This window comes from Uloborus diversus, chromosome 6, assembly GCF_026930045.1.
Source record: "Uloborus diversus isolate 005 chromosome 6, Udiv.v.3.1, whole genome shotgun sequence".
Taxonomy (NCBI): domain Eukaryota; kingdom Metazoa; phylum Arthropoda; class Arachnida; order Araneae; family Uloboridae; genus Uloborus; species Uloborus diversus.
This window is the reverse complement of record NC_072736.1, coordinates 97,541,340-97,685,518: the sequence shown is the minus strand read 5'-3', so window position 1 is coordinate 97,685,518 and position 144,179 is coordinate 97,541,340. Positions and strand designations below refer to the sequence as shown.

The window sequence follows — 144,179 nt, the reverse complement described above, 5'->3', positions numbered from 1 at the left end:
CAATAATTTGCAATTTTTGTGCATTAAAACGTTGGTAGTTCATTCCATAAATTTAATGTTAGAAAAATTATTGGTTGCTACCCATTTACGTTTTGCTAATTATTCTGAATCATTGTAAAATGCTAACAACTAGCTAAGCGAGGAGAAGTTTAAGACATCTAGTATCAGTCCTCAGGGTTTTTTTTTTTTTTTCATTAAAGTTAGTTAATCGTTGGTTAAATTACCTCATTTCTGTTTTCTGCTAATTCAAAAGAATAGATTATACTTAGCTGTGAGACATCCTCTCGCTGCTGAACGTACATTATATTAGATGGTTATTTTTTGCTTTTTCATATTGCAACAAAAGCGTTTTTTCTAGTTTCCGAACAAAATTTTCAAATTCTGGTTTTGCAAAAGCAATTATAATTCACGTTTTAATTTCCATGGAAAATCGGGGCTTCTTATCGATATTTAATACCAGTTTGTGCGAGTATATTTTAGTCACTATATTGGAGGGTTTAAGTCAAAATGTTGCTTAGATTTGGAGTAAGCTAATAATTAATGGTTATTCAATTTGATTATAGTATATTGCATTGTCATCGGGTCTAAAATCACATATCAAATTTCAAGAGTCCGATCACAGAAAGTGGGTGAAAACTGAGTTGCAAGCATGTAAAGATACATAGATTACAGGTGAAACAAATAAAAGCGTTTTTAAAAAAGTTGGTTTTCTGTTATGTAGGACATAGAGCCAGAAGCGTGCCATTTGCCAACACCGGAGCCATCAGATCTTGATCGAGCGGGGAACGTGAACTTTGATGATGTTAGAAAAGAGCTGGATAAACTTTACGTACAAACATCAGGTCAGTAAGAAAAGGTTTTCGCATTTGCGGCCAAAGTCTTCCAAAATTTTTTTCTTTTTTTTTTCTGAAAGAGGATGCTTACAAACAAAGGGTTGGACCATTTTTTAAATAATTTGACAAGTTATAATACTTTTTAACAATTATTTCAATCGGTGCGCAGATTCAGTTTCTTTTTTTTTTACGCTTCTGCACATGACATCACAAGTGATGGAATGCCATTCGCTGATGCCATAAGCGCGGAGTGTAATATTTAAAGTTTACTCACATGTACTGGCAACGATATGGTTGATAGCAAATGCAGAGCGCAATATTTAATTCGCTTCTGAATTATCATAACGTAGAAACGCGGTAGACGGCAAGCATTCATTGCACCAGTGGAGTAGCGCGCCAAAGTACATCACTTGTGACGTTATAAAGACCACGCCTTACTTCCAAAGTTGGATATTTTAAAACTTAAATAAAAATCAAACGTTAGGGGAAAAAAATTCTCGTTCCTTTTTTTTTTTTGCTTATTTTATCAATTTCAGTGACTAAAAGTTGTACTTTTTACTGAAGGAAATAACCGAATTGGCGTTTGAAAAATTTGCGATTTTTTTTAATCTCAAACATTAATTGCAGCGTGTCAGAGGAAAATGACGAAAATCCTGAGTTCATCGGATGACGAGCAGAAGTCACTTTTACAAGACATGATGGATACATTTTTGCCAAAAGGTTTGCAATTTTTATCATAGCTTGTTGAATTTTTATTTTCGCAGTCTTCTCATGAATGTTTCTAAATAATGCTTTTATCGGAACTCATTCCATCATCGTAAAACGTCCCATTGTGCGTACTAAATTTTATCACAGAGAACGTTGTCACAGTCTGACCACCGATGATATAGAAAGGCAAGCATCCGGTTAAAAACCGGAAATGGCTGCATCTATGAGTTTTCAGGGGTAGTAGTTTGTTTGTGACGGATGTGCACTTTTGCCTCTTAAGTACTTAGTCGCAGTTTGCTCACGGTAAATTCAATCTATAATCCTATTTTTTTTTTTTTAAATTATTTTATTTATTGTTATTATTACTATTTTTTTTTACTTTGAGCTTACCATTTTGCTTTTACATTTCCGGAAGAAATAAAAAAGTCTTATTTTATTTTTGTTTTCAATGAAACTCTTTTTGTTTCCAATCATTTTCAATTTAGAGAATGCAATAAATTAATAAGGTCCTAGTGACATTTTAAAACGAGTGCATCAAAATCCCATCGCCATTTTCCCACCCCCTCTCTTCCCTGCACCGTGCTCTCATAATCACAAATATAGTGCATTCATGTAGAAGTGACAGCAGAGGTAAATAAAGAGGGATACTGTTTGGTGCCAACATTTGCCACTTGCATGGGTTGCTCGTTGGATTGGCGATTCTGTGAATGAACATTTGGCCTATCTAAACTGGCGCTGTTTTGTATCATCCCAGCGCCAAGCAGACAACGGTATCGCCAAGTCGTTGCTTTGTTTGCTTACATTATCACTTCTTGCTAAATACGTCCTCGAAGTTAAGTAGATATCTTTGACAAAAAATCAATGTTTAAAACATTGATGACAAGACATCACCGATTGAAATTAAAACATAAAATAGTAGTGACATAACTCGATCAAATTTCTGCAAGTTTTTGAAAAATTGATGATCTCTTTTTTTTTCCCAAATTTTAGAACCTCTATACTGACATTACTCGTAGTTACTCCTAATAAGTTTTTGATGAGAGGAATTAATGAATTTGAATTTACCTTCACTTCAATCTAAATTTAAAGCTTTTGAATCGTCAAAATGGTCAATAAGAGTACGAATTAACAAAAATTAGTTGGTTTCAAATTAAGTAATTCAGAGAGATAACTAGTTCACGAATACATTTACAATGCACTCTATTGACAGATCAATGCATAATATCAGGTAGATTTTCATGACATCTTTTATATTTTCATCTGGATAATGTGAAACTTCAAAATGCAATTTTCAATGATCAATCACTAACTAATGAGAGCACGTAGGTCATATGTTTCTAACAAGTTTCATGTCATATATTTCCAAAAATAGCAAATAATAACAATAATCCTGATGGAATAATAACAGCATCAACAAGAAATGAGTTTTAGAAAAATTTGATTGAAGAAACGTGTTTTTTGTTTCCCACAAACACATCAGTGAAATATGACAGCACCCAAAAAATTTTATTCATCTGGAATTGGAGCTCTGATAAAATAATTGGGATAAGTGAATAAACTCTGCAGAAGATTTTGAGGGAAAATAAAAATTGTTTAAAAGTTATTAGCACGGTAAATTATATTTTTATTATCTTTTGTGAGTTTTTAATGACTTACCCTCGCATGTAATGAATTTTAGAGCTTTTAATTATTTCTCTTTTTCCAGATACCATATATGTATGGTACTTACTAATGCATTTTTTTCTACAGCACTGGCGGATACTAGATTGCAAATGGACAATCTTGAACACTGCAAAAAACGGTAAATAATATTTATCTACTACACTTAAACATTATTCGTTACCACCAGCCTATAGTTATTCAAATCGGTATTTAGATACAAATACTTTGAGTTATTTCTAAACAAAACTGCCGTTACCATCCGCAGGTTTGACAATCGATTTTCAACCCTATCTTCTCTCAGCGTCGTGGCCTGATCGGTATGACTTGATGTGTGCCAGTGGAAGATCCTGCTTGAAAGCTAATGGTGACTGGTACACATCAAATCTATCCTGGTCAAAAAGTCCAAGCTTCTATCTCAACTAAATATCTCTGCGGGAACTGAATCATGAATCATTCTCCTACTCCGAATCAAAAAACAGAGCTGTCTTCAGCGCTCTATTCAACCTGTAAAAACAAGTGCTGTGGTGAATGCCGGAGAACCTGGAGTGGAATGATGACCTTGACATTTGGTGGGCATCGAAGGTTGCTAGATATTTAGTTGCCAGATCTTCGCTACTGTCAAAAATGAGTATAACTTTAGTGGTACCGTTGAATGATACACTTAAACGCGCTGCCTTTCAGCACACATAAATCGTGACAAACCCCTTAAACATTCTTAAAATACCAAGTTTATCAAAACCCTAAAAGAAATGCATGGCAGCGTCACTGATGTGCAACGAAAAGGATACTGTACAGAACATAAAATTTAATCGCCTGCAGCTTTTTTCTCAAGATGATTTATTAACAACTCTTGAAACTAAAAGCATAAGATTGTGGAATAATTCTCGACTTAGCTATACACCAAGTGATTTAAAACCTAATCGAACTTTTTTTGTGTTAGAGTAAAATAATCGTGCTAATATGTGTTAAAACTAATATTTATTCGAACTAGGATCGATGTAACTCAGTGCAACGGTTTGAAAGGTCAACCAATTTATTCATAGACTTTTTCGATTCGGTTTTGGGAATGTTCTTCATTACCTGTGTCACAGCCGCTTGAATGACTGGAACATCGCCGTAAAAAACTCCTTTCATTTCAGTTTTCAGTTTCGAAAACAGAAAATAGTAACACGATGACGGATCAGGCGTATGAAGACTGATTGAAGATACAAATCTCTTTTCTGCTCCTGAAGCTGAAACCTTCAATAAAAGGCGCTTTTTACAATGATATTCTAACCATTCCAGCAGTCGTAATGCACGTGCTGAAGAACGTTCCCAAAACAGGATTTAAAAAGTCTATGGATAAATTTTTTAATTGTCAAAAACGTTGTATTACGTTGAATGGATTATACTTTGAAGAAATATTAACTTTAAAATATATTACTACGCTTATTTTATTCTATTACTAAAAAGTTCAGTTTCTTTTAGATAGCACTGTATAGACATTCGAATAAGATGAAATAAGACTAAATAGTTGAAAAGTCAAATTGAAATTACTGTATGACTTTTATGGCAGTTTAATACACTTTTTAAGTCTGTTTTCATGTAGAGGGTCTAAAAAATTCTAAAAAAATGATGATAAAAATTTCGGGAGTTGCCAAAATTTCTGAATAATGTGAAATTTAAAAATAAACGTTGGTAAAAAAATTAATTTTTCATAGCTCGGGGGGGGGGGATGTTGCAGTATCTTACTTGCTTTGCAACGGTATTTTAAATTTATTGTTATTTTCCACTTTGAATTTCTGTGTTCTTGTGTTGAGACCTTTTTCAACTCAACCTATTTCAACGTTTCTTTTTGAGAAAAGACTAGATTACTTGTTTTCTCATAGATTTTGAAAAAATAAATTTTAAAACCTATCTGACTTGTTTCCTGACTATAAAGAAATTCTTTTAAATTTTTTGAACCTTTATATTAACCAAAGTAAAGTTACGACCAAAAGAGGTATATTATCTGGACATTTATAAAAGGTCTGAGTTTTCAGTTTCTGCCAGACTCCATTATGTTCAGGATAATTCGATAAATAACCCTTCATATTTTAATCGGATAATATATTGATAGAAATAGAAAATTTTGATTTTACCTAGTATTCTTTTCTGATGAATCGGTCACTCGGAGTTTGATGATTTAGTTAAATATCACTGACTTCTGAAATCACCGGATCTCTCTGCGTGAGATTTCTTCTTCGGCTTATAAAATACCACATTCATGTGCTACCCTTTCAGCAACATTAGCTGAACTAAAGACAAGCATTGCAGCAGCTGTAGAAGCAATCGACGCAGACATGCTCGAAAACGTTTGAGACGAAGTTAACTATAGTTTATCTATGGTTACTTGATACTTGACTTTGAACTAGCTCATTTATATTTAGTTTAAAAGAAAAGTTTTTAGATTTGACAATAATCGTTGTCGCAACGGAAACCGGCTCTTCTCCCTCTACTTTAAGAAAAGAACCGTCTAAGGTTCTGCGGATCGGAAATCCCCGAAAAAAAATCGTATTATCTGTGTGATGTAAAATAAATCTGAAATGTTGATGTTCAATATTTTTCCACTATACTCATTCCATTCTGCCTTGTCACTCTCCCATTGTAGAGAACTCATGAATACACTCTTTCTCCATCTATCTCAAGAAGATTATCTCTTTATAAGTACATGATCTCGTCCAGTGACTTATCTTCCTCCCCTTCCTCCTAGCACCCCTTCAGTGTTTTATTCTTCGTGTGTTTACACGAATATCACATACGCATTTCCCATAAAATCCCTAGTTCACTAATTTTTTTTCTAGAAAAATTCTAGACGCACACCCCCTCCCCAGTGTCTCTTTTACTAACTATCCAGAGTTCTAACGTATTTTGTAAAGATTCTCTTGTTGGTCTCAATTACTATGGTATTCCTGTTGTCTAAACATTTTAAATGTATATTTATTCAATAATTTTCTTTTCTGTAAAATTCTGTCACAATATTGTAAACGAAATGATATTTTTACTGTAACCATTTCTCTTGTAACAAATGCTTGAATGACTTAAACTGAGGCTGAACTGTCTCAAGAGCCCTACTCAACCGGTAAACCAAATCTGTGGTAGGTACGGGGATTCTGGGGTGTAATGTAATGTATACTCATTTCAAATCGTATGTTTGCTTCTGAAACACCTTGTATTTTCCATGATGCTTTTAATATAAATGTTTTTGAATACGTACCTTGCTTCATTGAACTTAAAATGTGTTTTCAGGTTCAGAAATACTCAGAAATTCTTCAGATTTCAACCGAAGTCCAACAACGAGAGCGAGTGGCCTAAGGAATTCTTTTCTTTGTGGATGCCTTTCTGTTCAGATTTCAAAGACATCTGGAAGAAAGAACAGCAGCGAAAGATACAGGAAAAGTAAATTGAGATTATTTATCATTCGCAAATAGTTTAGTTGAAAATCTTATTCATGCCCTTTGTGATGCATTGACTTTCATCAAACGTAAGTTGGTAAACTAAGATTTGTAATTTGCAATTGAAATAAACTATAGAAGGAACTGTAGACTCTGACTTATGCGGCTGAAAAACTGTGAAACCCATTTGAGGCAGCAAAAGGATGTAAGTGCACGTTTTCAAGTTTTAAGTAAAATGCGCTTAAAGATGAGCTTATAAGCAGAGTTTCATTGAAAATTTTTTTCTAAATCATGCTGATTTCAGTACCTACCAGAACAACTAGTACTATCCCTGGCCTTAAGACAGAGGAGAGGTCATTTTTGAATCGGTTGAACCACTCCTTAATTTGTTTGATACCTATCGCATCTTCTCCAAACACCCGCTGAATCTAAAGCATTGTTTCGCTTTGGCAATCACCAAGTTTTGATGCAGTACCTCAGCTCAACACGTTGAGAAAATCGGTAATCCGACGAACACGTTGTGTAGAGTCTCCCTTAGCGACCCACAGACAATGACTGATGCGCAGGAAGACTAAAATTCATGCATGCACATGAAGGTGTCTTCCTTCTCTGTGTACAGTGACACCAAGCTATCGTCTGCATTTTGCCCTGAAAAATTAAGGACCGCAGACTTTTTAGACACACCTCGTATATAGTATGATTATCTACCTACATCAAACTAGTGAAGAAATAAAGAAGGTGTTTCCATTTATCCCATTGTCTCTGGGATCAAGAGAAATACTCTGGGGTGAAAAGACACATGATTTCATTCTCTAATAAACAGGCATAAAATCAAACTTTCCATACCTAATTGCTTTCATAAAGTGTAGTTTTTTAGATACAATAAACAAAATTTTATCTCCAAGTTCGTTCAGAAGAAAGGAAATAATCTAAAGTTGAAACACTGAAACTATGTTTTCATTTGCTCCAACTAATCCTAACTCCTAATAAATCCAGTTTTCGAAAAACATAACTTAATCTTTACGTTTTGCAGTGATGCTTCTACTTTTCTTTCCAGTGATTTTTCGCATGTTACTAATTTTAATCTATTTTAGTTATTTATTTATTTATTTATTTATTTTTTTTTTTTGCAGCATCGCAAAATTAAGGAAGCGTGTTAATGACATCAGAGAAGAAAAGAAAGCGAACATTGTGGTAGCCAAAACGAAGCCAAATGGATTGGTAAGAAATTTGACCTAAAAATCAAGTAATATACAGTCGAGCCCGCTTAATGGAATAGCCAATTTGTCACGAAAGAGCATTTTAATAAGATTGGTACTGCATTATACGGGGTAAAAATAACAAATAACAACGTTTTGGTATATTGTTAACTTATTATAGGGGGGGAAAGCAAATTGTTCTTTTAATCGTTATTCCAATTAGTGGGCTCGACTGTACTACCTCATTTATGTAAGAAGAGCCTTTCAAAAAAATGTCTTGAAATATTTTTTTCTTACCTAAAGAAATATACTATACCATATTATATATGAACCATACCATACTGGGTGGTCTAAAAGAAACTTCCTCTATGTATGAAGTCCTAGGGGCCTATCCACGGCATAAATCAAGCCAAAAAATCAGAGTTTCGAAAGTTTCGAATGACAGCACCACTTTTTCCTTTGCGCAAATTGATCAGCGTTCTTATTCGCCACTTTACGCCTAGCAAATTTCATTCCACGCCATTCGCTCCATCGCCAATCGTTGGTTTTTAGTAGCTTATCAATTTGTGCCCAAAAGTGGTTGTCGTCCTTCGAAAATTTCGAAATTATCTCCTCATACATTTTTATTTTATCACCTACAAATAGACTGTCTATCATCATAGCCTATGGTCAATCTATCATTGCTATGGTAGCAACAGATTTATTTTCGTGAGTTTTAACCATTTTAAAATTGGAGTGCAGAAGTTACTGTGAATTTGTGAAGTAAAGAAATTACAGCTTTAGCAGCGCTAAATACTGTGATTTGTGTGCCTGCTTTAAACAGTTTAATTTCGTTGAACCAATGACTGGCCCAGAAAAGCACGCTAAAAATTTATTCACAATCGCATCTGTTGTGAAACAAACACTCATTAGTATTTGAAAAATGTGAATTGTTAGACCTCCGTGCAAAAAGAAAACAGTTCCACTGTTTGCCAATTTTGTGGTTTACGTGAAATTACATGGGAAAAAAAGTTGTTTCATTCCTACGCAAGAACGAGACATTTCCAAAGAAAATTAAATGATTTCTTAAAGGAAAGGAGTTATAACAGGCTACGTTTCCGGAGAAGAGCGATACCGCTCTTAAATAATACAAGGTGATTCAAAAAGTGTGTTGCGTTTCAAACGTGTATGTTTCTAAGAGTAAAGATGGTACGAAAACGACATTTTTTTACACGCTGAAGTCATTCTAGAAATGTTCTATGTGCCTTTCTTCTAACGCCCGAACGATATCATACAAGTACCTAAATTCTTGCCAAACACGTCAGCCTCAGTGCAGTCACAGAAACAGCTGCTGCAGTGATTCAACTTTTTAGTTCAAGTTGAGCAGATAAGGGGGTTTTAACTATATAGTGCCTAGAGTTTTAACACATTATCCTTCACATAGTTCTAGAGTCAAAAATTACATGGTGTTAGGTCTGTTGACCTACGGTGAGGGGGCTATCATAAGGTGCTAAATCACTTCTCGTTTGATCGCAATTTTAACTAACAATATAATTTTAAAAGGGGACACATTGGATAAGATGTGGAGACATCTAGCAGTAGCCAGTTGAAACTTGGCAACTTGCTCTTACATCGAAACTCTTACCAGAGAGCTGTAGCTAGTATATTCTCAAAATCGGTGTCTTATGAAACCCATCATTCTTTTTGAATCACTCTTTAAGTGTTCTTGAAACGATCGTGTGTTTCATCACGAGATTTGCATCGTTTTCTGATTAAAACGAAATGTTGTGTCGGTTATTGATAAAAAAGTAATATGTATTTGAAATTTGGATTATTATATGTATTTTGAGCAAGAACGGGTCAGCTCCAAATCATAACAGTTTGGCCTCCTACACATCAGGTGACTTAGCTGAATCAACTTTTGAAGAGGCGGTTATTGGGAAGTGCAACCTAAAAATCGGGGAAAAGTGAGGGAATCACCTGGTATCCTTCAAACAACAACCAACTCATTGTTGTTTGAACCACCAGGCATATGTACCACTACCATTCTCATCTCGATGAGTCGAATCAACGTTTTAGTTGATTCAACTCATTGGAACATCGCCAAGCGATTGCTCTATACGAGAGTAGAACCGAGCTGAGTCAACTCGGTTCAGTTTTAACAGCGTTGTGGAGCTGCTTGAATAAATTCGACTTCTTAGAGGAAAAGTTGATTCAACTAAATTGCTCCCTGTGGAGAATGCAAAAAGCGCCAGTCAACTAGATGCCAGGTAACTTTTTTCGGAAGGTGATTCAACTTAGTTGCCACGTGGGTAGTAGGCCTAACTTATACATAGGTACAAGGTTAGCATAAAAGAATAATAATTAAAAACTTCTACTTCACAAACCGAAAAATTCACTATAAATGTTACATAAAAATAAAGATAAACATTTCAAGTTTCTTTTCACTCACACAAATGTTCGATGTGTGAGCCTTTTGTAACGCGACACGCATCTAACATACATCCATTTAGGATTGTTTCACTGTTAATTTTTCGTAATGCTACACATATGCGATTTTCAGTAATTGCAATGCAGTAGGCAATGATGGTGTATATACACTGTCTTTGACAAAACCCCATTAAAAAAAATCACGTGGGGTTAGGTCTGGGGACCTGGCAGGTCAATGTTTAAACGGTAAATCATCATCACTTGCACGGCCAATCCAGCATTGCGGAACGTGTATGTATAAGTAATCACGTATGTTAAAAAAAAACTTGGATTTTTAATTTTTATGAATCATTTATAGTACTAAGTGTAATAGTTTATGAAATATAAAATTTTAAAACTGGGATGTTCTTCTATGCTAACCTTGTATTCTATTTTATTTAAATGTCATTGAAATTTAATTTTGTTGATCCCAATAACAACACAATACTAAATATAAAAACAAAACATTAAAAAATGAATTTTAAAAACTTTTGTGATTTCAAAAAGTTTTTAAAATGTGGAAATGCCCAACTCTTGCACCGAGGTCTCTAATTATTTTATTTTCATCAGTAAATTGGTCTATTAATTTTATCGAATATATTCATTTTCACTGATGAACATTTTTTTTTTCTACAGAAAGCGAGGCTTAGCAAGATGAGGAATAATATGATGAATGTATCTTAACACTTGGAACGTGTCACGTGATTCGTGCTGCCTTACGAACTTCTTCCAAAAGGTGCTACAGAGCGGCTCTGGCAACAAAAGACGTTCAGGCGATGTTTTATTACATCTATGTCACAAAGGTTTTAGATAGTTTGAGAAATACTTAATTGGAAGCCTAATGGCTGATTGCTTCCAATGAAGTTATCAGTTTTATTAATTGTGCCACAGTGCAGCCTTTAAATTAGTTTATTGTTGCCTGCGCTAAGCTTTTGCTTATCGCCTGAAACTAGTACGTGTATCTATCATTTGCTATGGTAACGACATAATTCCTTTCAGAAGTTTTAACCAGTTGTGGAAGCATAATGGTAATTGCTTCAGTATTTCTCAAACTATCAGGACATTTTAACAATTTCAAAATGGCACTTATGTCCTACAAAAAAGAACGTCCTTCTTAACACTGAAACGTAGTTCTAAATTTCTTTTTAAAATTTCTTTTAATTGATGTTTTACGCAATGATTTATGATATAATCAGTACTAGTAATATTTATCTTTACAAAAATTTCTTATTTGTTTTATAACTATTCTTATGAACTGATAGTTCTGAAGAACGAAATGTAAATATAGAAATTTGTGCAGCTAGATTTTAAATCAACCTATTTTAAAGATGATTATATTTCAATTTTCAGCACGAAACAAAGGTTATTTTTGTAAAATAACGATTTAAAAATGTAGTATTCCTGGAAGTTTCGATTGACAATCTATGAAAGAATTTTTAATTGACCCTGATAGTAGTCCTACGCAACTAGATTAAAAACACTACCTCCTGACATTGCAAAAAGTATTATAATTGAAGGATAAAACTTAATTTATTTTCCAAACTGTTAGTTTTTGGAAATATTCTTTAAACTAAATTACTAATTTTATTTTACAGATTAATCCATTATTTCAGTTCGTGAAAAGGAAAAGAATCTAGCCAATTTGTTTATAATTTCTAAGTTCTTATCTAATCTATAGTCTCTAAGTTCGAATCTAATTAATTTGTTTTACACTTCATGCAAATTTTACGTTTAATAGTTTTACAACATTGAATGTTTGAGTAGCAAAATGTGCTAATAACGTAGCCATTTTGTTTATAGTTTGTGAGTTACTATTTAATTAATTTGCTTTTAGTTTTATGCAAATTTTACGTTGAATGTTTTTACAACATGAATGTTTGAAAGTTGCAAAATATGCTTTACTATAATTTTGCCTTGTATAAATTGTGTTATTTTCAGAAAAATTGTCAGAATTTTTCTCAAAGAGAAACCAACAGCTAAACAAAAAAATCACAATCGAACAATTGATAGATTATAAATATAACTTACTAATGTAGTAAGAGGGATATTTGAGATTTAACAGGAAAAAAAATTGTTGCTCCAAGTGATAAAAAGGGAGTTTTTAATTAGTGCTAAAACATAGTTGTCCTTTTTATTATAAATATAAAGGATCAACTTTTATGGAAACGAATTTATGATAAGCTATTTGGAAAGATCAAATATTATAGCTTAGTTTTAAACTTTTATGGAAACAAATTTGCCATTAGCTATCTAGAAAGATCAAATATTATGTCTTAGTTTTAAATTTGTACAGAAATAAACTAGCTTTTAAGCCGTCTCAAAGATCAAAATGTTGTACTATTCTTAAATTTAATGAAAGTGATAAGAAATTTATCCTGCCAAATGTTTCCGGAATATTAATGCAAAAATGACTTCACACTTCTAAATATTCTCGAACAATTCGTTGGCTTTTTGTACATCAAGGATTTAACTCATTATGATAAAAATGCATGCAAAATAGGATTTATCAAGTAATCAAAAATAATTATTCTGATTTTACTTATGTATTAAATAACTAAAATAGCGTATATCATGATTTGTAGAAGTAAATAGTGTACAATAGATTTCTTAATATACGGGCAGTTTGAATGATTCATTAAAAAAGTAACAAGCATCAACATGTATATGTTCGTATATTTTGAAATCAAAATAATCTTATTCAAAAGCATTAATATTTGCATTGTATATGACAAACGAACAAATTTTTGACTGCATAAATATACCTGTTAAACCTTATTTAAACACCAATAAAGAATTAAACAATGAAAAATATCATTGAGTTATAACTCATTTAATATAACTCGAGTAGTAATTAAATGTAATGTTATACAAAAATATCCGGTGTGATGATTTTATTACTTTGAAATAAGATATGAAAAATGCATTTATGTCAAGATAAAATAAATCCTTATGTAGAAAACTGATTAATTGGAAAAAAGAAGACTTAAAATAAAAATACTTTTGAATGAAAATGGCGGTGGGTTGCAAAATGTAATTTTTTATTATCATGAATAATTGTTACGTATCACTGAATTTATGTGCATCCATTTTAAACGCTTTTTTGCACAAATTATCCAGCCATTTAAAACTATAAATTTTACGTTAGTTGTGTAAAAAATGAATTTGTTATTGCACGATGAAGATTGTTATGCCGGGCATTACAGATACCCTATTGTATAGAAACAAAGGTTAACTTTTAAAGATATAATCACAGTTTAAAATTGTACTATCATTTTGTAAGCGAGATTTTATATTCCGTGTATTCGACTTGTTCGAATGTTAAGAGCTTTCGAAGTAAAGCGATTTTAATCGGAAGAAAGGGCATTCTAGCTATGTCCTGATTCCATGTTGTAAAAACGAGTATGTAGACTCATTATAATAAAATTCTTTATTAAAATTTCAATGTTTTCTTTCTTTTCAGCGCTAAATTACAACAGTCACGGGTAACTGATTGACATTTTTTATAGCAAAGCAGTAAGTATTTTGCAACGTTCAATGCAAAATATACGTTATGCAAACGATTTTTTGTCCTGGATTATTGTATTTTTTAAGCTGAATTTAATGGTCTAGTTGAATTCTTCAAATTTTATTTGATTTTTAAAAAATTGTTAAAAACACGATAACTGACTGACATTTTAAAAAGTACCATGACAGTCAGTTACCATGCTTTTGATATATTTTTTTTTAATTATCCAAAATGTATTTCGAGAATTCAATAAGAACCTTAAATGCAGCTTAAAAAGTACAATAATCCAGGAGAAAATATCGTTTGCACAACGTATATTTTGCGTTGAACGTTACAAAATACTTACTGTTTTGCTCTAAAAATGTCAGTCAGTTACCCGTGGAATTGCCCATATATATTGGAAAAAATATTAAATTCTTCCTATCCCTCCCAAGCACGAATATGCCATTAAATTATTTTTTTTAATTGTGGTCTGAATTCAAGAAGTCAAAAGTTACTCTTGCTAAATTAGAAAGCAAAAAAATTCCTTTTAGTTGTGTAGTTTTAATTGAAATTATTACAAAGAGGCATCAAAGTTGATTTCCAGAAAAATGGAAATTTTTAAAATAAGTTGAAAATCAAAGACACGAATTAAAATATAAATGCCCCCAAGTGTTTACACGAAAGAGGTAGGATTTTCAGCTGTAAATCTATCTTCAAGTTTGAAAATCAGTTTACTAAAACAAAGAATTGCTGCAACGAAGTGACGTTGGTTAGTGGATATATATATCCTATATATGTGGGTATATAAGATATATATATCCACTAACCGACCACCATCATATACTAAACTACAGTGAAACCTCAATTTCACGTTTCTCAATGGACTGGGTTAAAAAAGTAAAATACGAGAAGGACAGAAAGCAAAAATCAAATAGAAAAAAACTAAAGGTAGTGAAGATGACTTTTCCAAAGGTATAATATCTGTATTTCACCTAAAGATCATTATTATACATACCATTTTAGATCATTTTAATACATTTAGTTGCGAATCCGGTCGCTTATATTGAAAATAGTCCGTAATAGTGGATTGTTATTAAGTCAATGAGTTCAAAGAAAAATGCAGTCTTCCAGGATTGAACCTTGCAAATGTTTTTTTCCCCGGTCTTTATTATCACTATTTATAAGCTCTTCAATGCAATATTGAAAGAAAGGACGGGCTGGGCGAGTTTCTTCTTGTTCATCTTCATTTAGTGGACGAAATGTCCTTAAAGCCGGCTACGGATGGAGTAGTAGCATTTCTGTTTTCATTGATTAGCTCTCTGCAATGCGGATTATCATTAAAATAGCACAGAAAACAAATTGCTTAGTTAAGAACTTTTTATATTCTTTTATTTCCCATGGAAAACGTAATGTGCGGGAAATTCGTAAGAAAGAAATTTACTTTTCGGATTAAATTAACATTATTATTAGTATACGGAAAAACTGGGACCCGATGAAAAAAATATTAAATGCTGAACAAACGTAAATTCGGTGAACGTAGAGTAGGAGTTTCACTGTATTACTGAACGTACGTAAGAACGCCTTTCTTTGAGAACATTTTTGATATTTCAGGAAAAGCCTGGACCGTAGCCTGGAGTTGGCATTAGGGGGCAATGCTCTACCTTTTGTGCTTGATAGCCTACCTTTAAAAAATTTCACGTAAGAAAAGTGAAATTCCGGGGGCAAGTGCCCAAAATCCCCTTCCCATAACATAAACAATATCTTGGGGAAAGCTTCCGGAACCCACATTTTTCCAACATCACTAAAGGTTGACTGGAAAACATAAAAAGTTTTAAAATGTTTAAATATTTTCTACATTATATATGAGGAAGTGAGAAGCAAACGGATGTTAGTGCCAAAATTAAAAATTTGGAGATAACTAGTAGGTGAACCTCTCCTTTGTTTTGGGGCAAGAGATAGTGCTAGTAGCCCAGGTAAGTGCTGCTATGCAGCATGATTTAGAAAATCTTTTCAATGAAAGTCTGTTCAGGAATGGAACATTGCGTTTTACTCAATACAGGGAATCCGGTGTAAGTTGACCACTTGCGGTGCACTACTTTAGTGGTCAACTTATAGAGGTTGATTTATATGATATAGATTAATTCTGTGCTTGAAAATAGCGGTCAACTTAGACAGGTGGTCAACTTACAAGGGTGGTCAACTTTACAGGTTTTACTGTACTTGAAAAGGTCTTACAATCCCTCTGCTTCTCACTGCTTTACATGTGATTTTCTTACAAAGTATTGTTTTTTGCTACAACGTCTGCTTATTGAAGAATTTGTTTTATTCATTACCCGGAATAGGAATATCAAGATTTTAAGTTTTACTGTACCTGATAGAAGCGATTAGATTCTGAGTTACAATTTTTAGTTTGGTGTAGTTTTTGCCCTTTTTTCATAAAAAAAAAATTCCATGAACCAGTGAAGCATTAACTTACCACATCCTTGCAAAAAATTAAATTGACAAAAAGAAAAATTCGGTGCTCATGTAATAACGCGTATAATGTTTTATTAGTTTTACTTTTTAGCAATAGATGGCAGCACTAAAAATAAATGCTGTCAATGTTAAGATGAGACGATATTAACCAGTCGCATTGGAGAATTGGAGTTTTTTTTGCGAAAGAACAGAAGATTATAAAACATGTAATGAAAACTTATTCTTGGTTTGTGTGACCATTTCGTTTTTTTTTTTTTTTATTTAATAAACTGCGATGAAGTTATAGCATATTTTCTATCAATTTCTTTCCTTTTATGGGAGAAGCTTAAAAACAAGGCAATTGCACCCCCCCCCCACACACAAATGTTAAGCAGCACCACTCATCAGAACAAAAGTCCCCCCCCCCCAATGAAAAAGAGATCAGAAATTCTCAAATTATTTCAATCCCATTTAAGTTTCAATGGCGCAATTTGCGCCATGGCATCTTAACACAAGACCTGCGCGCTTATTCAACATGGCCGCCCGTGAAGGCGGTTTGTTTACATCTCATAATAGCTCTACCGTGAATAAAAATTTAAGATTTTTTTAAATCCATTGAGAAAGTAAATGGTTTTCACATGAAGTACTCTGATACATCACTCAATTAAAATTTTATATCGTTTAAGATTTAATATCGACACAAATAGTTCTTAAATAGTAAATTAAATTAAACTGTATGCATATGATACATTAAATATTATATTACGCAACATATACAGATAAGAAAGGAAAATGAAAATTTATTTGTATGGATATGAAGAAAATACTCTAGAAATTTAAATCCTAACGTAAAAGAAAGTACGAAATAAATTTTGCTTACTGTAAATTGTAAAATGAGTTAAGATAAACGGGAAGTGCATATTTGTTATTCATAATTTAATAAAAAAATTTCCCGCGAATGATTAACAGTAGTATTGATTTTCTTTGGCATAAATGTAAACAAATGAAACAATAATATAAATTGAAATAAAAAACCTATATTTAGACATTTTTCTAACTGTTAAAAATATAGAAAAAACAGCATACATTTTTGAGAAATGAATCGCTATAATACCCAATAATAATTACAAAACATCTAAACAAATGAAACAAATCAAGCAATTGATATATTATGACAGTACTGATGTATATATTTCAGAGCAAAAAACGTATAGATTTATCATGAATTTTTACTGGGAATCTATTTATTGTGAGTTAACTTCTTTATTTTTCTTTTATCTACTTTTTCATTATTACTTCTCATTCTTTTTTTTTTTTTTTTTTGAAAGTTATTCAACTGTGGTGTTCCCATAGGGTATACTCGATACGCCATATACTCTCAAACATTTTTTAGACATATAGCGTATACCCTCAAGCTTCATAAATTTTCATATTATGACATACTATGCATTTGATCACATACACAAATTGTGCGTAATAGATTATTGGGAGTAAATCCTCAGAAAAATTGATGGGAACATCACTGTACAACAGTATTTTCTGAACCGTTTGCATTACATTTCGCAAAATCAAGCAAATGTTGTGAGACCAAAGCTTGTAATGATCATGTACCAGATTTCTAATGCATGGCTCGCCAATATTTGTTAAAAGCTTTAATTAATTTTCATTTGATACGAATTCCTCCTAAAAATTTTCCGCAACATTTTGAAATATATTTATACAAATAGAAGATGTTTTAAAAGTTAAAACAGTTGGCCCTTTTAAAGAGCCGCGGTCTAATGTATCTATTAAACAGCACTCTTCAGATAATTTATGTAAAAAGTTCCTTTAAACATTAGTTACAAAAAAAATAATCATTGCTTAAATTGAGGGCAAAAAAGCTTCGTCACCAAAATCGAAAGTAATAAAAATATATAGCATGGAAAAAACCATACATAAAAATGTGCACCTTACAGTAATAGAAGCTGCTTTAAAAGTTAAAACAGTTGGTCTTTTCAAAATGCCGCTATATAGTATCTACTAAACCGCACTCTTCCATGCTAAAAGGTTCCTTGAAACAATATTTACAAAATATAATTATTACCCAAAGTGGGGGCAAAAAACCTTCGTCACTAAAATCGAAAGTAATGAAAATGTATAGCATGAAAAACCACACATAAAAATTTGTACCTTACAGGGAAAAAATCATTAAAAAATTATTTAACAAGTATTTATTTTTTTATTATCGATTCTATTTTTAAAAAAGCATTGATAATCAGACTTACCTTCTTAAAAACATGTTTTGGTCAAAAAATGTAGCTTCCAAACATATTCAGAAATGTTAAACATTTAATACGTTAAATTTTCACTATTGAAAGCATCCCAATGGCTTCTGCAGCTTTAAGCGCAACAATACAAAGAAAGAGAAAAAGAACATCATTCCAAGTCTTCATTAAGAGACTACTGATAAAGTAAACTGAACATTCACACATACTTTTCGAGTAATTATTACTTTGCTAACTAATACCAGAGTTGTTTTGCAACTATCAGCTAGTCCACGAACGCTCTTTGAACTAAAGGGAATTTACCGCGGACCGCCTCTGGGAGGTCACGTGACATCGATTGCGCAATACAGCACGTAGGCCTGATATATAGAAGGCTGTGGCCAAAAGTAGTTTGTTGTTGCTTCATTTAAAAAAAAGTAGTTGTAGTGAACTACATTTGTAACAAATTTATTGTAGTTGTAGTTCACTACAAAAAAAGTAGTTTTTCCCACGACTGATCGCAACATTCTTTCTATTTCAAAATTTGGACTCAGTTTTTAGACTATTGAATAATAATATTAAAAAAAGCATCATTTCTATTCTCCTTTGTTGCAATCAGGCTCAAGATTAAGGCCTTAAGAATTAGGCCTTTAAGATTAAGGCCTTAAGAATTAGTTCTAAAGAATTCTCCATCCCAGGTGACAACGCCAAAAACTAAAGATTATAATTAAAAAAAATCAGCAAATAATTACATGAAACGAAAATAAATTTAAAAACATGGTTGATGAAACTTGTTAAGTAATTTAGTGACTATGAAAACGTGCACTAATTTTTCAAACTTCTTTCTGATTTTTTACACAATTTTGCATTTTGGATAATGTGAACAAATATCGTTTTGTATCTTGTATTAATGTTTATTCAATAAAAATCACAGTCAAAAAATTAAACAGGATTCATTTAAAATGAAATCGTATACCAAAGGATTACTGTCAGGCCTGCCATTTCCAATTTTCTAGGGGGTGTCAAAGAATATATACGTGATGCAAATTTATCGAGAAATCGCAAAATTCTTGCCCACTTACATCTGAATACATCATTTTTTCAAAAGCAGATAAAACACAAGAAATACAAATATTACCCTAGATGCTTAGCTTTGCCAGATTGATTCAACAGTTCTTTCATCGTTGAATTTCTCCCGCTTAATTTTATTTAGCTGCGAAGGGGTAAGATAAATTGTAGAAACATACGCAGTAACTGTAACTATAACTCTATTTCTGAAATAAAAGTAGCGCTATTTGTTTATTTAATTATTGCTCCAATGGAAGGGGGTTTAACCTCTAAAAATCTTCCATTCGGCACTGCCTTGGTAGCAATGTTAATTGCGGTTAAATTTATCAATTGACGTATATTGTTTAAAATGTTGTTTAAAAAGTTCTCATTGAGTTTCTATTTTCTTTAAGTTCGTTGTATTGTTATGCGTCACTTTTTGTAACTTAAAAAATATCATTATACATGTACATCCTCATCTGTATCTTTTGTTATTCGTGATTAATTAAAAATTGATTGATTAAAAATCATCTATGTGGACAAAAAAATTTTAAAACAACTAAAACTTCAATCCGGATAAACTGGGGCAGTAATAACGATTGCAGGATAAGCAAGGTTCTACTGTAATGCTAATAATATGGACATAACGGGGCTCTTTAAACGTTTTTTTTTTCTTAAAAAGTTAATTATAAAAATTGGATATCAGAAACTGCAATTGAAAGGCTATGTTCTTGGGGAAATTGAGTTTTCCGGAAATGCATTTCAAGCTTGACAACAGCAGAGCCGAATGACGCCGGAGACAGGCGATCGATAATGAGGGCGACGGCTTTCCGAAAATGTTCGAAAACATGCGATTCAGTACATCTATTGCAGTAGGTCACTACTTCGGTTTTCGTCTGATAAAAATCGGTTCGAAGTTTTTAATGAAAACTCAACCACCAGGAATTATTCTGAATTTTTTTATGACTAGCATGGGAATTTTAGTCATGAATGCTTTAATTAAGAGCCCTAATTCTTTACTAAAAATTAATTCGAACTGTCAACTACAGCATACGAAAAAAGTTTCGTAAATTTTGACAGATGGAACAGAAATATTTTGGGGGGGGGGGGAAGGAGGCAAACCCTTTTTTGCTTTGCTCCTCTTGTTTTTGTATAACAATGCTACGACCTGATGAAAAAAAATATCAGTTAAAGAAAACTGAAGCTATATTTTGGGTTTGTCGGTAACCCACTTTAGGCAAGACATTTTTTGGAAAATTTTCGTACATTTTTGTCCGATTTTAATGTAATAAAAATCTTATTTCAAATCAAAAAGAGTATCACAATTCCAGGGGTGCCCATCCCCTTAAGAGCAAGGGCGCACCCCCCCCCCCCTAAATATCACGAAGACACCCCCCGCCAAAAGCAAGAGCCCCCCCCCCCCCGAAAGTGAAAAATACCCCTCAAAACAACCCCTCCTAAAATTTCAATAGCGCAGTCTGCGCCATGACCCCCTCCCCCCCCTCAGGTGGGCACCCCTGTACTATTCAATCGTGCAAACATGGCAGTCGCCAACCCGGGCGAATCTAAGAAACTGCCGCAGTTTGGCAAGATGTAAAATCACCGCTTCGACATTTTTTGATCCAGCTTAGATTGGGTTTTCGGGACTGTACAATACTTGTGTTATTATGTGTAAAATGTACTATAATGGACACGTAAAATGCATTTTATATGGATATGCAAAATACGTGAATTCACTGTAGTGAACATTGTATTTTAGCTTATAGTTGGAGCAAGTTGGACCAACCTGGAAACGTAGCAATGCTGTGATTAGGATCTGCTTAGTCTTCACAACGCTGCTAGGTTAGGTTTAAACCAACTACAGTAATGAAATTTCACGTTTTGTATTGCATCTCTATTATATTCACATAAAAGATGGACCGAAAGAGTGATTGCCACTGTGTCACGTTTTGGAACTTTCTCTGTAATACTACAAAAGTAAACCACTAGTATTCACATTCGCCGTTCGCTTGGCACCAGTTTGTTCTAGTCCAAGCCAAACGCGTGTATGACAACGCCAAATAGCGCATTTCATTGTATCTAGTCTATCTTTTTCGTAAACGCAATACAGGCTATAATGGGCAAAAAACGACGGTTTTTAACACTCACATGGGCCCATTGTATTGCAAAGGTTAGAAACAATCAACAATAAAGTAACTATGGACATCCAACACTTTCAAACGTAGAATATGGTCCTTTCCAATGTATAAGTAAGTATGCTGTCTATTTTCTATGTTAGAAATAACTCAAAATGTTTTTTTTTTTTTAAATACGGCTTCAAAGCTCAAAAGTAACATTTTTCTTTACTTATTAGCAGGGCCGACGGGCCATGTCCGCCTAGTTGGAGACTAGGGCCCCGTCTCGAAATCGAATTAGTAAAAAAAAAAAATATTTTATGAGGGGATGAGACTTGCACTGGTTCTCGGTGGTCCTGCTTATTTTATACGCTTTGTTTTATTTCCTACGTTCTAAACTCGCTCTTTGCTTTAAACGTATCAGATATATCTTTGTGGTCAAAATCAAAAATTTTATTGGATGCTATTGTGATATTTTTTCAATTTGAATAAATAATTAGCATCTAAAACTACACTTCAGCACATGAAAAACGTTTATTTCTTATAAACAATAACAGACAGCAGTTACATTTGCATATATACATAAACAATAACAATGAACACAAAGAACAACATGCTTTACGACACATTATGGAAGCATTTTAAGTCGCTTTTGATTATTAAAATGCACTGCAAAAAGTTTGCACTGTGTCAACTAAACATGCAATAAATATTTGCATACAGTAGAAAATATAACTGAACACATTTTTTGTGCTACTTGTAATGCAAACAAGCAATTTTCACAAAGTTGCTCTAATTCCTTTTGTTACAAAAGAAACTTTGCATCTGAGTCTTTTGCTTTCTTGTCAGCTACTTAAGTACACTTTTGTTCGGTATTAAAATGCTAATGAGTGCAAATATTGCAAAATCAATATGAAAAACTTTTGAAACGTTTGTCAGTAGAGTATTAAATGTGACATTTTGTTCTGAAACCAATTTCCTGCATTACAGTCATTCCGGGTAACTTTGAGTTATGCCGTTTAACTTGACGCTACTTAAACTTTTTAGTATAACGGGGTAACAGCACCAGTCACAGACATGCTTAAGACATTGCTCTCTGGTTAACCCAATTTTCTAAGCCTTTTAATACATTAAGACTTTTTAAACTATTTTTCTCTCATTCAAAAGCATCTCATCTAACATTTGACTGCTTCTGGATCTTCTGAATGAGTTAATTTTATTTGTTCAATTTCGAAAAAAGTTCCAACCCACCAGTAACAGATACCGAAAAATCTGATGATACCCAGCAACCAACAGGATGAGTAATAGACGATATTCCCTTTTCCCTTAAAATGTGCGAAAGTTCTTTATTTTTAGAATTAATGCCTTATTAAATTCAAATGAACATGTAACCCCAGCCGACCTCGTGGTGGCTGTTAATAACCTTCCACTGCCTTGTAAATACCAACTGGCTCATAAAATTTATTCTGATAACACTATATGCTTGCACCGTATTCCATGGAACACAGCAAGTTTTACCCGCCTAGCAGGCTTATTATTTGAATCCAACTTTATGGCTGTCTGTTACTGGATCTTTGTCTGTTACTGGATCCTTGTCTGTTACTGGTGACCTTAGCCTATTAGACTTTAAAAAAAAGCACTAGAAGGCTCAGTGCTGCACTGAACCGGCAAGGTTATGAAATAAGTTTTCTACACTTGATTTGAAAAAAAAAGTTAAAGGTAGTGATATTTTGTATACAGCAATTTCATCACTCAATTAATCTGAAGTTAACTTTCGGAAGCAATTCTTTAAAGTGTTGAAAATGCTCTACCTGCATTGTGACATTCTATGCAATGTCACATAAACCTTGTGATATTGTTAAGAGAATGTGAGGCAAAGGGAAATAGTTAAGAGAACTTACTTTTTTCAAATCGAACAAATTAGAAATTTGCCTTGAAAACTACCGTACATAAAGAAAGAACAATATCTTTTGCGGAAAACTTACATTGAAGCAGTATTTTTTTTATTTTTGGCAGAAAATTTGCAACTTAAAAAAATGTGGACATCTTTCCCTTTTATTTCATGGGGCAAAGTGAAAAGTAAAATATTTTTCTAACAAAATAGTTTATTTCTGATAATGAAAAATATTTTTTATCAAACGGATGAGTAAATAAAATAATTAATGAAGAAGTGAATAGATTCTGAAGCAATAAACGAATAATTGAATAGAATAAAAAATCAATACACGAGATGAAATAAATGAATGAATGAAATTGAAATGAATTAGAATATAAATGAATGACTGAGTAAATAAATTGATTATTAATTAAATGAATGTAAATAAATGATTACGTAAATGATTTAACACATCATTGAATAAGGAAAAAAATTGAACTCTTTCACTTTGTCCCACATGCACTTGACTGATTGTACAAAATATTTCAAATAAAAATAAACTTATTAAATAAATAAATACTGCAGCGAATATTAGTAGGTTTCGGTTAATATTTAAACTGTTAATAACAAGAATTTTATCATTTCAAAATAACAAAAATATTTTTTTTTACTTACAGCAAAATATTACTTTATAAGAATCAATTTTTAAAAATTGTTGGGGTATTGCCATATGCGTTGATCTTTAGACAACTTTTTCCTGTCTGGTATAGCCTACATGTGGTATGACATGGTTAAAATATTATCAGATAGGTGGCGCTAAAAACAGAGTAAATATTTAACCATTTCTTTTTGCCCCGCAATTCCCTACTTAGAGCAAGTTCTTAAACATTTAGAAATTTTATTTTCCTGTTATAAAATAGCATGACTTTTAATAAAATAATCTATATTTCATCCTATTTATAACGCAGCTCGAAGTGACCCTAAACGACAGGATTGTTCTGAAACAGGAAAATGATTCATTTTATGCGGTTTCAATTATTACGAGTTTATATTTTTATAAAACTATATAGGACAACAGTTTTGAAGTGTTTCTACTGTTTAATGCCAACAAAATGCAATAAAACTATTAAAATAAGAATGGGGCAATTTAAAAGAGAGAAATTAGTCTCAAAGTTACAAAGAATGTATGTACTACGCTCTTTGTATGAGAGAATTTTAACTCAAAGTTCACGGCAAGGTTACTTAAAGATGATAAAAGACGGAAAAGCTTCAAAGTTTTTTTTTAATCAAAGTATGTCTTCTTTTCTTCGCTAAATAATCCTAACGAGTAGTGGCCGACGAATACGCATATAAACTATCAGCCGAAAAAGCCCATCACCAACCAAATTTAAGCGATTATCTAAGAGACAACTTATAGACAAACAACCCTAAGAAGATTCAAGGCAATAAGCGCAAAACTTGGTTGATAGTTCATTTTGACTGAATGGCAAATTTCTTATGTCTTCATCTCGAATCAGTATAAATCCTGCTTAAGTATTTACAAAATAGAAAGGCATTTTTGTTTAACTCAATTTTTGAAGGATCAAAGTTTTTCGTGTAAGGGATTGTTTGAAGAACGAAATGTCACAATACATTGATCTGAGTTTCAAAATCACTTTTACAAATAACTTATGTGCGTGTCTATTAGAAGTTGATGAGCAAATGTTTAAAACAGAATTGCATAGCTGCGAAAAATAACAGTTACAACCAACTGACCACCTTTTACGGAGCAATGGGGTTGGTTTCAAATGAGCAACTGAGGAGGTACTAATTAAAACCACACTGCGAAAGATAAATGTTACAACAATCTGACTACTTTTTAAGAAAGAGAAATATTGGTTTCAAATTATCTTCATGTGAGAAGATACCAATTCAAACCCGTTCATGTCCAGTTTCAATGAAAATTGAGTTAGCAGCTGATTCAAATTTTACAGGATAGTTCCTAACAACAATCTTTTATGAGTTTAAGTCAAAGAAATAAATTTCATGTTTAAATTAAGTTTGAAATTTTAATCCTAAATCAAACAAGAACATGTTCATGGGCTTGTTTCAATTAAAAAACATGTCCATTCGGTCAATAGGAGTCCCTTATTTTGGTCGCGCGACCTGGAGCTGATCTACACGGTCAATCTTTGTGCAACTTGCTGTTGACGTTATGGTAGACGTATGTTTTTAGCTTCTTAATTTGTTCAAAAACAACCATGTACATAAAGTATTTCAATCAAAGAAAAACATGCCCATTAAATCTAACCAAGTGACTACAGTTCCTAATTTAAAAATTTAACTACAGGTTCATTGCTCTTCCTATGGTTGAAAATTGTCTCTGATAAATATATATATATAAATGAGACATCAATCTATATAAATATATAAACTTATTTTTCCGTAAAATGGTATTTGGAAACGCGTTTTCATGAATTCCAAAATTTAGAATGGACATGTGTGGCAGTAAGAAGCAAAGGGATGTGAGTGGACTATTTTAAATTTCCAGAAAAAACTCTTTTGAAATTCAGATCCTAGGCAGGCTCTCATTGATTTTTTTTTTTTTTTAATTCTAAATTCTACTGTATTTCAGAACCAACCAGAGTTACTAGTACTTTCCCTTGCAACAAAGCAGAGGAGAAATACTCCTACTATTTGTACAGGTTGTCTCGAAATTTTTAATTTTGGCACTAACATCTCTTTGCTTTTCACAGCCTTATGCGTGGTTTTGATTAGTACCTCTTTATTGTAGACTTGCAAGAAATTACGAAATGATTTTCTGATACTTTTTAAAATAGACTGTTCCAATAGAAACAACTTCATAAATTATCTTAAAAAGCAAATAAAAATAAAACCGAAAATATTACATAGCATTTAAGCCAAATTGTGTTATAATATTTTCATAGAAAGGGGCAACAACGCTCTTTATAAAAATAGTTACATTGTAATGTTCAAATAAAATTTTTTTAAGTAAGTGCTTTTATCACTTAAAATACTTATATTTTGTAAATTCTTTCATGAAACGTTTTCATACAAATAACATAAACATGTTTACTAACATTCATTCAGACATTTTGGCTTAAGTACATGGCAAGAATAACTAACACATCCATTCAAACAGAAATAATTTGTGGAGAAAAACCAATTTAATAACAATAACAACACTTCCTTGATTATTTGAATGTTCCTACATCATAATGATTAATGTAATACTATAAGTTATCCCTAAGCGTTTTGCATTATAAAATTGTCTATTTTTTGCAGCACCAGACACCAATTATAGTTTTCACAGTTTTACCAGCACCGCTCATTTCTACTTCTTTATAACTACCGTTTTTTGATTTGACAAAAGGCTTACACGAAATAGCAAGCAATAAAATCAAGTTTGCTAAAATTCACTTCGGTGGAGATGATCACAAAAGTACAAAAATGACTAGATTACTTGGTGTGATTAAACCCAATTATACATTGCAGGTTTTCATATCCAATCATGGCCCCACTAGATGGCGCTGACGCGAAATTTAGTGGGGCCATGATCCAAGCTTACATCGATTTTGCCTTGTTTTAACCAATAACGAGGCATCATTGGCTAGCTCGCATTTGTGAAATAATTCCAGGTTGAAAAACATTTTTTTTTTCTATTAAAGTAGCAACCTTTAACGAAAAATTTTTGAATCGTGTCATAAGTGATATAAAGAATGTTTCCATTCAAGCATCACACAAAAAGCACAATAAAAGCTTGTAGCACAATTCTAATACAAAATGATTTGAAAAATATTTTGTCTTCCTACCTTCTTTTTTCAAAAGCCATTTGTATTGAAAGCACAAAGTTGTGCTAATTCACAAGTCAAATATTTGCTGTTTGTATGTGGTCGTCTTTAAATTCAAAACGGCACTGAATTTCTTGAATTTATTCTAAATTTTGAAAAACAAAGTATATTTTAACTGCATCACAACTAATACACCTAAACCAGGAAGTAATTTAACGTTAGTTCTTTACATCGATACAATGCATACAGTTTATCTACTTTTTATGTCAAATGAGAATAAAAAAAAATTTTGTTTATGTTTTTCACAAGATAGACACGGAATATTAAGTAGTTTTCAGTTAAATAGAAATTTTAACCATGTAAATTTGTGGAAATGTGCTTATAAATTTTATTAAAAAGTCAAATGCATTTTTCTGAAACACAACCTATAAAATGAAGAACTGTCCATTATTAAAATAATCATGATTTTGATCATACTTTAGGCAAAAGTTTGACTTGAGGTATTTGTCATATTTAGATTCAACTACAGACCAAATAGGATTGATTTAGATAGTTAAATAAGGAGAATTTTTAAATACTTGAAAATAATGAAAAGCTGCTATATCAGAGATGTACTCGTTTCTAATGATAATTATCAAAAATATAACAAATATCTAAATACTCCCTATCCAATCTTCTCTCCCTGTCTGAAATTCTGCAATTAAAAATTACAAAAATTTATATAATTTAGCAAAATCAATATAAAATTCTAGCTGAATAAAAAAATGTGAGCATTTGCGCGCTGAAAATCAAGGCAGGATTCCCTTCTTTTATAAATAACTAATACATTAGTTTGGCAACCATGCAAAATTTTAGTCGCCAAGTTGGCGCAAATTGTTTTGCGACATTGAGTTTATATCACTCATGTAGTTTGATCAAAATGCGTCAGCAACCTTTCCGGGGACCATATTTCTTCTTCATCTGCGCCAAAAGTTTATTATGTACGGCATTGTTTTTGTACATAAAAGGAGCCCTCTTCCTCTGGTCTACAGTGCTTAAAGTTTTGATTCCTGGAGCATGGACGAGGAATGCATTGTCCAGGACGTGGAAATCGTAGTCCAATAAGCAGAGTTCGAACATCTGTAAGAAAAGAGAAAAAGGTATAAGTATCAATTTATCCAGAAGAGTACAAGTCTGTTATTCATATGTTTACTGTGGTTGTTTGCAAGGGTGCTCCTCCTAAGGACGAGGGTGCACCCCCCCCCCTAAATATCATGAAGATCCCCCCCAAAAGCAAGTCCCCGCCCAAAAAAAAGTGAAAAATACCCCTCAAAACAACCCCCTTAAAAGTTTTAACGGCGCAGTTGACGCCATGACCCTTCCCCTAGGTGGGCACCGCTGGTTGTTTGGTAGGTGGTTGCATGAAGTTCAATTGGTACAAGAAAACTAATAGCAAGCTACTGCGCCAAACTGTTGTTTCTTTTTCCCCTTCTTTATGATTAATACAGAAATAGTACTTAGACATTCATCTATCCGCCACATTATACAATCAAAACATAAAAGAAGATATCAATGATAGCATAAGAGAACTTTAGAGCAAAACAAAAGTCAACCATTAAAAGAATCAGTTACGCAAAAAAATCGGCAATGTTTATAGTTCCTCATCAGAACTCTGACTTTCCATTATTAAAATTCGGAAAGGCGGGGGGGGGGAGGGGGAGATTTCACTATAATAAGAAAAACGGTTTTTAAATAAAGTCGATCACCCACTAAAAATCTCTGTCTGCATTAACTCCAAAAATGTTCATTTGAAAAAGCCTAATAGAATCAATAAAACTTCCTTCAAAATAAGAACAATATTCTCCCTTTTCGGATAAAAAAAAACGACATTAGTCACATAGAATCTTGATCATTAATGCTTTATAACACAAAAATTATTAAACGCTCTATTAAAATTTTAAAAATTAGCCAAATGACAAGGTTACGGTAATACGGTGCTTGCTTGGCGCTTGGCGAGATTGAAGATCAATTATACAGATATTTTTACATTTCAATTGAACTTTCCTGTTATTTGAGTTAATTTTTCATCCATATACTTTGCAGCTACTTTTAAGGTATTAATGTTTGAATATGATTTCACCATATGGCCAGTGATAGACCAAGCCTGGCGCTCCGCACAACTCATTTACTGAAAGAACATGTGACGAACGATAACTTTCATTAAGTGAACTTGTTAACTGGTCTCTTCATTCGTGCGATTTGGTGCCTCTAGGTTATTTTCAGTGTGGGCAGGTAACGTCGCATGCTTACGCCGATAAACCCGAAACAGTTGACACTTGTAAGTCAATTCTCAACGCGTTATTGATGATATACAGCCTAACTTACTGCTAAAAAGGCCCCTATAGTGGAGGAGCCGACGCATCCGCCATTTTGGAGCAAACTTGATCCAGTGCTTCGTAGCGTAGCATTGCTGCTGATATTTACATTTCTTTTTCTTTGTGCTAAATTGAGTCTAATGGTTGGTTGTTCGACTGTTAATTGTGTGAACAGCTGCAAAAAAGGATTTCAGATCTTCAGATTTCCAGCAGATGCAGAAAGAAAAAAGAAATGGATAAATAATAGCCCGCGAAGTGACTGGCAGCCTCGAAACGACGCCAACTGTTTCCAAAATTTCGTCAATGTTCACCTTCGCTCTCCGATTCTCTCGTTCTCTGTTTGGCGAATGATTGCCAATAAAGGTAGCTTTCCCTGTTGCACGCTTGCTCCAAAATGGCGGATGCTTTGGCCTCTCCAGTTATAGGGGTTCTAACTAACTGCTAAGAGTGTGCAAATTGGAGCTCCAGACAGGGCTACCGGAAGAGAAAATAGGCTCCTGGTCAGTTTGGTCGCCGTGCACATTCCCCCTATAAAATTTATACTACACCAGTCTGGAGCCGAGACCTCCTAAAGGCCGGACCCTTCATTCCCGACTGGGCTGGCATGGCCACTCGTTGACCCCGGAGCTCGTTGACCCTGGAGTATCAAGCTATGAACGTGCCAACCGTGGGACCTACACGCCTGAAATCATATTGAAACATTATTGCCATGAACCGATCTGTCAAATAAAGCCAATTTCATGCCATTAAAAATAGCTGTCTGCATATTTCAACTAACAGTTATCTGCCTTTGAAAAGATACTTTTTGCAAAATTATCTTCGAAATCTTGAAGTGATTCTTTATGTTTTGTAGTTTTTCCTTCCATTTTCATCTTAAAATTTTTTATTAAGATTGACAAGGAATAATAAAGTGGAAACAAAGATAAAAAGTAACTAGAAAAGCATTCTAAATCAACCTCAAAAACATTTATTTGAAAAGTGATATAACGACTAATTGTTCCACAAGTCTGTTTGATAAAAATGATTTTAATGTTATTTTTTAAACTGTTAGTCTCATTGATTAAGAAGGGAAAATGACTTGTAACATTGTTTTCTACTTGAATCCTTGCACTATCAGTCACTACCATTGTCTGCAGAATCGAATGTTGGAATCAAAGTAACTATAGTTAGAACAAATCTAACTCGGAAGCGTATGTAATGGTGGGATTAGGCTCTTCGTAGCCTTCAAAATATTGCCCCAACTGAGGAGGTACAAATCAAAACCGCACATGTGCCTTTTGGACGATTTTTGGGAATTCAGGAAAAACTTGTTTCTAAGTATTCTTTTATGGATTTATCTCTTCTTATGAATAAAAATCTCATGTCACGGTGTTAGTGTTTTAACTCCTCCGAAACGGCTCCTCCGATTTTTATGACATTTTTTATGTGTAATTGGTAGGTATGATAATAGGTCGTAAAGTATATTTCATACCGCTAGGTAAACGGGTTGTCCCTATCCAGAATTTTTTTTTTTTTTTTTGAAAACCATTGTAAAATAACATTGTTGCAATTCATTGCAATAACCATTGTTGAAAATCATTGTAAAAATCATTGTTGAAAATCATTTTAAAAACTATTGTTGAAAATCATTGTAAAAACCTTGCTTTAAATAATTAAAAACATTTTATTTGTAGAGAAACAGAATATGGCAACAATTTTTTTTAAATAATTAATAGTTTTCCGACGTTTTTGAACGATACAAAAACTTTGTCTATTTTTTATGTGTGCGAGTAGTATTGTATTGAGAAAATGAATGGTTGGTGATTTCTTGTCTTTATCGATGACCATCGTCCGCAGAGCTCCATTTCTCTTTCTGTCAAAGATCACATTCCCACAAACTTGCACTAAATTCGTTATTTTTTAATTAACAACCAAAATATTCACTAGAAAATATTTAAGTGGCCAGAACAACGTTTGCTGGGTCAGCTAGTGTATTTATTTATTTGTATGGATTCATTCAATATCAACAATATTCTTTAGAAAAGCTTTTAAATATAAGAAGACCAGCAATTATTTTTTTTAATTAGGACATGTCTTCATTTGATTGGTCCGATGGACAATTTTTTCTTTGATTAAAATCGTAATGCTTGCTTTTGAACGATTTAAGAACATTAAAACATTCACAGTCGTCCACCATAACCCAATTAGCAAGTGACACAAATCTTGACAGTGTAGATCGGCTCCAGATCACGTGAAATGAGAGATTCCTATTGATTGATACAGACCTATGGACATATTCTTGTTTGACTTAGGACTCTTAAGTTTTAAAACAGAATTTAAATCTAAAATGAATTTCTTTGACTTTAATCAACAATTCAGTGTTGTAGGAACCATCCTGTAATATTTCAATCTGGCTCAATTTTTGTTGAAACTGGACATGTGGGGTTTTGATTGGTACCTCCTCAACTACAGATTGTCATTCGCGCGTCACTCCATTGGCAGAACTACATTTTCTCCAATAGTACCAATCATTTATGATTCTCTGAATCATGAGCTACTTACGGGAAAGAAATAATTAGTAACGTTTCTGAACACTGTTCTTGATGGTTAGAAAGAAGTAAAAAGGCCTATGAATATCTAAGAACAGGAGTAAAAAAATTAAGTAATAGCAATATATCATAAAGTATAATAGGTAGTAAGAACATAACGCCTACAGAAATGCCTAAAAAAACTTCTAGTCATATAAAACTGGATAGTTGAATTAAATTCTGATACCTTGTTACTTGTTTTCTTGAATATTCAAATCATACAAATCGTGAAACGTTACCGTGTATGAGGATATGCTTTGCGGGAGAGAGGGAAAAGGAGCGAAAGACAAGACAAAAAGAAAGAGAGAGAAACAGACAAATAGAGAATGAGATCGGGAGAAACAACGACAAATAGAGAGAGAGAAATAGAGACAGACAGCCATAGAGAGGGAGAAAGAAAAACAGAGAGAGAGACAGAGAAAGAGAAGGGAGAGAAAGAGAAAGGGCGATATACACATCACACCCGAGTGTCCCCAGTTCCTACCACAGGCAACAGACACAGAGAGAGGGGACAGAAAAAGGAGACAGACGCGCACAGAGAGAGACACACACACAGAGAGAGGGAGACAGACAGAGAGAGACAGAGAGGGAGACAGACACAGAGAGAGGCAGACATACAGAGAGAGGCAGACATACAGAGAGAGGCAGACAGACAGAGAGAGGCAGACAGACAGAGAGAGGGATTCAGACACAGAGAGAGTGGGAGACATACACAGAGATAGACACAGAAACAGGAGACAGAAAGAGAGAGGGAGAGGGGAAAAAAGAGGGAGAGGTTAAAGAAAGAGAGAAGTAGATAGACAGATAAAGACAGAGAGAGGGAGTCAGACAGAGAGAGCGGGAGACATACACAGAGAGAAGGGGGGACATACACAGAGATAGAGACAGAAAGAGAGAGGGAGAAGGGAAAGAAGGAGAAAAGTAGGGAGACAAAGACAGATAGAGAGAGGGGACAGAAAGATAGAGGGAGACAGACAGAGGGAGACAGACACATAGAGAGATGGAGAAAGTGAGAGGGAGAAAAGGAAGAAAGATATTGGGAGCAAGAGTGAGAAAGTGAACCATGAAACCTACTGAAAGGTGGGATACGAATATTTATAGTGCAGCTCTGGTTAGTTGAGATGTGACCTTGACTATGTTTACCTGTGTTAGGGAAGCTTAGTGAAAAAAAGACGTGTTATTAGCTCGGCTTTTAGTAGGAATATTTTTGAAAAACTACTAAGAAAGTTTCTCAACTCAACTTAGCGCCAATTACCCCTCCCTATTTTCCGAAACAGAGGTAAACATTGTCAGAGTCGGAGCTCAACTTCTCAGAGCCTCACAATATAACTTACGTAAGATATGCAGGGTTATAAACGTTTATTGCATTAATAAATGCCTAAGACTTGACGAATGAAGCTTACTTGTGACATCTTGTCCCGCTTCCCTTCCCAGGTCAACCTCTCATCGTAGAGCGGTTCATCATTAGTTCCAATGTAAATAGGCTCCCAAGCTGTTCGTGGCACTTGACGCTTGGTAGTTTCAAACACTCCTAGTGTGTCCGCTGCATCCCCTGTTGGAACACTTTGCAGCCACTTGTCTCTTCTGAAAGATGAGAAAGTACTTGTGTTAACTTTAAAATCTTCTTCATCTTGACAGGTAGGCATCTGAAATTCGGGCTCTAATATGCTTCATGTTTTGAAGATGTAGCATTTTAGAGCCCGACTTGTTTCATCAAAAAGTTTCACCCACAAATATTCTGGAACATTTGCTATTCGTCCTAAATTATTAAAATAAATTTTGTCCAAACTAGAAAAAAAGATAAATAATTCATGATTAGCAATGGCTTATTGTTAAAAGAGAAAGGTTTTGCACCGTATGTCTACACACGTCCAAGTCTTAAATTGTATCAATTATTGTCTGTGCTATGTAACGCTAAAACCGCCCAAAGTTTCAACTAAAAAATAATAATAAATTTACGGCCTGCAACAGACTTTGGGCACAGTGAAGTCCATTATTGCGGTTCTTACTACTCTGTGATCTTTCTACATATTACAAATGATAAAAATAATGTTATCTTTTCAAGGTCATCCGCCATCTCTCCGTGGTCAAGCTTTGCCTAAGAAGAAGCTGTATCGTTATTAGAAACCATTATGGAAGCTAGATTTTCTAAAAATTTTCTAGTGAATAAATCGTTTTCCTTTTTTTTTTTTTTTTAATTCAGTGGGCGATTTGAAACATTTTAAACAAAAATCTTTCTCCAAGGGCGGCCGTTTTTAAAGGGCAAAGGGCAGTAACTTTTGTTGCATAAAAAACAATCTGTTTCAATTTCGAAGCATGTATGGTGTCTAACGTCATTTCACACAAATATACTACATTAATTTAATCCTATTCATTCAATGATTCAATCATATTTGTTAATTTCAGTCTGCATTTTGCGAATTTAAAAGATTTTTAACTTGATGCTTGGCCTAAAAAGCGCGAAACGATCTTCTTGATTGTTTTAAGTACATATTGAATAAGAATTGCGCAAGAATTGGTTCGGAGGGTTTTTTTTCTTTCCCCCCCCCCCCTTTTTTTTTTTTTGGTGTGGAGGGGGGACTTGTAAATACTATTTGGAGTGCAGAAACAGCTATTACCAGCGTTGAACCATGTCCCAGAAGCTGTTTCGTCTTTCGTCTCTACAGTTTCGTTTCGACATAATCTGTGTTTTCGCATATTGTGAATCATTCATGTGTTTGTTTAATATAAATGTGTTTCTAACGAGCTGGTTCTCTATGTTTACTTCAACGTGATCTCATGTAGTCTAGTGGTTAGACATCTTGACTCTCCCTCGGAGATTCCGGGTTCGAATCCGGACATGAGATTGAGGTTCCATGGTGTAATGGTTAGCACTCTGGACTTTGAATCCAGCGACCCGAGCTCAAATCTCGGTGGAACCTTTTTTTTTTCTCAAATTTATTTTTAAATGTATTTTATAAGGAAATAGAATAATACAGAAAATAATGCATTTTCTCTTTGCTTTGTACATTTTTGGTGGGGAGAAATATGGAAACGCTTTTCTCTGTTGTCGAGGCGCATAACTAACCAGTAAACACATGAAGTAGTTTAGCTTTCCTGTGAGTGTACCAAAAAGTACAAAAATAACTCGCATAAATTTTAAAAATAAACAAAAAAAAAAAAGATGGCAGTTACGCTTAAAAATGTATTGATACAGCTCTCTTCAGATCAGGGGAACCCCGATTGGAGGTTACGGGAGGTCACTGCACCTCCCAAACAGCCTTAATTCGGCACAGTGTGCCTAACGATGTAGCAAACTAGATGATACTACAAGAGAATTGCGTTTTTTCCTCATTGTTATCATCAGACGTAGGTATGTATGCATGATAATGTGTAATCCTGCGTTAAAATTTGAAGTTTCATTCGGTAAGTTGAGAATTCCCCCCCCCCCTCCTTAATATATAGATTTGAGGAGCCCCTGCTTGAGATGGAGGGGGGTCATTATAGGAAAGGGGGGCTCAAAGTGCAATTTTTGGGACCGAATGGGCAGTCTGAGGCAATTTTTTCTTATATATATATTCACAAAACGCAAGTTTAGGCTACATCTGGTCTTGTAAGAAAGTATCATGACCCCCCCCCCCCCCCCCCGAACGACTACCATCTTCTGGATCCGCACCTGTATTACAGGCTGTTTTATATCGCCTAAATATCTTAATTTCACGCAATATTTGAAGACACACAGAAATCCCCCAACCGTCGTTCATTTCAAGTACCATTGTCGACTGACATCTACGAGACGTCATACACCTTATATGCCATTACAGGCTGTTTTATTTCTTCGAGATAACTTTCAGTTCATGCCCCACTACAGAATCTTTGAAGCCTCTGAGATATTTATTTCAGGTGCCATTATGAACTGACATCTACGAGACGTCATTCACTTCATATGCAATTACAGGCTGTTTTATGTCTCCGAGATAACTTTCAGTTCATGTCCCACTTCAGAATCTTTGAAGCCTCAGAGACATCATTTATTACAAGTGCCATTATGAACTGACATCTGCGAGACGTCATTCACTAGCTATTTTAAGTCTCTGGGATAATCTTCAGTTCATGCCCCATTTTGAAGTCTGAGACATTATTTCAGCTATCATTCTTAACTGACATCTGCGAGACGTCATTCAGTTTTTGTGCCATTACAAACTTTTTAACGCCTCCGATAAGCCATTTTATGCAAGGGCTGATTGGGGACCGAATCATTGAAGATTTGGAATACGTATACAGAATAAGATTTTTTTGTGGGGGGAGGAGCACCGTTGTTGCAATGATACATACCTTTTTATACTTTTTTTTAAATTTAAATATTGTTTAATATTTTTAAACTACTCATTCAAAATAAAGACAAGATCTGCTTACCAGATGTTTTGAAATTATAATCTCGTGCAAGCACAAGACGCACAAATAAATTATGCGTTTCTCTCCATCGAATGTATCAAAAAAATTCTGGTATGGGTCCACGTCTATAGTTTTATCTACGTTTATCCTTATCTACGTCCGTTCGCTTTATTTACGTCTACAGACGTTCCTTTTACGTCTATTAGATAACTGATAGTTTTTAAATAGCACAAAAGAATGGGTGCGTGTACTCATGTATTAACACCAGATACAATACGTCTTGAAAGAATATCCTTTTAGAAATTTTCCTACACAAATAAAGAGTATGGTAAACATGGAGATGGAGAATTCTACTTTCAAATGTAAAGAAAAGGGATTATTTTATTAGCGTCTCTGATCTAAAATTGCATAAAAGCTCCTATCTTATATGTTATAAAAAACAAATATATACAATACAAAAGTGCCTTCGAGTGAGCAAGAACACAATTTAAATAATTACAACCATAGTCTGTCGCGAATCAATGCAAAAAAAGGGTTTTACAGAGATTCATTTTCCGAATATCGACAATTTCAACCTGCTTCAATGGATTACTCGCTAAATATCGCCAATAGCGCCGAATTGAAATCGGAACCAAAAAATCATTTCTTTGCCAAGCGTGTACCAACTTGGCGACATATTTGCTAAGGCGAACTAGGCGACCAAAGCTTAGCAATATGTCTCCAAGTGGTAGCCAAATTGTAACGTCACTAAATTTTGCATTGAAATTAATGCTATATTGCCTCAAATAACGAGTAAAAGACGACTTTTGGAACAATTGAATGCAACCAAATGAGGAGGAGCACAACTAGATGTCACTATGAGTCTACATACAAAATTACGACCTTCTACGGCATACCGGTTTTGAGTTATGCGAGATACATACTTACGTATATACTTAAATACATATATACACACATACATATGTCTAGAAAAAAAACTCATGACAATTAACTCGAGGATCGTCAAAATGGATACTTCGGGCGTTCATACGTTCTTAGGAACATATGCACAGGTGCGTATGAGACAAAAAAAACAAAAAAAAAAACAATTTAACATTTATTCGGAGACGAGGTAAAATGTACATTTAGTCTGAAATTTCGCGGAGTTTGTTTTATGCGAAAGCAATACTTTCTTTACTATGTAAAAGGAAATAAAAATGAATCGATAACTGGGGGAATCGTAAGAACATTTTTGGCGTTCTATAATATGAGGTCATCAGTTTACGCAATTGTTCATGCAGCCCTCTTATTTACACCGCTTACTTCTATGCAGCTGATATTCTTTCTTATGGATGATGACTTGAGCGTGGTCTTATGTAGTCTAGTGGTTAGATATCTTGACTTTCGTTCGAAGATTCCGGGTTCAAATCCAAGCATGGGATTAAGGTTCCATGGCGTAATGGTTAGCCCTCTGAACTTTGAATCCAGCGATCCGAGTTCAAATCTCGGTGGAACCTTCTTTTTTTTTTCATTCATAATTATTCCTACTTTTAACTAAAGAATGAAGTTGGTTAAATTTCCCGTGAAAATATTTATTCAAGTTAAACCAGCTTTAAAACCACATACAAAATGCACAGAATAGCAAATTGATTGCATATACATGTTTCGTGGTTTCATGAACCCTCTTTTCAACGCAAAGTGTAAGCTTTGGGATGAAGAGTCATCCGAGTATTCTGTTCTCAGATTAAGTTTGTTTTTGATGATAGGAAAAAAGTTTTTCTCTGAATTGACATAAATGTCTTTTTTAGCTCAACTTTAGTCAACATTAAATTTCTACATTCGTGGTTATAATAGTTGAGAGAAACAAGAAGTTCCGTCTAGAACTAAACGAGCCTACTTTCCCGAATGCCCATACTACTTTCTAGTACCTGATTAATATTCTCAAAATAGCTAAAATCGCAAATTGTTTCAAACACAATTTTTTAATATTTTAAGCTGATTTCTAGGTTTAAAATATGTCTCACTCATCTAAAATTTTAGATGCGTAAAAAAAGAATAATTAATAAACGAACAAATAAAATAGCAGCACTTTTTAAATAAAGCAGCTAATACACTTTTTTCCATTAAAAAAAATCTTTAACCGCTTTCAAAACGAAAAAATAATAATTGAAATTAATACGCTTATTAAAATAAATACATAATATCAAAAAAAAAATAGTTCCTTTTTTCCTTGTTACCAAAAATAATTTTTTTAATGAATTAATGCACTTGCCAAAATAAATAAAAAAAAATAAACTGTCAACTTAAAGAAATAATTTTCATTGTCAAAAAAAAATCGTCTGCGCATATCTTTATGTAGAAACATAAAGAACTTCAAGTTTATCCGCCAAAAACTGAATACTTAAATTAAAACTTTAGAGTGAAAATAAAAACAAGTCATATTAACGATAATTATTTCGCAGTTAAAACCATGGCAGCGAAATTGAAGTCGGAGACAATCTCATTTTGGGATAAAAAAGTCGGAATCGGAGTCGAATATCCAAGAATCGGAGTCCGTCATTTTTCCTCCGTGTATAAATTTTTGCCAAAGCTACGAAGTCAGAGTCGAAGTCGGGGAGTAGGAGTCTGACTAATTGTTGGGCACACAAGTGCCCCTAAATTCTCGGAGTCGGAGTCTGGAGTTTGTCGTCAAGAACTATTTCCAACAAAATTTGTTTGAAGTAAATCTGCCTTCAAGGATGGAATCTAAATGTGTATATGAGTATGTGTGTCTGTGTGCAATGGAAAAGAGAGAATCAGGATCGCCGCAGAAAAATCTGTAAGAAAATCAGTGTCCATCAATGCTCACTTTTAAATTTGTCGTAACAGAGAATATAACAAGCATTAACTTTTTTCTTATTGCGATTTCAATCATTTTTTAGCAACAAGAAAGATACGTCTCAGAAAATTATTATTATTATTCTTAGTATTATTATTTTTTTTACTTATTTATTTTTAAATAACATCTTCACACAAATTTCTATGTTTCATGAAGAGATTTCTTTTTCTTCATGCAAGTTTAGTTCCGACCTTACGAAGGATTGTAAATGTTTATCCATGAAAAAGTAATTAGACATTGATGCACTTAATCAATTTTCACATTGTAAGAAATTGAAGAGGACAGTTTCACTTTTTGCTGCTTTTGTGCTTTACATTGAAATGTGTGAATAAAAAAATATATCTTACTCTACACCAGAACAAAAACGCATCTAATATATATTTTAAAATTTATTTCAGGAAGGGAGCTAAGAGGCTATTTTCGAAGATGATACTAGCTCTTTGCATTAGCTCAATGCATTATTCTGAAACTGAATTGTTTTTCAGTTCTTTCTATTAACTCACACTCTCCCCTATATATATTTATATCTCTTGTTCAAATTTTCACTCGTTAATTAAATACTTTTTATTCATCTACCCAACTTCAAATACATTTTTTTAAACTTATAGTGGTTGACATTTGAGGTTAACAGCTTTTTCAAATATTTATTCAGTTATGAAACTTACTTTGTATTTTGTCACTTAATATTGTGATTCTGTCATACGTGTATACATATTTATCTTAATTGCAACTTATTTAATCGAAAGTAACTAAAATGTTTTTTTTTTCTTTGTTGACCAAAGTAAGAATGACTTTATTTTTCCGCATTACTTTTTTTTAATCTTAAGACTGGTATTGTACTCTTATTAAAGCCAAACGTTACTTACTCGATCTTGCTCCTAATACATATAAGAATCCAAATCTGCCTTTGGATTCTTATACTAGGAGCAAGAATGAGACAACTCCAATATGTAACAGTTAATTAACATATTCTAGATTGTATTAAAATGTCATGATGCAGTGGAGTCCCGAAAACTCTCCCTAACGGGAACTGAAAAGTGGACAAGTTTAAAACTGCCGTAATTATAGCCCTCCGTGCAGAATTGGTCTTTTGCGAGGTGTATTTTCGCCCAGTGAAAGTCTGGTCCAGTTTTCTGCATTCGACACGGTTTTCGGGTCTCTAATGTACTAAATACAAGCACAAAAACCTTAAAAAGTAATTTCAAAAACGTTTTTTTTTTCAATTCCTAAATATTTTTAAAATGTAAAATTAAAATTAATTGATAGTTAATTTTTAAAAAATTTAAATTTTTAACTGCTTTTTTCCTGCATTTAGACCATTAATTCTACAACATCATCACTACTTTTGCGTAAATTATTTGAAACTAAAAAAAAAACAGCATTTAAATGGGTAAATTTTACGAAAAAATGTTAAGTAAAGTAAATCATATCATTGTTGCAACATTATGGAAAAAAAACATAATGGCCTTCTACCCGACTCGTTCCATTCATTTTGTTCCATTTCAAACTAGCAATTTTATTTCACGCTCTGCCGACCGTAATGATTTGCTTCGTTTTGAATGAAGAAACACGAAAGGTATAAATTTGGAGAATTCATGGTTAACAATATCAATTTCTAATGCATAAATAGTCATTTTCTAAAAGTCATACATCAAACTACTACACCAAATAATATTTATTATCCTGTGGATAAAATTTATAATGGTGAATAAGTGAAGGATTTAAGTGAAATAAAAAATAGTAACAGCTAGAAAAGAAGTTTAGACCATTAAACATAAAATTACGTAAGCTCTTCTTTATGTTTGTTGCGTCTAGATGTGCAGCTTTAAATTTCAAAAGTAGCGAAAAGGTGACGTCTTCAAATGGAAGTGTTTTGAGTTGTTTCTTATCTTAAATTGCTTAAAATAATACTCACAATATAGTTTATTGCATAAAATGCGGAACCACCTGTTACATGAATAAACGAATAAGAATTTAGTAAACTGAAGTCTTAAAAACAATTAACCGAAATTTACGATTAGCAATCAGAATCTATTGAATACTATAATAGCACTTATTTTTGCGAGGTTTCAATCTTCGCGATTTTTGCGAGCCTATAATATTTGCAAAACTTTAAGCCTCGCGAGATATTTCATTTTTATGTGAATAAGCATCTTTCGGTTCTGCTCATATAAAATTCGCGAAATTTTCAGCTCGCGACGTCACTGATATCTTTATTTTCGTGAAAATTACAGCTCACTAAAATAAGTTATTTTATAGTAAGCGAAACCTAGTCTCTTGATTTGTATTAAATGTTGGTGATGTGGGGCAAAGTGGAATGAGTAAGATAGCTTTTTTTTTTTTAATGAGCAAATTTGAAATTTCTTTTGACCATTACAGTACATAAAGAAAAAACCATGTATTTTATAGTAAAAATTTCAAATTTAATTTTTCATTTTTGACAAAAATTAGTGCCTTTATTAAATGGTAGAAAATTTTAATCCTTTTTTTTTTCTTACAGGGCAAAATGAAAATTGAAATATTTTTCTAATGAAATATTTTTTAGTTAATTATCAAAAATATCTTTCATCAGATGAATGAATAAAAAATCAAATGAATGAATTGATGAATAAAAATAATGAAACAATCGATGAATAAATTAATATTTTTATACATAAAGAAAAATAAATGAGTGAATAAATAAGAAAATAAATGATTGGCTAAACAAAATGAACTACTTCACTGTATTAAACATTAAAAACTAAAAATAAAAAAACATTCTAATGAAATAAGTACTGCACTGAACATCAATAACTCTCATATAATGTTTGATATATTAAGAACAAGGACTTTATCATTTTGTAAAAAAAATAAATTAAGTTTGATGTGCTTTAAAATATTAAAATGGGCAGCATCACTTTTCTAAATGACTTGTATTGTCATGTACTTTGATCTTGATAGGTATCTATATTTTGTCTGGACGAACTTGATACTATATTCAAAATATTGTCAGATAGGTGGAATGGAAAACTGTAACATATTTCAGCATTTCAGTTTGTCTCAACTATAATGTAAGTACTGCAATGGATCTCAAAGTTATCATTTTATAGTAACAAAAAATATTTTGGATAAACTGCAAAGTATTACAGTACGGGTATCTACTTGCATTATATTTTCCTTTGATCTTTAGAGCTATTTATTTTTTGACTGGTGTCGACTATCTGTCTGAAAACATAGTTAAAATATTGCTAGATAGATGTAGCTATAAACTGAAAATGTGTTACCATTTAAATTTGACCCTCTATTTCACTTTAACCCTCAAAGCAAAATCAAGTATTAAAAAAAACCGGGAGGGGTCAGTGTGACTCGCCTGTACAATTTTCCTCCATTTCCTTTTTAATTTAAGTGTAATACAAAACTAAATATCTGTTAATTATGACTTAGTTCTGAACTTTTGAAGCCTAAAACTAAAGTATCCGTGTAATTAGAAATGGCAGATAGCCGAGTTTTGCTAGCAATTTTTGAGGCTTTCATTAATTTTTTTTTACAATTTTAGATACATTGTTTCTTATCGAACTATTAGTCCATATAATTTTTAATGATTTATTATTTTTTTGCCATATGACGTTATTTTTTAACTGTTTTTTATCTATTGATGACGAAGAGTTAAAATACAAACACAGCTTATGTTTTTTTTCTTTTTGATGATTTTAATAAGGTTAATTCAAATTCAATGAAATTTTTTTTTTTCGAGCACTCTGAAGATATTAAGTTGTTTTATAATCTAAGTCAATCATGATTTAATATTAGTTACCAATTGAGTAACGACAATTAGACAAAAACCAAAAAGTCATGAGTAACTGAAAAAATACCAAGAAGTAATAAAATAACTTTTGATTAGAAAAAAAAGAAAAAAATTAAAAAAAAATTAATTTTAATTCTGAAATTTTGAATTCAAATTATGTTTTTCGCAATCACGAACTGAGACAGGACCCTACTCATTGGAGTTATTATTTCTAGAAACAGCTCCTGTCCCCCCCCCCCCCCCGCCCCCAAGCCTGTCTTCTCCTGGGCGGTTACGTGTGCATAGTTGTGTGTGGTAAGTGTGTAGGCTTGTGTGTGTGCGTAGACCTGTGTGTATGCACGTAGGCGTGTGTGTGTGAATGTGTGAGCGTGCGTGTGTGTAGGACATGGACGCCTCCAACCAGGAGAAGCGGATAGCTCAGGACCGGAGCAGCCGCACCGCGCCGCCTGCAGAGGACGGTGGGCGGTGGTGCTGCAGAGACGTCTGATCCAAGCCGAAAAAGGCACGGAACATCAAAAACGGTCAAATGAGAACAATAAGCAATCGTGATTGCTCAAAAAAGGATTGCATGCTGTCAACTAAAATGTAAAATTAGTTAAGATCAGTAAGTTTGAAATGTGTTTTTATGAGACATTTGTCCATGGTTTTCAATTTTATTTTCATTTGAAGTTTGTTAAACTGAATTATTCATTAAGTTTAAAAACTCAGTAATATTCACTTTATCACACAATGCAATCACCCCACTTAGAGGTACAAAAATGGTTTCATTTTAGTATCGAAAGAAAGAAACTAAAGTTACAATTTTATTTTCAATTGAAATTTAACCAAATTTATTCCATAAGTTTAAAAACTCAGTAATATTCCCTTTAGCACATGCAGAAACCGTCATACTTAGATGTACAAAAAATGTCGTTTCGTTTTAGATTCCAAAGTAGGAAACTTAAGTGTCATTTTCATTTGAAGTTTGTTAAGCCGAATTTGATCAACATGTTTAAAAACTCAGTAATGTTCCTTCCAGCATGCACAGAAACCGTCACACTTAGATGTACAAAAATGTGCTTTCATTTTAGTTTCCAAAGTAGGAACTTAGAACCTGATCACTCGCCTTGTTAAATCACTTATTGTATAGTATAAATTTGAATATTTCATAATCTGGTTTTAAAATAAAATGGATTCAAATATCGGCCCTTACCTAGGGAAATTTTGACAGGCATCACAGACCCACTTGTGAAAAAATATCGCATGACCACCTTTTACTCTCTTCACCAGTTCTTCTTTCGTCTTGGGTGCTGGAAATTCTTTTTTTATTTCAAATATAGGCAGCGTAAAAACACGCCTCGTCTTAGGCTTCCCGTCTGCTTCAGCTGCTAAGCGGGTTATGAGGTTCAAGAACCTGAGAAAAAAGAATTTCTTTCTAAAGTCTGTTATGCTAGTGAATTTCTCAGCGTTTTTTATTTTGGTTTTAAAGTTATCCGAAGTACTTTTGAAGCAAATTGCAGTTTACTAAAGAGAAGATTGGAGTATCAAAACAAGAAAACAAAATATGAACTGAATGATTTCTATTTCTTTATTCTTAAGGACCTTCCAGACTCGAGAGCCGACGTATGAAGAAAGATTGAATTGCGAGCGAGGTACAGTCTGTGCACGCGTTGTGCGAGCGAGACAGTCTGTGCGTTCATTTGTTATACGAGACAGGCACAGTCTGTCCGTGTATGTGTTATACGAGCGAGGCACAGTCTGTGCATGCTTAATACGAGCGAGGCACAGTCTGTGTATGCGTTATACGAGCGAGGCACAGTCTGCGCATGTGCTATAAGAGCGAGGCACAGTCTGCGCATGTGCTATAAGAGCGAGGCACAGTCTGTGCATGTGCTATAAAAGCGAGGCACAGTCTGTGCATGTGCTATAAGAGCGAGGCACAGTCTGTGCATGTGCTTTAAGAGCGAGGCACAGTCTGTGCATGTGCTATAAGATCGAGGCACAGTCTGTGCACGAGTTATATGTACGCATAAAACCCTAGGTATACGCTATAACGTCCCCAGACTGCGCCTCGTTTGTAACTCTCTTCTCCCTCCATGCGTTTGAGTCTTGAACGGCCTTTAAAGGGTTTTAATTTAAACAAATAGGTATTAAAAATCCAGAATTGTTTTAACTAAGAAATTTCAAGAGTTACAAATATTTTTAATAGCTAGTCTGTAATTAAAGTCGACTTAAGAAACTAATTACACGATACCTGGGTACTATGTGCGTACTTGGGTATAGCTCAATATCAGAGGCTAGGACGTATCGTGTGCGAGCTAACTGCCGAGCTGTATTCCTCGCAACGTTGATAGGATAAGGAAGCTTTTTGGACTGAAAAAAAGCACAAATTAGTTTTTTTGTCAAAAACACAAATTGAGACAAAAAATTATATAACCTATAAAACATTCAATTTTCAGTAAATTTTATCGGATGTTCTAAGATCTCAAACAGATCTGCGGAATAAGTTTTCTTTTTCCTTGTCATGACATCGATTTTCGTCTTCATTATCTCGTTTTAACGCTTTCATGACCCTATACTTTTACTTAATCAAAGTCTACAGGATGTCTATTGCAAATCAGCCTTATATTTCCATGGCTTTGCTACGTTTTCCCTGCCTTTCTATACAGATAACATGAAGTTTTCTGATTTGGAAACTGATGGGTTTTTTTAATATTTATGCAGATATAAAATATTACGTTTGACATTTATCGTTGACTTATACTAATCTTTTTACAGTTTTTAAATCTTTCAAATTTTACTTATATATTGATATTATTCTAGTTTACTTTTAAAGCTTTATATTAATACTAGCAGTACGTGCACGGCGTTGCCCGTGCTGACAGTTTAAAAAAAGTTCGTTAAATAAAAAAATCCACGCCTCCCCCCCCCCCCCCCCCCACGCCCGATGTGAAATGATCATTTTTCTTCAACTAAAATGCGTACGCACCTTTTTAAAAAATCCTACTTAAATATATATGGAATTTTAAACTATTCGCCAAAACCCATAAAAATATCAACAGTAGCTTAATAAAACTCAGAATGTCAACAACTCAAATTGTCTTCAACTGTATAGTTTTTCGCTTAACGCGCCAAGCAACCACGCTACCGTAACCCTGCCCTTTAGCGAGTGAAGCGGTTTTTTTTTTTCGGGAATTGAAAATGTTTCGCACAATTGAATAATACAACAAATCAAATTATTTACTTAGATAAGTAAATATCTTCAACTACAGGAACAAACACAAACTGAAGGCAAAAGAAAACAAAACCTAATAGAAAAATTCCACAAAATCAAATTATGTTCATGAATATCGAAAAAAAAAACACATTCAAAAATCAGTTCGCTGACCACATACGTGTCTGAGCTGCGCGGCATGGTTCCTTGCAGCTATCGACACTGTTGGCCAGCGCCCACTCGATGAGTTAACTTACCCCACCATCTATTAGGAATTCATTGGACTAAACAATTAAACATTTAATTTGCAATTACAAATATTTCGGTCAATCTGATTTTAAAAAATAGCCTACAGCCTTCCTCAAAAAACGGACTATTCAATACAAAAAAGAACTTTTCAATTCGAACCAGTAGTTTCTCAGATTCGCGTGTTCAAACAAACTCTTCAAATTTGTATTATTAGCATAGATAATTAAATACAACGGTAAACAAAAGATAAAACTTCTTGCAGAAGTATGAAAATCACAAAGTTAGTAGCTGAGCAGGGAAAACAACTTTAACACACCTGATGAAGAGAGGCTATACATTAATAGAGAGTCATGAAAAAGATTTTAAAATAAAATTAAATGTAAATATATACAGAGAGATAAGCAATGCTAGTTACATTTCGAATTTCGGAGATCAAATCAAGTGGCTCTGTCCCAGCTGAGCAATTAATGGGGGCATAGATCTCCATTTCCGCCGTATCCCACGTCGACTCCAGCTTCTGGGGTCCCATGGAAGTCTCGTAAATCAGATGCCACGTAACGTTGAGACGGACGCAAGGTGAGCTGCAATTTCGCAGATAGAGTATTTTCCTAACTGCAACCGGAAGGTCTGTTCCTGGGGCGTAGACTGAGACGGACACTGGACCTTCCCAGCGCCGGCATAATTCAGGAACATGTTGCAAAAACTCATAGGTGCCTTGTGTGCTTAAGGTGACGCTCTCGTTGAACCCTGGTTCTGAACCTATCAAGAGAATCAAAACATTTCTAAAATTCCTTCACAGGAAAGATAGACTAGATGTAAACAAAGAATTGCTCAATCACGTGCTTAGCATGGACAATAACAAATTGGGGCCAAGCAGACAACGAACGCGAGCCCTACTGGTTAACATTTTCTTTTTTTCAATTCTAGAGGAAATCTCCAAAAGTGGCACTGTGGCAAACCTTGTGGAAACCTTTTTGTTTACTTTCAGTCTATGTATTTCGTGAACAGAGTTTAGCTGATGATTCTGAGATTCAAAAATTGTGACAATGGAATCATTTTTACTTAAGAAAATGTCAAGTTTTTAATACGTTACCATAATAGTTTCGTTTGAATGTTTAATGGCTTAAACTCCCAAAAGCTTATACAGTGCTAGAATTTTCTTTCGGAGAAAACCTCTGGTTGGAAGCTTCTTTGTGGGCCCGCAGTGTATAATGCTTCTTTGCGGGACGATCTGGATCAAGCTAAGTCTTTTTTTTTTTTTTTTTTTTTTTTTTGCCCCTCCTTAACGGACTAGCTCAAGTTCCTTAAAAATGGACTACTGTTTAGGTCTCATAGCAGATATCTGATAGAAACACCACAAGTTTACTATTTTAGCCGCCAACATGAAACAGATTTCTGCTTCCTTCTCGCGTGATATTCCGACGCTCCGCCGAATTTCAATGAACTTAAAATGCTCTTTGCTACTTTTTTGGCGAGAAATTTTTCGAATAACTGGGGTTGACCTGGTTAAACGCATAACAACCAAAGATCACCAATGAAATATAGTGCCAAGAAGAATGCGAAGACCTATTACATGACAATGAAGAAAGTGATGGATCTTTCACTTAGTGAAAACTGTAAATTTCCTAATAATCACTTACCTTTTCTTTTCCTCAAAGAGAAAACAAATTCCTCATTAAATAGATTTTGGCTTTTTCAAGATAAGGATGTGAACATAAAAATCAAACTACTGGAACACTATTCGTACACATACAATCAAAAAACTAAAACAGCATTGGAGAGACTTAATATCAGTAAGATATGGTTCTATCCATCTGCACAAATGATAGGGTCTGGTGGGGTAAAGTGGTCATAAAATCATAGGTTTTTCAACTTATGTGAATAATAAATACAATAAACTCTTTAAACATTTAAACTTTTTTTGTTTTTATATTACATTGCATCATTAAAGAACACAGTACATTGAGTTTTAGGAAAAATAATATTGATTTAAGTAGTTTTATAACACTTTCTTTTCCCTTTGTATTTATGACCACTTTACCCCATGGGGTGGGGGAAAGTGGTCATAGCATGGGATAAAGTGGTCATAGTTAAAAATAGATGCAGAACCATTATAAACAACCCTATTGTTTGTATATTTCGGTTATTTTTATAGTTACAAGTATATGCACAAGCATATGTGTGTGTACACGAGTATATACGTGTCGTATAAACATTAGTAAACACGTTCATGTATGAGTAGATACATGTGTGCATCAGATACGTGCATGCACGTGCCTACTCAAGTATATACGTGTATACACGAGTATATAAGCATGTATATGTGATTACCTACAGGAGTGTATACGTGTCTACACGAGTATATACGTATCACGTGTATATACGTGTCATGTGTACGTACGGGTATATACGCGTCTAAACGAATATCATATGCGTGTATGTACTAGTATATCGAGTACATACGTCCATACCTGAGTATATACGTGTACAGTAGACGTATACACGCTTATATAAGTGTATGTACACACATAAACGGGTATACACGAGTTAATTCGTGGATACATCTAGTGCGTGTTTGTACGTGCCTACTCGCATATACGTATGTACTTGCAAACACGATCATGTCCTGTATAGACGTATATAATTACATTTACGTGTATACACCAGTACATGTATGTATACACGAGTATATAAGCTTATATACATGTGTGCCGGCAGAATGAGCAAAAGCTTTTGGGCAAAAATCTAAGGAATGTGAAAGGGGATGATAAGAAGCAAAGAATTATAAGGAACTTACGTTCGCTGACACGCTACATGCACATAAAGCCAAAAACTGATGGATGCAAACAAATCGCAATTTTGTTACACAAAGATGATTTTAACCAACATTTTAGTTTTAAAGAAATATTTAGAGCAGTTGGTAAAAGTTACGGCATGTAGTAGCTCTAATACAAGCATCGCAACAAAGGTGCAGCGACAGATGAAACTTTTTCAAAAGTCTCGTTATTGCAAGAGAGTGCTTTGTGATTGCGACGCACATGTATTACAGCAGCAGGCCGCAAATTCCATCAATCGCTTTAAAACTTTCTTGAGACCTAAAATGTTGTGTTAAATTTTCTTTGTGTAATATATAAATTTGTGACCTGTTTTGCATCCATTAGTTTCTGGCTTTGCGTGCATGTAGCGCGTCAGCATTGTGTTAGTGACCATATGTTCCTCATTATTCTTGCTTCTTATCCTCCCATTTAACACATTTAATAACTCGCCTAAAAGTTTAAACTCACCCTGTTTACTTGTATATCATATGCTTGTATGTAAGTGTATACTCGAGTACATACGCGTATATTCGTGTCTACCTGAGCATATAAGTGTTTATACATATACGAGTATAAGCGTGTATGTACGTGTATAGTCGAATGTATATGTGTATAGATTTAAAATTCTTGCAGATACTCATATACGTATTTATTGATGCATTTATGTGAATACATCTATATACGTCCCTACACGAGTATATGCATATGCATATACTCGTAAATTCAACCCCGTTTACTGTAAAAACAATACATATTAAGTGAAATTACTATTTTAATCTATATCTTCCTTACACTTAACGATTAAGTGGCATTAGAAGAACAATATTTCTTAAGCCTCGTATTATGACCACTTTACCCCATCTTACTTAAATTGTTCTAAAAAATTATCTAAAAGAGATTCAGCTAACTGCTAATGAGTAAGAGTTCTTGAGTCATGTAGAAAGCTTCCTATGCAGTCAATCTGTTCATAATTCTAACAAACAAAATTTCCCAAGGCAGTTAAAAGAGGTGTTTAGATTTTGAAACTTTTCATATTCACACAAAATATTTTTTTTTCATCAAATAAAATTTTGCCAGTTGTAAAATTTTGTATTCAAAATGTAGTTTCTAACTGCCCTACTCTATAATAAAATTTTCACATGCATTCAAACATTCATTTTCAAGCTATAGCCATTTATTTCACGAATGACCACTTTACCCCATTGACCACTTTCCCCCACCAGACCCTACATTTTTATGCATATATTTGTACTTTATTCCCAAAATTTTAGACTTTGGTTCTTTATTGTGATATACTCAAATGTAAGTTAACATCACGTATCATAATATGAGATATCAACTTCCTAAAATGTTTTTTTGTATTTATTAAATAATAATTTGCTCCTGTTGTGGACGTGACCGTAAGTGTTACCCTATACAACTCATTAATTTTAAAATACAAAATACTTTATGCATCACAATGGAAAGACCACGTTTTACAATTCCGGGAATAAAGAACAAAAATGTGCGTAAAAGTGTCACACTCGAGCAAATGGATTGAGCAATAACCGACATTAAATCTCAAGAGTTAGAAAAAAAGTTTTTAGAATTGCATAGGTTCAAGATTTTTCTCCTTTTTATGAAATTCTTGTGCTACAACGGAGGCCACCAACCTTTTTGTATACCTAAGAGCACATTCTAGGATATCGGCCTGACGGCGTGCATTTTTTTTTTATGCATACACAAAATATATAAAAAATTAGTTTTAAAAAGGTGATTTGGCACTTAAAATATTTTGTTGACATTCTTATGCAAAATGAATAATAACCTAATAATTAGTACAAAATCTATGAAGTCTAAAACATAAAAAATTCGATCTTCAAAGATAATATGATTTTCGAAATTACATTTCATTGTTTATTGTTTCGTAATTAGGAGAGTAGGGTGATTTTACAAGTAGTAAGCAAAATTTTCAATGTGCTCATTTGAAAGTCGCTGCATGTACTTTGATTTTAAATGGTATTCATTGTCGAAACTTTTTGATTCACACGAGTATATAATTTGAAAACGATTTTAGTATCTAAACTTGCTTCCCTTAGTTATTTTACAGAAGTTATTTGGCACGATGAATTTAAGGACAGTCTTGTAATTGAATATCCAACATTTCTATGCCTCCAGTTTTTCTGTTCGTATGTGAACAAGCTCTGGAAGAATCTGTGTCGTATACAACTTCTAAATTTGTTTGTTCAATCTTTAAAGTGAAAAAAAACTTTTGCATGGCATTTGATTGAAAACAAAATTATTTTATCCTGATCACACAGGGCAGGCACACGAAAAACGATCCAGTGGCGTTATTGTACATGCGAGAACCCTGTAATACAGAAATCAAGAATTGAATGCAATATTGTTCTAACACAGCCTTTCTCAAACTTTTCTGGCCCGCGGACTGGCAAAAGCTTATGGGGAAAATTCGCGGACCGGTGATGGTTTTATGTTTATTTTTAAAAATAAACACCTGTTATTTAACATAAAAATCATGTGATTTTTTTTTTCTTTAACTCATCGGCGAGGGAGTTTCTCCTTTTTCTTCTCTTTTTGTTTATTTTGCAAAACAAAAGAGAACTTTTAACTTGGGGATTGTTAGACACAGTAGTTGAAAAAATTTTGCAAACGAATAAGAGTTTTTTATTCCTCTTTTGCAAAATAAAATCAATAATAAATGAATTAATGAATATGTGAACAAAACTTTTTTCAAATTCAAATGTTGAGAAAGGGATAAGTAATTATTACAATAATTACGCATAAGTAACAAACATAGCTGAAAAATCATAGGAAAGTACAATAATTAATCACAACATTTGCGTAAAAGATGTCTTATAGGGTAATATTGTTTTATTATGGTGTTTTCTTTTCTCTCTCTCTCTCTCTCTGAGTAAGAATATTTTTTCAACGTAGACGAACAAAAATCTTAGAGGACCGAACAGATTTTTCTGCCTATCGCTGCCTGCCCGCCGAACTACCGGTTGAGAATCGCTGTTCAAACACAAATTCGTAGCTTACTAAGCGACGACTTTACACAATATGAATTTTTAAAAAATCGTATTCACAAAGCTATTCGCGCAATAAATACTATTACGATATTTGTGCTAAATTATCATCAGCGGAAGACTTTCACAAGTCAAAGAAACACTTCATGCATTCATAAAAACCCCAAATGATTCCTTTTAAAGAATCATAAAATATTAAGTGCGGTTTCCGACACGCATGCGAGCATTTATTTTGAATTCATTTTGAAATTGATCTAGAATTTGGATGGTTCCCATCATTTTTCGTAATAATTTACTCGTGTACTGGAACTAATTACGAAATATTTATTCCTACTCAGATTTACTATTAATACTGTGCATGAAATTTTAAAATGCATATCAAAATTAATAGCACGCTCAAGATTCCTAAAATTTTAACAACGATTTTTTAAAGTCTAACTTGATCTCTTGTGAATATTTCAAACTGGAATGGTATAAAACTGGTTTTTTAATCCAAGGAGGAAAAGACGCACACGATTTTTTAGTGGTTACCCTTTATAAACCAGTTCAGATATTCGTATGAATATTATACAAGAAAGTGGGAAAAAAATGTTAACACTTTTGGTTTCTAACGCGTTGCTTATAATTCCTGAAAAATTAATGAATGTCAGATAATTATAAGTAACAGATTAACGGTCATTACAATAGGACTAGCTGAGACCCATGCTTTTTTAACTTTTGGCGAGTTTTTGAAAGTCTTTAGAGGTCGTCCAAAACTGTTTATAAATATGTTTATGAAAAAAAAGGTACACGTGACAAGGGAAGTTCCATTTCAACTTGTTTGAGCAAATTTGCAATGAATGATCTAGCGTGTACCACAAAATTCAACATTTTGAAACACACATTATCAATTCAATTTGCAAGAATGTTTAATTCTGTAATGCTCTATTGGGCTTTTTGTCCCAATAGCCTTAATAAGCTAATCTGCTCCAGGCATTTGTATTTTTTGAAGAACTTGATTTATTTTAATCTTAAAAAAAATTTCATTCAAAATCAATGTATTTTTCGGAGTTGTACATGCAAGTTGTTTTTCCTGCTTAGAGCTTTTCCTAACTTTAGATTTTATTTTTAAAAATTCATTTCATCTAGTCGTTAACAAGACTTATTTTGGAAGAAATAACAGAAGGAATGACATTTTGGCCACATATTCTCACCTTCAGCTGGAATATACCTCTTGACAATCGTATACTTGTCCCGTTTCTCGATGTCCCATAATGACGTCACATTGAAAGGGACAACTGTTTGCTCTTCGGTGGTATTCTTTATGATGAGTCTGCGCGTGTGTGCGGGGTTGTGCTTGAGTTGGGTACCAACTGGAAGAAAAAAATAGTCACGATATATTTCATTTAAATTGTGTATTTCTAGAAACTTACAGAATCACTGCAAAAACGGAAAGTAACGGGAAAATTATATCTAAAAAAAAAGCTAATTAGGGTGATCCGGAAAATCGAAGTTTTGAATTCTCACGTTCTCCACCTCCAATTTTGTTTCAATATACCTAAAAGTAGTTACAGAAATATTTCATCACAAACAACCAATATTTAATTTCATAATTTGTGGTTATTTTGTCGTTTTTTGATCGAGCTAATTACTTGAAAACAACTTTAAATTATTAAAAGACAAAAAACAAAAAATAGGCACAAAAAATTAAAAACTTGAGCTGTTTTGAGCTGCATTCAAAAAACGTTTGTTTGTCACTTAATTTCGCTAAACTACTTTCAAATATATTAGAACGATATTTGAGAATGAGAACTTGTAAATTCGGAACTTCGATTTTTTTGGACATTTCCAATGCTGGTTAACCAATTGAGAGGAAATAAAATGGAGGGAGTGAAGAATTTCATTCGTGAAGCAAAGACCCCAAGTCACGTGACAGATTTTAAAGCAAAGCGTTTGAAGAAATAAGGTTTCTTTCACTAGCTTCACGCAAAACGTGGCAACCATTCGTCGTCGCTCAGTCAAATGACTTGGGGTCTTTGCCATAGCTTTTGCTAAGCCAATGATTAGACTTGCTCCCTTCATTTACTAATTCTTGCACTAAAAATTCACTCATTGAGGACCGTAAGTTCCGAAGCAGAAGTTCAGGAAATCTAAGTTTGCGGTATTTTCAAAAGTACACAACTTTTTAACATAACTTCTTTTCGCAAATATAATTAAACATCGATGACTCAATAGTATGCAAAAGCATAATAATGATTTATAAATTTTTTTTGCAAAATAACTTATAAAATAAACTAAAATTTAAAGGACAGATATCGTTTACTCCTTTCAACAACGTCATATCTCAAAAAAAATAAAAATAAAATAACGTGATTTTTTAGGAGAGCAATTTTAAATTTTAAAAGTAAGAAAACATGAAAACTGTATTTCAAACCTGTGATTTAACTTTTTCTTATGCATAAGGTCGTTTTCAAGAAAATCTGGTGTTTCTTCTCTGTTTCATGAAGAAGTATAAAAGGAATAAGTTTTTACACAGTTGTGTTTTATTTATGACGTTCTTACACTAAATTTCAAAGATACTATTACAAATATATCAAAATATGTCATTATTGTTACTAATTGTTTTCCTTACAATACCAACAAAGAGGCAAATTGTGCGTTATTGATTAAAAAATAAGAATGAAAAATGCTCTTTTTTGTGCGCAATACTGTATTCGGAATAAATGATACCATCATTCGCTAAATGACATAGATGTTTCATGCCTAATATATCAAGCACAACCCAAGATGAGGCATTCCTGAAAAGAACATTCTGAAAATACTTAAAAATGCAACTACGACACTTTTGCTCTCCAACGGCAAAATACAGTCGAACCTCCATATATCGAACTTCCACATATCGAATTTTTCTATATATCGAAATCCCAGTAAATTTCTACTTTCATTACATAGAAAAATTATTTCTATTTTTCGAAAAAAAAAATTTTTTTCGAGATATTCGTAGATTTTTTTTTTCCTCTTTAGACTGTTTGTCTCATGAAAAATAAAGGTTTAGGGGAGAAAATTATGTTCACTAAAGGTTGCTACGAAACTCATAAGGAACCTGGGGTTGAAGGTTCTGTAGATAGTTAATTGTTTCGTTCCAGAGTTCTTAAATTCCCTCAAGTTTATTTCAAATATCTTAGTTGTAACCAGTAACATTGTAAAATCAGTTTCAAGTCATCCCTTTTGTCTGTTAATTATCGTTCCTAGTCGTTTTAGCTGCAGTAAAAATCATTCAAGTTAAGTAGGTTAATTTTTTTACTTTTCTCTCGATTTGTCAAAACAAAAATCCCCTAATGTTGCGGATCAAGTTGAATTGCCAAAGAATGAAGATGTATGAAGGTGCAAAAATGTAATTTCTGTTATTTTTTTAATTATTAACTTTCATTTAATATGGTGCTCGTATAAATTAGAAATTAGGTTTCATACACGAAAATTAGTTTTGATTTTAATGTTTTAGGAGATTTTTAGGAAAAAATAAGATCGTTTCTATATATCGAAATTTCTATATATCGAATTTTTTCCGAAAATTTGCTACTTCGATATATGGAGGTCCGACTGTATTACGTTGTAGAAATGCAGGTCTTGCAGAGGCATGCTGCTCATTCATGGCAGTTCAAAGACACGCGTAACTCAAAATCGCTAATTTTTTAGGTATAATGTTTTTGAAAGGAGTGAGCGATCTGTCGCGCAATTGTCCTTAAAAAGTTAAATGAGTGCAAAACTCCAACTTTAAGATAAAATTTTTGTAAAATTTAAAATCCACCAGAAATCATCCCTATTAGCTGATACTAGATAAATGGGTCGGTTGATAACAATTGTACTTCCACATTCCACCGTTTTTAAATAAATTCGACATCAGCTCATCTGCCTGCGACCTTGCTGACTCATCGCCTAATGTAGTGGATTACCAAAAATTTAAACAGTAAAAATGTGCTGCTGGCTACGAATTCCGTTCCGGTTAGGTATCACTGGGAAAATATATACAATCAGAAATAATAATAATTAGGAAAAAAAACATTGAACTACTCGTTTAGAAGAGCAAATATGTTTTTAACAGCTTTCAAAGTTCGCAAGAACACCCACGTATTCGTTTTGTCATTGCTACCATTTCATTCTAAAACTTAAGAAAATGTACAAACATTTATGGCCACCTTAAAACATTTGTCTTTTATACCCAAATTTTATGATTTCTTAACAATCCAGTAAGCTTTTCACCTGAAAGAAGGGGTCATTGCGTCAAATCCGGTAATTCTGATTTTTTTGCCAAGTTGTTTATGATACTGTTCCAATAAATGAGGAGTTGACATTCAAAACGGTTTATATCCACTTTTGGAAAAAAAAAGTTTTTTTTTTCGTTTTCAGAATCTCTAGTAAAAGCTCTATCGACCCATGAATTTCTTTTGTAACGAAAAAATTTATATCTACTGTTAAAAAATGCGTAAACATTGGTTTTACCGTCTAAACGGTGTATATCCATACCCTTATTTCTCGCCAGGTCTTTTACAGCAAAGTGGAACTTATCCTTTATTTGCCAGCATCTACTCATTCACTTTCATGTCAAAAGGGCACATATCCAAATTTGAATTTGCCACTTCTAATTTAAAAGTAGTTCACAAATAAAATAGACGAGCGAGGCACTGTCTGAGCATTTCAAATCAAGCATGATGCCCGTCCGTATTAATAGATCGCAGCACCTTGCGCCTTGTGCAAGTTTGTTATCAGTTTGGCAAGCGCAAAATCAAACTGTGATTACTAAATTAATATTAAGTAATTGATATTGCAATTAAGATGTGATTAATTAATGATTAAATTGTGAATAATTGAAAAATTGGGATTGTTGAATATTTTATTTAAATTTTCAAGTTTATTTCCGAAGAAAATGTGTTTTTTTTTTTTTTTCAAAAGTGATGATATTCACTCTTTTACACCAAAAAGGAATATATCCAAAATAAAATTGGAAATTTAGGTCTGATAAAATTGTGAAGAAATTCCTAGACTTATGCCAATAGCCTAAAACATGGGGGAAAATTCGAAATTCTAACAGTTAGTGTTAAACGTTTTTTCGTTTTACCAAAATATATATATATATATATATATATAAAACTGGATATAATCCGTCTTGAAAGTAAACTCCTCAAATAGTCCAAGTTTTGTCCTCCAGTGCCGGACACAACCTAGTCAAAAATCGAAAAACCGTGTAATTTGTGCTGTAGTTTTTTATGATTTTAACCTTAAACGACTTGTTTTTCAAAAATACGTATTCTGAACGTTTTTAAAGTACATTCAAAATTTGCTACAGTATGAATCTGGAACAAAACTTTAGATCCAATAGCATCCGAGATAAAACCTTTAGAAGTTTTTTCTTTTTTTTTTTCAAACCTCGCAAGATTTAGCAACATGTTGTCTTTCTGAGTGACTTTATCTCAGAAACAATTGAATCTAAAGAGACAATTCTAGATTCAGATTGTCAAATTTAGTCCACTTCAGAAACGTTCATAGTAGGTATTATTGAAAAATCAGTCGTTTCGGGTTTAAATCGGAAAAACTACAGTAAAGTCTAAAATTTCACGGTTTTTTCGACTTAAGAAAAGTTTCACTTGGGGTCAAAATCTTGTATTATTAATTGGATCACTATCAAAAACAACTCAGCCAAAAATGAAAACTACCGGATCTGGCGCAAGGTCTGATGAAAATGGTTAATGGACTATCATCAAGCTTTCAAAAAGTTTTCTTTGTGGGGGAAAACTAGGATATTATTTCTTATTTTCGCAATAAAGTTCAAAAATTTCTCAATTCAAGTAACTTTCATTGTTCAAATTATTGCTTCCTCCGAGTCAGGAAAATATTACGGAACTGAAAAATATTCTGAATGTTTCCCCTCAACACTGCCAGTACCATCTGTGGACGTTAATTAGTTTCGCCGTTGCAAAATTATTTCCTGTGTTTTTCCTGATATGAGTAACATTATTAAACGGGACCTTGACATGCATTCTCTACCTTCATGCTATGCAAACTAATTTGGTTTTCTGATCTCTTCCTTCTTCTAGCTGAAATTTTCATGTCAGTCCCAGCAGCAGAGATTTTTTTCTCAGTTTGTGACGTAGGTTTAAAAAAAATAGTGTGCAAGATAAACCGACATTTAATTGATCATAAAATCGAACTCGGCACCGAGAAATTCACAAAAATAAGCTGTTAAAGTACAAGTACGTGCTGCTTATGAATTATATCCCAGAAAGTAATGGGAAAATCTTCATTAGCTCAAATTTAAGTTATTTTTTCTTTAAGAAAAAAAGCTTGATTTTTTCTCCAGCTAAGAGATGGTCTGCAGACTTTCTCAAGAATCCTCGATGCACGTCACTGCGTCGTGCTGTTTCTGCTACAGTGATGTCAGTATTACTAATTTTAAAACTGCTTTTAAATGTTTTTCGCTTTTTTCTTAAAGAAGGTTTTTCTATTGATTTGCTTTCAGACAATAGTTAATTTTACTAGTGTATGACAGTCTAAACAAAAATTCATAACACGACCTCTGCAACGAGCGGTAACAAACATAACGTTCTGTTACGAAGTAGAAATAAAAATACCCATGTTCCTTAAAATTCAAACATTGTGCCTGTTAGATTTTTACCAGTATGCTCGGGATTTTCGTAGATGGTTAAAAATCTCTCAAGCGACGAAAGTTAATTGATCAGTATGAGTAAAGCTTGGACACTAGTCTGCAAATATTACTGTTTTCTCAACCGGATATTCTTTGCTATTTGTGTGACTTTTTCTTTTGACACTATAACACTGTTACCACAAAGGGGCTGAACTCAAATATTACATTTGGAGATACATACCAAACATTATGAGAGGGTTCTATGGAGATTTAGATTCTCCAGTTTTGTGATATCCCTTTATTGAGAACCTTTTTCTCAAAAATTCCAAACTTTAGCTATTTTCCAAACTATCCTTTCATTGAAGATAAGATAACATTCACACTAGTAGCTAAAATTAATTTGGCGCAAAAGTGAGAGGCATAAGCGTGATCGTTGGTGGTGCTTCTCATTTCGTAAAACGAGGATGAAAGCTCGGCTATGGCTTTTCCTGACTGATTAAGCATAAAACAAGAACAAAATTACAGTCTCTGGATTTTATTACCGGACTGTTAGAATATATGCTTCTAGCTCTGCCATAAGCACGACTTCAGCAGTAACTTAACCACATTTATATGTGGTTCGGTTTCGTTGAAAAATCACTTATCATGAAACCATTCAATAGTGTAGTAATGAAAAAAAATCTGAATAAGTAGCAATCAAAAGAGCGCGATAAGCATTTTTTCGGGACGCATAAATTATTTGCCCTTGCGATTTCGTTAAGAAAATATAAGGTCTCAAAGACTGGCAAAATTTTACGAAAAGTCACCAAATTTATTGAGTTTCGGTGAGTAGTGGAAAACATTTTTGACGCGCTTGGCAGATGGATGTCCTGTAGATAGCGGTAATAGAAACGCTAGTAGCTAGCGTTAATTGTTGACCACTTTTTCGTTTCTTCATTCTCCTAAAAGTTTAGTCTTACCAGTAAAAGTTAAGTTACCTGATCCAGTTCAGCCTTGTTAAAATAAAGCATTTACCTGCATGCCAAACATTACCAAAAAATATTATCAAATTATCTTGCTATGGTATGAGTTTCATTGTTGGTGACGTCAGGAGCGTTACTCAATCAATGAATCGGCTATTATATACATCAGGGAAACGGGGGCACAAGGGCAAATAATTTTTGGGTCAAAAATAGTCTCAATATGCTCTTTCAATTGCTGCCTATTATTCACCCTAATATTCGTGTGGTTCCTTGGTTAGTACCCTCAACATCTTACATTCCAAGAACACAAAATACAAAACTCACCACTGTTCTCCGTCCAGGCGAGAGACACCTGTGAAGTCGTCGGTGGTTCTGAACTGATCTTGGGGTGTTCTTCTATTTGCTTGGCTATTTGCGGGGCGCGGTGTGGGTGCGACGATAACGACGCAGGGCACAGTGGCCCGAGACGAGACCTTGTAGGTGAGAACGTTGAAGACGGCGAGTAGAACGTTGAACAGCACAAAGACAACCACAAATAGACGGCCCTCGTTCCTAAGCCACATCCGCGCCTAGAAAATTAAAAAGAATATGTAATCAAAAAATTTAACTAAATTTCATTCACTTAAAAGATAGACAGGGTATAAGCAAAGAATTGCGCCATTTGGCGACCTCAAAAACGTGCTTGGCTTGGACAAGAACAAATTGCTACCAAGCAGGAGGCGAATTCGAATCCTATTGGTTTCCTTTTTTTCACTCAAGAGAAAAGCTTAAAAAGTGACACAGCGACAAACTTTCTGAAAAACTTTTTGTTTACTGAGGGTATATTGAAATTAGGGTACTTTTCTGATTTCGCATCTTTCCTTGTCGCCAAGAATAAGTGAAATAGCTTTTTTTTTGGTACTTTTCCGTTAAATTTACGCCTTTTAGAACATTTTTTCTATTTTTGGCGTTTTTAATTCATTTATCGCTATTGCAGACGAAAAATTCTGAAATTGACAACGTTCAACAGCTTTAACTTCGAAATTTTAGGATTGTCACATGCTTTTATCTTCTGCCAAACGCTTAAAGGAATTTTTCTATTGTCTCCAAGACAGAATGTAAACAAGTCACCGAACAAAGTAACGCACCTTTGACGGGAAAAGTACCTTTTTTCTTTTTTTTTGGGGGGGGGGGGGGGAGGGGGGAAAGACATTTGTCACGCTGCTTATCAAGAAAAAGAGCAGGAAAAACAAGTGTGTACAAATAACAACAGCTAAATTTGCTCTAGTAAATAATTCCCTATTATGCTTCTTAACTTTCAAAACGCTATTTAGCAGTTTTATTTTATGCGTATTTAACAGTCGAAGAATGCTTTAATTCGCTGTTCTATAGCTCATGTAGGGAGATATCTCATGGTACAGGACTGCAACCCCTCATACAGTTTATATAAATGACGAATTGCTTTTGATTAGGTAGTTAGTAAGAATTAGTGAAAGCTATTTGAATTCTGGTGATTTATAAAAAGGTAAAACATTTTCCTCGTTTTTCCAAAGGAGTAAAAAGTATGCTTCAGACAGTTAGTGATGTTCATCATCAGTTAGGGATGTTATGTAGACATCAAGGGCAATGAAATGGCAGATAAACTAGCAAAGGACGCACCTCGAAGCGGGTAACAAATGCTTGTTTCACTCTTCTGACAACATTTGAAATCTTTTCAATAAAAAAGTCCTCCATCAAAAAGGTTTGGCTCTTGCCGCCTTCAAGCTATTGGTTCTTGGTTACCACACCTGGCTTATTCCTATCCAACACCATGGATACGAGTATTCGTGCTCGCCTTTCACGGATGGCTAGTGGCCACATTAAGTGCCTTAAATATTCTAATGGCACCAGTACCTTCCCGATTTGCCCCAAATGCCTTAATCATCAACCCACTCCAGAACACATTCTGGACTGCGTCGGACAGTGCAGGGACCTTAGAGCATTAATTAAACTGGAGGGAGCATGTCCAATGATTGGCTTCGAAAAAATTGATTCAAAGATCCCAAGTTACGTGATTCAACAGCGACGAATGTTTGGTACGTTTTGCGTGAAACAAGCGAAAGAAACCGGATTACTTCCAATGCTCTGCTTTAAAATCTATCACGTGATTTGGGGTCTTGGTTTCATGAATGAAAGTCTTTACTCCCTCCATTTTATCTCTTCTCAGAGGCAGGGACGATATCTACACCTCACCCCTCTGGGGTTTTATCTTTATCTTCTTTACTAATAATAAAGCTGAAAGTCTCTCTGTCTGGATATCTGTCTGGATGTCTGTGACGCACATAGCGCCTAGACCATTCGGCCGATTTTTATAAAATTTGGCACAAAATTAAATTGTAGCATGGGGGTGCGCACCTCGAAGCGATTTTTTGAAAATTCGATCTTGTTCTTTTTCTTTTCCAATTTTAAGAACATTTTCCCGAACAAAATTATCATAGGACGGACGAGTAAGTTACCAAGTTTTCATAACGTGGAACCGTAACATGGACAAGCCGATTGGCGAGAAATTCACCATACATTATTTGTAAATATACAGGCGAACCTAAAGAACATTTTCTACTACGGGCAAAGCCGTGCGGAAACCACTATTGATTTTATAAATGTGAATGATTTTCTAGGCCTGGTACGACTTCGTCTTACCAGGTGGGAAATAAGTAAAAGAAGAAGTGATGTTTATGTATAATTTCAAACGAATAAGAAAGAAAAAAACTCACACATGCAGAACAACTACTGTCATTCACTAAGTTTAGAAGCAGATTTAAAGTTACTAGATTTGCATAATTTACCTCTTAAAGACGGCATTAGTCAAAGACTGCAGCGCCTCTTTTAGTTTATTCGAATTGCATTTGCTCTCGGAACCCATTTGAGAAAAATGAAAAATTTTAAAGAAATAGCAAAAAAAAATTAAATTTTCAATAAAAATCATGCAATTGAATTTTTATCAATTTCAAACCATGCACCGCACCAATTACATACTAGCTTTGCAAGGATGACATTCCTGAATCCTGAGAAATAGATTAATGAGTTTTAAATTTATGCACGCGTTGTGTCATTTGAAGGCAACCTTGAAGGTCATTTGGTGGTGTATCTTGGGACAATGTAAATTCAGTCACCGTTCTTCCGGATTTCGCGACAATCCGGAATTGCGCTGTGGTGACCTCAGACAGGAACGCGATGACTGCTGCTAATTTTTCTAGTCATGCATTAAATCCACGCTTCCTAATTTTGCCATTTTGAGAGGAAAGTGCCAGAACGGAAACTCCATCAACGAACTTCATTCAGTTACAAATAGCTAAAATAAAAACTTTTAAAAACCCTCGACTGGGGTCGCAAATGTAGAATCTAGAGGGAAAATTAAAAATCCTTTTTTGTGAAAGCCTTATACTATTAATATCAATTACAATTATTTTATTTGTCAACAAATAGAAACTGGCAACAGATCAAATCTTAAATCATTGCTTTTAATTCCCTTGTCGGCCAACAATGAATTCGGTTACTAATCGCTGAATAAAGGCTTAGCCGTATTTGAAATCTGATTAAAAAAGCGTTATAATTCGAATTCTATATAACATGGAAGTTCTAAACACATTCCATCAGATGCTGGGAAAAATACTCTTCCTTTTGGTACTAAATTTTATAATTTTTCATAAATTTTCACTGCAAAAATCGCGAAAAACTTTTTAGAGGTTTTTAATTAGCATCTTCGTTAATTAATGTTATCCAAAGACGCAACCTAGCTAAGAACACTCTCGATCAACTCTATTTTCATTTTTTTTTTCCAAAATCGGCCCACCCGTTTAGGCGCTAGAGTGCCACACACACTTGTCAAACTTATAACCCCCTTCCTTTGCGTGTCGGAGGTTAAAAACTAAATTAAACAAATCGTTTGTGTGGTATAAAACTGAAAGTTAGTTTGATCTAAGTGTGTGTGTCTATATCGGGCATTTTGGATTAAAATGATAGTGGTGCAAGCCAAATATTTTACGATTGAAGTCAAGTATTGAAATTACGTCAATACTAATATAGTGAACACCGGTTAATTGAATCAGTAGTTAATTGAATCAACCATTTTAATGAATCAAATTTTCAAAAACAAAATTGAATCCAGCTTTATTGAATTAGCCGCTTTATTGAATCGGCCACTTTGTGGAATCAAAACTGTTTAGAACAAACGTGAATCGAATAAGCGGCGGTCACTGTCTTCAAATAAGTTATTTCATGTAGGTTATTTTCCTTGCATCATTTTGAAAATTTTAAGCCTTCAAGATGAAACTTATTTTGAAACATTTTTTAAATATATATGCAAAGTAAAAACCATTCATTATTCATTAAAACCTTCTGATTTAATATTTGTTTCATATTATTAAAAATATACCTCATGTGTTCTATTTCAATTTTCTTGTATTCGAACCGCATGAAATATACTATTAAATTTAGAATTCCGTTTCAAAAAGCCGAAATTTTTGTACAATAACTAGGCAAACTTATAGCATCAGTAAGAAAAGTTGTTAATTTAAAGTGTAACAATTTAGTAGGTTTTGCTTGTGGATTTTCTGCAATAAAAGAGGCCTGCCTTGATGAAAAACAATCTCTTACATTGAAAACTTATTGCTAAATTTAACCTATTTTTGGAACACCAAATATCATCAAATACTCCAATAAGTTGCTGCAATCCATTTTTAGTAAAAATTGATTTTCAGAAGAAAAAAAAACAACCCTAATCGTAAGATCAAGCAAATTTTACTTTTTATTTAAACGCGTTTTTTTTTTTTTTTTTTTTCAAATATTTTAAAGCAATAATTTCATTCAGAAATGTATTTCAATGGTTATGTTTCCTAGTAACATTCACTTCGAACTTTTATTTTGAGTAAATACTTTTAACTACAAATTTGTATGTCATTAAGGAGTCTATAAAAAAGAGAGGAGTCTGTATTTTATCCAAAAGCTATTTACTTTTAGTCACATTTAATGCTTCCTTTAAATTTATTTTGTTTTACTTATTTCTTTATTTAGAGAATTTAGGGTAGACCGGAGCACGTTTACGCATTTGGTACGTTTACGCAGCGCCCTTTTTCCAAAACGAGTTGTAATAGGAGAGTCAACAATCATACCAGATTGATGCTACTCCCTAGCAAATATTTTCACTAGTTTTTGAGCATCAATCGAGCTTCAGTTTAGCGTGCAAATAGAAAAATCTGTTTTCTACCAAGTTGAGTAAATTTTATGTTGAACGTTTTGAAGCTTATTGTGAAGAAATAATACTTCGTTAAGAACAAATAAATATATAAAAATTAGCAGAATTTTATCCTTTTTTGAGAACTGTATTTGTATGAACATAAATGTTATTAAATTTTGTTTCACGTTAAAAATAAATCGAAACTTGGCGACGGGGAATGTTAATGCATTTTCATCGGGGCACATTTACGCATGTTCTTACTGTGTCTTACTACTCTGTCTTACTTCTAAACGGGCCCCGACCGCTTTTTTCGCTCCGTACTGTCTCAATCCTTTAGTATTTTGAGGTTATTTAGTTTAGAAAATCACCATTCATTTTTAATAAAGTAACAGGCTCGTATCTTGTAGCTTACAATCATAAAGTGTTCAGAATTGTCTTCATGCTTGTTCAGCTTTAACTTTTTCATTATTCAGCCTGTAATACATTTTCTTTACTTTAAAGATGGTAAGACATTACGTTAAAAACACTAGCAGGAACCATGCTGGATGTCAAAATAATGAAACGGCTTATCGATAATCCAAGTATTTCTCCCAATAGGCCTTCCACATCGTCACATATTGACTACCCAAATGAGACCATTTGAAAAAGTAAGACCAAAGTCCAGGAACCAGGAGAGGAAAAAAAAGAGGATTCTCACAATCCTGATACTCCAATTAAAGCATCCTTCACACTAGAGCAATTAGAATCTACAAAGAAAAAAAAACATGATAGGCAGAATAAAACAAAAAGGAGAAATTTCTTTTAAATTTACAGGTCTCTATTGAAGCAGAAGTAGAAGATATCCAAGAAAAAAATAGTAAACCAAAACCTGCGATAGGGGAAAAGATAGTACACTTTGTAAAAAGGAAATTAGTGAACGATTCTGTTGACGAATTAGAAAATTGTGCTTGCATTTATTGTTGGAAAATTCACAACCAATCGAAAAAAAGACGAGACAGGGTTCAATGTCTTTGATGTCAAACCGCAGTCCAATGACAAGTATGCGAAAATAAATACTTTATTTTTGTTAGTAAAATCTAACACTGATGATGAAGATGACTTAATAGTTTTTTTTTAATTAGCAGTAAGCCCTATGATTTAAGTTTAGCCTATAAAATGTTCTTTAACTAATTATTTGTGATTCCCTTGTTTTTAAAGTGTTTTAAGAGAAAAAACATTTAAATTTGGTTAAATATACCTATGTCTCTTACTCCTTGGTATCACTTTTTATATGGGTAAAAGTGTCCCACTTGATGCATAAACTTGCCCCGTGTTCGGGGCAAGTTTACGCAATCGACTTGGACACAAAAAAAACATTTTTTCCGGTTAAAAACACAAGCTGAATAACAACTGAATATACAATTTTTGACTTCATTAACTGCTTCATAAATCCACAATGTCTAAAACTTCCTATGTTAAAACAAAAAAAAAATTAGAAAATTCTTCGAAAAAAATCCGCGTAAACATGCCCAGTCTACCCTATATTAATATTTATTTTATTTATTTATTTTTATATTTAGTAATTTATGTATTTATTTTTTAATTCATTTACTTTCTTACATGGGAAATGGTAAAAATATTAATTATTTCGCATGATAAATGTTTAAGATTCGTTTTTTTTTTTTCACAGAAACTACGGCAGAAATAGTTGATATTGTAACAGTAGTTAGATACTTTCCTTATTTCCTTGCAGAACGCGTACTAGAAAGTCAAAAAGGTAATGCAGATAGGAAGTAAAGTGAAGAGAGTTCGAAGTCTGACGAATGATGAGATGGATCTAATGTGTGTTCGATATTTGTTAAGTGATGTTGAAACTAGTGCAAAGTTTAATGTTTGTGTTACTAATTAAAGGTCAGCTGCAAGATGTGTGAACTTTAAGTTACAAAATGTATTTTCGAAAAACAAAAGTTCTGAATACATGAAGCACTAAAACAATAAAACTTTATCTTTTAACATAAGTTTCCCAGTATTTTGAGAAAAACTCGTGTTGGGGAAAGTGGGGCAAAGTAAAATAGCTAAGATAATTTAAATTTCCTTAATGAACAAATTGGAATTTTTTTTTTAAATTATGGTACATAAAGACCAATGTAATTAAAAACTTGCATCAAAATATTATTTTTTATTTTTGTTAGTAAGTTAGTTACTTCAAAAAGTTGAAAACTTTTCATTTTTTTGAAATTGGCAAGTGGAAAATAAATTTTCTTGTGAAACAATTTTTATTTTATTATTAAAAATATATGTCATGAAATGAATGAATATATAAATGATTGAATGAATAAACGAGTACACAATGGAGAAATAAACGAATAAATGAACTAGTTAATTCAAGTACTTTAATGAAATAGGAAACTGATAGGAAAATGAATGAATAAATAAAGGAATTTAAATGAATTCTTTAATAAACGAATACGTAAGTTATTTAAAAAAATGAATCAAAACGTAAATAAAATGAACTACGAGTATTTACATTTGTACCATCCACTTCTATTCGCGTTCAAATGACAAATGGTATTAAACATTTAGAATTAAAAAAAGTCTAAACTTAACAACATTAGTATTGCATTGGACGGCAATAAATCTCAATTATTAAAATTTCAGTTACAAAAATTTCATTTTACAATACCAAAATTATTTTTTCATAAACCACAAAATAGTACAATATGGGTGTCAAATTTTGAAAAGAACTCATATTATTTCATTATTTTCCTAAATGCTTGGAGCTATTTATTTTTTTAACTGGATCAACTTTATGTTTAAAATGTTAGTTAAAACATTGTTAGAAAGATGGCGCTGAAAACTGAGAACATCTTGTACCATTTCACTATACTGCACATTCATCTACCTAAACAAAACCGTTACTTCGGAGCATAAATAGATCGAACGTCAAATTTTCTTCTTCACTGGCATACATAATTTAATCCGGCACATTGATGCTTTTGAAAAATCAATATTTCGTCATCGTTGTTGCAGCTGCTGTTGAAAATATCATATTCTAAGAAAAAAAAATTCCAAATTACTGCAATTAAAAACATTTAGCAATGACGTAAACCAATATACAACACTTCGTTCAGGAACGCCCCGATCTTTTAGGGAATGCAGAAATTCTCAATTGCTGAATAGAACTTCAAATTTTGTCGAATGATAATTATTTTCATGAATAGAAATCCAAATTTTTCGGAATAATAATAATTTTGCCGAATAAAACTCCAAATTACCCCAAATGATGATAGTTTCTCCGAATGATGATGATTTTGCCGCATCGGCAGACAAAATTTGCCGGATAAGGAAATTTTTGGAAGGTCACAGAGACCACCCATGACCTCCCATCGGGGCACCTCTGACTTCGTTAAATACTTTGTCTAGCTGGACGGAAAACGTTCGAACGGTATCACGCTGACACATTTCCCTGTCTTTTATTTAAAGTCGAAACAGAGACAAGAGGAAACAAAGCAATCATAAATTTTATGCACCACTAAAGTCAAATTATATTACATCTACTGACTTCATACGTCAACACGCGAGATTAAGGCTATTATCCAAGCTGGGTCATCAGCCATTTTCTACATGAAATGTTGCCAATAATATCAACGTGTAATGATTGTGTTCCTTATGTTTCGTTAGTTGATCCATATAAATTTTTTAGCATTGAAAATTGAAATCAGGTTTTTTTTTTTTTTTTTTTTTTTTCGCGTCGCCCAAAATTTTTAGAAAAAGCCGAATTCAAAAACTTGAAAAGGAAAAAACGAAAACATTAGACTTCAAAAAAATATCGAAGTATTGTGTTCTTCGATTTTTACATTTTTGAGGAAAATGGTGGCAGGTGTATTCACAATTTGAGGCATAGTGTCATCGTTCGCAGCCACCGAGCCTTTTATTTGTTTTCACCCAACTGACACAATGGCTTCAATCAAATAAATAATCAGCTGTGTGGCCATAAACGAAACCATATGCCTCACAGGGTTAATCGCTGAAAATTTCAATGAACGTTTACCAAAAAGAAACTTAAATTCGATTTTTCACAGCGTTTTTAAATAGTTAATTGAATTAATTATTGCGGTATTTAATGACTGTCAACTGTATTTGGAATGGAAAACATTAACTAACAAGGGTGTGAAAGATGTAAAACAATTCGAACATTCTTAGGTAACACACAGAATTAATAATTACATAATTCAGGATCGTCACCAAATATGGCAAATGTTGCGAAACTGTTTTATAGATTTTAGACATAATGAATTGCCTACGCTGAGTAGAATAAGGGGAAGAAGCGCACACCATTTCCCATTTTCGGTAGCGGTATTCTTTTGAGCTTTATTGAGTAGTAAAATATGCTAACGGGATAGATCAAAAAGTAATATTTCGCTACAATTATATGTAACTTTCGAGCAATTTTACTAAAAAATTGCCAAAACACTCAAAAACCTTCCGTTGAAAACATAACAAGAAATCAGCAAAACAGTGTCAGTGATTTAGAATCTTCGACACACATAATAAATACGTAAATATTTTATATACTTTGTTACCATTAAGATTGAAGAAAGGGAGTGGTTTATGAAGGCATGGAATCTCTCTCTCAAAAAAAAATAATAATAATAATCAATTAAATAATATTATAAGAAAAAAAATATTTTTTTTGCAGCTTTACTTAAAATTGATTGAATCAATCGACCCTCTACCCTGTTTTGCGTACTTTTTGCCTGCTTAAACATAATGATGCACAGTATAAGTGAAAAAATAAATAAATACATATTTTTTAAAATGTAAGTTTTTAAATGTAAATTCAAGTCGTAATGAATATTGTTTAAAAGAGGGGATGGATTTATTAATGGGTTGGTTATTTTAGTTGAAAAAAAAAATGAATGTATGCAAGGTGTGGCAGCTTTAATGAATATTTTAAGCTCAGTAATAAGGAAAAAGATAATTGTTCATTATATTTTGCAAAGGTACGGGTACAGACAGTGATATAAAATATTCAGTACGCATATTAGAAAAAATTAGGAGGAAAAATTTTCACTTTCTGCAGAAAAATGACTATAATGCAGAAGAGTAAAAAAAAAAAAAACATAATGAAACTATTCCCTACCGCAAAAATTTGCGAGTACCAAACGCGCGCGCGCGAGCCCAATCTAATTTTTCTTTCAGTTTTAAATAATCAAAAAACAATGTTTGTTAACTTAAATCATCTCACAGTCTTTCCGCATATGCGTCCAATCCGTGCCCTTCTTTCGATGAGGGAAGGGGGAGACAAAGAAGTTACAATTTGAAAACATGCAAATAAATTAAAGTTCATTGCATTTTGCTGTGTTTGTATGTTTTTTCCATAGCTAAAATAGCATTATCTTGGATTGATATGTGCTGCGATCTTGTGATTTCTGAAGTGCATATTCAACTCTAATACAATTTCATTGAACTCGATTTTCTCGAGTTCAACCTACCAATAGCGCAGTCAGAAATTTTCTTTGCCCACCCAGAAGGAAATTTCCAGTTACGCTACTAGTATATAGAATTTGATCGAATCGAACACAATTCAGATGAGTATGCCTCTAAATTAAATTCGATTATTTCAAAACGGGCGTAAGGTTAACTAATACAACTTTTCAGGAATCAATAAAAAGTGATTATTTCATTCATAAATGAACTAAATTCTACAAAAATGTTTACGACTAATCCAGCAACAAGTAGGACCATTACCTCACCATAAATAAATCAATCACGCAGTCAGAAATTTTCTTTGTCCCCACCCAGAAGGAAATTTCCAGTTACGCTACTGGCAGATAGAATTCAATCGAATCGAAAACAAAACAGATGAATATGCCTCTAAGTTAGGGAAGTTATTAAAAACTGAAATCTGACCCACTCCTCCACTACTTTTCGTGAGAAACAAAATGGCAGATGAGGTCAGTTTGGTGTTTAAATGATATTGCCACGCGATGAACAACCTATCTGCGTTTCTGTTTCTGCATAAAAACGTTACCCAGAACAAAAATACACATAACTGTCGCTATATGTGTGATACATAAACAACGTACATTTCAGTTCAGGCTGATATTTTGTGTATGTTTTTGCATTCTGCCAACACTAAGCTTTGTATTAGAGAGTTAGATTTTAAGTAGTATATAGAAAAGTTTAGATTTCAAGTAAAACATATTGTTACAAATTCTGTAAATAGTAATTATCGTTTTGATTAATTTGTCGTAATCTAGCTAAGTTTGGCGTTTATTAAATTATCTTTCATCTTAAATTATTGTAGTAACGTAACCTGTAAATAGTTTCTTGTAATGTATATAGCCCCCGTACATTTGGCTGAAGTATACGGTCCCCTCATTTCTGAATGATAAAATTTGTGAAAGGAAAGAAATAAGAAAGTGTAGAACGGTGTAGCATTTTCTGGAATAGTTGAGAGATCTCTTTCGATGTCTATAAATAGCCGTGCCGCATGATAAAAAGGCAGTCTCGATTGAGAATTTGTACTGAGAGTGTATTAGCTCTGTTTATTGTGAGGCATTTCGCTGTGTTGTTTCGCGTATTTGGATGTAAATACGTGTGTAACCGTTGTGTTTACGGTGTTGATATATATTTGCTTAATTGCTGATGATTAATTCAGCAGTTGTTAACGATTTTTCCTGTACATAGTGTAAATAAATCTCCTGTGTTTTCTCAAGAACTGTGTCGTAATTTCAAGAAAGTTGGAAGTCGCACCGGATCCGTAACAATATGAACTATCAAACAATACTTAAAATTCGAAGTTTTTTTTTTTTTTTTTTTCGCCTCGACGGAACTGTTTGGACGAACTGTCTAGACAAATTAAATTTTGGAAATTATTAGGTGTTAAGTTTTAGTTAGTTCCAAATATGAAGAAAAAAGGAATAACTTAATTACAGAGAAAACGCTGATTATACGAAGTCATGTCCCTTGGATGCCCTGCAGTGAGACAAACTTCGCTTTACACAGTGAAGCCAATTAGAACTCTCGAATGATACACAAACAAAATGCTTACAATTTAAAAAAAATATCTGTAAATTCACACAATCATAAAGAGCGTACATTATCGTTAGCGTTTCTACACATTTTCAGAGCCTGCTTTCCTATTTCTAAATAGTTTTCTATTCTATAAAAATAAGTGCCCATCGTACTTAATTTTTTTACTCTGATATTTCCATTTTAGTTTAAGTTTTAAGTAAGGTATTTAAAAAAATTAGCAATCTTGTAGTTTTGCGAGTTTCTATTCAAAATTGTGCCGAGTTGTTTTCTCACTTCGCAAACATTAATCTTTTAAATTATCAGTGGGGCTGTAGTTAGAGGGAGATGGGTGAACACCGACCCCTGAAATGTTTTTTTTTTTTTTTAATTTGTAATAATAATGCAAATATAATGCTTAGCTTGTCCCCCGCCCCCCAAAAAGTGTCCAACTAGACGACTGAATATCACTATTTTCAACGGGAAAAATTAGCCGTCGCCAGCGGTCATAGTATGCTAAACAAAAACTGGCTTTGAAAAAAATTCATTTGTCAATCGCATTGACAAAGGAGTGGCATTGAGTAATTTGAAATATCTTTTTCCCCAAAATCAAAAGTCAGCTTTTATGAATACTCAATACTCATACAATACAATAGTCATATTCTTGCGTGAATTAATATGCTTAGGAGAACTAATTTCAGCAAATGAGAAAAATATGATTGTTTTGGAAAAATCTAATTGTTTTTGTCAATTTGAACTTTGTCACTACTTCAAAAAAAGTGGTAACAAATGAAACAATGAAATTGTTACCGAGTGTCCAAAAAGAACGCGGCTGCTAATGAAATTGTTACAAGCAATCATTAACGAGTACAGAAGGTCTCCAGTTTCGCCTTGTAACCGCTCTAATATTTCTTGAAACAAGCAAAAGATACTAGCGCTTTCAGCTTTTAAACTTTAAGAGAGGTTTCGTTACATATTATAAAGCGCATTTAAAAAGAAACCCAAAGTTTAACAATGTAGCAATTATTCAAGAAAAGTATGTTAAAAAACTTCCCCATCATCCATAAAAAAACTGTAAAAAGAATTTATTTTATTATGATGGCAGAAGGCCGTAGGAAGTAGTTATTGCAGCGGGTCTCTTACGGTAAACACTGTAATTACTGTCAGGAGAAAATTGATTTATTGGGAATCTAATGAAATGTTCATGAAAAATTGATCTTCAATTCAGTTCCTGCGGGCTTAAGAAGATACTAAGGATTTAGTGTGTGCATTTGTCAGAGCAATATGAAAGGACGAAACATTTTCAGAAGAAAAAAGTTATAAATAAATGAGAGAGATTGCTCATATTTACGAAAAAAAGGTTTATCAAAGCCATTTGAGGCCCTGAAGCATCACTAAATCTTAAATGCAATATTTATACGATTTATAATTGAATAAAAGTATTTAGCTTTGGGGTGAAATTCAGCTTTGCCAATAACTACGTAGGTAAAGTTGAAAAAATACTTTTGTACATAAAAAGTAAAAACAAGGAATAACAATGCATAATTTCGAAAAAATTGCAGATTTTTGCAAACACGGTGTTTGTGATTGACTCAAGTCAAGCCTCCAACTCCAACGCGCGCATGTGCAGACTTTTTAACTGGACTTAAGAGAACTTTACTGGCAGCAGTTGATTAATTGTAATGCGATAGAATGTATAAGCTAAGTTGTCACTTTGCAAATGAACGCTTTTTCCACATTATTTGCTAGTAGAATTGCTTACTTTCGGCAAGTTGTAATGAGAACAATGTACGAATTTCGTACCCAACGAACAAATCCACTGAACCACGACAGAACAAGCACACGTGTTTCGCGGTTACAAGGAACCCCTTTTTCAATGCAAAATAAGTGAGCTTATGGATGAAAAAGCATTCGACAAAAGCCTATCTTTTATCGAATCGGATGATTGAAAGTCCTTGAATTCGAAAGTACTTATCTTTATTCTTTTCAGCGCGATTTTTATTCATACAGAGAACGAGAAAACGCGCTACAAGATTTAGTTTTCTACATGCAGTACAGCCGTAAACAAATAGGCCTCATTTGGTTTTCTTGTAAATCAACAAATTTCTTAACTTAAAATATGACTAAGTTTTTCAATTTTAAAACTTTACTTTAAAACTCCTTTTTTTTTCTTTTTTTTTTACATCAGTTGATACATACTTCGAACATCAACAATGTGTCGTTCAGAAAAAAGAAATACTTTCATGATTGAAAAATCGCAATGTTTACAAGTGAGGAGCAATTTATCAAAAGGGAACATATCCACTTTTTGGAAAAAATTCATTTTGTGAAAATTTCTAAATCTTTCAGATGACCTTTATCAAATCACTTACTCTCAAGAAGTCCAAACGTGGAAAATCCTATTTTATTTAAAGGTAAAGTTGCTTTTTGATCAAAAGGTAACAAATCTGTCCTGTGCACGTTTTATTTTGAACAAAAAGGAACATCTGAAAAAAATCTGTAGTACGAAGACTTTTAGATCCAAAGGAACATGTCCAAAATCCTCAAATTTTAATCCACTACTTTTAGGTTCATATACTTCGATAAGAGAATTCGAGAAGTTATATTAAGAGTTTTGGTGAAATTGGAATTTTCAACATTCAGGTTTTCGTTCAAAAGGGCACATATCCAAAATTAAGATGGCTATATCTCCTTGTTTATTTTGCACAAACATCTCTTACTCTGGGCCATGATTTGCCGTGCTTTTGTACTCAATTCTGTACCCAGAGAAGTTAATAAAACTATTTTGCTCTAACCTTAATTCGTTTTTCTCACCTCCTGAACATTTTTGCAAAACAGATATATTCCCTTTTGATAAATTAGTCCTCAAGTGTCAGTATTACTTTGCTTGTAAAATATCACTTTACTTGGAACTTTGAAGACAAAAGAAGAAGTAAAAACACGCTAGATTAAAAAATTATATTCATAATGGATTCTATTTCTCTCAATATCAAAGAACCGATCGAAAGACTCTCAGTCGCCCAGGCGACCAGTGCCCCGAATTTTTTCGCACCCTGTATATAAAGTGTTTTGGAGCATAAATAGCCAGGGTTGAGCGATTTTATTCAACCTGATTTGAATCTTCATTTTAATCAGTCGATTTTTTTTAATCATTGATTTAAATCAAGATTTTTAAAGATTAAAATTTTAAAAGTTCAGTGAAAAGAATTTGAATGTACATGAAGTTCAGAATATTTTTGTTAGAGAAAACCATAAACAAATATCAATTATGCACGATCTTTTAAAAAAAAAAAAGAATGATTTATATTGTTGTTACATGAAATAAATTGAAACTAAAGAAAAACAAAAACACAATCATTAAAGCAAGAAAATTAAAAAGAAAAGAACATGAAAAGGATATAGGAAAGAAGATGTTTCTTTTCAATTAAATTGAGCATCGTAAATTAGATTGGATATTTATCTGTCAGGAGTTAAGCTGTTTCTTTATTCATTAAAAAATAAACTTATCATACAATCCTTTTCAACTTCCATTAAATCAAAACAGTGAAACAAAATATGCATATCAATAAGACAAGAATTCTGAACAAACAGAAAAAAATGTCTGCTTTTCAGTCCCTTGGTGAATTTCATTAAAGATTTAAAAGCCAAGAAAAAGAGGTTCTTCTTTTTTTATCATGCATTTTATTTTTTATTTTTCAAAAAAATATTTATTATTTGATGAAAATAATTCAACGCTCCGTTATTTTTATTCTTATATTTCTACACTTCATATTTTTCTACGTATTTTTTAAATTTATTTATTTATTTATGTATTTTTTTATTTTAGAAAAGGGTGGGGGGAGATTTGGTTCATTTTGATGGTTAAAAAATGTCTGGGAAATAGACTTATCTGGGTATGGGACTTTATAATGTAGTAAATTTTTGTCAAACTAAGATATGCACCTGCAATTAATGGTTACCAGTTGGAGCTAAAATTATAAAATTATCCAATCTGGTCAACTTTAGTTACATGTATTTTTCATTTATATATATATATATATATATATATATATATATATATATATATATATATATATATATATATATATATATATATATTTGATAGCAATATAAAAATTAAACAAGAAAGAAAAATCCTTTTAAAAGAAGGAAAAAATGAAAAAATCCTAAAATACCCTAAGGCCTCATCAGGGGGTACTCCCTAAGGGTAGGAAAAAACCATGAGATGTTTCGTGAGTGCTGCTGGCGAAATTGCCTAAAAAAGCAGCACTAGTCCCCGACATCTCACAAAACAAGCAATTGAGGTACTGAAAGTCCAGAATATCAGCATGACATGAAATACAAACATTGAACCTTTTGCAAACGAAAAATACAAGTTTTATCCAAAGAAAATAAAAATTTAAGCTACAAGATTTATATAAAGAAGTTAATGGAAGTTATATAAAGAAGTTAAAATGTGTTGTCTACCAGTATCATAGAGCAGCCTGTGGCGCATATTGAAATGAGTAGTGAAGTTCAATTTTAGTGAAGTTCATTTTGGTTGACTTGTCCAGATTATAAATACAATATATGATAGTGTTTCTTTACATATATTCTATTTAAATTTTTAAAAAATCCGGTTGAAACTTTTAAAAATCCGATTTTTATTTTTTTTTTCTTTTTATAATGTTTTTAAAAAAATGTGATTTTTATCTACTCAGTAAAAAACAAAAATGCCCATTTTTCAAACAAGACTTAGAAATTTCTTTTCGAATATAAATCTACTCGAAAATAAACAAAAAGAAAGAATACCTTGAACGCCAGAGTATCTTGTGCTGTTCACAATCAGAACTACCAAAAGTTGCCTCTGAGTACTTTCATTTGGAAAAGGGGTTGAGCCTAGGGGAAAAGAAGGAAAGTCATTTTTAGAAAAGTTTCAATTTTAACCTTATTTAAATAAATCAAAATGCACAGGATTCCTTTAAGGAAGGAGTAACATTTGAGCTTTCAAAATCTGTCAGAAAAAATTGGCTGCCATTGATTGCTAATTTACAATTAGTTTTTGAATATAATAGTGTTCAGAAAGAGTATAAGCATCGTATTTTTTAACTTACATAAAACCCTCATTTTATTTAGAACAAGGACTTGTTTTCCGTTCTAGATAAGAAGTCCTGCGAAGTCCAAAGAAAATTACCCGCACAAAAGTCCATTTAAAATCGTTTTAAGATGAAAAAGAAAGACGATCAATCCAATTCCTATTCTTCGTTTCAATCTAAAAGCAAAAATAATTTTGCATACTTAAGCCAGTAGTCTCAACCGCAGGTACGTGTACCCCTTGGGGTACAAGAACATCTGTAAGTAAGCGATTCAACACCAAGAAGTATCAAAAATTATATTAGTAATGTTAGAATTCAGTAGGGACAAAATTTGAAAAGAACAAGCCCTATGTTACCACTAATTATTTCGTGAAACTATTTTCAGTTTATGTCTGATAAAAGAAACTTTCTAATAATGCGTTCATCGAAATCATTGTTTTTTTTTAATTTAAAGTATTATCTGCATGTAATCACACATCGCCAGTTAAACATAATATAATGTTACACATTTTGGTAAGAAGTAGTGCTTTTGCTAAGGGTACACACAGCAGTGCGCCTCATGGGAGGTCACGGGAAGTCAGTGTGATCTCCCAAAAATTTCCTTATTCTGCAAATTTAGTCTGACGATTCCGCAAAACTATTATCATTCTGCAAAATTTGAAGTTCTATTTGGTAAATTTACCTTCAATCGGTGAAATTTGGAGTTTTATTCGGCAGTATTATCCATCATTCGCAAAATTTGGAGTTCCGTTCAGCTAATTGAGGATTTCCGAACAACCAAAAATTTAAGCTCGGGGCGCCCCTTTCAGCGCATACAAGTTATGATTCACGAAACGGGGTACTTGAGTTGAAAAGGGTAGAGAACCCTTGACATAAACTACGAGTACATATTCTTTGATAAAAAGTTTATCTCCACTTGTAGATCTCGCTTAATGTTTTATGTGACTGCCTTTCCACGGATGCAGTTTTCGACAAGCACAGATTCCTTTAGATTTTGGCAATGAAGAGTTTCCATGTTTAGCTGTTTATCGAACTCTTTTTAAATGGTCTGAAATTGAAAGCATATGCAACGCATTATATAAAACTTATTAAAAAAATTACAATGGAGTCATTTACTTTAAGGTATCCTACTTGGTTCGAAGATTTTTTTTTTAACCCATTCTGAAACAATATTGTTTTAAATTTTTTTTTTAGAAGCAGAAAGATCTTAAAACATGTATTATGCTTAAAAATATAAATCAAAATATCATCCTTTTTTCTTTTTAATAAATGATTTTATGGTTAAAAAAAGCTTGAAAATTACAAGTTAGGAGAAATACTGTATTAAAAATAATTAACTAAGTTACATACAATTTATGAAGCTTATTTTGTAAGTATAAATGTAATAAATACAACAGATTCTCGAAGTATTTCAAGAATTTCGAGAAATTATGTGAATTTATTCAAAAATGTTTCTAAAATTACTCACCTTTTTCTGGTAAAAAGGTTATAAACCAGAAAATATTTTATCATTTACGTAACATGCGGTCTTTTTTTCCCTCCCAAGTACTTACAAAACATTCATGAATTCATGACAGATTTCATGCTTCAATATTAAAGAAGAATTTGCAAAATCATGTTTTCTGGAAGCCAGTATCAAGTGAAAATTGCATTCTTCACAAAACGTAAGAAAAGATTTGACCTAACAAGTGTTTTACTGCAGACACTTGGTATTCTAATACTTATCGCTTGAGTTGTAATTCACGTAGATTAAAAATCCAAAAAAAAAAAATTAAATCTTAGAAAATGGGGTTGTTTAATGAGATTATTGTGGGAAAAATTGAATTTTGATGAAAAAATCTCCTTTTCAACTTAGTCAGATACCTTAAACACTATTTTTAAATGTTCACGGATTCAAAAAAAAATTTACTAAAGGAAATGGCTGCGGCTGTGATAATATGAAATTACATGTTGCCACATGTCGTAGTGAATGCCATGAAAAATGATTTTTACAACTTAAGTAAAAATTCATATTCGAAGCAGAAAACTCTGATAATTTACCGAAACTCATAACTTTTGTGGCTGCCAAAGAAAATATATTCTACCTTGAAGTTGGCCACAAAGTAATAATTAACGGTTCGTTTTCCAAACAACCGTTCACCATCGAAAAAAACTTGAACTTTCATTCCGGCATTTTCAAACAATCATTGTTTTGGTGTGACGCATAACAATGCATCACTCGAATGGGGAAATTAAATGTTCATTTGCAAACTGAATAATAAGTGGTATGTAGCTGAAAATTGATTTTTCCCCAAGAATACAAAAGAGAGAGAGAGAGAGGAGACTTGCTTTTTGGTCTTTCACCATTCAATAGTACCCTTCCAATGGAATTGTCTCTTGACTCCAGAAATATCTAATACAGCGGTAGAGTCACTACCGGGGAATGGAGGGGGTTGTCCTCCCTGTGTGACACCCAAAGTGTGTTTTAAGAGTTTTTGAAAAAATATAAATTCTTCAATTCTTAAAAATATTACAAACATATTCATCTTAGATTATATTTGAGCTTTCAAATTTCATCTATAATGGAGCACAATGCTGCGAGAAGGGGGCGGATACATATGCACCCAGAGAAAATTTTACGTAAAATGTGCTCATAGTTTATGTAATTTATACTTTAATTTTAATGAAAATTTTCTTTGTACCACATTCGCAAAAATTTGTCACTGAAAATTATATGAACTTGGTCTTTACATTCAACTACAAAACATTTTTCGGGGGGGGGGGGAGAGGGCACCAAAAATTATCGTGGTAACACCCGTTCTAGGAACAACACTGAATACAGGTATTATGATATTTGAAATTTTCTAATACATTGATTGTACAACAAAGATGACATCGTTACCGAAATAAAAGAGTAAAAAAAGCTTTAAATACATCACTAATTAAAGTACTATTATTTAAATATTGAAGCACACAGTTGCTGGAAAATCTGGTAATTGTATTTGGTTGAAAATAATTTCTACAGCATTTCGCATACCCATTTAATGCGTTTAACAAATTCAGAAACTGATAATGTAATTGTGTTGTGTCGTCATCAAAATGTATATTTTTTTATAAATTTTTATAACGTTAAAAATTTTAAGAATTTTTCAAAAATTTAAAGTGTTATTTCGCTTTTTTAAGGAGCCATAATTTAATAATTTCCCTGATCACTAACAGGGTAAAAGGCATGAAAACGAAGCGAAAATGTAGATGCTACTCATGGCAGTAATCGGACTTTTGTTTCGAGGAGGGTTTTATGAAACACATTTTTTGTGGAATCTGTGTGATCAATAAAATTTGATTTTATTTGTATGTTCTATTGGCTTTTTTTACAATAGATCATTTAAAGGGAGGAGGTGCTACTTTAAGGGCATTAATATGAGCAAATGCAAAAAAATTACGTATCCATTAAATGAAGGAAAGAAATCTTATGTGCACAATACGTAACTTTATCATTAGTATTTCATTAATGGCAAATTTTCAATACCCTTTTAACAACCAAAAGAATAAATGCATGTACCACAGATGCGTGCATTTGAAGTAAGAAATCTCATTTTTTTTAACACTTATAAGATATCTTAAACATAGGTTTTAACACTTTCAAAATTTCAAGAACTTTCATGTTTTGTTAACGTTAGGTGTTCGAAGTTTGAAGAAAAATGCTGTATTGTTTTCTAAGACATGATATTTGCAATAACTACAATAAAACTAAACACTACAGATAAAGCACCCAGTTAATACAATTATTCAACTGAGCTTCATTTTTTAACTAAAATTAATAATTTCTTCAACAAAAAAAAAATTTTTTTTGGAATAGTTATAAAAATTTTCGGAGAGGGTTTGAACCCTAAAAATCTACCCCTTAAATTCATCCCTCATGCTACTACAAAATTTGCATTACATTGAAAATTGTCTCATTGCAAAATGTGAACCTAAGTTACATCAAGAAAATGTCGCGTTCTTTCGGTCTGAATGAATGGTAAACAGCTGTTTTTTTATTAATCAAATTGTGTGCTTTGTAGCAAATGTAGTATTCAACTCAAAATTATTGAACATTCCCTTGAAAACTCGTAGTCAGGAGTAACAGTGGAACAAACATGCATAGCAAACACAAACTTGGTGTACAGGCATGAACTAAACCAAAGAATTCTGAAAAACTTTTTTTTTTATGCTTTGTTTGTCTTGCGTAGATGGCAGTTTTGAATTTTACTCTGCCAGACAAGGCTAAATCGCTGACTGGTGCAGTGATTTTTGTCCGTATTGTTCGGAAAATACGTTTCACTCCAACTTCAAATTGACCATGAAAACTTTTAACGAAGCTTGTTAAAAATGTCTGTCAAACTTTTATGCTACACAAGATGGGAATGCAAAATAAAACGCTATGAAATTTTAAATTGATGCAGTTTTGTATTGATAATTAGTGATATTGTAGAAATTACCAGGCCTAATAATAATCCAAAAAGAACCAAATTTTGCAACAAAAATACATATATATATATATATATATATATATATATATATATATATATATATATATATATATATATATATATATATATATATATATATATATACATATATATATATATATATATATATATATATATATATATATTAATTTTCTTGTACTTTATGTATATGTTAAGTCCAAGTTGTTATCCATTCAGTGGATCGATAAAATGAGTACCAAAAGTTATCTCTGGATGTTGAAGCATATAATAAAACAAGCAGTTTTCAAAAATTGATACCCTTAGTTTTTTTGTAAATGAAAAATTATTTTTATTATTTTACTATAAAAATAAAACTATAACGTAAACTATAAAGTTCCTGTTATTAACATTTTAAGTATGAGACCGACCAATATTCCCCGATGCAGTATTTATTTATTTAATCTTTAGCTCATTTCTATTTTGAATGCTTTGTACAATCAGTCAAGTCCGCGCGGAGCAAAGTGGATGATGTAAAGCAAAACAGTTTCTTTTCGTGTGCTTATTCAATCACTTATTAAATCTCTTACGCATTCACTTATTAATTGATTTACATTATTTTATTTAACAACTAGCGGTACCTGCACGGCTTTGCCCGTAATAGAAAAATTAAAAGGTCTTTTGGTTCTCCTGTATATTTACAAATAATGTATGGTGAATTTTCTCACCAATTCGCTTGTACCCATGTTACGGTTCCACGTTATGATAATTTTGTATCTCGCCAATTGGCTTGTGCCCATGTTACGGTTCCACGTTATGATAATTTAGTAATTTACTCGTCCATCTTATTATATTTTTGTTCTTAAAATTGGAATAGGAGAAGAACCAAATCGAAGTTTCGAAAAATCGCTTCAGGGTGCATACCCCCCATGCTACAAACTAATTCTGTGCCAAATTCCATGAAAATCGGCCGAATGGTTTAGGCGCTATGCGTGTCACAGAGATCCTGACAGACAGACAGAGATCCGGACAGAGAGAGATCCTGACAGACAGAGAGACTTTCAGCTTTATTATTAGTAAAGATTTACTTATTTATTTATTCATTCACTTATTTTCTTACTAAATTACTGTTTTATTCACTCTTTTTCTCATATGTTAACTAATTAAATACTTTATTTATTCTTTTTTTTTTTCATCATTGATTCATTTATTCACTCCCTTTTTTTACTCAATTCATTTTGCATAAAATATTTTTAAATGAAATATTTCCTCAGAATTTTTTTTTCCATGAAAGAAAAGCAAAAAATCTCCACCTTTTTTGCGGTACAAATTTACTGCCAAAAACAAAAAATAATGTTTCAATGAAAGTTTTACTTTCAAACACATTGTTCTTTCCTTATGAGCTCTAATTTTCAAAACAAATTTCCCATCGGTTCATTTTGGAAATAGGTAAGTTATCTCAATATTTCACGTAGATCCGCCGTACTTTATTTTGTTCGATTTTATTTTCTTATGTTTTACAAACAGAATTATAAAATGAAACTGAAATGCTTAAGTTCTATGCTTTTTGATTAGATTTCATCTTTTAACGCTGTGCTGATTCCGCGAAGAACAACACATAGAGTTCGGCAAAATCATCTAAGACAATAATTTTGTTTTATACGTAGTATGCTTTGAATTTTCTATAATTAATTTAACACCAATTATATTTTCGCTTTCACTTTGTTCTACAATCTGTTTCTACATCCTCCTTTTTGCTCGGATATAACTATTGAAAAAAAAAAAAAAAGATTTAATATAATTTTTCACCTATTAAAGCTTCAAAAATTATTACATATTAAAATAACTTTTCAATCAAATATTTGTTTAAATTTATTTTTGAAGTTTCTTCATTTTCATATCAACTCCTTTTTCCGAATTGCATAAATCGTGGCGATTTTCGTTGAAATGGGTTTATATTCTAAGTAACATAAATCATAAAACTCCCCCGTTGTATAATCGCGTAAATAAAAATGAAGAAAATAGATTTAGAAGCGTGTACGACATTCCTTTTTTCTACTTGTTCTGCTTGTAACCAAATGTATTGAATGATGAAATTACCCTTAACATCGGTGGGGAAAAAACTGTAGCACCTTTCTTGCAAAGAAAAAAAATGATTTATTGAACCCCAACTCATTACTCTACGCAAGATCTGTAATAAAACGTCAAAAATGCTCTGAACACCCTTTGAAAATCTCGACATCATGCTTTTGCAAAACAGTCATGGCATCAGGATTTCCGATTTTAGGTTGATTTACTTCCCATTGTATGGTGATACATTAAAAGTGGATGGAAGTTAAAGTCATTGTTTTGGCTGACGTTTCAGCTTCTGCTCACGGGCGAGCGCATAGAAATAAGATTAAAACTTGCGGCAGAGAATGCTATTTCAAAATGGTAGCGAAATTTTTCATGGTATTCCAACTTTACCGGTATCTCGTGGATGAAAAGCAATAATTCATATCGCATTGTGCCTTGTCTTTTCATGTGTAGGTGAAATCGGATTACAGATCATGACAAAACGGGATCTTGCTTTCTCATGCAAATGGGGAGTTTAGTATTTGACACAGTTTTACCTTTTAGTAGCTCTGTCGGGTTGATTTTTGGCTCTGTTACGTTGTCTGTGAGCTTACTTTTTTTGCCTTGCTGTATAATTTTCTCAAATGAAAGTCCAACTTGAAATGGTATATTATTCCAAATGGTAATAGTATTCAACAAAAGTGATAGTATTGGAGACGAGAACAAAATCAAAAATCACGTTGGTCAAAAGTTAGTAAATTTCTTTCACAGCACCTGCTTAGATATATTCAACGTTATTACTGGAATATGCTGAATAATTTTTTAAAAAATGAAAAATTAAAAAAAAATAATTAAAAATTAAAAATTACTTCCATATGTATCAAAAAGTAAAATTGAGATTTAACGAGAAAATGAGTAAAAAATACATTATTTCAGAACTTTTTTTTTTTTTTTGCATCTAACAATTTTTTGGCGTTTCATGGCATTATTATAATGTTCCCGTGCCACTTTTATAAATTTCTTTGAGAACAATTTTCTAAAATAAAACGCTCATTATTTTATCCAGAAATGTGGATTTGAAGAAGTGTTGGGCAATACGGTAAAAACCATAGTTTTTAACACGCTTTTATTAGCTTCACCTGTATGTATGTATGTATGTATGTATATATGTATGTATGTATCTTGTAACGGAATCTTGCAGCTCAGATTTCGTCCACTCCCAGCTAAAAAAAATCTGCAGAAAATCTTTTAAAAAAATCTGCAGAAAATTTAAGCATATTTGGAACATGGTTTCTAAAGAAAATCTGCATATTTTATCTGCAGATTTTTTGCAGAAAGCGTGTTCCAAATATGCTCAAATTTTCTGCACATTTTTTTCTGCAGGTTTTTTTCTGCAGATTTTGTGAAGAAAGCATGTTTCAAATATACTTAAATATTCTGCAGAAAATCTGTAGATAAACTGCAAAAAATGTACCCAGCAAATTAAGAATAGTAGATAACAATTAATAACAAATGAAATTATTGCAATAAAAATCCGAAAACATTTTTAATTTTAAGTTTCGACATTTCTTTAATAAAAATGAGTAAATTCACTGCGGAGTGGTGTTTCATGTTTGTTTAATAAAACATATAATTAAAACTTGAACTACTCCTCCAAAATGAAAATTTAAATTTTATTAAATTGGAGGTTATGCAAATTAAAATAATTAAACCAAATTTGTCACAAAAATACATCGCTATGATTGTAAAATTAGTATAAAGTTTCAAGACGAAATAATAAATAGAACTATTTGTAAAAATTAAAAATTCTGAAAAATTCCTCCAAATCGACCACGTGGTGGAAAGTAATTAAGTTAATTAGGCTGGTTATTATTGAGACATCGTAACACAATTTTTTTTATTCATAGATATTGACAACGTAAATGTTCGCTCAAAATTTTAAGTCAATCGGTGAAAAAGTAAAAATTTCAAAAATTAAAAACTTCCGATTAGGCATAACATTTCAAACTAACCCTTAATATAATATACACTTATTAAATAAAAGTTAATTTAATCAAATAATAATTGTTGAATTTTAAAGTGTCTTATCTTTTTGTGAACCGAGGCATGAATCCAATATTTTTTCATGGGTTTCCAATGATGAAACTTGAAATTTCCATAATTATTTGTTTCCGTGGCGGAGCAAAAAAACAATACGCGTCACCTGGTCGAGGGGTCATCTACTCTCGTAGCTTTGTGGCACCCGAATATAGCGGGACGGACCGAGGCCTCCGTGGACGATAAGAGGCTTGGCGTTCGGTGCGTTTGTACTCGAACGGCGCGCCACTCGAGAACATTATTTCAAGTCATATTTGTTCTTTTTCAATTTCAATTTCCTGATTTTTCTCCAAGTGAGTCAAATTTGACTCTGTTCCAATCCATATCCTTCTTGAAATTGACATTTTTGAAAGCCCTTTCAAACCATGTAATAACTTGCGTTATTCAATATCGTTTTGTTTTCAAAAAAAAAAAAGATGTATTGTAATTTCACTTTTATTTGATTTGAATCATGCGCTTATATTAAAATTGATTTTCATGTCATATTATTTATATAATACAATAAACAGACATTTTTTGCTTGGTAAATGTTTCAAACGTGTTGAAATGCTTTTAAATTTCAATTTAAGTTATCAAAATATAAATCAAAGTTCTTGGGGGAAAAGTTTAAGTTATTTATTACTGATTTTAATTAGAAAAACAAAAAAAATGTGTTTAATTTTCTAAAAACTGAAAAAAATATAAAAAAAAATAAAGTGTGAGAAACTTTTATGCTGTAATAAAACTTTAAAAAATAATTTAAATTGAAATACAGATTTCTTTTTGATGACCATAAAATATCTACAAACGTGCGAATTATTTAGAGAAAACTGTAAGAGAATTTTTTGTGTCGATTTTCTGTAGATTTAATTGAAGAAAATTTGCAGAGTTTTTTTACCTTCAAAAAATCTGCAGAATATTAAGAGAAAACTAAAAAGAAAACTTTTTTGTGTGGATTTTCTGCAGATTATTTTGAAGACAAAATGCAGATTTTGCTTGTCTTCTAAAAATCTGCAGAAATCTTGAAAAATACTTCAAAAAAAATTTTTTTTTCTGCAGATTTTCTGAAGATTATTTTTAGATGGGCTTCCTGCGATCGGATTCTCTTGAAGTTTGGCACGCGACCTCAGACCCGATGACAATGCAATATTCTATAATCAAATTACTTAATTAACTCTTTTAATTGTTAGTTTCCTCCAATCTTAATCAATATTTTGGCATAAATCCAACAATGTGTAAAAGGAAAAATTCTAAAAAATACATTAAAAAATGCTCGCAAAAATTATATAAAAATATCTACAAAAATCTTTAATTTTTCTGCGCCAGACAAAATTTGTTCCAATGTTCCAAGGTACAGTTCCAATGTACCAAGGTGTTAGAACATGAAATATAATTGTTTTTAACTAATTTCATGCCAAAATTTAGGTGAGCCTTCAATTGGAAATTCATTGCTGATCAGACCATTGTTGAACAAAACTTTTATTCAAATGCATCTCAAATTTTCAAAGTAATATAAATATGATTTCCGCAAACATACATCGATGACTCACAGTAGCTTCCCATCGGGGTGCCCTTGTCTTAAATTTAAGATATTACCTCGCACTCGTTTTATAAATAATTTCGTCGCCTGATACTTCTCCAACATAACACTAAAAAACAAAAAAATAAAATAATAGTTTAAAAAACTAAAAAAAAACACGCTTTCGTAGCAAAATGAACTAAAAAGTGAAAAATAATCTTTGGATGATAGTAGTTGACCAATCACTTAATTTTAATATAATACAAAAACGCGTGGGGGGGGGGGCTTCTTATCAGTTGTCTTGAATTTCTTCCATTTCTTGTCCAAGCAAAAATGTAAATAGACAGCACCCCACGCTTTTTTGTATTACATTAAAATTAAGTGATTGGTCAACTACTATCATCCAAAGATTATTTTTCACTTTTTAGTTCATTTTGCTACGAAAGCGTGTTTTTTTTTAGTTTTTTAAACTATTATTTTATTACAATTATGTACAAAAGCGTCAGAAACTGTCCAAAACTACATTTTTAGTAAAATTGTATTTTGTGAGGAAATATCAAAAATAGAGCAAAATCTTTCAAGCAAATATTTTATTAATAAAAGCTTTTATTTAAAATTTAATATATTGAATGAAAATATGTATTTAAAAGCAAAAATTATTTTCCAACTAAATAGTTTTAATTTGCATGCATCAATGTCTTGGAACATTTAAAAAATTAAATATAGTATTTTTGAAGGCACTTTTACTATTCTTTCTCAGAAGTTAATGTTGCAGTGTGAGAAAAGAATTGTAATTTTGCATTAAAAATTACTAGTTTGTTCGACCGAAACTGTTTTATTTTTATTTATTTATTTACGATCCATCGTCTCCATGAATGGTGACTGGGGAACGTTAAATATGCTCGTGGTCACATAGTCCTCCCAGTGAAACGATACCACTCGGGGTGCTGTACCAGGGATTGCTCGGCTTCTAATCTGGATCAAAAAAATCAGAGCTGTCTTCAGGGTCCCTTTCAACTGGTTAAAACATAAATAGTGGTAGGTACGGTTGATCCTGGAGTGAAAAGTGAAACGCTACATGTCCTAAGGGGCTCTTGAGCATAGTAAAAAAAAAACTGCCGTTTTGTGCGTTTGAAATGTCGTTTTCAAATGCGTGGTCTCCAGTAACGTTTTACTCTTTAGCTCCGTGCTAGAATTCAATTCAGCCTAAGACTTTCTCTAAATTGGAAATCCTTATAACTTTTTTTCTAAATACTTGAAAAAAAAAAAAAAACATTTTGAACGAACTTCATCTCGTGCAGAAAAAAAGCTCTTTCGAGTGACATAGAACGTTATTGGGAGGGGAAAATCTTTCATCCCTTTAACAGGACATTTATGGGAAAATTTAGCTGAAAAAAAAAATAAAAAGTAAGAAAAACTAATTCAAAATATCGGGGGGAAAAAACTCTGAGGAACTATCCCTGGGGGTTCAAAGTAATTTGGTAACAAATTTCACGGCTATAGATAGAGGCAGGTTTGGCATGGATTTTACCGTCTGTGGTACTTGTTGGGTTTTACCGCCTTTGGAAAAACCTGTTTCTCCATGACTTTTTTACCATCTTGGAGGGAAAAAAATCTATATGGTATTTTTATGGGTTTTTGCCATTTCTGTGCATGTGTTTAAAAGTAAATTAAATCTAAAACTGTTCGAACAAATACAATTTTTATGTAAATTATAAATCAATTTTCAGCGACAGTAATCATTCATTATAAGTTATTAGGATATTTATAACATCACAAACTTTTTCTCCCCACGCCTTAAACGAGTTTTGAATTCAAGAGGATGCTAAATAAAAACTGCAGCAGCTTTTTGCTTGGTGATGATAAAATGTGAATTTTAAACTGATTCAGCCAATTTTTGCATGGGAACAATATGATCATTTAAAAAAAATAGTTCTTAAGACATTTTGTGTCAATATTTTTTTAAATAATCTATAATGAAAATTTAATGAAATTTTTTCTTAATTTATGGCAAAAACAAAACAATTGTTTTATGACTTGATAGTATTTTTTTAAATAAAATAACTATTGTTTTAAGGCATAATAAATATACGTTATTGTAAAACTTCTCAAGCCAAAAATAATTATTTTTCTGCAATTTTATTCAAATAATTAATTTTTAAGATATATGATCTTTTAGCTCATTCACACAGTAAAATAAAAGCAATTCATTTTTTCTGCTGAACTAAATTTTTTACACAAAAGAAAAAACGTGATTTCACAAATGCAGTGAAACAAAAGATTAATTCAACGATATAAATCTTTGTGTCCTCTTAATAGTCTGTAGCAAAATAGATTTTGTAAGTATGCGTGTACAATGCAGTGGCAATAAGACTGATATAAACGACAGACACATGTAGCATACATGAGTTATTTTAACTTTAAATTCATAACTTCTAACAAAGTGACAATCTTGGAAAATTAAATGGAATTGTCAATTTAAGTTTTTAATAGCTAAAAACTTGTCCCTCTCCCGTCCGTCTTTATACATCTGAAACTCATGAGATAGCAGTTATCTTATTACTTTTCTAATGATTATTTGCTAATTTGTAATAACATATTTTCACAAAATGATACATGATACTAAACTATAATATAAGAAATGTAAAGACTTTATAGTATGAATAATATATCACTGCCTTCAATAAAAAAAAATAATGAATGGGGTTAATAGTCATTCCTAGGTTTTCCCCACGGTTTTTGTCGGTTAAAACTGGCCCTGCCTGGGTTTGGAGGAAAAACTCAATCCTGCCTGGAGGTAAGGCAGCCGCAGAAACATTTTTTTTTTTTTAAACCTCACGTCAAAAAAAAAAAGAGTTTGATGGGTGAAGCAATATCAATTTTTAGTTTATTTTTTCCTTGTATACTCATGTAGCAACAAGTCCCCACTTGGAAAGACTTTTTTTCAAGCTCACTTTTTAGCCTACTTTCCTAGTAAAAGTCAGAAAATAAGAAAAAGCATGAAAAAAGTCTTAACCCATTAATGCCTAGCGTCCCTTTTTAGGGACGGTCCAAAAATTGTGTCTCAATTTCCCAAAAGTAAACATTTCAACTCAATAATTGTGTTCATTTATTACTTTAGTATTGTTTCAATTCGTTACTAGCAGACGGTAGCACATAAACGTTATAAAGTGTGTTCTGTAACCATTTTGTTATGATCTTCGTGAAGAATTTCATTGTTCACAATGTCAAGAACAAAAAAGTAAGTTTTCAAAATTTTTAACAAGTAAATCAATTTGTATTTGATACATATGTTACTTTGATCAATATTTCAGTTTACCTTTTCTTGCATTTTTGTAGATTTTAAAAATTTTATGGATTTTATAGCAATTTAAGAGCGTCCCTAAAAAGGGACGCTAGGCAGTAAAGACTGCATTGTTGAATCGTTGCTAGTTTCTTGCTTAGAATTCAAAATTGGCCTCAAAAGAAGTTATTAAATGTTTTTAGACTAAAAAATAGGCAATATGTTTTATTTTTAAAAATTAAAAAGACTAATTAATAATAAAACTACCCTTTTTAAAGATATTTCAGTAACAATTTTTTCTGCAATTTCGAAAAATACTTAGGTAAATTTGAAAAGCTAACTGTTTCAAAAATTAACTTCTTTGAAACCTGAGTTATTTTTTGACATTAATAATCTTCAGTAACTCATTGAGATTTTCTCATTGTTTTGTCTGACTTTGAGAAGCCTTAGCACTTCTGGAACAGCTCTCTGATGATAAAGAATTCAAGGAGGCTGATATATGCATTTGTCCACCTTCACAAGTTAGTGAAATTACTGACGAATACAGTGGGCCGGATGACTCAGTTGATGTTAATCAATTATCAGGTCAACAGTTGAAATCTTCTGCTACAATGACCATTAGAAAAGTTAATCAGGGTAAGGTATTATGTGTTGGAGATAGTCAGTCAAGTGACAGTGATGATGTTGAGCAGCAGAAAAATAAAGAAAAAAAATACAGAAAGAAATTGGGTTAAGAAAGATATATCCATCAATAAAAAAAAAATGTATGGAATGTGGAAACACCAAGCTTTTTGAATGTTGAATGGACACCAGTGTCAATATTTGAAGAGTATTTTACAGATGAAATACTGGATGAATTTGTTTTTCAGAGCACCCTCTATGCTCGACAAAAAAAAACAATACATACTCTTCTATAACGCGAGAGGAGCTGCGTTTATTCTTGGCTATCCTATTAACAAGTGGATATGCATGCTTGCCCCAGCGGAGACTCTACTGGAGTCCATCAACTGATGTCAACGACATAGCAATTAGTTCTGCAATGAGTAGAAATCGATTTGAGCAAATTATGCAGTATTTACATTTTGCTGACACCAAACTCAGCAAAAATGACAAAGTCGGAATTTTTTTTTTTTTTTTTTCAAGTATTAAATCGTCGGCAAAAAAATATTTGTCGTTGAAAAAGCATGTACCCTCTGATGCCTAGCGTCCCTTTTTAGGGACAATTTTTCTGTTATTAATAAAACATTTATTTTTTGCATTAGATTTTTTTAATTATTTTTCCTGTCTATTAAACACTATTTGCAACCCGTAAACAAAAAATCTTTGAAAAAAAAAATGTCAGGCATTAATGGGTTAATGCATCTTAAAAATATCGTGAAATACAAAAAAAAAATCAAAAATAAATAAAATAATTAAATAAATATTGAAACATTAAAAATTGGAAAGTAGGGCATTGAGCTGGGTGAAAATGTCTGTCGGTCTGCCCCCCCCCCCCTAATAACTTTTGAATGAATAGTCCGATTCGAAAAAACTTTTTTTGTTCGAAAGATCTCGGCGAGGACACCTCATTCCCATATTTCACTTTTTGATTTGAACTATTTTTTGTTCAATTTTGAACAGTTCAAAAGAACTTAACATTAGCGCCTACGGGGAAATTCAAGGCAATTCCGAACTGTGAGGCGAATTTGCTTCAAACATACTTTGTAGGAAAAAGCTTTTGATGAAAAACTTGTATATAAAATATCTTTTTGATTTGAACAATTTTCCGTTCAATTTTGAACAGTTCAAATCCCTTAACATTAGCGCCTACGGGGAAACTGAAAGTCAATGTAGATTCCGTACTTGACGGCGGATTTACTTCAAACAAATTTTGTTGGAAATAGCTCTTGACGCCAAACTTCAGACTTCGACTCCGAGAATTTAGGGGCACTTGACTCCGACTCCTGTGCCCGACAGTTAATCGGACTCCGACTCCCCGACTTCGACTCTGACTTCGTAGCTTTGGAAAAAATTTATATACGGAGGACAAATGACTGACTCCGATTCTTAGATATTCGACTCCAACTCCTTTACCCAAAAAGAGATTGACTCCGACTCCGCAGCTATGGTTTTGACTGTGAAATAATTATTGTTGATTTGACTTGTTTTTATTTTTACGCTAAAGTTTTAATTTAGGTATTCAGTTTTCGGCGAATAAACTCGAAGTCATTTATGTTTCTGCATAAAGATATGCGCAGACGATTTTTTTTTTTTTTTTGGCAATGAAAATTATTTCTTTCAGTTAACATTTTATTGTTTTTATTTATTTTATTTATGTTTTAGCTGCTTTGTTTAAAAAGTGCTAATATGTTATTTGTTCGGTTTTTTTTTTTTTTTTTTTTTTTTTTTTTGAGCAATCACGATTGCTTATTGTTCTCACTTGACAGTCCTTGATGTTCCGGTTCCTTTTTCAGCTTGGACCAGGGCTGCAGCAGCACCGTTCACCGGCGGCGGCGCGGCTGGTCCTGAGCACTGTCCCCCGGAATCCACTTTTGCTGGGCGGTGGCGTCCATGTCCTACACACGCATGCGCATACACAGTCGCCCACGCGCGCACGCCTTTACACACATACACACGCCTACGTGCACACACATAAGCCTGCACACACACGCACACAGCTATATACACGTAAGCACCCAGGAGGACGGACATGCTTGGGCGGGGAATCATTTCTAGAAACAATAACTCTAACCAGTAGAGTCTTGTCGCAACTCGTGATTGCGAAAAACATAATTTGAATTCAAAGTTTCGGAATTTAAATTAGAGTTAATTGCGATTTTAGTTAATTTTGAGAACATTGATCAGGTACTAGAAAGTAGTATGGGCATGGTCGCGCATATGCAAAGTTGCAAGGGGGGGCTCAAATATTTTCCCCGTGGTTTAGCTGGATATTTTCCCCGTAGAAAACAATTTCATGACAGATTATAGTCATTAAAATTCGACATTTTTAATAACTTATTCACTAAAAGGGCTGGAAAAGAAATATTTTTACATTCGTGCAAAGAAAAAAGTACTAAAAGCAAGAAAGTTCTAATTTGAAAGGGGGGCTCGAGCCCCCCCCCCTTTCCCCTCTATATGGGCGCCCTTGAGTATGGGTATACGGAAAAGTAGGCTCTTCTAGTTCTAGACAGAACTTCTTGTTAACATAGGGCATCAAGATTTAGTAATTGTTTTCACCGTAAGAAAAAAGTTCTGAATACAGTAGCTGCATCAAAAAAAAATGTAAGGAATAATTAAATGCCTCCACTGGCCATTGGCTGAATTTGAATTTTTGATCAGTGGTGGCAATTGGTAAGGAGAGAGAATTTGAATAGATAATGGTCAAGTGATGATAAACTCAAGGAGCGAAACCAATATAAGGAATAAAGGTTGTACTGAATACTTACTAAAAAAAAGGAAAAACTAGCAAGATTTATGCTAAAAACTAATTTAAACTAAAGTTTCATTTTAATCATTTGAACTAAATCATAATAAAAATCACTTACTCAAAAGTATTGATTAAACGGTGATTTTCTCAATACGTCAACTTTTGCTCGTAGCAAGTCGGAGAAATTTATCTCATAGTTAGCTTGTTGGTCTTATATGACGATCACGTATTTAAGTTTAAAATAAATGGTCAGCAACAAAAAATAAGTAAATAAACATTGAACGAGTTTTCACGATAAGAAAAAGACTTAATTTGAATTTCATGGAAAAACGTAATCACGTTCCCCTTAATTAAGTGTTTGAAAAAAAATTCAAGTAATTAGCAAAGAAAAAGAAAATTAAAAACATAATAGAAAATGGTATGTATTTAATTTTAAAAATTATTTCAGAAAAGATTATATCAAGAGTATCGAAGAAATATTTCAATTTTTCTCTACTTTTTAGTTTTGTAAGTTAAAAACCTTCTTTTATCACTTTGGTTTTTATGTTACCTTAAATGGAACTACATTTTGTAAATAAGCGCATAGTAGTTTTTAATGAAAACATTGCTTATTGATTAAAACATTTTGCGGCATTTTTATAGGCCCGGCAATTACAAAAATGTACTGAAATGACGATAAACATGAACAAACGCGAATGCACATTTTTTAGAGGCATAATTTCATTTTCAAGACTGGTTTGTTTATCTTGTGCTTGTGACTTCTCCTCCAGCTTTTGGTTGTATAACTGAAGTCCGGTGTACACATTAAAATGCATTACTAATTATCGAAATTTTAAAAGGACACTATCAGAAAAATTTTTACATTTAAAAATTTTTCAAAATATTTTTAACAAGTTTTTTAAGTTACATATCAAGTTAAAGTGCATGTTGTTGTCTTTAATGAGAGCTATTATACAATTATGCAGCTCCCATGCAACTTGAGTTACAAAATCTTAATCAGCCTTCAATTTAAAAAAAATACCTTTTTCACAAATTTCAAAAACTAATTACCCATCAGTTATGAATGATAGATTTTTTTAAAAAAATATCCTTAAATTTGAGATATCAAAGAGGAAAATTTCTAAAAGTTTCACAAAATTATAAGACGATCAGGTAATGACTTTTTTATGTTGGTTGGCATGGAATGACCCCTTACTTCAAACATTACAATATTTATTTTTGAGAATTATGCAACATTTTTGATGGATAAGACTTTTCTCTGTGAAAGTTAGAAGAAATACGTGTGAATCGATTTTTATACCTCATAACCCTATACCAAACAAAAACAGCATTTATAGCACAAAGTAGCCTATAAATCAAGGCTGTGGAGTCGAAGAGAAAATGACCATTTCAGCTTTGACTCCAGGAATTTCCTGGGCTTCGGCTCCGACTCCTTTACCCCTTAATAAATTCGACTCCGCCAGCATTGACAGATTTGTGGACTTAGAGGAGAAGTGACAGACTCCGACTTTTGGACTTTTGAACTTTCGACACCCGACTCCAACTCTATTTCCTCGGAGTCAGCCCGACTCTGACTCCATTAACCTAGAGTCAGCCCAAATCAGACTCCATTATCCCGGAGTCAGCCCGACTCCCACTCCGCAGTTCTGCTATAACTCACAGCATTTATTGGCATATTTTGGAGTTATGCCACCAATTTAAGGAACCAATTTTGATAGGAACCAATTTAACGCAAAAAATATGTGAAAGAAAGGACTTTTGAAATATTTTGACATTTCGAATTATTTATGAAGTTTCCTCGAAGTTTCACCTTAGTATTCTTTTTATAGAATCAGCCGAACCTTGAAATCTGTCTCTGAACAATTAGGCAGTGGGAAGCAAAGGGATGTAAGTGGCGAAATTAAAAATTTGGAGATAACCAGTACAGATGGTAGGTGAACGTCTTCTCTGTCTTGGGGCAAGAAATAGTACTAGTAACCCTGGTAGGTGCTGTTATACAGCTGAATTTAGAAAAACTTTGCAATGAAATTCTACCTAGGACATTACTTTTAAGTGCATTTTACTCAAAACTTGAGAACTTCCACTGACATCCCTTTTCTTCTCACTGCCTCAATTATTAATCAAATATTTCTTCTTTGTAAAATATTTTTCATCATCGTTCAGTTTTTTAAAAATTTCATCCGAGCCGTATGTTTTACAAACGAATCAATAAATCTATTCTTAAAAATGCGGGGAGAAAATGACATTAGTAAATAAGTTTTTGCACATCATCCAAAACTGCAGGTGTTTCTTGTAAGTTTAACATCGCTGTTATTTGTTTCGTCTAAACATTTTCCACAGATTTTATTAGTCTCAACGGAAAGGATAATTTAGCCTATGAGTTTCTTTTTCATTTTCTTCCATTCGTGGTCAAAATCTTTATCGTCATTTTACCTATGCAGTCATATTCCAATACACTAGTAATAAAGCAGCTACACTGGCTGTTAAAAATGAGACGTTTTTTTTTAATTCAAAAATTTAAAACCTCTTTTCACCGAAATCGGTTTTATTTTTAATTAGTTTATTCCTTTAAGTAAATAAATAATATCGCTTCAAGGCGACCCAAAGCATCAATTCCTGCTAAAGACGTTGAGTTATCCTTGGTGGACAGGGAGACACTTTTTAACAACTTTTAAGAAAATCTACAAATTTCTTATTCAATATCACATCTCAATAATAATGTATTTGTTCATCTACAAGTCCAAAATCAATTACTTTACAATAAACTTGAATGTTATGTAACGCTTAAAATGTTTTTCACTTTTTTATTCAACCCCATATAATTCTACCTCTCAACGATACAGCAAAAGCTATAATTAGAGTTTCATTAAAAAAAACTGCATATCCATGCGAACTATAAATCATTCAAAATAAAATTACACAGGGGTGCTCATCTGAGGGGATCATGGCACAGACTGCACCACTGACATTTTTAGGGGGGTGTTTTGAGGGATTTTTTTTATTTTGGGGGGTCTCTGCGATATTGAGGGGGTGCGCACTAGCCCTTAGGGGGGTGGGTACTCCTGAACTACACCTCTTCATTTACTGAAATTACAAAATTTTTATTATTTTACCAAATTTTCATTCATTAAATTTGTTTGTTTTCGTGAAGCTGAGTCACAATGTTTAGATATTTCAACATGTTTTGCGTTCGGCTTCAGCAAAAAAATTCTCGGGGTTCAATGCCGGTATTCTGCATCATCTTTTACGTCCACCTCAATAATTTTTTCGTTGTTCAAGTTCTCAGATATGGTCGTAATAATTCTCAAGAAAGAAGAGTTGAAGTTAATCTGAAGCTAATGTTTATTTTCACTATTAGAATGTTGTAACTTACAACAACTTTCAAAATTATTTTTCAATGGAAAAATACCTTGAAACAATCTGTTCTAACCTTCTTCCAATTAATTTTAAATGATTTCGATCTTTGTGTATGATAAAGACGGCAGGAAATTCTTTTAGGTTTTTTAGGATATTTTTTTGTATTTTAAACTCGTTTCATTTCTTTATCATGATGAATGCAGTAAAAGTTATTAAAGTAACTGCCGATAAAACGGATTTCTAAAACAACAGGTTTAGCTTTAAAAATTTTGCACACGAATTTTTGCAGAATGTTTTCAGAGTAAGAAGTCTCACAAGCTTAATTAAGCTAAAAAAAATTAATGAAAAACATCAAAACCCGATTTTTGTCATTTATTTATTTATTTGTTGTTTTATCTTTTATTTACTTACTTTTTCATATTATGAATTTTATAATACTAAATCAGCAACAGAAGTGGACAACAATGTTTAGAAAACTGTGGCCTAAAATAATTCGTCGCAACAAAATTGTTGAAGAAAACTTGCAATGTTATTTTCAAGTGATACTGAGACGTTATATTGCGAAAGAACTATTTTATCAGCGCAGGAAACAGTAATATTAACTTCTCAAACTTTTACCCACGAATGCTACGTCCACTACAAAACGGCATTATACTCTGTTCCATATTAAACGAAAAGACTAACAATAACTATAATAAAATAAGCACATGGCAGCTGCAAAAAAAGTCCTGCTGGACTTGTGTTCCGATAAAATCCTCGTAATTCTAAAAACAGAAAAAAATGCCGCAACCGAGGTTTTTGTTGCGCTGAAAATGCCTTTCGTCCATAAGGCCCTTGCTGTATTGTCCGAAATGTTGACAAAGTACGTGTGTTATTATAGTAAAAAGTGTTACATACGTCAAATAAACAGCAGTAAAAAAAATCTACAAAAAAGAAACTTCCTGGTTTGTTCCAAGCAGCAAAAAACGCTCTTTTAAAGATAAGCGATATCGAAATTACTCAAGAAGCTAATTTATGACACGCAATAAATTTGTCTTCGCGAAACGCTGTGCAATAATCCTTGGATTTGTATCATCAAGTGCAATGACACTGTCTCACTTTACATTCCTGATTGAATCTTGTTGTATTTGTCTCAGAATTAAATACATGGGAGTGTCCATAAATGATGTAAAACATTTGTTTGTTTTTTTTTAATATTTTTGCCCCCTAATTCTCTTTGTCACAAAATGCCCCACTTCACCAAACTACCCTGGCAAATGTAATGCTACATTGCAAACAGATTCTTGAATTTCAGAAACAAAACCCGACGTTAGAGAAATTACTTCACTTATCATTTTTAAACTCTGACTGTATGAGAAATAAATAAATACCTTTGTACACAGAAGTAAAAGGAAATCACACAAAATTAGTAGATTACTGCATATACGCATTTCAGGGTTTTAGGGAACCCTTTCTTGAATACAAAATATTGAACTTTTGGAAGTACTAAGACATCCCACTAGTTTGCATTAAAAAGTGAGTTCCCTGAAACTTCGAAACACGTGTATGCAGTAATCAACTAATTTTGTGCGATAAAACTTTGCCGATCTCCTTCTCCTTTGACTATGTGCTTTACCGTCAGTGTGACAACAATAGTTGAGGCAGCTAGAAGCAAAGGGATATTATTGGACTTCGTTTAATTTCGAGTAAAATGCGTTTAAATTTCAGATCCTAGGTAAAATTTCACTGACTTTTTTTTTTATATAAATCAAGCTGTATAGTAGGCCCGAGTAGCATCAACTCATCGGCCGATCATCGGCCGTTCATCGAAATCCGATCAAACTTTGATCGGTCGATGATCGGCCGATGATCGGATTCCGATGAGTTTTCATCGGAAATTGCTCCAATATGTCTCATCGGCAATAGTAGAATCCGATCATCGGTATCCGATGAATTTTGCTTCCTATACCGATGAGATTTGGAGCAATATACGAGCAGTGCTTTTCCGAGGCGATGAATTTTGGATGAAAATACGATGAGATTTGGAGCAATATACGAGCAGTGCTGTTCCGAGGCGATGAATTTTGGATGAAAATACGATGAGATTTGGACCAATATACGAGCAGTGCTGTTCCGAGGCGATGAATTTAGGATGAAAATACGATGAGAAGTAATAACAACCGCGATATAGGGACAAGCAGGAGGAAAAAAAATTAACAGTGGGAAGATGGGTCCGCCATCTTGGATGATCACGTGACACTTCCACCATCTTTAAAACTTTCAGAAGGGGTATTTTCGGATGACGTCATTTGGGACAATTATTCAATATACTTTAATTTCTTTTAATAACTTGTTTAGTTAATTTCTAATTTAACAACTTTTGATGAACGTGAGTCATGAGCTCAATCTAAGTCGCTTTAGCCGGGAATCGAACCCTAGACCTCTGGAATACGAGATTCATACGCTAACCACTAGACAAGCAGTGTTCTCTCCAAGGACGAAAATAATGTATTAAATGGAAAATCATTTGTGGCGCCATCTATTGGGGGTAAGGCCATGACAGATTTCTGAACGGAAAGTGAGAATTTTATTCAGTGAATATACTTGTGGCGCCAGCTAGTGAAGAGTCGGAGTCGATCATTTTGCCCGCAAACCGAGTCGGAGTCGGTAATTTTGGGAGTCAAATTGAACAGAATGGAATTGTTTTGGAGATAGAGATAAATCATTCAAGGATTCAAGAGTCGGAGTCTCATTTTGTTCGCAATTCCAGTGAGGTAATCGGGGTTGGAATCGTGGAGTTAAAGTTGAATTGATTTTGCAGCAAATCGGAGTAAACCCTTCCAAAATCCAGGAGTCGGATTCGGAGTCAAAGTCTCAGTCATTCTCAACCCTGAATGTTGATCCGTATAGCCTTACGTTTGATCAATAGTCGGATATTCGAATAATAAAACTTATCCTATTTTAACAGTTGGGAGATTTCCAAAAATTTAAGATTGGGAAAACTTTTATCGGAAAATTTAAACGACCTACTTTTTTTAAGATGAAAAGTAACTCGGCAAATTTTCATCGGAAAATTTGATCGTTACGATCTCTTTTTCCGATGAAATGTAGCTCAGCAAATTTTCATCGGAAAATTTGATCGTTACGATCTCTTTTTTGGATGAAATTTCGCTCGGTAAATTTTCATCGGAAAATTTGATCGTTACGATCTCTTTTTCCGATGAAATGCAGCTCGGCAAATTTTCATCGGAAAATTTGATCGTTACGATCTCTTTTTCGGATAAAATTTCGCTCCGCAAATTTTCATCGGAAAATTTGATCGTTACGATCTCTTTTTCCGATGAAATGCAGCTCGGCAAATTTTCATCGGAAAATTTGATCGTTACGATCTCTTTTTCCGATGAAATGTAGCTAGGCAAACTTTCATCGGAAAATTTGATCGTTACGATCTCTTTTTCCGATGAAATGTTGCTAGGCAAATTTTCATCGGAAAATTTGATCGTTACGATCTCTTTTTCCGATGAAATGCAGCTCGGCAAATTTTCATCGGGAAATTTGATCGTAAGGATATAGTTTTCCGATAAAAAACAGCTCATCGAAAACCGTTCTCGGATTCTGATCGCAACGATATCAGCGTGCATTATGCGATGAGTTTAGGAGGAGTCGATGATCGGCCGAGCAAAATCCGATGAGTTGATGCTACCTGGGGGGTGTATCGAAAAAAACTTCTTTTCGAAATTCAATTTATCAAGTTGATTGAAAGTTGAACCTAGCGATCCATATCTTGCATTAAAAAATTTATCCGAATCAAAAAATATTTTGATGGCCCGCATGAGGTCTAAAACTTATAATTTTCTTCAAAAAAGCTAATTTTTTTTAAAAATTACAAAAATTTTGCGCAATGACATAAAAAATATCTAAACAAAAACTACTGATTTTAAATGTTTTAATTTTTACGAAAGTTGAGAAGTCAGATTGCTAATTACCCTCGCTGTCACTCGTCATAAGTTCTGTACCTCACAGATAGGCGGTATAGTAAGTCCAAAAATTGCGGTTTCCCCTTTATTAGTGCATTGTATGTAAAAGCCTATGCCACATCGAGCCATGTGAATGTAATTCTTTGAATAAATCCTCTTCCATTTCTTTACCACGGTTAAAAGAGCACGCGTCCCATCCTTTGCATGCGTCAGAAAAAAAAAAAATTCTTCTCTCGTGTGAGATTATCACAATGCGAGGCTCTGAGGTATCAAATTGACACATTTCACGAGGAAAAAATACGGTCCACCAAAAAGCGGTGCCAATTGGCTGGCTACAAAAGCTGGTGCATTAAGGCAAATTTGATACTTCGAATATATTGCACCAAAATATAGAAAACTTACACCATTATTTGTAGCCAGCAAATTAGTACTATCCCTGGATGCAGAGCATAAAACGAAAACTTTAAGTGATTTCGTGAACACCCTCTCTCGTTAAAAACTCGTAATTCACAGAAAGAAATTAAGATGATACGTAGCACCAGAAAATGTTTTACCAATTTTGGTGCAACATACGCAAGTTTTTGGTGCTTCCTTGCGTATGTTGCACCAAAATACAAAAAACTTATTCACCATTGTTTCTAGCCAACAAATTAGCACTGTCTTTTGGTGCAACCTAACCCAAAAGTTTCAATTTTTACGTCAATGACTGTCATAAACTGTCCGTCGAAAAAAGCTTGACATCATTTCGTGGGGTGAATGCTAAAAGTAGGTAACTGCAATTCAAATTTCTTCATGCTGCTTTAAGGAAAACTTAACAAGTTAATGTTTTTTCATGATTATTGGGGAATGTGAAGATTTGTGTGGAAAAACTTTTATGTTCTTTAAAATGGCAACACTGTTGGCCAAGCAGTTCAGTATATGTACCCAGTGAATTCATGGTCTGTCGGTTCTGTTACGTTCTTATTCTAATTTATGTTCGTTCATTCAACTTTTATTTTAGTTCATGTTTTTACTTCAATAAATGATATGAAGCTAATATTGGTTTCATTTATATGTTCAAACAGCGTGGCAGAAGTTAGTAAGTTAGTTTGATAGCAAGTTTCGCGACAACTTGATTTAAATGTTATTAAACTACCACTTCTAAATTTTATTTAATGAGAAGCATTAATGACTAATGATAAAAAAAAAGCTCTTGCAGAAAATTCATGTGGTGAGCCGTAATTTTTTTCCCCTAGAGTTCCAAAATTTAGTTCGAAAATTTTTCCATAGATGGCGCTGCAGATAGTAAGCCTTCAAGTCAAAAAAGGATTGAAATTCAGTGATTTTTAATCTGATTGCGACATGTGGTTGCAGTCGGTGGTAGACATTTTGAAAATACACTGTTATGTAATTTTGTTTATTATGAACATTTCTCGAAAAACTGATGCAATTTTCTATCTTTCTTTGATTTCGGTCTTACGATCTGTAGCGCCATCTATTAGAAAATTCTTGAACTAAAATTTGGAGCTCTGGGAGACAAAACTTACGGGTCCACTACATAAATTTTCTGCAAGAATTAAATTTTAATCATTAACTGTTTTCCAGTTATAAATTCTAGAAAACAGTCTATATCAGAACACATTGTATTTGTGCAGCATTACGAACTTGTAGGCACATTCCGTATAACAAGGGGGTCACACATCCAGCATTTGTTACTGAAAAAAAAAGCGAACATGGTGTATTTCTCTTTAAATTCGCGTATCACTTATTGTAATATGTTCAGCAATTTCAAAAATAGGATTTTTTTAGGTTAATCGTTTGTACTCACTTTTTATTTGAAATTAAACTTAATGATCTTTGAGTACTTCACTATACACAGGTGATACCAAATGGCGAAGAAATGCGCTAACGTGCAAAAATTCAGACTGTATACACCAACATTTTTTCCTACTAGTGAGCGTAATTCGATGAAGGATGGCGTGTAACTGATATGCTGATGAATGGAAAATTTATCCAAGGCTACCATTTAAAATGCAGATCGCATTTTCATTTTTTTTTTTTTTTTTTTTTTTTTTTTTTTGAATTCTCTAGCTATTAAAATTAGTCTATCAGGTAGCACTCAAAATTTCGACAAATAGCGTCATTTCTGCGATAAAGCTGGGTGAGGTGTCATTTTTCTTTTCAGTTTTTTGCGTAGATTACGAATATGCTAAGGCGGAAATCGAAATCTATAAGTTTTGTACAGTAATTGCCAAAAAAAAGCATCAAAATCATCAAATTTTGAAGTTTTGCTTTTTTGTCAATTAGAGATTGACTTTTACCAGAAAGAAAAATCTAAATGAAAGGTAGAGAGTCTTTAATTATATACTGGGGGCTCCGCCTTCTGCTAGATTCACTCACTAACCCCCGTTCGCCGCCAAAGTTTGTCAGCAATTAATTACATAATGGGGGCTCCGCCCTCTGCTCGATTTGCTCGCAAACCCCTGTTCGCCACCGACGGTGACTCAATGCCGCCTGTAGCGGGTGGTTAATTTCTAGAGAAAAGAAACTGACTTGTTGCATTTAACAAACAAAAAATATGAAAAAAATTTTAAAAAATATTCCAAAAAGTATGCTATATGAGTTTTTAACTATACTTGGGGTCAAACATTGCCGGGTAGCAAGGCTAAGCTGATCCCAATCTCAACATTATGACATTGCCAGATTAGGTTTGCCTGAACTATGCTTGAGTTGAGTTTTAAAAAGATGCAATGTTAAAGAAGAAGAATGTTTAAGATTCTTTTACTTTAATTGGCTTAAAAATCATTGTCGTCGTCATTCCCAATCTCCTCACAATATCCAGTATTTATAAAGTCGTGACTATCTGCATCAAGTTCTGATTTGTCACATGAGCAGTTGCAGATGTCAGTACATGGCAGGTTGACATCCGAGCATGGACATAATCCTTGTTATTACTAGATGACCGTTAAGAGTCAAAAGAATGTACTCGTTGAACTCGATTATCCACAAAATAAAGCTTTTTTTTTTTTTTTTTTGATTGATTGAATGTCCTTGTTCCGAAAAGTTAAACCCTAACGGTCTGACATTCAACGTAATTGGCGAAATCATCTTCCAAAATATAATTCATAGTCCTGGAAAGAGAGTTGATATAATTTTTTATAAGTATAAAACTAATTCCATAAAAGATTTTGAGCTAGCTCATCGTCAAGATAATACGATTCTCGCATTGTACGCAAGTATCAAAAGAGGCTTCAAAGTTAGATCTTGGCTACAGTGTCTCTTTCAGTGAGCTCCAAGAAAACTAACTTTATTCAGTTCCTGTTTTATTTGTGGAAAACACCTGCATACCAGTGTCAATTACAAGGAAGACAATTATTCTTTGCTAGTGATGAGAAATGCTGGAAAATAACATCAAATGAAACTACTGAATGCATGGAACTAGCTTGCGACCTCGAAGAGGCTGACACAAGAATAGCAATACATGCCTCACATGTTGGTTAAAGCAACATCCTTGCAGTATAGTTGTTCATTCGGATGACACGGATGTTCATCTCATTCTGATGGTATTCATTCATAAACTGAACTGCAAATTTTATGTTCGCATGGGAAAGCAAGCTAAAGACCGGATGATCTTCCTTCAGAATGTCGTCAGAAACAGCTAAGTTACCAGATGGATGCATCGGTGTTGATCTTGGAAGTTATACTTGGGATTTCTCAGCTTCAAAGGTTGTGACAGCATTTCGGTGCTTTATGGAAAAGATAAAAAGGGACCATTTAAAATATCGGTCACCACATCATTTTAAATTGAAACCTTTAAAAACCTTGGTGAAGAATGGACCGTAAGTGAACGCTTGAATGCAGTCTTTGAACGCTTTGTATGTGAAATGTACGTCAGTTCAAAAACTTTAGACATGAACAAGCTGAGGTAGGATTGGTACTGCTCTAAAAGAGGCCACGCTCTTCCTGAGCTTTTGTGTCCTTGTAAATCCACATTGAGTCTCCACGTCAAGAGAGCCAACTACCAGGCTGCAATATGGAGAAAATCTCTTGTTCAATATCAATTTATTCCAACGCCACACGAACATGGTTGAAATGCTGAAAACGATAAAATTGTTAAAACTTGGCTTGGGATTCGACCCTCACCCGAGGAAGTCATTGAAATGATATTGTGCAACAAATGCAAAGTTTGACAGCAAAGAGTATGTCCATGATCGGATGTCAACCTGCCATGAACTGACATCTGCAACTGCTCATGTGACAAAGAAGAACTTGATGCAGATAGTCACGACTTTATAACTACTGGATATTGTGAGGAGATTGGGAATGAAAACGACAACGGTTTTTAAGCCAATTTGAGAAGTAAGAGAATCTTAAGTACTCTTCTTCTTTAACATTGCATCTTTTTAAAACTCAACATAAGTATATTCAATAAGTTACCGCCCTATGCCAGTATATGTTTGATACTCTTGGCTTCCTTAAGAGGTTTCCCATCTCCAGCTCAGTCACTTCCTATGTCGGGCTGATGAGTGCTAATAGGACTGCAGTCCTCGGCTGGAATTGACTGAGCTGGTGGTGTATTTCATGTATTTAAGCTTTAGTCTGCTATAGGGCGGTAACTTATTGAATATACCAGCCTTGCCTTCAATTTTCGAATTGAACCGAACCATTGCTTCGGTCACTCCTCTGTCACTGCCAATTCCGTATTAACTACCAGTTTGTTTGGCACTCTTGGCTTCCTTAAGAGGTTTTCCATCTCCAGCTCAGTCACTTCCTATGCCGGGCTGATGAGTGCTAATAAGCACGAAACTGCAGTCCTCGGCTGAAATTGACTGAGTTGGCGGTATATTTCATGCAACATATGTATAGTTCGGGAAAACCTAACCTGGCAGTGTCATAATGTTGAGATTAGGATCAGCGTAGACTTCACAATGCTACTAGGTTAGATTTGCCACAAGTATAGTTAAAAACTCATATAACATACTTTTCTGAATAACTTTTAAAAAATGTTTTCCTCTTTTTTATTTATTAAATGCAACAAGTCAGTTTTTTTCTGTAGAAATTAACCACTCGCTGCAGGCGGCGTTGAGGCACCGTAGGTGGCGAATGGGTGCTAACAAGCAAATCGAGCAGAAGGCGGAGCCCCCACATGTAATTAATTGCTGACTAACTTGTTGCATTTATTAAATGCAACAAGTCAGGTTTTTTTTTTTTGCTAGAAACTGCCACCCGCTGCAGGCGGCATTGAGCCACCGCCTGTGGCGGCGAACGGGGATTAGCGAGCGAATCGAGCAGAACGCTGAGCCCCCAGTATATTATTAGAGACTAACTAACTTTCATTTAGATTTTTTCTGGTAAAAATCCCTCTAGTAGACAAGAAGCCGAACTTCAAAAAGTGGTGATTTTGATGCTTTTGTTGGCAATTACTGTACGAAAGCTACCGATTTCGATTTCCGCCTTAGCATATTCGTAATCTACGCAAAAAAAACGAAGAAAATGACACCTCACCCAGCTTTATCGCAGAAATGACGATATTTTTCGGTCTAGCTGATAGAATAAATTACTTTTGAGTAGTTGTGAATAGCTAATTTGCGTCGAAACTCAAAAAAAAAAAAAAAAATCAGAAAATAATTTACAGGAAGCCCTTTCCCAGATATATTTTTTAATATAACTTTAATTCCTTTGTCATACAAGTTTTAGTGGTTATTCTACATTCATCTCGAATAAAGTTCCCTCAAAACCTCTACAGCACTAACGATCCCTAACGATCTTTATCAATAGTAGAAACTGCATAGGGTCATTAAAAAAAATGGATATTCTGTTTTGCACGTGACACCTAAAAAATTTAAAAAGGAATTCAAGAAAGTTTTGCCACTGAAGAACAAAAATGACACCTCACCCAGCTTTATCGCAGAAATGACGATATTTTTCGGTCTAGCTGATAGACTAAATTACTTTTGAGTAGTTGTAAATAGCTAATTTGCGTCGAAACTCAAAAAAAAAAAAAAAATCAGAGAAAATAATTTACAGGAAGCCCTTTCCCAGATATATTTTTTAATATAACTTTAATTCCTTTGTCATACAAGTTTTAGTGGTTATTCTACATTCATCTCGAATAAAGTTCCCTCAAAACCTCTACAGCCCTAACGATCCCTAACGATCTTTATCAATAGTAGAAACTGCATAGGGCCATTCAAAAAAAAATGGATATTCTGTTTTGCACGTGACACCTTAAAAATTTAAAAAGGAATTTAAGAAAGTTTTGCCACTGAAGAACAAAAATATGTTTATTACCTTTTAAAATTGTTATGTTTTAATGAAATATTTAAATAGTGTATGTGTGCGGCTTTCCGTGGAATGGCCTTTTACAAAATACATTCCTTCTTGTATCAACAGGTGTATTGTCCTCACAAAAGTCATTGTCAACGTAATTACAGTCCATAAATATAATTTAAGCCATTTCGGTTATTTTTGCGCCACTTAAAATTTTTTGAAGCATTTTGAAAAAAAGTTTTAAAAAAACTATCAGGCCTAATGATGCACTGCATTCTTCTGACAAGGTTATGAACCACGTTTTCTATTGTTAATCAGTGCTGCTTCAAAGGGAGAACAAGCCGGGGCCCTCGCACCGGGCGGCAACTTCTGAGACGCTGGAAATTCACTCTATTTCTGTGGGGGGGGTTTTTTTTTTGGAATTAGATATACATCGACTTTCTAGCTTCTGGTCACTATTCTCTAAATTAACTGAAAGTACAAACTATGTGTCAAGTATACCTTTTTAACATTTAAAATTGATATCTAAAAACATAATATGCCTCTCTTATCTGATGAAATAATACCTAAAATAAAATGAACGAACAAATAAAGAGGTAACTTTTAAACAATACAACCAATACATCTTTTTTTTTTTTAGATTTTAATCGTTTTCTAAAGGAAAAAAAGATTTAAAAACAGAAAGCACAGCAATATAAATACGTTTTATGGAAAAAACAATGGTTCGTTGTGCTTTCTTTTGAGTAAAAGAAAAGCACGTTGGATTTTATTGTTGCCCCGTTGACCAAAATTTTCTTAGAAAAGCATACCTTCGGAAAATAAATAAATAAATAATAAAGTATCCTCTTAAATACTTTTCGTCAAAATCATCTGCACAGCTCTCTCTCTCTCTCTCTCTCTCTCTCAGAAAAAATAAAAGTACTCCAAATTTCCTTTTAATTCCTGTTGCCGAAAATAAAGTAAATAAATTGAAACTTTAGAATAAAAGTGCATACCAATCGCCACAATCACTATTTTACAATAAAAACCAAGCCTAAGGAGTCGGAACTGGAGACATGGAGTCGGAGTGATTTTTGCTATAAAGGAGTCGGGAGTAGAAGGTTTTAAAATTCCAAGAGTCTGAGTCTGTTATTTTTCCTCCGAGTCTGTAGTAAAAACATTTGCACTTTGAATTCACTTCACTTCATTTTGATTCAATCATATTTATCTCCGACTTGCGTTTGCAGTAAGTCTACGAGATATGGTGTTTCGATTTGAATTATTAACTTTTTTCTAATTTCTGGAAACCAAAGAATCTATCCAGAATCTGCGTAACCTTTTCAATTTTTTGGTGGCAAAAAGCAATTTTTTACGCTTTCGTTAATGTTGAAAAAACTTTGAATTGTTTTAAAAAAAACACCCTATTTGCTATTCTATAGCGAAATTTAAAAAAAAAAAAACATTTTTATTCATGTTCTTCATCTAAAGTTTTTTTCAACAAAGTTAGATTGCAAATTCGCCTTTAAGTTCGGAATTTATATTTGCCTTAAATTTCTTCGTAGGCGCAATTGTTCAATTTTTTGAACTGTTCTAACTTGAACAAAAAAATGTTCAAATTTCTCTGTAGGCACTCTTGTTAAGGTTTTTTTTTCAACTGTTCAAAATAAGTCATGGGAATGAAGCGTCCTCACCGAGATCTTTTGAACAAAATAAAAATTGTTCGAATCGGACTGTTCCCTCAAACATTATTGAAGGGCGAGAGGTAGGGGGCGGCTGCCAGATAGACAGATCGAGACACACATCGATAGACACACATTTTCCCTATCTCAATACCCTACTCTATTATACCCTACGATATCATTTTATTTATTTTTAATTTTTTAGCGATATTTATAAAATGCATTAAGCCTTGTTTCATACTGTTTTCTTCTTTTCTTTTATTTTTAGGGCAAAGTTAGCTAAAAAAATGGTAATGTATTGTACAAGCATCATTCAATTATTCTGAAGTTACTGTTTGGAAGTTATTTTTCGAAGTTGTTGAACGTGCTCTTCCTTCACTGTAATATACTGTGCAATATTATAAATGATAGAAATATTTTGACGTAGTAAAGTTCAAAGGTACAGTTTTGACTTAGCAAGCATTTTACTTAAAATTTTAAAAATCCCAATTACATTCTTTTGCTTCTCACTGTATAGTTTAAGAATATGATTAAAACTTTAAGCTGTTAAAAATATGTATAAAGAAAATAAAAAACAAGAAATAAAACCAATTTAATGCAAAAGCATTCAATAAAACATAATTAAATCCTCATCTCTACACCAGCAAATTCACTGACCGAGTAATGCTCTGACGTCATCAACAATAAAACTCGCTCCATAGCAGGATAATTTGATAATATTTTTTAGTAATGTTTGACCTTGGCCCCACTGAATACGCTGGTAATGGTAAAACTATCATTTCAGAGGACTGAAAAAACGAAAAAGTGGTCAACAATGAACGCTATCTACTGGAGCTTAGAGTAAATCCACTGGAATTAGAGTTGAAATTTCAACTATCAAAATATCACCAAACAGGCAATTGCTTCGTTCAAATGCAGAAGCAATTTTCACCAGTCATACCTTGACGAGCATTTTCTAGTAAAGAAATAAATACAAAATCATACAAAAATTTAAATGTTTTTAAAAATTCAATTGAATATTTTGCTATGCGAAACGAATCGTATTCAAGCCTTTTCCTGAAAACTTAATATTTACTGGGGAATCAACTCTTGCAGTCAATAAAAAAAACTTCATTTGAAATCTAAATTGGCTATCTTTGAAAATTATGATGCATTTCGAAGCACCTTACGCCTTTTACTTCACTTATTTTCGTTTCCGGAAAGTCACCAACAGCACCTGCGTTGTAAAATTTCATCATGTTGCATTACTGTTAGCGTAATTACATCACGATAAGATAATATCACTAGTCAAGTTGGAGTTAATAATTCTTCGCTAAAGATTAACCGCACAATTTTGTATACATGCGTAAAACCTGTGGGGGGCCTTCACTTTTACCTTCATCAGACATAAATTATTTTTAAATTAAAATAAAAAATATGCGCGTTTATTGAATACTTTTCAAAGTTTGGGGTTTTTTTCATTCAGTTTTACATAGTGATTTGTCGGGGAAAATAGTCGTATTTACGTTAACATGTAATTGTATTATTGTGAATTATGCATCCTGCTTGTTCACAGATAATTTATATACTGTTTTGGATTAGTATTTGAATGCTTCCCCCCCCCCCCCCCCATCCTGGAATAGAATTCACAAGAAGTAAAAAAGCTTTCAATTTAAAAAAAAAACTGATTCTGAATTTCGACATATTATCAGCTGCCGATTGTTACTTTAAAATTATCGTTACCAACAGTAATTTGATAATTAATTACAACTTGTTGATTGACACAACACTGTTGTGGAAATGAACGTTTTCCACTCAAGCGGTATAGATTTCATGAATTTTTGAAAACTAATTGCAGAAATCATTTATGAGTTTGAAATGGAATTTGCTTTTACTGTTTCTAAATTAAATAAATTATGGTGTACACACTTAATGTAGATTTTTAGAAGAATAAATTACAGACAGATAAATTTGCACAAATTCTGGAAAATTGTTAGTCAAAAACAACACTAGAGCCAAGAAAATGTCGATAATCGCTGATAAAATATAAACTCTCACTTGGCAAAAGCCCGAATATTTCCGGTGAATCACTTGTGAATTTTGACGTTCTCAAATTCTACCTTTCACTGTAAATAATATTTATGTATTCATGAAAATTCTTCATACATAATGTACAAGTTTACTCGATGATAATTTCAAATAGTATTTTTTTGAACCTAGCATCACATACAAGTTTGATAGATATTAAGTTTTCGGTTGCACTTGATTTCAAGAACATCATATTCTAAACATAAAATTCGGTTTTTTAATTTTATGAAAATCCCTAATACCGTACTACCATATTAAGTTTGCTCGATGTACATTTTGTCTAACGTGAATGAACTTGAATAATACATTACACTTGCGATAGTGTACAAATGGATTTAGCAAACGAGGTAACACGTGCGAGCAGGGGCGTGCACGGAGGAGGGGCTAAGAAGGGACTTGACCCGGGCCAAAGCCTGAAGAGGGGCTCAACATTTTTAAAATAGTGGTGAAATATATATATGGATGTAGGGTAAACAATATGGAGGGGGCCCCGTAAAAGTCATTTGTGACGGGTCTCAAAATTTCTGTGCACTCACCTGTGGGAAAAAGTGGGAAAAACGACACAATTCCTAAATATTACAGACAATTTATGAATTTTGACATTCTATACAAAAGCCAAGAGCGCCCCAAAGGTCACGGGAGGTCACTGTGACCGATCAAAAATGTCCTTATTTGGCAGATTTTGTCTGACGATTCGGCAAGTTTGGAAACATAATTGCAATATTGCAGTTTTTTGAATGCCTGCATCTCTCTTTTCATTTGGTGTACGCATATGTGCATACTGGATTTCATCATTCAAAAAAAATTTGGAATTTCATTCAGCAAATTGAGGATTTCCAAAAATTTTAAGCTCGGGGCACCCCTAAAAGCATAGAAATTATATTCATTACTTGGGCCAAGCATTGTGTACAATGTCTTTTTCTTGTACCAAGCTCTCTATGAAATGCTAGCATCCTATTTTAGGCATTCTCTAGAATACTGGATTTTATACATTGCCAGTAAATACAAGAGCTCAGTCTTCTTAATACATATATTTTTTCATAGTAGTATTTTCATCTCAACGTGAAGACGGGATAATACATGCACGAGCAGTGGCGGATACAAGGGAAGGGTCAAGGGGGTCATGACCCCTCCCCTAAACTGTCAACAACAGTATCGGTCCACAATGTGTTAAAACACTTTATGCATAAAATGTAAACCATTAGAGCATCTTTTCAATTTGATAATTATTTTTGAGAGTAGAAATATTTGAACTACTATTTCGTTTTATTACTTATGAAATTAATTTGCAACGTTTATCCCCAATTAAGTGCCTCATTCCAAGCCGATTTGGAGGTATTTGATTGACCCCCAAGCAGTTACAGAAATTTTTCGTACCCAAAAACCGTAGGTTCGTTCATAGGGGAAGGACGTCATTCTTCAGAATGATCCCTCCCCCCAATAATTATTTTCTGGGTCCGCCCATGTGCATGAGTTACACAAATTGCCTGGCTCTATATCTGTTTATTGAACGTCGATCAAAAACGTTACACTCATCAATACAAAGAAATGCCAAAGAATTAATATTTATATTCAATACTCGCCTGATAAATATTGATTCGAACTATAAAACATATTATGGTATCATAATTACTTTTATCGATGAACCGAATTGAATACCAAAATAAGTTTTGTCATTAATACAGTACTACTGAGTTACATTAAAACTCTTTTCCCAAAAATAACAAACCAATGAATCAAGTCTATTATTTGCAGACTTTTTTCACACAATGGATCAATCAGACAGCCAACTTGACATTACCTTCAAATACATAATATTTATAAATGATAATATAATTAATTAAGCATGTTAAATTTATTTGACTTTAAGTGAACAATAAATTCATGTTAGTCTTCTTTGTTAACATTTTGACCAAAATATTCCCACATAAAAAATAAATATTCCATGACCAAATTCTACTAAAAAACAGATAAATATATTCTTGAACTGATTAATGAAAAACGTTTTCTTAACTGGCGTTTATTTAATTTCAAATTGAGCTCCCGCACGAAAAAAATTGCAATGTTTCTCTATTATGTCCAGAATAACATTGTTTACATTACCTGCACCAATGAATCAAGAATCCACCGAATCAAAAAATTCCCAAAACAATGTCACCATCAGATATCTTCATCCGCAGTCAGGATTTAAATAACAGAAAATCTTCGCACAAAAATAATTTTCAATCGAAGCAGGTATTTTTAGGTAGAAAACTAAGAAATACGAATCTGTCAAAAATGAACGACCTGCGCTACGGTAGGCACATATCGGTTGGTCAATTAACCAAACGGCGATTAATTCACTTGATCACTGAATAACAAAACCACTAGCGTTTAGACAGGTTGAAGAATATGAAGAGAAAACGAGGACCTACCGTTTGGATGTTAATTTATTCCATGGTAAATGCGGCACCGACCTTTTCCACCCCCGTCGTTTTCATTCTGCCGCATCCACGCGCCAGCGCTGTCCTTCCACCATGTTCTAGCTAGAAACGGGGTTACTAGATTCGGTGCTCTTGCGCCTTTTGTAGAGAGTTTTATTATTATGTAAAATGCAGAAGAAATTATGTGATTTTGATCGGCATCGGCACATTAAAAAGAGGAGGCTCGTGTAGGAATGGAAGAAAAATTTGTCTCTCATTTGATCAATAACAAGGGTTGTAGTATTCATAAAGTTTCAGGCAAGTGTGAATACAGAGGAGTAGGAGGGATCTGGGGGGGGGGGTGTCATGACATCCCTTCTCCTTTTTAAAATACCAAAAACTAAACTAAAGCTGCCTTTTTGGAGCTTACGGTGGGTGACCAAATTATTAGGGAGACTTCTCAAATTTCCTTATTTTCAAGTTTAGGCTCACTTTTTGAAGAAATAAACCACGAATTACAATTTTTTTTCAATTCTGAATTGCTGCTGATATTATTATTATTGTTTTTTAGAAGTGGTAACTCTACCTGTCTGGGTTATTTAACAAATATTTGAGGTTATTCCAGTTTTAGTCTCTAGTGAGAAGAAACTGCAGTGTTGTCTTGAGGTTAGATTAAGTATTCTAGAATTATTTCTTCGAAAGTTTTGGTGTCTGCTATAGTTGATACGCAATTAACATTTATTAATAAATTATGTTGTTATGTATAATGTTACTACAGTTTGCGATTAAAGATTTGCGATTACAGATGGCGATTTGATTTATATCGATAGCAACGATATAAATCAAATTCAACATTTGATTTATATCGTTGCTTGATACTATCAAAACTTTTTTTTAAAGAATGGATAAGGAGTCAAACATGTCTCCTAGAAAGTGTAGGGAAATACAAGCATTGCTACTTCCCGCCGCAAAGTTATTGCAAGCATAACAGGAATTTTTAGGTCAATAGTTGGATGTATCAAAATTAAAATTGCCCAAAACATTCCACTGGAAGCGGATCACTTAGGAAAACGTGAAAAGAAAGCACATTCATTATTATTATTTTTTCAAAGCTTAACTCAAGCAAAAGTTTTACATTAAAAAAAGGGTTTTCTGTCTAAAATCCTAAAATCGCGTTTTTTTTTTTCTTTTTTTTCTTCTTCTTCTGGAAAAACATTTGTATAGATGAACTTAAATGCTAAAACTTCATCCAAATACAAAACTTCCATAATACTGATTCCTATCCTTTAAGATTGATAAGAAATGAAAACACCATAACGGTATGAGCTGCAAATATAATCTGTATGTTAAGTATACGAGTGACTATAATAACCATATCATTTATTACTGCATCCTAATTACCTTTTTATTTTATGGATATGCTTCATATTACCTAATCTGAAAAATCACCGGTCATAATATGACGGGTGCCATTTTTTTCCCACTTCCATTCCGTTCCATTTGTAGAAACAAGATGCCCAATGAGTACGGCCCTATCGCAGTTCGTCATCGCAAAAAACGTAATTTGAATTCAAGACTCCAAAACTTAAATAAATGCCAGGTGCTGAATGTTTTTCCCCTTGCCCTTTAAATGTTAAGGAGTTACTCAGACGATTAATTCTGCTTCGAATTACACAAAGAAAGCCAATTCAGTTAATTCTTAAATACATATTTAATGAATTATTAATTCCTAAATAAATTAAACTTAATCATTAATTCCTAAATACATATTAATTCTGCTTCGAATTACGCAACGAAAGCCAATTCAGTTAATTCTTAAATACATATTTAATGAAGTAACGCAACATAGTGACAAAATTCACGAGCAGTTTGAATGTAACTGGCGAGTTATATTCTCTTCTAAAATTCTGTTTCATGTTCTTTCTTTCCCAATTCATTTTAAAACTTCTTTCCAAAGCGTTTTGCTTCAAGAGTAATTCAAACTTCTCTTGTATAAGGCTCCTCGAGATATTTAAATTCCAGTTTCTAACTCTGAGTCTAAACGCTTTCTTTCAGACTTCCTTTGAAAAGTTTGATATTACTTTCTGGGTTTTACTTCAAACTGTTTTAAACTCATTTCCAAAACTTTTTTCCGCATAAGCATTTAAGTCTTTCTAAATTTGTTTTTAAAACATTTTCAAAGTGTGGTTCAACTGTATTCAAGAATAACGCCACAGAGAGAGTCATATACTAAAAAAAAAAAAAAAATGCATGCAGAAAAATAATTAGATTGAAAATTCATTAAGAAAAATTTAGTCTGTAGTTTTTCAAACTTTTGGCTCAGTTATCTTTATTAGGAAGGGATATTGTAGTTAGTGAGCTGGATACTTGAACCCTCTAAAACAGTGGTTTCCAACCTTTTGCATGTCGCAACCTCTTTTTTTTTTCAATTAAACAGTCCGAAACTCTATGTAATGTCCTATTTACTATATATATATATATGAAAATTCAAGTGTATGTAATAATACATGTAATACAATGATTGTTGAATAGAAAAAATTATTGAATGTCTTTTCATCCATTAACTCATTTCTTTTGTATTGAAGAAGGCGTTCCTTGTAACGCCGAAACAAATGTCAGCAGTAATCTGCAGTTTGTGCTATTTGAAATTGTTTTTTTTTTTTCTTTTTAAGCACAAAGGTATTTATTTTACTTATAACTGCTCTAGTTTACACTTATTTGAGGTCGATACCTTTAAAATTCTTGATGTTCTCTAATATTTATTTTCCTATTTCGAATTCATTTGTAGTTTAGAAAAAATATTGAAAAAAAATTCATTTTATTCACTTTTATTTCTAAAATTAACCACATTTTTAATATCGCTGCAAAGGAAAATAAAGATGCTGCTGTTTTTTTTTTTTTTTTTTTTTTTTTTTTTTTTTTTTTTTTTTTTGAGTAATAATTTTAAAGTTATGTAATCTTTACTAATAATAAAAATAAAAGTCAGGATCTCTGTGACGCGCATAGCGCCTAGACCGCTCTGCCGATTTTCATGAAATTTGGCACCAAGTTAGTTTTTAGCATAGGGTGTGCACCTCGAAGCGATTTTTCTAAAATTCGATGTGGTTCTTTTTCTACCCCAATTTTAAGAACAAAAATATCATAAGATGGACGAGTAAATTACGAAATTATCATAACGTGGAACCGTAACATGGGCACAAGCCAATTGGCGAGAAAATTCACCATACATTAATTGTAAATACACAGGCGAACCAAAAGACCTTTTGATTTTCTATTACGGGCAAAGCCGTGCGGGTACCACTAGTATTATATATTTTAAAAGTACGAATTGTCACGGCCCCATAAGAAAGGCTTCCCAGTCGTATTTGGGGTCGCGACCCACAGTTGGGAACTCCTGCTCGAAATCAAACATTTAAGTATTGCGTGGAATCAACTTCGGAAAGCAAACTTCTGTCCCAATTCATGAAAAGAGGCCAAACATTCGCGCCTCTTCCCTGTAAAACCCTTAACTGTTGAGATGATTTTTAGTTACGAAAGTGGTAAACTGGGGGTTTCAAATTTTAGAATATCAAAATAGGAAAGCTTTCAAAGATTCTCTATTATTTATTTACTTAACTGAAACGCTATATAGGCCATGTAAGTATTACAAAACTTCAATATGCAAATATAGAATTTTTTCCATTTATTTTATTGAATTATATAAAGACGGAATTGCAAATTAACGGCGTCGTATTGAAGGAAAACTGTTTTAAATACTAAATAACAATGGGGGTCGTTTCCGAAATTCAGGAAACGCAGTAGGCAGCAAGCGTAAGCAGTTAGCGCGCCAGTGAAGTAGCGCGAAATAATTCATCACTCGTGACGTCATAAAGACCGCGCCTTATTTTTAAAATTTGACATTTTAAAAATGAATTAAAAATTAAACGTTTTGAAAAGAAAAGTTTTTCCCCCTTGTTATTTGTTTTGGCTTATTTTATCAATTTCAGTGACTAAAAGTAGTACTTTTGACTGATGAAAATGTCATCAAATCTTCTTCTGCTCTTTTTCAATCTTATTTGTCTCTCTTTCACTAAATAAGTTTGTGTAGCATATGATTTCGTTATTTCGATGCCATTCTCACCATTGACAGTTCTACATCTCTAATTTACGCTTGTCTCAGAACAGTCAAATGTAGGAAAGTGGTTCAAAATATCAACACTGTGTTAGCAGTAAATTCAACATTTTTCTGACTTTTGGGTAGTACTTATAATCTTCCTCTAATAACCTCAAGTGCAGGGATATTTTTTATGTTATCACTGATACAGGCTCAATGATGACAATAGTGGAACGTCCCAAAAATTTGAAAAAGTGTAATACTTATCGATTTAAAACCCAAGTTTAATGCTTACTAATGCGTGGTAGCGTATAAACGATGTAATCAATGATGACACATCACTTTAATTTCGCTCTATTTAACGATTTTCTCTATTTAAAGACTGCTTTTCACGGTCCCGGATGCTCCACTGCAGTTTTAAAAGAAGTCTATTTAAGGACACATTCTACTTAAGGACGATTTTTTGTGGTCTCTTGAAAGTCGTATAACAGAGATTCAACTGTATATTAGTTCTTTTTTGTGTGTGTGTGTGTGTGTGTGTGTGTGTGTGTGTGTGTGTGTGTGTGTGTGCAAACGCTGTAACTACCATCAAAGGATGAAAGATTTTTTTTTTTTGAGCAATCACGATTGCTTATTGTTCTCACTTGACTGTTTTGCTGTCCTATCATTTTATTTTCCCGCCAGCACCCTCTGCAGCATCACCGTCGACCGGCTCCTCACGATGCTGCTCCTATAGCGAAAGCCGTCTCCAGGTTGCGTCACTTACTTGCGTACACTTACACATATACCTATACACACACATACACATACGCATACATACAGACACCTACACATACACACACAAACACATACACACCTACAAATACACACAACTATCCACACGAACACATACACATAACTACCCACATACACACAAACATACATGCCTACACACATACACATACCCCCACACACAAACAAACATATCCCCCACACACAAACACACACGCGTTTACTTACACACACTCGTGATTGCAAAAAACATAAGTTTTTTTTTTTTTTTTTTTTTTTTTTTTTTTTTTTTTTACCACTATAAGCAAAAGATAAACAAACGAGCCACCTTTCGACTGTCATTCGATTGGGCGAGTTCCTCTCACAGGGCAGCTAGTGCTGTAAAAGCACTTATTTTCGGCAGGTTTTAATTTTTGCCAGCTCGTCGTAATCCCGAAATTCGCGTCCGCTTTCAGCTTATATTAAATTCGAGAAATTTTCAGATCGCGAAAGCACCGATATCTTCATTTTCGAAAAATAAACTGTTCGCGAAAATAAGTGTCTCCACTATTAATTAAGACTAGGAAAACCAACTAGTAAACATAACATCACAAAATTGCGCGTATTTTAGCATAGTGAAACCTGCGTTAGTTGACCACTTGTGATTCGGTACTTTAGTACTCACTTTATAGAGGTTGATATGTATGATACAGGATTAATTCTGTACCTAACAAAGACGGTTAACTTACAAGAATGGTCAACTTTACAGGCACTAAAACTATACTGCACTTGAGAACAGGCCTGGATCTGCGCACCTACAGACACCGCAGTGCGGGGGGGGGGCACACGGCCCAAACACTGCTGGTTTCTGGGGAGAGGCCCTACAGATTTTGTTCCTGGGGAGCCCAAAATTTATAGATCCGGGCCTGCTTGAGAATAAACCAGTTAAAAGGAGAATAACCTAAGACCTTAATTTCTTCCTATGTTGTTTATTTATTTTATTTTATTTATTTATTTATTTATTTATTTTTATCTTTTTATTTATTTTTTTTCCCCAGATGTGCCACAATTGCCGGCGAGTGAGTGACTTTTTTTTTAGTAATTATATTTTCTCTAACAGTATTTTAAAGTTGTCAATGCTATGTTAGCTATACAGAGATATTTAACACTCTCAATATTGCCGTATTTGCTCCACAACAAGCTTAAATTCATTACCCTGAGTCGAGAGGTTTTCGAACCGGGTGTCGCAGGTCAAGGAAATCACGGCCAGCTGGATATTCGGTAAGATTTGTGACATGAGCAAATGTTGTAATTGCTCTTAGTAAATAGAACTAGTTTTTGTCGAGCTAAAGGAAACTAATGCAAAAAAGAAATAGAAAAAAAATGAAAATAGAAAATGATTTTTTCACACTTTTTCAATAAATAGGTTTTACATATAAAATTCTGACAAGCAAAACACTAGAATTTTTGTTTATTTTCTTTTTTATTTATTTTCTTTCTTTTTTATCTTTCTTTCTTTTTTAATTATTTATTTATATATTTACTTTTTGAGGCTTTCTTTTTTTTCTTTTATTTATTTTTATTTTCATCTTAGCTAAAATTTAGTAATATAACACAAGTTTTATCTCTCTTATCGCTATATTTTTGTAATTTGTCGTCTGTTTAAAAGGAATTTAGTTTTCTATTTTTGAAATTAATAATCATTTTAAAAAATAAACAAATTTAAAAAAAAAAAACATTTTTGAAAATATATTTTTTTTTTTCTGAGCAAGGAAGGATGGCGGCGTTCATTGCTGACACTGTTATTCAATATATTCACATGTGACCACAAAATTGTGTAAAACTTTATATACAAAAGCACTCATGCCTTGAAATTCCGATGCCCCCTAGGGAGGACAGCCCCAAAACGTTGAGAACCGCTGTTTTTGACAAATTTAGAAATTAGTTTCTTTCTTCGATGAAAATTGCAAGTTGCGAGTTGATGAAACAAAAAAGTCAGCTAAATAGACTCGTGACTGCCCATTAGTGCTTGCGCTCGAGCGTCGTTTGTCTTTGAAGTAGTTTTATTATTTTACTCTAAAGGTCTATTCACCCTAAAGCGGAAAATCTCCACTTTTATTACCGGCTGCAAGAGTTTCGGAAATGAAACATAATTTGTGTTTATGTTGTTGTAAAAATTACATTGTAAAAAATACTCTTCGTGTGGCTTCTAGTGGCTGGAATGCTTGGAACGCATAAAAACTGGTCATTTTTTACTTGTCTTGATAGTGCGAAGTCCAATGACACCCGAGATGAAGAAAAAAATGTATCGTCATGGGTCAACGCTTAGTTACGCAGTTTAGAAAACATCGTGTATTTGCAGTTTCAAAGCATTTAATAAACTCAGGAACAGTCGAAAATTAGAAAAAGAAAACAATGGTAAAATGTTAAAATGCCTTTAAATTATGCCGAAAGTAAATCTAGCTAATGAGTAAATATCGGAAATATTTTGATAGAAAACCTTTCAAATTTAAAACTTTTATTTCATTTCCATTATTTTTGATTTAAAATAATTAGATATTGAAGGTGACATTTCCGCTGATATGTAAATAAACACAAATGAAGAAGAAAAAAAGTATGTAGCCATTTCCTTGAATGCAGATTGTAATACTAATTAGTCTTACGAATATTTGTGTTTAACACAAACATGTATTATCTTTAAAAATCCTCTTACACTCTTAAAGATTTTAGTACTTCCTTGAAAATTTCAATTGCTTTCCTTACTTTTTTGTTTATATTTTGAAGAGTTTTCGGTTAAAATAAATGAAGCTTTCAGGAACCATTTTTATGTGTAATTCGAATTTCATGCTGAAATTTGGGGAAAAAAATATTGAATAGAAAAGAAGACATGGGCAGTCAAAAAACATGAATTTTCATAACACTTATAGAAATGATACTTTAAACAAAATAGTGGCTGAATAGGTAACCGTATTTCTCTACTTTTGTAAAAAAAAATAAAAATAAAAAAAAATGCAATTCAATGTCACAAAAATTTGAAAAGATGTACCACTTAAATAACACGATGTATTTAAATATTGTCTGAAGAGTGTTAAATGGTAAAGGATTCTTTCACCAGCTTTTTTTTCTTTTAATGAAAAGAATGTTTTATTGTTTCCACTGCTAATAATTTATTTTGGGGTGAAACAAATTGATCAATAACTTGTTTTAAAGATTTCAAACCGCATTTAAAATTTAGTCCATACTTAGCAACGCATCTGCTTGCAACCATGCTGTGTTGCTTTCGAATACTATAAGGTTGTACGGGAAATAAGATGAGAGAGGGTAACCTAACAAATTCTTATTGGGTTTTAACTGTGAAAGGACGTTATATACACTGTGTTACTTACTGAATAATATAAACTATAATAGAATAATAATGTTCCACTTCATTTTCAGAATTTTAATAGACTCGGACAAACTTGGATTGAGCAATATATGAAGAAAAAAATCGAGAAAGTTTTAGCAAATGAAGTTAAGAAATGAACTAAACAAGTTTATCCAAACCGAAAATGTTTCCCAGAAAAATACTCTCCATCAGTTTTTAAGGAAATGTGCGCCTTTGTTTTTTGAGTTAGTTAGTTAATAATATCCTTTTGAAATAACAACAAAGATGTCAGTGCTTAATCTTAGATGATACTTTAAGTATAAAAAACTTCGCACTTATAAAATACATAACCATTAACTGTGACCAGTTTAGACTACATGTAAGTTCTTGAGAATGATTCACGTTATATATTTCGCTCAGAATAAATGTTAGCGGCACGAAACCGAAAGAAAATCCATTGCTGAAGATAACAAGTGCAAGACGTATTTGCATGCGCTGATCTAAAGTGCTCGGTGTCTTATGAATAGCATACTGTTTAGGAAAAAGATAAAGAAAAAAGTTCCTCTTGAATAAAAGTTGAATATCGCCAGTAAAGTACTCCCTTTGCCTTATTTTGTCATTGGTTACAAGCACCGACGACAAGAGGGGTCAAAGCACACTGCGATATTAAAAAATTTTAACAGGACTCATTTTTAAGAGCATTTTTCTCGTTTTTTTTGGAAGGCCCTTATTCTTGAAGGGGTGTGTCGTTGTTCTTGGGGGGGAGGGGGGCACATTTGTAATAAGTGTTTCCGTCGTTTTATTTAAACCTTAGATATTGAAAATTTTTTTTTATTGTCACGTTAATATAGTACCTAAGGTTGGACGCATGTGGTGCGAATATTGCATTTTTTTACGCACCATACAAAACTTAGTAAATTACAATTGGAAAACTTTCAATGCTTTTTTCATTTTTTATCTACACATATGCAACTGAAATAGTATCATAAGTGACATTAACATGCATGTACGGCCATGTGTGTAGCCTAGACACCAAAACGCTTGATAGCAAAAGTCCAAATCTTCTGGAGTAATATACACTAAATGTGATCTCACGGGTAACCTGCATTTCTTTTCACTTTCATGTGAATTCATAGACGGAATTCAGGCTATGTACACATAGAATAAGACCTTAAGAGTTTAGAAATCTACATTTATTTTATCAGAAATGAGGACTTTATTAAAAGTACAGTCGGGGGCGGGGACCCCAATTTAACGAATTCATCGGGACCGAAACATTTATGCGTTGAATCGGGGTTATTCGTAATATCGGGTTCCGAAAAAAATGCATGAAAAATTGCACTTACCTTTTCTAAAAAGCAACTACACAAACATATCCAAAGTTAGAACGCGTGCACTTTTTATTCAGCATTCCGCGACTTAATTAGAAAATTTGAAGTACTGACAAGGAGACCTTACGGTCTCGGAAATTCAGATCGGGATGAAATTCATCAGATTGGTAGAACCCCTTGAGAGTATCCACACAGTAAAGTAATAAAGCGCACTAGCCAGAACATTACGAGAAAACAGCCTTAGTATTACACCGCAGCCTATATATATATACAATAGAGATTACTCGCCAGCAGTAGCTCGGTGGCTGTGTGGTCAGCCATCTGCATTCCCATGCTGTTGATCCGGCACCGAGCTTTTGCAGGCGAAAAATCTTTACTACTATATAAGCTGCACGTAAAACTTTAGAGGCCCTGTTTACTTGTAATGTTCTGGCTAGTGCGCTTTATTACTTTACTGTATGGATACTCTCAAGGAGTACTACTAATCTGCTGAGTTTCATCTCGATCTGAATTTCCGAGACGGTAAGGACTCCTTGTGAGTAATAGACGCTTTAGTAGAGGGGCTGTGGTAGAAAATATAGCCGGAAACTGCATTTTGTGATAAAACCATGAAACTTGGAAAACATGTAGACAATGTACTAACAAACATTTTTGAAAGGGGAGACATTTCAAAATCCCCCCCCCTCTAGTGGTCATTTTTGGTCAAAAATCCAACATTACGTTTTTTTTTATACTTTTTAAGAAAATACCCACTGTATATTCTTTTGGGAGTTCTATTATGCGTACTAAAACGTAAAAAGTCATCAAAATGTCTCTGAATCTCCTAATTTTAATAATAATTTTAAAAATTTTGATTTTTTTTAAACATAACTTAAACTAATCAAAGTCTTTAACATTTCTCGAGGAGCTGTTTGGGAAATGTAGTTTTTTTTACGTATTTTAAAGCACTATATTAAAGAAAATCAATTCATTTACAGTAGAACCCAGTAATCCAAACCCCACAAATCCAAAACATTAGACAATCCGAACATATGTTTTAAAATTTACTGATAAAAACTAATTACAAAACTGAAAATAAGTCTAGAAACAAAAATCATAAGCAAAGTTAGTAATTTTTCAAAATTTGAAACAAAACCTTGAATTGCTATTTAAGAATGAATACAACACCTTGATTTGTTACAACGAAATCAATTTTCATTATCGGCAAAAAAAAGAAAGAAAGAAAGAAGATTTCAAACACTTTAAAATGAAATTCACATTTCTTTTTTTCTTTTTTTTTTTTTTTTTTTTTTGAAGTTTCATTCACATTCTGCACTTTTATAAGTCATATTTGCACTTGCAAAATGAGAGGGAGGGTGGGCGACGGGTATTTTTTAATAGAACTCCAAAATTTATAATTAAAAGCTTTAAAACAAATATCAAGTTTTTCTCATTAGACGGTTTGAGACGTTTGCTCTATGTTTCAACCGATGTAAGAAAAAGAAATAATCAACTACTGCAATAAGAAGTTTAGTGCTATGTTAATAAAGTTAATAAAATTGTTATTTTTTGAAATATAACTCACTATTATAGAAACTGCAACTAAATTGAATTTCAAATCTGAGAAGTGATACATATACAATGATTATATAGAAGGTAACTTAAAACATTTGAATTTACAAGTAATTTCACAGTTACATAGACATTTCCATTGCAGCATTTACACATTGGTGTACAGATAAATCCATTTTTGACGCACTCACAAGTTATTTAAAGGCGGTTTTTTTTACTCTTGCATGAAGTAAATTCGCTTTAAGCACTTGAAACTTCGGGCAAACTCAAACAAATAAGAACGTGCTTCTCATCAATTACTGTAAAACCCTAATCATGAATTGAAAATAAGGCTAAATTTTCAGACATACTGCCCCACTGATGTCCACCTCGATAAGAACTAAATAAGTTGCCTAAGCACAGCTCATGGAAGTATGATATGCCTAAAATGACATCAACATTGTCAACAGATCTTACACACATATGCTCCTATGTCCTCTTTCTGCAGCATCTAAAACATGTACGAAGATCCCGCAATCAGCTTCCTCGTGATTTGATGGTGCTAGAGATGTCTTATTCAATACAAATCACCGTCACATCATTAAGAGCAAAACAAGATGATATAGCTATGCAATCATGGAAAACAATTCTGTCTTCTTTTCTGCATTCCGGAGGAAACTGAACCTGTTCTTAGGAAAAAAAAACCATTTTCTTTAAAGTGATATATTTCTCCTAATTTTTTTTTATATGTCTTGTATCTGTAATCTGTATCCTCAAAAGAATTCAGATACTCCACCAAAAATTTTTGGGCCTAAGTTGTTTTATGTGAACGATGATAGAACCATCACAGGCAATGGCGTTACAATATATCTCCATTGTACTTATTTTAAAATTAGCATTCATCATTTTCATTTTCATCATCCCTTCTGAACTCGTTTTTATGTTCTCTCGAGTAGTCTTCATCAATAGGAGTATTATTACTTAATCAATTGAACAGAATTGTTAATGACTAGACTTATTTCCCGTTCAAAGAGTTCCATTTTTTGAAATCGATGGAGGATGAGATTCATTTTTATAGAGGAGAAATTCATCTGGGTTTAAATTCACAGTATTGTAAATACTGAAAAACTTTGAAAACGAATCTCCGACGGATTTTAAATTTTTTAGTAAAAGAGAAGACTTACTGATTTTTGTGGAAGAATAAAAGACCAAGGTTTTTTTTTTTTTTTTTTTTTTTTTTTTTTTTTTTTTTTTTTTTTTGACCCGTGAACATAAAGTGACTTTTGAGTCACAATTCTTTTCTCTATAAATTTGTAGTAATGTTATTTTCCCAATTTGCCCAATCTTCATCTGTTGCTCCCCATATTCGTCGTCTATTGCTATATTCGTTTCCAATAAGAATAATTTTTTCGATGTTTTTAAAATTGAATTTATATGTTCGGCTAGTTCTCTTCAAGGCCTGACTCTTCACGACCTTTCTTGAAATATGCTTTGGAAACTCAACATTTCTTCATTGCAAATAAACAGCGTTTCTTTAAACGAGCAGAGGTAACTTTTCAAATTGTGTAATTAAATCCGTAATTTCAAGACACCAGCCAGCATCCATCTTCTTAACATAGTGGGATCTCTGATAGACCAGTAGCACAATTGTCTATTTTCACCACCGCATTGTTTTGCTTAATCCAATTACAGAAAACACGTTTACTATCTTTTTTACAACAAACATTCCTTCTTCTAAGGATTTGTGTACGTCTAAAAGGTTTGTGGGTTTAAGGAGAATATATTTTATATAAACTGTTAACCATCGAGCATAGTTACAAAAGTTTATATATATATCGCTTAGTATAGCAATAAAACGGCAAAAAACACAGAATCAACTCCTTCAAACTTTCAGTAAAGATATTTAAGTTGATTAAAAGCTGTGATCAAATAAACAGTAACATTAAAAGTCCCAGCTTTAATACGGTGTTTCAATATTTGAACATTGGGATGGTGTTTTCTTTCTCGGATTTGCAAGTAATAAAAACTTCTCTGTCAAAAGTGTTTTCATTGCTTTGATGTGAATTTTTTTTATTAGAAGTTTTTAGAGACATTATAAAATACACTTTAGATATACATTTAAAAAAATAATAAAATGAGAAAAAGCTTACAGATGATCAATCAGGTAACGGAGAATTAACAGCAGCAACAATAGTAATAATAAGAAGAAATTTTAAATTCAAATTTTAAATTTCTTTCTATTAGAATTATGTTGTCTTGACATTAATTTCTCCCTTTTTCCTTTAAGTTCTTATTCTCTTATACCCATTGAAAATAGTTTCGATCAGGCGTGCTCAGTCAAAAAAAAAGAGGTGCATCATATACGTATAATTGGACAGTTTGGACAGTTAGAGATCGGATAACTGGAACCCTGTTTTCCTAATTTGATGTATCTCAAAATTCAGAAACCAGTAATTTTGTTATGAGGATTAAAATTCACTTCAGCGAATTTACGATTTATTGATATCGATTTTTCATTTAAAAAAAACACTTTTTGTGAAGTTATTTCTGAAATTAGGCAGTTACTGGAGCTTTAAACGGTAAAAAATATAATAAACATATATGGAATAGTACAACCAATGATTTAAAAAATTATAATAACGAAAATTTAAAAATAATCGCCATTTTTGGTATTGGACCAAAAATGACCGCTAGGGGCGTTAGGGGAGGATTTCGGAATGTCTCCCCTTCCTAAAATTTTTGTTTATGCAATGTCTACGAGCATGCCAAGTTTCATAATTTTATCACAAAATGCAGTTTCTCCCCCCGTAGCCCCCTGACTACTTGACATTTTCCTTGACACTTGACACGAAATAGTTCTTTTTGGACTTGAGAAGAAAATACTATGCCATTTACAACCTGCTGCGTGAGAGATATTTTTAGTTCCCAGGCCATGTAAAGCATTGGAAAAAGTATGTTTTAATGGGAGTTGGTATTGCCTTCTACATCAGAACCGGTGTTCTTTGGTTGCCCCCTCCCTCATCAAAAATTGCTGATTCCAAGAAAAGTCTTTTTCTGCTTCGGACAAGATAGATATATCATTTGGAGAACAATCAGATTTTGCTAACTCAAATTAACAAAAAAAAAAATCGGCTGTTAAAAATAATTCGCTAATTCGGGGTTTATTATTCGGTAAATAGAGGGTTTTACCTTCATTTTAGTCGGGGATAAAGAAAAATTCGCTAAATCGCGAAATTCGTTAAATAAAGGTTCGTTAAATCGGAGTCTGACTGTATATTGAATTTAAAAATTTTGAAAATAGTAAATTGAAAAAAGTAAAAAGGATGATTTATTAAACATTTTGCTTTGTAAAAGTACAAATTACTTTTCGAAAGTTATTTACAACAAAACAATTCCTTTTTAGTGGAATTCTTTTTTACTATTTCTCACAGCTACTACAACCACTATATTTTGAAAATAGGCCTCCTTCCAATCGTTAAAAGTTGCTGTATCCTTGAATAGGCTTATCAAAACGAAACGGATTTTCATAAACTACATCAAATGCATGCGAAAAATTTATTCTGAAGAACCTTCGTGCAGTTTAGAAGCTTCTTCCCAAGGTTCAGAATTCTTAACAGTGCCTCAAACGAATTTATAAACGGAATAAACAAGCACTTATATGTTACCGTGATTCGTTTCGCCATTTTTACTTTCGCTTTCTCACACTTTTTTATGCGTTATAAAAATTTATTGCACAACAATTCATTGCACGTTCTTTGCATGCGTGATGGAAAACCTCCGAGTGTGGAATGACATAGTTCTTGGCTCATGCTTGTTATCGCACTTTCGTTTTTGTAACGGCTTCTAAGAAACGCTAGTTATTGAAATGGGATACGAGTTTAAATTCTTTTTTCTCGTTTTATGGTGTACTTTTTTAAAGCATTTCTCTAATCGAATTACTAAATAATTAAAGTAGTTAGAATTTTACTTCTCAAACAGACAAACAAACAGTTGAGATGTCACTGGGACCTTCCAAAAATGTCCCCATCCGGAAAGTTTTTGCTGACGATTCGGTAAAGTTATCATCATTCGGCAAATTTTGTTTGATGATTCGGAAATATTATCATCATTCGACGATTTTTTTTTCTGACGATTCGGCAAAATTATCATCGTTCGGCAAATTTTGTCTGACGATTTGACAAAATTATCATCATTTGGCAAAATTTACAGTTTCATTTCGAAAAATAAATCATTGATCGACAAATTTTGTTTGACTATTCAAAAGTATCATCATTCGGCAAGTTCTGTCTGACGATTCAGTAAAATTATCATCTTTCGGCAATTTTTTTCTGAGGATTCAGCAAAATTATCATTATTCGGCAAATTCTCCTCTGACGATTCGGCAAAATAATCATCATTCGGCAAAATTTGGAAGTACATTTGGCAAATCTTGTCTGACGATTCGGAAAAATTATCATCATTCGTCAAAATTTGGAATTCCATTCGGCAAATTGAGAGTTTCCGCTTCACCAAAAATTTAACTTCGGGAAGCCTCTGCAAACAAACAAAAAAAATTAATATTCAAGTTTTTACAGATACGTATTATATAAAGTTACTACTCATGAGCTACGCTTGACAGACTTCCCTTTGTCTTAGCCGTTTTACTACATATCCCCAAAAAAAAAAAAGAAAAAAAATTGATTACAGATGACTAAAATAGTTTTAAAATAACGAACTGTGAAGAATTATTTTGTATAATTACTTGGTCATTTGTAACATTGACATGTAAAAATTAGTATCAATTAGCTTGGGAAAATTTTCACTGCAAAGATTTTAAACCAAAAAAAAAGTCTACTTTCTAAATTAAAAAAAAAAGTCTAGCCAATAAAAAAAAACATGTAAATATCGTTCAAATTTTTAATCTTCATTCAAAGTGAGTAGCTAATAAATATGTACATGAAAGACATGAAATGTTCAAATAAATCTGTTTGTGATATTTATTATTACCCCTGGTTTAGGTTCATAATTAGTAACAATTTATTCATAGCATTAAGAATGAACCATCCTTCAAAAACTGTAAAAATCAGCCAAGGGTGCGATCCTTTTGAATATCCGTGAAGCTCGGGAGGAGGACATTCTGGGGTCCCCGTTTACCAGAAATCTGGCAAGCCTACTCATGACCCCCGTGATCAACCTGGAAAATTAGCTATGCGATTTTGGAAAATTTCTATCGTATGAACTGTGTTACCATTACAAAATCTATTTACTTTACGGTAAGAACTTAAAATAATTCGAAAAACTGTAATCGAATATAAATATTTAAGAAGTGACCTTTTTTTTAAAGCAATCTTGAAGTTTAATTCAATAAATAAACGATAAATCCATTTATGTATTTTAACCTTACATCTTCTACTTGAAACGGCACGGAGTATTTTTGAGCCCTTTGAGTTATTTTTTATTTTTGGTTTACCACCAAGATGGCGAGTTAGCTTTGACTTAACTCAACATATCCCAAAATGGAACATACACCAGCTGCACGTTGACAAGTTTTCAGTTTCAGCTGAGCAAATCATCACGAAATGAATTAGAAGTTGCATTCACTTTGTTATCCAATTTTCAACTACTAACCATAAATAAACAAAGTTTCAACTTGCTTATCGCCAGCTTTTCTAACGAATAGCTTGGTTTTTCTCAATATTAACTTTATGGCGCTTCTTTTCTCCTGGCGTTAGTTAGAGGAAATCTATAAATACCCGCAAACAGGTTTGCAATTAAAGCTAAAAATTGAAGATCTTTTCAGAATGTTAATCCCTTAAAAGAAAAATGATTTGAAAGCTTCGAATCCCTTATCCAGTAATTTCATTTTATCAATCTTTTAGTCACTCTTTACATCAGTTGCAACGATTCTAATGACAACTGATGATTTTTTTTCCCCTCTTTTGAATCTCTTTTAAATATTTCTAAAAAATCTGAAACTGCTATGATTGATTGATTGTTCAAAACGCTGGTTCTTCTGACGTGAAAAATATTTTAAGGTTACATTTCTATCTGGGATTATTAGCCGCTGACCTGCACATAACTTTTGAGATTTTTCTTTACGTCCTCTTTGAAAGAATATTTTGATTCAAGAAGGAAAAAATGAGTAAAATGAGGGGAAATGACTGCATAATATTTTTTACAATTATTCTGGGATTCAGAATCTATTTATTTATTTATTTTTATTTTATTCATTTATTTATTTTTTTATTATTATTATTTTTTTTTTCATTGTCGAAAACGGTGGATACTCTTACATTTGTCACTGGCTATGTTACATTTTTCTTAAAACTGGACCATATTTGGAAAAAATTTTGTAATACTATTCTATGATTTTTTTTTTCAGGGGTCCTGTAATTGGTTGCCTTCCTGCTTAAATATTGCTGTAAGTAACTGATACGATGAATCCAATTTAGAATAATAATTTAGTAGGGTTTTTTAATGCGTGGTAAACACTTTTTGCAGAAGAAAAAAATAGTTAAATCAATAAATTTTAAGGAAACTGGTCCAAAAAACGTTTTTAAATTTTACCGGCCTAAACATGATGAGAAACTGGTTGCGTGAACATTGGATCACTTGGCAAATACCTAAATAGAAACAGAATTCGTCACACTATTTGGAAAACACAGCAAAAAAAAATCAAAATTTTCTATATTTCAATTCGGAGCAAATCTTTCAATTTATCTATTCGACAATAAAGATTCTCTCCGTTCGACGTATTTCTTCGGCTATTGATTTTTGAAAAAGTGAGTTGGTAAACACTTTAATCGAGACAAAGTTTGTCACTGTATTTGAAAACCATAGCAAAAGAAGTAAAGCATTAAATAAATGGATGCAGCTTATTTTGCAAGAGCCAATAAGGAATTTAATTCGACATAACTTTTGGACAAATTATTTCTGAAAAAATGAATCATACTTATATTCTGTGGAAATTCTTTAAAACAAAATTTGGAGCACATTGAACTACTGAATAAACTTCTTACTTTTGTCCAATATTTTACGAGAAGTAATGTTGTTGGGTCATTTCTAACTGTAATGAATATAAGTAAGCTTCTCGAATCGTAGCTTTCAAGTGAGTACATACCGATTTTTCTCTTTTGAAATTTTAATTAAAATATTTTTCTCGTTATTCTGGAAGCAGTAAATAAGAGAAACTTATTTTATGCAAAGAACGTGTTTTATTTGAAACATCAATTTATATAAATTTTAAAAAGAAAAAAAAAACTTTAAGAAAATAAAAAAAGTAAAGTAATTATTTTTTTAAAATGCAATGCATCAACTTATTTATCGCAGAAAGAAATCAACTAATATTTTCCTTAACAGCTTCTGTTGTACAGGGGGAAAACATACAAATGTCTGCAAAGCACAAGAAAAATAGTCCGGCACAAAAAACAAAAAAAAAAAAAATATATATATATATATATATATATATATATAGATATATATATATATATATATATATATATATATATATATATATATAACACAGCAGGCTCTCTGTTTAAAGACGGCTTTTTACGGTCCCAGATGGTCCAATATAGTGTTAAAAGCATTCTATTTAAGGACGCTTTCTACTTAAGGACGATTTTTTGTGGTTCGTTAAACAGAGAGCCAACTGTATGTGTGTGTATATATATATATATATATATATATATATATATATATATATTTCCCCTTACTCCTTTAAAAAATATCTCTCTGCTTGAAACAAATATGAGCTGTTATTTTGTTCTAGTAAGAAGTTAATGCGTAATCTGATTTTCTGATAATCTATGCAAATGTTTCTTTGTCATTTCATCGAGAATGGTCGGATGTTAAGGATCAAGCTAAGTGTCGAAAAATTCAGATTTTTCCAAGAAACTCTTCTATGTCTGTCTCATCTTACAAGACTAATTTCCGGAGGTATAACTGATTCGATTTTCAAAAATTGATGATGACAATTCATCTGGAAAAACAACTGCTTCGAGGACATGTAGTTTTTATAGTATGAGAGGAGAATCACGAACAGACTAAAATGCTTCTTTTTTCGCCCATGCAAAGTAACAGAAGCGGAAGATCAAACATCATTACTTAGATCAAACAAAGAGCAAAGTAACAGATCATCGTCATTAAACAAAGTCAATATTTTTTCAGTTGATGTAATTGGTTTAGCTTCGTTTAAAATGACAGTATCTCACAAAGCTTTATTTCAGTCGTTATTGGAAGAATCAGGGCTGCGGAGTCGGAGGGAAAATGATCCACTTCGGTTCCCACTCCGACTCCTGGAATTTTGAAGCTGTTAACTCCGATTCCAACTTGGACTCCTTTATCTCAAAATCAGCCCAACTCCGTATCCGTAGCAAAATTGCGGGCTCGAACTGAAAAGGACCGACTCCGGTTCAGACTCCTCTAGAAATTTTAAATTCTTCGATTCGAGACTCCGTCTCCTTTACTCCAAAATCAGTCCGACTCCGAATCCAAGAGTTCGATTCACAGCCCTAGAAATAGCAATGTAACAAATTATGTAAGATTACTGGTATGTGTGATATGCTTATATAACTGTTGCTTTACTGATATTGCTAACAGAAATAGTAGCTAAATTTTTATTAGCTTCGTAAGAAACAAAATTGATTAAGTTTGAATTAATTTATAAATTTTGTTAAGGGGAAATAGTGGACGAAAAAAAATGGTGCAATATTCAAACTAGTCTAAAGTTCACATATTACAATGTCACCCAGACAGTCACAAAGTCAGCCCCGCTTATAGTAACATTCGTAAAAATAGATGGATGCAATATCAAAAGAACTACTTAAAAATGAATTCAAAGAAAATTATTAATGAACGAAATATATACGGATAGAAAACTCTACATACATCAACTCCCTCCCCCCCCCCCCCCTCCTTTCGATGCTATGTATGATTAATCATCGATAGGCACAAATGACGAAGGAAAAAAAACTATCAAAGCAAAAAACGTAATAGCTAAGTTTACAAAATGAATAATGCTGGAACTAAGTGAAGAAAGAATCATTTAACTAATCCCATGTAACTACATTCTACAGTATTTTTGTAAACAGAATTCACCTTGACGCTTATAGTTTATTGAGTCTAGTAGCGTAGCGAAGAGAGGAATTGTGGAGATATAATCAGCACCACAAAGAAACAAAATTCATAAGATGTACAGCGTACAGCGCCAATCAAAAAACTTCTTTTCAAAAAAATATAATTTTTATATGTATTTGTCGCTCTTATATATGTATACATATATATATATATATATATACATATATATATATACATATATATATATATATATATATATATATATATATATATATATATATATATATATATATATATATATATATATATATATATATATATATATATATATATATATATATATATATATATATTTATTTATTTATTTATATATCTTTATCTATCCATTCATATCTGTTTATTCATGTCTTTTTTTTTGCCTAATAATCTAACTCTCTATCCATATCTAACTATATATTTGCCAGTTAAATCTATTTATGTGTATCTATCTCTTTATGTCTACCAATCTATGTCTATACATTTATTTCTCTATTTATATGTATCTAGTTACCTAATAATCTATCTCTCTATCGATATCTAACTATATATATTTGCAATTAGATCTATTTATCTATCTTTTTATGTCTATCAATAGATATCTATACATCTATATCTGTCTATTTTTTCTATTTATTTACCTAATAATCTATCTCTCTCTCGATATCTAACTATATATTTGCCAATTGGATCTATATATCTATGTATTTGTGTCTATCTGTCTATCTATCTGCGTGGGTGTAAAAATAAATAAAAGCTCTTCCAAAAAAAATTCTAGCTAAGGTCTACCTTATTTTTTTGCGGTTCAGGAGTTATCAATATTTTAGAAGCGTAAAGAGATGCGTTCGAATGCCGCCGAATCAGATCACTAACAAGATTTGTAGATTCAGATAGCGTAAAATGAAGGCACTAGTTACCGCACGTAATCCCTCTCGAATCACCCTTAAATAGTTATTCAAAGTGCGAATCCGCTATAAAAACCCTCTTCCGCAAATTAGAAATCTTGAGGTACAGAGCCCCGCCGTCCTTCCATTAAATACAGTGAAAGCTCAGTTCATGAAAGCCGTCTGGATAGAAGAATCACTCGACCGATAATAAAGCGATCGATTGGAATTGCCTGTAACTATGGTTTTAGCGATGTGCACTGGAAACGGGGGAAATGTGAGAACTTGGCGAGGTTTGAAGTTCGCCAAGAATATCGATGGCGAGCTCGGGCAGGGTTGTCAGTTGCTAAGACTTCGAGGATGACAAAAATCAACAAATCAGTAGCTCGAATTGACATGCGACGTGCTCGTAAAGAGCAAATTTTATTGCTTGGAAATATACGCCCCCTCACCGCCCCTCTGCTCTTTTTGAATAATCATTATTTTATTAGTTTGTATATTCATTTATTCATTTGTTTGATTAATATATTTTCGAAGACTCCCTCGACCATTAACTGGTGACGTGATTTTTTTGTGACGTTAGTGGTGATGTAACGTCAGTACAGTGAACGCCGTTAAATTGAATCAGTGGTTAATTGTATCAACCGCTTTAATGAATCAAATTGTCAAAATCAGAATAAAATAAAGCTTTATTGAATTTGCCGCTTTATTGAATCAGCCGCTTTGTGGAATCAAAACTGCTTAGAACAAACGTGATTCATATAAGCGGCGGTCACTGTATTTCATTTCTTGTGCACTCCAGAAAACTTAGAAAATATAAGTAGGAAATTTTTCAATTATCAGTAAGTTACACTCATATTCATCAGGGTTGAGTGAAAAAAACTAAATATTTTATTTTTCAGTTAAAAAAGCAAAGAAATCTTGCGATTGGGAGAAGATTTAGAAAGCAAAAAACCATTTATGAGGCAGTGAGACGCAAAGGGATGTAAGTGGACTATTTAAAGTTTCAATTAAATTGTGTTTGAAGTTCAGATCCTAGGTAGGCTTTCATTATACGTTTTCTAAATCATACTGTACAGCAGCACCTACCAGAGCTACTAGTCCCATCTCTTGCCTCAAAGCATAGGAGAGGTTCTCCTGCTGACTGGTGATCTCTAAATTTTTAAGTTTGTCACTTACATCCCTTTGCTTCTCACAGCCTCACATTAATATCTTACGATAGCGCAACAAGCCTGAAAATTTGAAAAAAGGGTGAATGTGTGAATTTTGATTCCGTTTCTATATGATTTTTTAAAATTTTGCTTGAAAGTTTTTTTTTAATGTTTTAACATTTTGAAACTGCAAAAATGCGATTGGAGGAAATAGGATTATATTTTCTAATCCTGCAACGCGCTGAAAATTTAAAAAAAAAAAGGGGAATTTCGTCCTTTCTCTGTGATATTTTAAAAATTTTGCTTCAAATATTTTTCTAATGCTGTAGTGCTATAGGACAAAAAAAAAATTGCACCGGATACTACGACATAAAAGAAAGCTGGTGAGTTTTCGGCTCACAGATCACCTTTTTGATTCCCTAAAGCCATAAATATTAACGAGAAGTGCAATTTTTTTCATTTTTGGCAAATTTAAAGGACATTCTAGTCAATTCTAATGATCCACAGTGACGTTAATATGACTAATTCTGGAAAAGAACTTAGAAATAAATAACGGATGATTCACAACGTGTTTGTTTGATTTAAATTTTTGCTATAATAACCAAAATGCGTCAAAAACATTACACTCTTTTTTTTTTTTTTTTCAAAATTGTCGAAAATTTTGAAAAAGGCAAAATAATTGTAGAAAATAAACATTTTACACGATTGTAAGATACTCTCTCATTATTACCATCTTTAATTAGATTGCAATAATGAAAGAGCTCCTTAATTAGAGGACCGTCTAAATAATTATTTTATTTACTACACAGTAGTGTCTTTTAGAATGCTTTTAGTGTCAGGAACTTAAAAAAATAGAAAAGAAGATTTCAAAAAAAAAAAAAAACCTCAGCGAAATCTTTAAATAAAACTCGCAAAAAAAAAGAGTTAAAATTGTTCTTTTTTTTCTGAAATATTCCAACTCGTTGCGCATTCTGATTTTATCATATTTCAATAATTAGTTTTGCTAATTTAGTAATCACCCATTATAAACTTTTCTGCTCTACATTGACTAGAAAATAAAAATTTCATTTTCGTTAAAGCAAAATTTCTGAAAAAAGTCATAGAAAAATCAGAGACGGGGCGGTGAAATTCTCCATTTTTTCGAATTCGCAAGATCGTTGCGAAAACGGAAGATTATTCTTCGCTAATCACAGCTTTTCCACATTATAATGAATGAAAAAATAATAATTTTGGGTTTTTTTATGTTCACTCTAATCTTTACTAATAAAATGCGAAAGTGAGTTTGTGTGTTTGTTACGTTTTCATGTCTTAACTACTGCAACAACATTGGAATTTTGCATACACGATGTCAGAGGTACAGAATAGGACATAAAATATCTTACATTTTAAAAAAAGTATTTCAGGGTTTTTATTCCAATTTTAAATAAAATTATCAATTAAATCGTATTTCATCGAAAAAAGATCCCATTTGTTCGATTTTCGCTGCATATAAATATAAAAGTTCTTAAAAAGGTGCTCCTGGTTAACTTTCCCTAAAGTTCGAGGAATAATAAAAACGCCCTCTTATTTTTCATTTTAAGTTGTTCTCATATTCTAAAACGGGGCTCGTCTTGATTTTGAAAGACTTAATATTGCTACGTGTTTTGGCCAAGACAAGTAGTCCTTTTGTCACCAAGATGTATATTTTGCTGAAAACAAGTGCATAAGTATTCTTTCAGAAATAAATTCCAGTGTCTGGCACCAACTGCTTTGAGTTTTTAGGCTCTAAAACTAGTAATTCATTGACCTACGTGTAAAAGACGCGATGTAATCTAGAATGTATTCATAGCTATTTTGGACATTGTAAATCGTTAATAAAAAATGTTATATAGGTTTATCTTTCACCAAATTAATAATTACTGATTGAGGCTTGTGTGTAGGTCTCTCGTTTCAGCGCTAGTTCAAAATGACCATTAGTCCCATTCTGTGTTCTGTTCTCATAGGAATTATTTAGCAGGGGATTCACATCAATTCAAGACATTGTTTTTTGTGTGTGTGCGCAAGATAAAAAATTTTTGGATCGCTGCAGAGTATTTGAATAAAAATTTAATGAGTTTTTTTCTTTTTTTTTTTTTTTGCTTTTCATTATGATATAATGATGTAAAAAAGGAAAATAAAGTAAACATTTTCAGGATCATCTTTTCCTTGGAAATACAATTATAATGGTCAAACCACAAAAAAAAAAAAAAAAAAAAAATCACCCAAAGAAGTCTTTCATTATTTTTGAAATCCTGTTCCAGCCACCGCAACAAACATCTTTTCGAGGATATTTTATTTGCTCATTTCTCCTACGATGTCACAATACCATCTTCCAGACTGGCAATTTCTTCAGCATAATTCCCTCTTTCTTTCCTTAACCACCAGCTTTGATGAGACGAAAATAACTACCACTTCAACCCTATGATATCACTTCTCCTTTCAGGTGAAAACTTTCCCCTGCTGCACGCAAGATCAAGGTTGGTCAGAATTCTATTGCCAACAACTATCAATTAATGAGGCTGGCGTGATTATAAGAGCGTCAGAAGTTCTCTGAAATCGTCCTTGTCGGCCCCAGCTGATCGCTCTTGACCCCTTAACGACGGCTCATCTACAGAACCTAACTTTAGAGGACAGGCCTGCCATCCGACATTTTGGTCCCAAGAGAACTTTGGTAGAATCCAGCCTTGTCTCAAGAATTTGAAAATACTGTAGAACATTACTTACCATCAGGGGCGGTATTTCAGCATATCATTTGGGGGGTCAAGTTTCTTAAATCTGTATTACCACTGTGCGGTCCCAAACACACATTAGCTAACAGGAAGCGGTCATAAAATCGATTGAATATGAATAAAAATTAGTGTTTAGAAACAATTAAAATTTTGAATCACTTTCTAATAAGTTGTCATACAAAACATCCGAATACTAAAGTTTTATACCTTTTCGAAAAGTTTTAATGCATGATTTTTAGAATTCGGAAGAGCAGGGAAACGTGTAACTAATCTATCAGTGTTCAGTGCTCAGTGTCGTGCTGTTTTGTTAGTACAGCTAAACATAAAAGATGGTGAAAAGGCTCATGCCTTTCAGCATGTATGACTTCGTTTGAGTTTTTTGCCTATTGTGCTTCGAACATAATTCTCTAACCTCCTGAGACATTACAAAAAAAAAATCTTTCTCTACTAGCTGAGCTGATTGGAATAGTTAAAAAATAATTGAAGTAGCAAAGTTATGTATGAAAAACACTTTTTATATCCTGCTCTTCAAAATCACCCAGGCAACTTCAAAAATTGTGAGGGGTTTAATTTTTCATCATTGAATAATCTAGTCTCGTTGGCACTCTCAGCATCAATGAGATATCATCTGCCTCCAGCTTTGTTATTCACTATTCCAGGTTAATGAGCCCATAACAAGGATGAAACTGCAGTCTCTGGACATGATAACAGGTCTGTTGGTATATTGCTTGTAATGTTTCTTGCCTCGTGCTAAAAATTTTGCTCATAATTGAAACATTGTATTTTTCGTTTCAAAAATCCAATAGATAATATATTAACCATGCAGAAAAATAATTATCATCAAATCTTGTGTTCATTCCATTCGAAAATAACGTATTACTTCATACAAAATTTAAAAAATCAATTTTTAACTTCACATCATCATGTGGATTTTTGTCACTTTTTTTTTTACTTGGCTCGAAAGAAGAATTTTTTTGAAAAGGTTCACGCTTGATTGAAATATACATCTACAATATGCAAAATCTATTTTCAGTTTCAATTATAGATTGAACTATGGTAGTATGGTGCACAGATCAGTTGTAGATTGAACAGTGGCTTGAATAGTCTGAAAATTAAGGGTAGCAGATTGAGGATGTTTTGATACAGAAAAGCATTTTTCAAAAACTTTCCTCAGTACAAACAAATTGAGTAAAAATTCAAACGAAGTCAAACATGCTAAAAAGGCATGAGCTTTTTCACCATTGAAAGAACCGTTTTGCAATAATTCTTCCAGTCGTCAAATCACTGCTTTGAAGTTAGAGTAATGTTTCTATGGTTTTAACTCTTGAAGACCATTTTATCGAGATTGCGTAATTATAGAGCATATTTGTCGATACGGTTTTTTTTATTCAATAATCACATGCATTTTTAAGAAGCTTCTAAAAAAACATGTAATGCATTGAGCAGCTGAAACGTGTTTCTAGCAGAAGAAAGCGATGAACCCTCATTAAATAAATATACACTTAAAAAATGAGAGTAAAAGTGAATGTAAAATATCAAGGAATTTTCTTGTGAAAATCATGCAGCCACACCACTTTGCACGAGCCTCTCATATCGGACATACCATCGTTACACTGGGCACACAAGTATGAAATATTTAGCTTATATGAGAAAATGTCTTCTTTAGTTAAAATTAACCATGGTTCTCTATCAGTTTCTATGTTCTGAAAAGGCCAGAAAATACTTCATGAATTTCTAAGCCATCATCCAAATAACGAAAAAAACTTTTTATAGTCTGGGAATGTGTCGAGTCTCATCAAATAGTTTCTGAGAACCAGCGAGATTTTTTTTTACTGAACATTGAATTCCAACTTTCATAAATTGAATTCGCCCATTTTCTACCATTCTGCGCAAAAAACTTGGGGGTGCGATTGCCCCCTCTTGACCCACCTATTTGCCGCCCCTACTTACCATAATCAATTTTGACCAGACCCCATTCTGGAAATCAAAGATTGGGATAGTTGGATTTTTATCCGAAAGAGGGATCTGTTTTAATAAGATATTGCAAGTAGGTGAAAAATGGGAAGAAAGAAAACCTATTTTTGAAGAAAACGAGGATTTAACTTAGTATATGAAAAAGCTACAGTTTCTCATGCTAAGCCTACATACAATTCCTGTATGGTATAGTCCAGTATCCCAGGTAGCACACTTCGTTTTACAAACGTTGTAAAATGGTTGTTAACTTTGTGACAACAGTTTTAAAACGTTTGTGTAACGTTTAAAAGATACGATTGCTTGGGGAATGGGATGCCTGTACCGTACTGTCCAACTTTGCGGAGACAAAAAAATTGTGCGAAAATAGAATCATTATTTTGCAAATCTCAGTACGTTTCTGCTTTTTTACTGACATTCGGAAAGCGATTTAGATAATCAGTGATTCAGATAGTCGGAGTTCGGATAGTTGGAGTTCTACTGAACGTTTAATTATAGTCACTTTTTGCTACTTCGTAAAGATAGCGGATGACATATTAAGTAACATACCATCTCAGTAAAAAAAAAATTTCAGCAGTCTGGGGGCAGATTAGCAATCTAAAAATAGTCTGCAAGTGAACCAGCATTAGAACATTTCCAATTCAGAAATAGTCTGTAGATTTCTTTAAGGATCTGCTAGGGGCGACGTTCTGTTTCTGCTTCCGAGCACGTCCCTTTGAGCAAATCCAGCAAGTTAACTGATTTTTTTAGTTTTATTTCTGATTATTCTTAAATGTTTTCGGTGAACAATGGGGATGTTTCCTTCAGTCAAAAGTACTATTTTTAGTCACTGAAATTGGCAGAATAAGCAAAAAAAAAAAAAACCATGGACCCAGAAAATACTTTTATTTTCCCAACATTAAATTTTTAATTAACATTTTTAAATGTCTGAGTTTTAAACCAAAATGTTTCTTCCTGTGACGTCACAAGTGATGAAAGCCATCTTGAATCGGAACGCATGGTTGACTTTTCTGGCAAGTTATCGCCTTTCAATGTGTTTTTTTTTTCCACGAAAAAAAAAATTACATTAAATACAATTTTCATTTAGCGAAGTTGGGTAGTACCTGAAACTTTATTCTGGTAAACCTAGCGATCTGCTTACTAGTGACGTCAGCAATGAAAATAAAAACAGTGACTGCATGTCGTTTAAAATTATTTTTTAAGAGAGAAATTATGCCAAAATTAAGAAAAAAAAAAGAACTTTCTCCATGTTTTTGACGATGCTCTTTCAGAAAAAAATATTTTTGAAACATGGGAAACGAACTAATTACGTTTTCTTACCTCTCTTTATTTTTAATTTGAAAAGAGGTGCTTCCTTCAGTCAAAACAACTACTTTTAGTCTCTAAAATTGATAGAATAAGCAAAACAAAATACAACATAGGGCCAGAAAATAATTTTAATTTTTAATTAATGTTCTTCAACGTCTGATTTTTAAAACAAAATGTTTCATCGTGAGACGTCAAAAGACAGCCATCTTGAATCGGAGCACGTGGTTGTCTTTTCTGGCGAGATATCAACTTTTGGTGATTTTTCACTGCAAGCAATTACGAGTATTAGCGGAACGAGAATTGCTAGTTAAATAAAATATTCATTTGGCGTAGTTTGGCAATGTCCTGAAACTTTGTTCTGGTAACCCTAGTGACTTGTTCACTTGTGACGTCAGCAGCGAAAATGAAACAGCGACTGAACGTCTTTTAAGATTATTTTTTTCAGAGAGAAAATAAGTTAAAATTAAGAAAAAAGGTAAATCACCTCCTATTTTCTACCACGCTCTTCCTTCCCCTTTTTCAAAATATTTCTTTAAATGGAAAACAACCCAATTAATTTAAACTTCTCTTTTACAGATTAGAACATCCAAACCTCAACCAAGGACCATATCTGAAGCTTAAGGGGGGGAAACCAGTTTAGAGGGATCAACAAATCCACTTTTTTTTGTGTGTGTCACAAAATGTTAGTAAAACTATTGAAGAACATTTTGCCAAAATTTCAGTGAAACATTCAGATCAGTTTCGATGCTATTAGCACCTAAGTGACTGTGAAGATTCGAAAACGTTCACAGTAGTTTTTTTTTTTTTTTCTCTCAAACACGTTTTTCTCAAAACAACTTTTTTTCAACTGGTGGGCATTCTAGCTTAAAGAGTTATTGAACAATCGTTCTGAAAATTTATATGAACATTCTCTCCAATTATACTCTATGTGAAACTAACTGTGGGATGATATTGTTAATAGAAATATTTTCTTCAATGCAAGAAATGTGAAAAAAATTGGAGGAAAAACATGAAATTGTAATCAAGCACCTCAAAAACATGCAATTTTCAACTTTTTTGATCACAATTAAGTTTATATACTAAGGAAATATATTGTTTACGAGAAAGAAAAATTATAATGATCACAGATAAAAATTGTGGCTTCGGTAATGTCCACCAACAACAAGCTCTGATGGCGATTGCCTATGGACAGAGCTTCTAACTCCACTATATCTGATGGAAATGACTTGAAAAAATTACAGGGTGTGCTTCAAAAGATGAATAAAATATCCTCCAAGTTAAAAAAAAAAAATTCTGATTATTTCTTTCCTGTTAAAAAAAATTCACGGAAAACACGGAAATTTCGACCTTCTAAACTGGTTTCCCACCTTAACTCTACTAGTTTTCTTCAATGCAGGAGGTCTGGAACACAGACTAGTAGCAACACTTGTTCTCCAAAATGACGGAAGAGTCAGCTCCCCTCCAATAGAGCTTTTAGCTCATCGTTATATCGGGCGGATGTCGTTTCCCATTCTCTTGGAAGGAAAATAAAACAAATAAGTATAAGGTGGTGAACTTGGAGAGAAACGTCGTCAACATTCTTTTGAGTTTGATGAAGTCATTGCCGAGTGAAGCAGGTCATTTCTGCTGCTCAGAAATAACCCGTCTTTTGTTGAACGAGAAGTTTAATAGCTTGCAGTCGAAAAGAATTTTATTCTACGACTTTCGATGACTTCTGCCGAAGGCAGAATGCTGGGTTTCGATACCAAAGATGAAAACTCCTTAGGTCCTTACAGTGGCGCACACAAGGGAGGGGTCCAGGGGGTCCGGACCCCTCCCATAAGTCTTGTTGTTTTTCCCCGATTGATTACGATTCTATGTATTTTGTACGTAAAATGTTTCCAAACAAAGCGAACAATAATTTCAGTTTTAATAAATGGAAAAATAAAATCCTTATGCTAAAAGATTTTTAAAAATATTATGCACTTTTTGTATAACAAATGACCTAAAAGAAGCAGAATGGTGATTATAAATGAACAATAACGATGTTTTTAGTTTTGTATTTATAGATTAAAATGAGATTCTATGAACTTCTGGTGCTTCTACAACGATGAATTTGCTTTGCTGCATCCATTTCTTAACTATAAGAAAAGTAAAAGCG

The 144,179-nt window shown here is 32.9% G+C and overlaps 2 protein-coding genes and 2 non-coding genes across 4 annotated transcripts; 3 read left to right on the top strand and 1 right to left on the bottom strand.

The window, feature by feature from the left end:
- The first annotated feature begins 1,474 nt into the window (after nt 1–1,474).
- On the top strand, nt 1,475–10,947 carry LOC129224879 (formin-1-like). Its single transcript, XM_054859424.1, has 5 exons — nt 1,475–1,553; nt 3,291–3,342; nt 6,471–6,620; nt 7,750–7,837; nt 10,900–10,947. Exons 1-5 carry the CDS (start codon nt 1,475–1,477, stop codon nt 10,945–10,947), a joined length of 417 nt encoding a protein of 138 aa, XP_054715399.1.
- A 16,822-nt stretch (nt 10,948–27,769) lies between these two features.
- Nucleotides 27,770–113,885, bottom strand: LOC129223828 (beta-1,4-glucuronyltransferase 1-like). Its single transcript, XM_054858188.1, is given in 10 exon segments — nt 27,770–28,394; nt 33,600–33,780; nt 44,404–44,604; nt 45,445–45,563; nt 47,069–47,412; nt 53,689–53,847; nt 60,404–60,485; nt 60,487–60,645; nt 77,058–77,144; nt 113,830–113,885. Coding segments are annotated over 8 exon segments (1,434 nt in total). The 5' UTR covers nt 60,640–60,645; nt 77,058–77,144; nt 113,830–113,885; the 3' UTR covers nt 27,770–28,199.
- Nucleotides 35,046–35,117, top strand: Trnaq-uug (transfer RNA glutamine (anticodon UUG)). The gene has a single exon. It is a non-coding gene; the product is annotated as a tRNA-Gln (tRNA).
- Trnaq-uug (transfer RNA glutamine (anticodon UUG)) lies at nt 37,995–38,066 on the top strand. Its single transcript has one exon. It is a non-coding gene; the product is annotated as a tRNA-Gln (tRNA).
- Nucleotides 113,886–144,179: the final 30,294 nt, after the last annotated feature.

Bases quoted from the DNA above. Each gene is read 5' to 3' on its own strand.
- LOC129224879 (XM_054859424.1), top strand. From the start codon at position 1,475: ATGACGAAAATCCTGAGTTCATCGGATGACGAGCAGAAGTCACTTTTA. The intron at 1,554-3,290 runs GTTTGCAATTTT...TTTTTTCTACAG, and splicing joins GGATACATTTTTGCCAAAAG to CACTGGCGGATACTAGATTG. The intron at 7,838-10,899 runs GTAAGAAATTTG...TTTTTTCTACAG, and splicing joins AAACGAAGCCAAATGGATTG to AAAGCGAGGCTTAGCAAGAT.